The following is a 144,179-nucleotide window of genomic DNA, read 5'->3' on the forward strand; positions in this document are numbered from 1 at the left end:
TGATGGCAGCCCCAAGGCAGAGTGTAGTCAGCTAAAGAGTCAGGAGGAACTCTAACAATCGTGCAAGGCATTTTAACCCAATGATTGAGTAGTTCCTGGAGGTGCGCCACTTCTAGCACCACCTTGTTGGCCTAGGTCTGGATCTACAAGAAGACATTATTACAAATGCATGCTTTAATGTACACAACAACATTGATATCAAGAAAGTTGAATGAAAAGAACAATATTCATATCTTTCCACAAGGTAAACAAAATCTCAATCCTAAAAGTACACTAGATCTAGTTAAATTGATGAGGAAACCTCAAGGAATCACCCAAAACAATCATGTGCCAATAAAAGGTTTTTGTCTTAAAAGGCTTAAAAAAATCATGAATCTAGTTCCAATAATTTTGAGCATGCCTATAGAACCAAAAAATATGCAAAAATGAGTTAGGATGTCCACAAAAAGGACACCAAGGATCAAGAACACCAAGATGTTTGAGCTATGGCCAAGGGGAAGCCCTTGAAACAATATGAACCAAGCAAAATGGGAAATCTTAGGCTCAATGATAGCATCCCAAATAGTATCAAATCAAATGCTCTAGTAATGAGGAGAAGACTGAAGATGCCATCACTGGTTGAGAGGATCAACCATAAGGAGATGAGAAGAAATCCATCGATACCTTAAGCTAGGCTTATAACTAGTGAAGGACGTGGCAGGATACCACTTCTAGTCTTTCCACCAAGGTCGAATAGACTGGATTCCCAAATTGTGAAGCAAGTGATCGGGGATGGCAGAAAGTAGCAAATTAAAAATTTTTTGATTTGGACAAGCAAAATGGAATTGGACCTACATATCCTCCAAGATCTGAGACTCATAGAGACCTTAGAAAAGAGGTCCTTAGGAATCTCGATGCCACATTTGAAAAACTATAGAGCGCTGATGCCTTGAGTCTTTGACAGAGGAATACCCTAAATGAAAAACAACAAAGACCACAAAAGGTTCTATTGATTCAAAGAAATCCCATCATGAAACACATCGCCATCCCAGTGAAGCTTTGACTTCACATCTTTCCAAGCTATCCAAATGCTCTTGATAACAAAAGAGCCTTGGATATGAATAGGTTCCCACATAATAAGAAGGGTCTAAAGACTAGTCCCCTTCCATGTAGGCTTGTTGATAGGAAATCTAGAAGAGATATAGTGTTGAACTAACACTTTCCAAGCTTTATCACCACTGAGAGCATGAATAATCCATTTAGCACAAAGAGAAAGTGCTTGCTTCTAAGTGGACAGAAGGGTAAGACCTTCAAACTCTTTAGGGAGACAACAAAAATTCCAGGCAACCCTAGATGAAATTCCTGATGATCAAAACTAGAATCCCAAAAAAATTCACGAAGAAAGCGTTCTACCTTGAGGTAGGAGGCTTTAGCGGAAGCCCAACAAGAGGAGTAGTACACATGTAGTAGTGAACACCTTCAAGGGTAAGTGCACCAAGTTGTAGTGCCAAAAGGGGGGTGTAAGTGGGCACCTTTTTTCTAAAATCAGCAATTTTTGGACTTCAACAAGAATTTGAAGATAGTTACATTCAAAATTTTAAAATATGACAAAAACAAAAGTAGAAGTCCTTTGAATCTAGTTTCTAATCTACTAATTTTTTTAGTTTTAGGTCTTCAAAAAAGGGGGCCATAGAAAGTGGTACTATTTATTTGAAAAAAGTATAACACAGTACAAAGTGTGGCGCCCCCTAAAATTTTAACTTAGTTTTGGAAATTCTTTGATTGCTGTAGTCAAAAGTTACTTAACACTATGCAGTTTATACTAGATTTTTCAAGTAATTTTATAATGTGTAATTTTTTTATAATGAATTTTTTAACTAGACACATCCCAAAAATGTGAAATATCTATGTGCTCCCCTTAGAAATGATTGAAAACTAATCTAAAATCAAAACTTCTCTTTTTCAAAGTGTGTAGAATGGAGTCTAATTTCTTAAAAACTAAGTTGTTGTAAAATTTGATGAATGAGCTAAAATCTATAGCCCAATTACTACATGTTGATTTTTGACAAAAAAGGGCATACATTCAAAATAAATTATATGGTTATATAGCTAACATAGAGACCTACAATTTCATGTAACCTAATCTTATAAATACTCAACCACGAAGAATCTTGAAGGAGAGCACACAAGAAAAATTAAACATTTTTTGTATGTTTGTAGAAAAACACATTCTAGACTAGTTTATAGACTCCAAACCTTTAGGTTGGATCCCCAAGGAAAAACCAAGCCTTAGGTTTGGTAGAATGCAAAGGTTTGAATATCCCATACACCATATATCACGTTCACCCTATAGCGCACACACACTATTTAAAGCTTTTTAAATTTGGGTCACAATAGTGTGTGCACACTATTGAGACCTAAATAGTGCATAGAGATGGAAGAAGAGAGGAAAAACAAGAGTGAGAGAGAGAGAGGGGGGGATGGGTGTGTGTGTGTGTGTGTGTGAGACAGAGAGAGAGAGAGAGAGTAGGGGATGGGAGAGAGAGGAAGTGAGAGAGAGTAGGGGTGGAAGAGAGAGTATAGGATGCGAGAGAGAGGAAGTGTGAGAGAGAGTAGGGGTGACAAAGAGAGAGTATAGGATGAGAGAGAGATTGAGAGTAGGGAATGGGAGAGAGGAAGTGTGAGAGCGTGAGTAGGGGTGGCAAAGAGAGTCCAAGATGGGAAAGAGAGATTGAGAGTAGGGGATGGCAGAGAGAGAGTAGGCAATGGGAGAGGGAGTGAGAGAGGAAGAAAGAGAGAGAGAAGATAATGGGAGTGTGTGTGAGAGAGAGTAGGGCATGAGAGAGAGTGTGAGAGTGTTGGAGAGAGTAGGGGTGGTAGAGAGAGAAAGTAGGGGATGAGAGAGGGGAAAGAGAAGGTAAGGGATGGGGGAGAGAGAGTAGAGAGGGAGAGAATGTGAGAGAGAGAGACAATAGGTAGTGGGAGAAGGGGACGGAGGGATGGGAGTGTGTGTCAGAGATCTAGAGAGTAGGGGATGGGAGAGGAGAGAGAGGGGGGGATGGGAGTGTGTGGGTGTATGAAAGATAGAGAGTAGGGGATTGGAGATGGGAGAAAGAGAGAGAAAGAGAGTAGGGGATGGGAGAGAGAGAGTAGGCAGTGGGAGATGGAGTGGGAGAGGGAGAGAGAGGGGGAATGGGAATGTGTGTGTGTGTGTGTGTGTGTGTGAGAGAGAGAGAGAGAGAGAGAGAGAGAGTAGGCAGTGGGAGAGGGAGTGGGAGAGAGAGAGAGAGGGGGGAATGGGAATGTGTGTAAGAGAGAGAGAGAGAGTAGGGCTGGTAGAGAGAGAGAGTACATGATGGGAGAGAGAGATTGAGAGTAGGGGATGGGGGAGACAGAGAGAGTACAAGATGGGAGAGAGAGAGAGAGTAGGTAGTGAGAGATAGAGTGGGAGAGGGAGAGCGAGAGAGAGAGAGAAGGATGAGAGTGCATGTGTGTGAAAGAGAGAGAGTAGGGAATGGGAGAGGGGGGAGAGAGAGACTAGGGGATGGGAGAGGGAGAGTAGGCAGTTGGACAGGGAGTGGGAGAGGCAGAGAGAGGGGGATGGAAATGTGTGTAAGAGAGAGAGAGTAGGGGATGGGAGAGAGTGTGAAAATGTGTGAGAGAGTAGGGGGTGATAGAGAGAGAGTAGAGAGGTAGAGAGTGAGTGTCTGTGTGTGTGTGAGAGAGAGAGAGTGAGAGTGAGAGAGAGAGAGTAGGCGATGGGAGAGGGAGTGCGAGAGGGAGAGAAAGTGAGAGATAGTAGGGGATGGAAGAGGAGAGAGAGGGGGGATGGGTGTGTTTGTGTGTGTGAAAGAGAGAGAGTAGGTGATGGGAGAGGGAGTGGGAGAGGGAGAGAGAGAGGGGGATGGGAGTGTGTGTAAGAGAGATAATAGGGGATGAGAGATAGTGTAAGAGTGTGAGAGAGAGTAGGGGATTGGAGAGAGAGAGTGAGGGTAGGGGATGGGAGAGAGAGAGTAGAGAGGGAGAGAGTGAGAGAGAGAGAGAGAGAGAGAGAGAGAGAGAGAGAGAGAGAGAATAGGTGATGGGAGAGGGAGTGGGAGAGGGAGAGAGAGGGGGGATGGGAGTGTGTGTGAGAGATCTAGAGAGTAGGAGATGAGAGGGGAGAGAGAGAAGGGGGATGGGAGTGTGTGGGTGTGTGAAAGAGATAGAGTAGAGGAAGGGAGAGAGGAGAGAGAGAGAGAGAGAGAGAGAGAGAGAGAGAGAGAGAGTAGGGGATGGGGGAAAGGGAGAGAGGGGGGGAATGAAAATGTGTGTAAGAGAGAGAGAGTAGGGGATGAGAGAGAGTGAGAGAGAGAGTAGGGGGTGGTAGAGAGAGTACAGGATGAGAGAGAGAGAGTAAGAGTAGGGAATGAGAGAGAGTGAGAGAGAGAGAGTAGGGGATGGGAGAGAGAGTGAGAGTAGGGGATGGGAGAGAGAGAGTGAGAGTAGGGGATGGGAGAGAGACTAGAGTAGAGAGGGAGAGAGAGTGAGAGAGATAGAGAGAGATAATAGGTGGTGGGAGAAGGAGTGGGAGAGGGAGAGAGAGAGGGGGGATGGGAGTGTGTGTGGGAGAGATCTAGAGAGTAGGGGATGGGAGAGAAGAGAGGGGGTACGGGAGTGTGTTTCTATGAAAGAGAGAGAGAGAGTAGGGGCGAGAGAGAGGAGGGGATGGGGAGAGACAGTAGGCAGTGGGAGAGGGAGTGGGAGAGGGAGAGAGAGAGAGAGGGGGAATGAGAATGTGTTTAAGAGAGATAGAGAGTAGGGAATGTGAGAGAGTGTGAGAGAGAGTAGGGGGTGGAAGAGAGAGAGTGGTATGGGAGGGGGAGGGAGAGAGAGAGAGAGAGAGAGAGAGACAGAGAGAGACAGAGAGAGAGATAGTACGCAGTGGGAGAGGGAGTGGGAGAGGGAGACAGAGAGAGAGAGACATTAGGGGATGGGAGAGAGTGTGAGAAAGTAGGGAATGGGATAGAGAGAGAGTGAGAGTAGGGGATGGGAGAGAGAGAGAGAGTAGAGAGAGAGAGAGATAGTACACGGTGGGAGAGGGAGTGGGAGAGGGAGAGAGAGAGGGGGGATGGGAGTGTGTGAGAGAGATCTAGAGAGTAGGGGATGGGAGAGGAGAGAGAGGGGGGATGGGAGTGTGTGTCTATGAGAGAGAGAGAGTAAGGGATGGGAGAGGAGAGAGAGAGAGAGAGTAGCCCGAGAGAGAGAGAGAGAGAGAGTAGCGGATGGGAAAGATAGTACGTGGTGGGAGAGGGAGTGGGAGAGGGAGAGAGAGAGAGGCAGGGATGAGAGTGTGTGTAAGAGAGAGATTAGGGGATGGGAGAGAGTGTGATAGAGTGTAGCGGGATGGGAGAGAGAGAGAGTGAGAGTAGGGGATGGGAGAGAGAGAGTAGAGAGGGAGGGAGGGAGGGAGGGGGAGAGAGAGAGAGAGAGAGAGAGAGAGAGAGAGAGAGAGAGTAGGCAGTGGGAGAGGGAGTGCTAGAGGGAGAGAGAGGGGGGATGGGAATGTGCATGAGAGATCTAGAGAGTAGGGGATGGGAGAGGAGAGATAGAGTGAGAGAGAGTAGGGGATGTGATACCTAAGAGAGAGTGAGAGAGAGTAGGGTATGTGAGAGAGAGAAAGAGTAACAGAGAGAGAGTATGCAATGGGAGAGGGAGTAAGAGAGGGAGAGTGAGAGAGAGTAGGGGATGGGAGAGAGAGAGTAGGGGATGAGAGAGAGAGAGTAGGCAGTAGGAGAGGGAGTGAGAGAGAGGGGGATGGGAGTGAGAGAGAGAGAGAGAATAGGGGATGGGAGAGGAGAGATTGTGAGAGAGAGTAGGGGATGGGAGAGAGAGAGTAGGCGATGGGAGAGGGAGAGCAAGAGAGGGAGAGTAGGGGATGGGAGAGGGGAGAGAGAGTAGGGAGAGATAGAGAGAGAGAGTAGGGGATGGGAGTGGGAGAGAGATTAGCCCAAGAGAGAGAGAGGGGATGGGAGTGTGTGAGACAAAGAGAGTAGGGGATGGGAGAGGAGAGAGGGTGAGAGAGAGTAGGTAGTGGGAGAGGGAGAGCGAGAGAGAGTAGGCGATGGAAGAGGAGAGAGAGTGAGACAGAGTAGGTGATGGAAGAGGAGAGAAAGTGAGAGAGAGAGAGAGAGAGAGAGAGAGAGAGAGAGAGAGTAGGGGATGGGAGAGGAGATAGAGAGTGAGAGAGTGTAGGGGATGGGAGAGGATAGAGAGTGAGAGAGTAGGGAATGGGAGAGAGAGAGAGAGTGTGAGAGAGAGACTAGGCAATGGGAGAGGGAGAGCAAGAGAGAGAGTAGGGGATGGGAGAGGAGAGAGAGAGTAGGTGATGGGGGATGGTGGGATACGGAGAGATGTGTTTTAACATAGTGGTTATGCACTATAGTGCATATGTGATATAGTGTATGCACACTATATGAAATCACCAAAAACTGGTCACAAAGAAAGTTTGGGTCCCTTTTGATCCATATTCTTCTTTTTCTCTGTTGTGCAATCTGTTGTTCTGATAGAAAACATGGGTTTTAAGTTGTTGGAAGTTAGGAAACACTATTTGAAGACTTTTTGAAGCTAGAAAACACCAAATTCAATCATTTGATGGGCTTTTTGAATATTCTTTCTATAGAAAAGGTTAGTGTAGTCTTTTTTAAATATTGTTTGTTGATATATAGAGACAAATTTGATTATAATTGGATATGTTGTTTAATATATAGTGTATTCATTGAAATTTGTATATTTGAATGAATTGTTATTTGGAAATGATTAGAAATTTGGCAAGTTGTTTGATACATATTGTGTAATCATTGAAATATTTATAATTTTTATATGTATTTGAATAATTTGTAATCTACAAATTGTAAGTAATTCAGATGTTTGAATAGTTTGACATGTAGAAATCATCATCATGCCAAGGAAGAAACTAAAAACTCAAACAAATGAAGATAGGGTGAAAGATGTGGCAATTAAAAGAGATAAAATGAAACTACTATGTGAACAAAGAAAATTGCAAAGCAATAATGAAGAATTGACTTTCGAAGAGGATCAAGAACCACCAATACAAAGAAACAAAGAGGAAAAATTAGAAAGAAAAAGAGAACAAATGAGACTGTTACACTCAAGAAGACAATTGAATTGTGAAGCTACACCATCTTCCAATGTTGGAGTCATATCATCCTCTCATGTTGAAGAGACACTAATTTGTAGATCTAACAATGTATGCACTCCATCATGTCATGTTGAAGGCATAACATCAACATTTCAAGTAAGTGATATTCCATCAAATGCATCTTATTGCTAGGGCACATCATCTTTGGTTCAAGGTACAAAAAACACTCAACCTTATGTTGATTTTCAAAATGTTGAGGAAATGAAAGATATTATAACACCCTCTAGAATTCATTTTAGCAGACCAAAATATTTGATTGATATTGATACTAACATTTTGAAATCAATGCCTGACAAGATTAGCAAACTTACTTGTCAAAGAAAAGTTAATCGTATCTGGAGATTATTCTTTAAAGAATTAAATATTATAAGTCAATTTCAATTATTTTTTGAAATGATGAGGAATTTGAAATTTAGGCCTATCATGAAGATTCTTGCGCTAAGAACAATGGACGATTCAAATGAAAAAATCATTGTAAAGAATCTATTGAGTGCTTATGACAAAGTGGGTTCTAAATCATGCAAGAAAGATATTAATATCACAAGATGAGTACTTACATCAAAAATAGTAAGAACCCAAATGAAGAAAGCTCAACTCATGACAAAGACAAGAAAAACATTGAAAATTGGTAGAGGTACTCTAAGGAGAGCCATGCTAAGGCTTGAGAGATTGGAAGATCCAACAAAAAATGAGTTATGGACATTTAGTAGAAGACTACCGCAAAAGGATAAAGAAGATAGTGAAGCTTTGAAATCATTGATCAAATATTTTTTGAAAAATAACACACATGTTTCCCCTAATCAAAGATATGTAAGGAGGATTGGTAGCCAAAATGGTGACGCACATTCAAAACATTTTTTGGACTCAACTTAGAGACAATTTTTTGTAAAATTTATTGGTATGTATCTTCAAATTCGAATAAGTCAAAGATTTTTTGAGATGGGTAAACCTCTTTATGTGAAGATAAAGCATGCATGCACAACTTCTTATTGTAGGATACATATTGATTTTTCTAACCATTTTGATGTTTTTAGGCATATATGTGTGTTTTTGCATTCTAAGTTTGTTTTGTAGGATTGTGAGATGAATGAGCCACCAAGATCTTCAAGAAAATTCATATCCAACATTTTATGTGAAATAGGGGATGACCAAAAATTTTAAAATACATTATTCCTAGATGTTACATGCTTATTTTGTGGTTCTTTGCAACTTTTATCAACTTGTGAACATATGGATAGTACACATGCAATTGGAAATTCTACCATAGTATGATAGAATTTTTTGCAAAAACTTCTACATAACATTTTATAGAAAGCCTTAGAGAGTCATTTTGTGAGAATTTGATATACTTGAAGTTCAATTTTTTCAATTAAAATTTTATTAAATTATATGCACTTTCTTGCCTAACGTTGATGTTGCTTAGGTGAGTTTTTTCTCAAATAGGAATGATGGATTATGTTCCTCTTTGTTATTGTTTCTCTTCTTTTTTATTTATAGATTGATATAATCATTGTAAGGGGGTGACCTATTCTAAATAGATTTTGTTCAAAATGAAGTCATTAATCATCAAATCTATTGTCTCATTAAGAGACCTTATGCTAAAAAATATCCTTGGGATTTTATCAAGAAAATTGTATTATCATTAGTACAAGTAAAAAATAGGTTACCACATTTTTTGACGTTGCTAAGATTTCTCATCATTATATTACATGTAAGGAAAGTTATTCAAGTTGCAAGGTGGAAGATTACTGTTATTGCTAAGTGTAATGTGTTCTTAATGTCATGGTCCTATAATGATTAATTGAGAAGGTGTAACATTCAACTCAAGGAATTGTTTTATGGACTTGATATAAAGGAATAACATTTTCCTTTATCATGATATGGATGAGGATGATAGTTTCTAAGAAACACAAGAGCAGAATACAAAGTTGAGCAGAGTAGAGCAGAAGTGAAGGAAACTTCATTTCCAAGGTTTTGATCAGTGATCTAAGGTTTGATATTTGGATCTAAGGTTCATGACTTGGTCTACAAGGTCTAATAGTGATTGGTTCAATTGACAAAACAAAGGAAAGAAGAACATAAAACTAAATTTCATGTTTGAGCAGTGAGCTCTTCTTGTAGTTGAAATTACATGTTTGGGTAGTGAGCTCTTTTTGCATACATTGTACTACAACTCCTAACAAGGTTGGAATCTCCTAACTAGGATTCAAAGTTTTGTAATAGGGAGTCTCTATTCTAAATTTTCTCATCGACTCCTAAAAAGGTCCATCCTCTAACAAGGAATTTATATATCAATATATTATCTAGTGGGTATCATCCCCATTGGGATTTTTCCTCTAATCAAGGGTTTCCCTAGTTAATGTATCTAGTGTAATTGTCTATGTGCATCTTATTATGGTTGTTGTTTACTTTGGTTGAATGGTTAAGTTTTTTTAAAGAAGATAAGTATTTTAATTGTTGGATAACTAATTCACCCTCCCCTTAGTTATCTTAGTGGACTATTGTTCCTTACAATTGGTATCAGAGCATCAGGTCCTTGAAGCTAAAGTTTAACAACTTTGAGAGATCCATGGTGAGCATGTTTAGGAAAGATACTTTGAAGTTCAATGGAACAAATTATGATGTAGTTGGAAAAGAAAGATGAAGAGACATCTATTGTGTATGGGTCTGGGATATTGGATCTTGACAAAATTAGTGAAGACAATCATTGCTGAAAATGATTTGGAAAATTTTAACGAAGCAAAAAGAGATCTTTTTATGTGCAACATGAGAGATAGAGAATCCCTATTGACTCCACTTCTTGAAATTGAATAAAATTAGGTAAAGTCACTTAATACTTCACATTTGATTTGGAAAGCTTAGGAAAATAGTTTTGAAGGTGATGAACATTCTAAAAAATTGAGGCTACAAAGTTGGAGTTGTGCATTTCAAGATCCTAAAATGATGGAAGATGAATCTATAAGAACATTTTTAGGTAGAATATTAGAGTTCATTGCAAGTATTAGATCTCAAGGAGGAACCAAAGAAGATGATGGGGTTATATGGAAGATATTGAAATTCTTAACACCACCATTTGAGCAAGTAGTTCAAATGATACAGTTGTTGATATCTTTTACCAAAGATTTCACAAAGGAGACATTGCTTGGAAGACTTGAAGTGGTTGAGAGTGAGCTTAGACATTCTAGAGAATTGACCAGAACTAAAACAACTTTCAGTGCCCTGAATATTTGATCTAGTTTATCGAGGAGCACAAGTGCTAAAGGACATTTTGCTAGCAATAACAGATCTAAGGAAGACACAAATATTGAAGGAGTAGCCCTTCTAGTAAGAAGAGAAAAATGAGTTAAGAGAATATTTAAATGTTGGACTTATGATGAATATGGTCATTATGCATCTAAGTGTCCTAAAAGAGAGAAAAAGTATAAATGAAATTACAAACCTAGAAGAGATAGAGAGTGTTTGTATACAAATGAAGAAAATGATTCTAATGAACAAGGAGTGAGTGCTAGTGATGATGAAATTGGATTTGTGGCAATTAATGAAGAAAGTCCATAAAAAGTAGCATTGGTGTCACAATTTGAGAAGAATTATGATTGGATAATTGATAGTGGTTGTTCACAACATATGATTGGTGATATGAACAAGTTTGTTGATTTCAAAAGTCAGGATGGATGCATTGTCAGAGTTGGAAATAATGCAACATGCCAAGTTAAAGGTATTGGATCTATAACTTTTGATGGTAAAACTAGCACTAAGGATGTATATTTTGTTGATGGTTTGAAGCATAATGTTTTGAGCATTGGATAACTAGTGGAAAAAGGTTATCAGTTGTAGTTCATAGAAAATACATGCATGATCAAAGACAAAGATGGAAAGGTATTTGGAATAGGAACCAAATCTAGAGGTAACGTATTTCAATTGAATCCTATTGAAATGACATGTTTGGTTGCTAAGGTAGATGATAGTTTGTTATGGCATAAGAAAATTTGTCATTAAAACTTTGATAGTATTGTGAAGACTAGTAGTATGTTTGTAGTTAGAGATTTTCCTAAGATTGTAAAGCCTACTAACACAATTTGCAAGGAATGTGTGTTGGCAAAGCATAATAGAACTTCTTTTCCCTACAAAAAATTTACTACTAGAGAATATTTGGAGATTGTACACATAGATCTCAAGGGTCTTGCAAAGACCAAAGGATTCTATGGTGAAAGGTATTTTATGATTCTAGTTGATGACTTTTCTAGAATGATGTTGGTTGCATTTCTTAAAGAGAAATATGAGGCATTTGATAAGTTTAAGATATTAAAGAATAGAGTTGATAATGAACTTGGTATGAAGATTAAATGTTTAAGATTAGATAGAGGAGGAGAATTTACTTCAAATGAGTTTAACAAGTTTTGTGAAGAAAATTGAATCAAAAGATAGTTATCAGCTTCAAGAACCCCTAAGCAGAATGACATTGCAGAAAGAAGGAATAGATCAGTTACAAAAGAAACAAGAGCTATGTTAGCTAAGAGTGATGTATCTAAGATGTTTTGGAGAGAAGTCATGAATACAATAGTCTACACTATGAATAGAGTGCAAGTCATGAAAGACACAAACAAGACCTCTTATGATCTGTGGTTTGGTCACTCACCTATAGTTAAGTATTTCAAAATTTTTGGAAGTACTATATCAAAAGAGATGATGATATTGGTAAGTTTGATGCTAGAAGTGATGAAGGTATGTTTATTGGTTATTCATTAAAAAGAAAGGCTTATGGATGCTAAATCTAAGAACTAAGACTATTATGGAAAGTACAAATGTGAGAATTGATGAGAAATTCAAGATACAAGAGAGAATAGTTTGTTGAAAATCTAATTGAAAAGCTCATTATTGAAGATCAAAGAGAGAGATTGTTGCAAAGAAGGAAGATTGTTGTTAAAAGAATTTTTTATTCATTATTTTTTCATTGATATCAAACATGCTATTTTTACAAATGATATTTTCTTATAAGATCTAAGTACAATCACTTAGTTGATTGATGAAGAGTATTTGATGAACAAGATGTAACAAGAGCACCTAAGGGAAAGATTGAGTTATGATGTTGTAATGAGGTGCAAGGATTAGTTAAAACATTGGTTAAATGATGTATTGATAACTTACTCAAAGGTACAGAGGTTAGTCACACTTAGAAACATTGGACGAATAAGTTGTAACAAAGTTGACTACAAAGCTTGAACTAAGATCATTAGTAGATGTTGAGAAAGTTAGTTGAAGCTGAGAAAATTTTTAGTTGGAGCTGAGTAATAGGAAATTATAGTGTGTTCCAAGTGATCTTAAGGTGTCGAGTAAAGTTCAGGTGCCAAGAATCAAAAAATCTTAGTTGGTGTCGAGTGATCTTCAAGTGTCGAGCATTAGGAAAAACATAGTTGATGCTAAGTAACTTAGTATGTATTGAGCACCAATATTTCAATAGTGCCAAGCTACTAAATTATTTTAAATAATGAAGATTGGCCAAATCTGAGCTGACAAAGAGGTTACCTTGAATTTTGTGAATGAGTTGAAGGATAAGGATGATGCGTTAGTGGCATAGAATTCTATGTAAACCATTTTTGGGCGAATTCAAGAGGATTATTCAAGAATTTTCTAGAGGAAACAAAATATGGGTTAGATGCAATGAATCCTATCTAATCCATATGAATTAAAATTTAAAAATGGAAGAAACTTCTATTTAAGGAGTCACAGACCAAGAAGCAAATGTTGTTGCTACCAAAGAGCCAAATTGTGAAGTAGTTAGAATGGACTCAAGGGGAGGACATCTAGGAGAAGGAAGAGAATAGAGGCTTTTCTTATACAAGTGGTCATGAAGAGACAATTACACTGGTTCATTGAGCATGGAGACTCAAGGAAACTAAGTTTGAAAGGAGGGCAAGCTATCAGAGTTGTAGAGATTGAAAGCCAAGCAATGGTATGAGCTGAGAAGTGATCTACGATCTACAAGTTAAGTTGTATGTTGTAGTCAGGTCAAATATTTTCTAATACTCTCTAGCAATTGTATTAGATATGAAAATCCTATGGACTTAGGTTGGTTTACTAGCCATTTGTAAATCTTTTAACAAGGTGGCATTCTAAGTGAATTTTCTAAAGTCCTCTAACCAGGTCCACTTCTAATAGGGTGGTTAAATCCTCTAATAAGGTCACATCTAATAGTCTATTATAAGCCTTTAATAGGGCAAGCCTTTCACAGCGCATCACTTCAAAAGAGTGAGAATTGAGTAGCATGTTATGGGTGGTTTTTTCAAAATTGAATCTCCATGTAAATCATTGTGTTATGTGTTAATTTCTTATGTGTTATGCTTGCATGTTGATGTATAGTAACTTGTTGATTAGAAAAGTTAAAGCTTGGATGAATGAATGGTTGAATGGGCTCACTATACTTACCAAAAAGTTTGAATAGGACATTTGGACGTTGACTAACTGATTTAGCCCCCCTCTCGGTTATTTTAAAGCATTTCTAACAATTGGCATTAGAGCCATCTTCTGATTTAGTTTCAAGGTACTAGAAGCAAGAAGATCAAGATGTCCACGAGAGAAGTTCCCAAGCTCAAAAAAGACAACTTTACTACATGGAAAAGTCTGATGAAATTGCACCTTGGATCAATAGGTGACTATGCACAAACCTCAATTGGAATAGAACATGTAAATCTAGTAGGACCTCTTACTATAGATGATTTGAACAAAAAGGAGCACAATCAAGCAATGTTGAAGATTGCCTCTACACTTAACTATGCAAAATATTATGAAATCAAAGATTGTGACACGACATTCAAGATGTGGAAAGCCTTATCAAATATCTATGGAGGAGATCAAAATGTGTAGAGAGAAAAGAGAGAAAGTCTCAGAGGAAAGTTTGATGACATGAAAATGGAGGAAGGTGAAAATGCTGCTCAATATGCTGCAAGTATGAAGGAAGTACTAAGTTCAATAAGAAGTCTAAGTGGTCAATTGGAAGAAGAAACTATCATCAGCAAATACTGAAGAACTCTACTCCCTATCTATGCTATTAGAGTTTCAACTATTCAAGAGCTAAGGTGTGTACAAGGAAATACACTAACCTTTAAAGGAATAGTGGGAAGACTTATTGCATTTGAATTATCCAAGTTTGATAACTACAGACTTGAGAACCTTGAATTTTCTTTCAAGGCCAAAATGACAATAAAAAACACTAAGGAAGAGACATCAAGAAAGAAGAGAAGAAAGGGAAAACATGCATCCAGTGATAGCAGTGCAGATGAGGAAGATGTGGAACAATTAGAAGCACTACTAGCTAGAAGATTTCATAGAGGCAAAGGTAAACTCAACGGTAAGCTCTTTATCATATGTTTTAATTGCAATGAAGTAGGTCATATTGCTGTAAGATGTACATAGAAGAAGAACTAAAAATAAGGAAACAAGTACAGGAACAAAAGAGAAGATGAAAATAAAGACTACAAGGAGAAAGGCAAAAGATTCTATATTGTTGGAGAAGATTCTGATGAGAATGATGATTCTATGTGGCCATGAAAGATGAATTAGATAAAGATGAAGATGAAGCAATAGCATTTGTTACCTATGTGAGCGAGAATGACAAGTGGATCATAGACAATGGATGCTCACATCACATGATAGGAGATAAAACTAAGTTCATTACCTTTACTCAATATGATGGAAATAGTGTTAGATTTGTTAATGATGGTCCATGTCAAATCAAAGGAAAAGACTCTATTAAACTCATAAAGAAAATTCTATGTGATAATGCATACTATGTTGAAGGATTGAACTTCAACTTGTTGAGTGTATCACAGTTAGGCAATGTAGGTTACAAAGTTGAATTTGGAAACAATACTGCCAAGATCTATGACACTAATGGAAATCTAATAGAAAAAGGTGAAAAAATTAGGAGTAATCTATTTTACCTAGATATAGAAGATGCAACATGTCTTTTTGTTAGACTTGATGATGTGTGGTTATGGCATAAGAGGCTGTGTCATGTTAACTTTGATAATCTGATTAGTATCAACAAGAAGAAGGTCAGAGGGTTGCTCAAATTAAGAAACCTAAAAGCACAATGTACAAATAATGTCAACTATGGAAGATGACTAAATCTAGTTTCAAAAGCAAAAAATACACTTCCAAAGAAGTACTAGAGTCAGTCCATATAGACTTATGTGATCTAATAGAAGTGCAAAGCTACCTAGGAAACAGATACATAATGCTACTTGTAGATGATTATTCCAAGATGATGATTGCTATGTTTTTAAAGAAAAAATATGATGCATTTCAAATGTTCAAGTGGTATTTGGCTAGAGATGAGAAGGAAACAAGAAAGAAACTGAGATGCCTAAGGTCAGATAGAGGAGTTGAGTTTACATCAAAAGAGTTTGAGACATTCTACAATGAAAAAGGTATCAAAAGGAAAACATCAACACCAAGGACTCCACCACAGAATGATATTTCTAAAAGGAGGAATGGGTTAGTGATTGACTATGCTAGAACCTTGATGATGGAGAAAAATGTTGCACTAAAATACTGGAGAGAAGCTATAAGTACTGCAGTCTACACACTGAATAGAGTTGAAGTAAAGAAAGCTACAAATGCAACACCTTTTGAACTATGGTATGGTCATTCACCTAATGTTAAACATTTCAAAGTATTTGGTTGTAAATGCTATATTCTTAAAGACATTAGAAATGGCAAGTTTGATGCAAAAAGTGATGAAGGCATATTCCTTGGATACTCCACTAAAAGCAACGGATATAAGTGTTTGAACACTAACACAAACAAGATTGTGGAGAGTGCAAATTTATATTTTGATGAGCATTTAGAAGTTCAAGTTGATGAGTCCAATCAATTAAAGGAGTATAGATCCTTTGTATATTTCTATGAAGGAATAACAATTGAAGACAATACTACAAATCAAGCTGGAAATCAGCAACAAATTTTAGTATTAGTCGAGTCAGAGCTAGAGAATGCCAAGCTATATTTAGAAGCTGAGCTATAAAATGTAGAGAATGCACATTCTGACTCTAAAATTAGTATACATGAGATAAATGATGATGTGCCATATGAAGAAGAGAAAATTGACTCTGAAGCTGAAGGATTAAACATGGAAAGAAGGATAGAACCAAGATTAGCCAAGTATGTGAGAAGACATCACCCTGTAGATCAAATCATTGGTGACAAGGATGCTAGATCAATGACAAGGAATAGACTGAGTAATGAATCATGTTTTCTAAGCAAGGTTGAACCTAAAATAGTGAAAGATGCACTATAAGATGATGACAAGTATAAAGCCATGGAAAAGGAGATGGATTAGATTGAGAAGAATAAAACATGGACCATAGTTCCTAGACCAGCTGATAACAATGTGATTGGTACCAAATGGGTGTTTAAAAATAAACTTGATGAGAATGATGAAATAACAAGAAACAAAGCCACACTAGTTTGCAAAGGCTATGTATAAGAAGAAGGACTAGATTATGGGGAAACATTTTCCCCTATTGCAAGAATAGAAGGAGTAAGAACATTATTTGCATATGCTATATATAAAAGTTTCAAAGTGTACCAAATGGATGTTAAATCTACTTTTATGAATGGTATACTGGAAGAAGAAGTCTACATAGAACAACTAGAGGGATCTTTTGATGAGAAGAACAAGAACGTGGTTTGCAAATTGCATAAAGCATTATATGGTTTGAAGCAAGCACCTAGAGCATGGTATGAGAAACTGCATAAATGTCCTATGAAGATAAGATTTGAGAGAATAGATGACAACAACAACTTATATATCAAAGCTAAAAAAGGTAAAGACATTTTGATATAAAAAATCTTTGTTGATGATATAATATTTGGAGGAAAAGATGTTCTATGCAAAGATTTTGCTGATCAAATGAAACATGAGTTTGAAATGTCAATGTTTGGAGAAGTTGAATTCTTTGTTGGATCACAAGTACATCAATTGAAGCATGGCATATTTGTGACTTAATCCAAATACATCAAGGAGATACTCAAGACATTTGGGTTAGAAGACTCAAAATCAGTTAAAAAACCAATGGCAATAGAACATAAGCTATCTAAGAATGATGAGTCAGCTGAAGTGAATCATATAATGTATAGATCAATAATTGAAAAGCTGCAATATGTTGTACATAATAGACCAGACATTGCATTAGCTATTGAAATAATGGAAAGATTTTCTACAAATCCAAGAGAAAATCACTTAATGATAGTAAAAAGAATATTGAGGTACCTAAAAGGAATTGATGACTTTGGTTTGTACTACAAGAGGAGTGAGAAATATAAACTAAAAGCCTACACTGATGCAAATTGGGGAGGTAACATTGATGATAGAAAAAACACCAGTGGAGGAACAATTTTCTTGGGAAAAAGGTTAATTACATGGACTAGCAAAAAGCAAAGTTGTACCTCACAGTCCACTACTGAAACTAAATATGTTGTAGCTTTTATAAATTGTACCAATATTGTATAGATCAAACATTTGTTGCAATGTATGAAGGAAGAGATAACCGAGTCTATGATACTTTATTGTGATAATACAAGTCCAATCAACATATCAAAGAACCTTGTAATGCATGCCAAAACAAAACACATTGCAATTAAGTATCACTATGTAAGAGAGTTGGTGGAAGACAAACAAGTGAGGATGGAATATGTTAGCTCAAAGGAACAAATTGCTGACATCTTCACAAAAGCACTACCTAAAGATACTTTTGAGCATCTTAGAGGTAAGTAAGGGGTGATATCCTTAGCTAGGGCTACTTGAAGCAAAAGCAAGAATGCCCTGCATCAAATGAGCTGATTGTTAAAACATTTTACACATTGATGCAGAGCATGTTTACTTTAGGATTCATGCCTAAAGTAGTAGAAGTGCTGAAGTTCCAAATCAGTCACAAGCAAGGTGACAGAGGGAGAAATTGAATGAACCTACAAAAGCTACACTTGCATATTAAGATGCTAATATGTCTTTGGCATTGTTATCAAAGAGGGAGATTAAGTTGTGAGAAAGTGATCAACAACATGTGATCAAAAGTATGAGGGAGATACTGATCAAATGAAGATAGAGGGAGAAGTTGATCATAATAGTAGAAGATGAACAATATAGAGGGAGAAAAACAAAGAACAAGGATACAATATCTAAGAGGGAGAAGTAGGAATGAAGCAATTAGAATACTAGAGGGAGATGTGAAGTCACAATTTACTTTTTGGCATTTGACTTATTGTTCTAACATAGTTAGCATTTGGTTAAATAGTTTAGTCTGATGGTTGATCAGTTTGGTTTGCCATCAATGCCAAAGAGGGAGATTGTTGGACATCTGATTGAAAACTTCATTGTTGAAGATCAAAGAGAGAGATTATTGCAAAGAAGGAAGATTGTTGTTAAAAGAATATTTTCAATCATTGTTTTGTTATTGATGTCAAACCTACTATTTGTAGGAATGACATTTTCTTATAAGATCCAAGTACTATCACTTAGTTTATTGATGAAGAGGATTTGATCAACAAGATGTAACAAGAGCACCTAAGGGAAATGTTGAGTTGTGATGTTGTAATGAAGTGCAAGGATTAGTTAAGACAATGGTTAAATGATGTATTGTTAACTTACTCAAAGGTATAGAGGTTGGTCAAACTTAGAAACATTGAAGGAATAAATTGTAACAAGGTTGATTGCAAAGCTTAAACTAAGATCATTAGTAGATGCCAAGCAAGTTAGTTGAAGCAAAGAAAATTCTCAGTTGGAGCCAAGTTATAAGAAATTCTAGTGTGTTTTGAGTAATCTTTAGATGCAAAGTAAAATTTAGGTGCCAAGCATCACAAAATCTTGGTGTCCTATGATCTTCAAGTGTTGAGCATCAGGAATAACACAGTTGATGCCGAGTAACTCAATATGTGCCAAGCACCAGTATTTCAATAGTGCCAAGCCACTGCATTATTTTAAATAACGAAAATTTTTCAAATTTGAGCTGACAAAGAGTTTAGCTTGAATTTTTTGAACAAGTTGAAAGATAAGGATGATAAGCTAGTGGCACAAAATTCTATGTAAACCATTTTTGGGCGAATTCAAGAGGATTATACAAGAAGATTCTAGAGGAAACAAAATATGGGTTAGATGCAATGAATCCTACCTAATCCATAAAAATTGAAATTAAAGAATGGAAGAATCAAGAAGGAAAAAAATTCCAACACTTCTATTTAAAGAGTCAGAGACCAAAAAGAAAATTCTGCAACCAAAGAGCCAAATTATGAAGTAGTTAGAAGGGTGTTAAGGGGAAGACATCTAGGAGAGGGAAGAGCATAGAAGCTCTGCTTCTACAAGTGGTCATAGGGTGAACCCACAATAATGGGTTCCACTTTAGTGGGACGAAGAAACTTGAAAAAGTTGACAAATTTTTGCATCTCTATTCACCACACGTTCATGCGAACATGTTACATGCGCTAGGTACATGTTTGCGCGAACGTGTGATGAGCCAATTTTCGGCGGTTAAAAACATTTTTTCCACTTTTCCAACCTCATTTTTATGGCGAGTACTGTTGATTGAGCATTCGGCTGAACGTGTGGCTTGAGCAACTTCCGTCAATGTCATCTTGTTTTCATTCTCCTCTTCATTATCGGGTATGTCAAAATAATATTAATTTAATGTTTTCAACATTTTTAAAGTATTTTTTTATATTATCAAAGTATATTTTAATGTTTTGAATGTTTTTTTTTTGTGTTTTTAAAACATATTTGAATGTTATTTACCTTTTCAATAGTTTTGAAAACATATTTGAATGTTATTTATGTTTTTAATAGTTTTGAAAACATATCTAAATGTTAATTTAATATTTTTATTATTTATTTATATTAATTTAGAAAATAGAAAAATATTATATAGAAAACATTAGAAAACATTAGAAAAAATAGTAAAAAACATATAATATAAAATTTAGGAAAAACATTAGAAAAAAAATTTAGAAAAAACATTACGAAAACATTAGAGAATTTATAATTTAATATAAAATTTACAAAAAATTTATAAAAAACATTACAAAAACATTAGAAACTTTATAATTTAATATAAAATTTAAAAAACAAATTTATAAAAAATAGTTTAAAAAATTAGAAAAATTTAAAAAAGCATTAAAATAAATTCAAAAATTTAGAAAAAAACATTAAAAAAATTTAGAAAATTTAGAAAAATATATTGCAAAAACATTACAAAATTTAGAAAACAAATTTAGGAAAACACATTACAAAAATATTAGAGAATTTATAATTTAATATAAAATTTTAAAAAAAATTAACAAATAAATTTTAAAAAATTAGAAAATTTATAATTTAATATAAAATTTAGAAAACAATTTTTAAAAAAAAATTGCAAAAACATTAGAAAATTTAGAATTTAATATAAAATTTAGAAAATAAGTTTAGAAAAAACATTCCAAAAACATTAGAAAATTTATAATTTAATATAAATTTTAAAAAACAAATTTAGAAAAAACATTAGAAAATTTTTTTTCGAAAAAAAATTTAAAAACATATTAGAAAAATATTAGAAAATTTATAGTAATATAAAATTTAGAAAATAAATTTAGAAAAGCATTAGAAAAAATATTTTTTAAAAAATTAGAAAAACATTAGAAAATTTTAGAAAACAAATTTAAAATAAAATAAAATGTGTGTGTGTGTGTGTGTGTGTGTGTGTGTGTGTGTGTGTGTGTGTGTGTTAATGTTAAATGTATATATGTCAAATTCACTTTAATGTCTTAATCTTAGAAGTTTAATTAAATGACATATCTTAAGGGTCTAGATCCTGAATTGTACATGTAAAAATATAGATTAAAATGTATAATTTTTTATTTTGAACATAGATGTGCATGTATATTTGTTCATGGTTAAAAGTAGATGTATGTACATATTTTTAATAAATTCACATTTTTATATGTATAATTTGTGTATATGTTAACTATTGATCTTAATTTATGCTATAACTAACTATAATTAACTATATTTAATAACACATCTTTAAGGGGAGATCGTAAATTATACATAAGAATGTAGATTAAAATGTATATTTTATTTCATAAATGTACATGTAAATATGTTCATGTGGTAGATATAGATGTACATACATATGTTTTCAATATTCATGCTTAAATGCACATATGTTATTTATTTTAATGTCTTAATAATTAGAAGTATATAATTCACTATATAATTCAATGACATGTCTTAAGGGGAGATCCTAAATTCTAAATATAGAAGAATGTAGATTAATTTGCATATCTAGGTATGAATATAACATGCATGTACATTCAAACCTTAACCCTAACCTAACCAAATCCTAACCCTAACAATTATCCAAACCCTAACCCTAACCTTGATCTTAAAATTTAATTTCTAAACCCAATATTATAAATGATAATAAATACCCTAAATCATAATCTTGAACCAAATCATAAACTTCATATGCTAAGTTCCCTTATCCTAAATTCTTAACCATGGACTTTAATATTAACCCCTAAATTTAATGCTAGAAATTATTTAAGTTCGTGTAAACCCTGACAGTGTCATAAGGTCTTGAATCTTACCCTAAAATTGAGCCTAATTACACTAAAACCCTATTTGAAAACCTAATTGAAGCCTAACTTACATAAAATTAAAACAACTTGACCCTAATCCTAAATTGTTAAAAATTACATTTGAGATACATGCACATACATTCAAACACATGTACATACATAAAGTATGACCCTTGTTTTAAATGATATATATGTAACCCAACTTGAAACCTAAACTTTGAAACATTATCATTTAAGAGTAATATAAATAATTTATTAGGTACCATTTAATTGAATTCTCTAATAATACCCCCCAAAGTATAATAAAATCTTAGAACAACAAATTAACTCTAACCATAACCAAACTCTCAACTTTAAAGTCATCTTATACTTATATGAAAATTAATCTAGGTCTAGATGTGTTACAAATTATCTAAGTCCATGATGTGTGATGTATGTTTAATTACATGTGTATAATTTTTAATGTTAAAAATAAAAAATTATGTACAACAGGCAATTTAGCTCTTCATACATTTCTACAGATATGGCTTCACACAATATGCTTGATGCGGCTTCTGGTGTGACACCTGATGTCGTTCCTACTATGGCTCCTACTATGGCACAGGTTGATGTGGTTCTTGTTGTAGCACCTGATGCAGTTCCCTATATGGCTCCTCATGTAGCTCGTGGTGGGGCTCGTGCTACAGCTTCTGGTGGGGCTCCTCATGTACCTCGATGTAGGACTTGTCATGTAGCTCATGTTCTAGCTCCTGGTGCAGCTCATGTTCTAGGTCAGGCTGCACTTGTAGCTCCTACTGGAGGTCCTGCTGCACCACCTCCACGCATCGATATCAATGCATTATTTTCATTTTCAAAGCATGAGGTTGCTAGACTGCAGCATTCTATATTGACCTCTGATGATGGTCTTTATAGAGACATATGTACTACAATATGTAGGAGTTTACAGGATTTGACAGCTAGGTTTAGAGGTCACCATTCATTTACTCCTGCCATATTAGCTTCCATATCTAGGGAGCTTAGGGCTGAGGTTTCAGGAGATGCATCATTCGATGACATCAAGAGGGTAGCCCCTAAAGATGTCATCTAGAGAGAGTTATTTCCAACTTATGAGGGGACACAGGGTAGGGTGAAAGGCTATAGAGTCACACGATGCAGAGACCCTATTATTGCTAGCATGATCTATCCATGATTTTTAGCTGCATATGGTCGTTATACTAATAATGACCAAATACCCCTTTATTTTGCATAGCAGTTGTACGCTGAGTTTTCTATAGGGATCAACATCAAGTACTTGGATATTCTTGATTATTGCAAATAGGGGCGTGGTCGGATCGCAGATTATGACTAGTTTTGCAGTGTAGATCGTCTTCCACCTGTAGATCTTAGATAGTTTTTTGGACTGAGGATGCCTCCTGTGATTCCTACACATGTTCCTATTGCAGATAGAGTCATCATTGCTTCCCAGAGGGAAGCAATTGACACTATTGGGCACATTGCATCTGCGGCGGCTAGTATCACATCAAATTCTATTGGTCGTTATCTTGATAGTCGACATCCTCATCCACTTGGTCGACCATCTTTATAGGCATCTAGTAGCACTTCAGGTACCTCCTCTGATGATGCATATAGAGCTGCTGGACTACCACTGCCAAGCGATATTCATGGTCTTTCAAGACAACAGACACATATGGATATGGCACTGTATTTTTTGGAGGATATGTTGCACTTTATTAGCTATATTTCTGATACATAGAGGATTCTAGTACACGCAGTGATGGATGTTGTTAGACAGCATCAGTGCCTTGACACAGTTCCACATACATAGGCTGCTACACCAGTGATAGATGATACACCTATGTGTAGGTCACAGCATTCGACACCAGACTCACGACACTCTATAGATGACTCGAGCATACGAGTTGGAGATATCCATATCACAGCTGAGGGCCTTGATGATTTCGGTGAGCAGTTGTGAGGCCTATCGGAGATTTATACTAGTTTGACCCTAGGTTTTCATCATACATGGACCTATTATTCAAACTTGGCAGCACTGATTCTACACCAAATGTACCCAGCTAGTTACATAGCCCACTTCACTCAGATTTACTAGCAGTTGGACATGGAGTTTTAGGCTCAGGTGCATCAGTAGATGATATGATGGAGTCTGCTAATCATCCTCCACCTCCGAAGACCCAGGTACATATATAATTTATTTTTAATTTTAAATATATATGAAATTAAAAAATATGTTCATTTATTGAAAAATTTAGTTCAGATATATATGTAGATATTTAATTTAATCTTTAACTCGTAATAAATCATGTAAGTACAGGACGCTGAGCACATGGTTACACATACTGATGGTTTAGGGCATCATATACATGAGAGAGATGATTCTATTGAGGCACCTGGTAGTGCTCATGTACTTGAGTTTTAAATAGTTTGTTTAAAGTTATTTAAATATTTTGAAAACTAGATATATATATATATATGAAAATTTGTATTTAATTTGAATGTATATGTACATGATGCATGTATGTATATATATGTTTTAAAGATAGAACTTTAACACATGTATGTATATATGTATATATATTTGCAGGGCTTGGTTGATGCGCCTCGGCGAGGGGATGTACAAGAGACTCGATCAGAGAGTCATTCTGTTCGTATGCGTCTTGAGGGGTCCTTCTAGTAGTAGATCAGATTTATATATTTTTTGATGCATATATAATGGAGGTCTAGTTTACATGTACACGTGTATTTCAGTTCCTTGATGACATGCATGTACTTTAACTATTTATTTGATTATTGAGTATTTTAGTGTTAGATACCATCACATGTACATATATATGACTTTTTATATTTTGCTACATATGTATATTTATTTGAGATTTACAGTTTGCATTTCAGATACATAGAGATATATTAGATCTGTAGATGTTTATTTTTGAGACGTGTATATCTGTACATATGTGTATTTTTGTGTGTTATAGCTATAGAACATAATCTTGAGACATGTGTGTACATACATATATCAATTATCAATTAGTAAGAAGTTAGAAAGATACATATTTCTTAAATTATCAATTACTAACCTGCTAAAGATAAATATTAGTTTTATGTGGATAAAAATATGTTAATTAGGTAAGCCAATACATTATTTTAGAGAAATTTTACAAAATATAATATTAAAAAAAAATATTAATTTAAACTTTAAGAGTACATGACCGTAGATGTAATAATATAACATTAAAATATATAATTTTTTAATAAACTAACTTAAATGATAACTATGAACTTATAATCTTACAATTTTAAAAACACATATTTTAATTTTCACTTATGAAATTCAATCTAGTTTGAAAACAAGTTGATAAATGAATTTAAATTATTAAATTCATCCATGGTACAATTAATTTAAATTATTAAATTATATAATTTTTTAATAAACTAAATTTGATAATCAATTACTAACCTGCTAAAGATAAATATTAGTTTTATGTGGATAAAAATATGTTAATTAGGTAAGCCAATACATTATTTTAGAGAACTTTTACAAAATATAATATTAAAAAAAATATTAATTTAAACTAATTTAAACTAATTTAAACTTTAAGAGTACATGACCGTAGATGTAATAAAGTAACATTAAAATATATAGTTTTTTAATAAAGTGACCTAAATGATAACTATAAACTGATAATCTTACAATTTTAAAAACACATACTTTAATTTTCACTTATGAAATTCAATCTAGTTTGAAAACAAGTTGATAAATGAATTTAAATTATTAAATTCATCCATGATACAATTAATTTAAATTATTAAATTATATAATTTTTTAATAAACTAAATTTGATAATCAATTACTAACCTGCTAAAGATAAATATTAGTTTTATGTGGATAAAAATATGTTAATTAGGTAAGCCAATACATTATTTTAGAGAACTTTTACAAAATATAATATTAAAAAAAATATTAATTTAAACTAATTTAAACTTTAAGAGTACATGACCATAGATGTAATAAAGTGACATTAAAATATATAGTTTTTTAATAAAGTGACCTAAATGATAACTATAAACTGATAATCTTACAATTTTAAAAACACATACTTTAATTTTCACTTATGAAATTCAATCTAGTTTGAATACAAGTTGATAAATGAATTTAAATTATTAAATTCATCCATGGTACAATTAATTTAAATTATTAAATTATATAATTTTTTAATAAACTAAATTTGATAATTAAGAACTTATGATCGTACAATTAAAAACACATTTAATTCAAGATGAAATTCAATAGTTTGAAAAAAAGTTGATATTTAAGAATTGTAACATAGATAATGAAATTGTGTAAGTTCGAAATTGTAACATAGATAATGAAAGTGTTGAAGTATGAAAAATACATAGAGGGTATGCAAGACAAGCAAGCAATGTTTGAAGTATGTGATTTAATCCCTAATTTGTGTCCCAAGGAACTAATTGGTTTTGGAGTTCCTGGGAAACCTATTGGCCAGCATTCAAAGGAAATCAATGTGTTCATGCAAAGGCCACATTTCTTCTACTATGAGAATGATGCTTTTGCATCGAAGGATATTTGGAAGACAATATCCGAACAATTTAATAGTGTTGAACCAGAGTTGGTGGAGGGTAAAAGCACAGATCTGTGTCACCGTTTGTGATACAAAAACTTGTTTTGGTCAAATCTCATTTCTCTATCAAAACTCAATTTTTTTTGAAAAACTAAAAATACCCTTTTATAGATCTCAGATTCAATATCATCATTATATAAATTTTTGAGTGTTTTGATTAGTTATAATGTGTTATAATCTCAAAATATTTTAACTCAATATTTCAACATTTCAGAAGATGCTCTCTCAAAAAGTGAAAAAAAATAGTAAATCATATCAAAAAAATAAAAAAATTATATTTATCATTAGAGGAGAGAATCCTCTTCACGAATATGTAATTTTTTTTCAAGAAGGTATAAATTTGATAGGGAAGTTTTGACGGGAGGAAAAAACTGTTGGATTCTGACAAAGTTGAACTTGAGTACTTATAAAAAAGAAAATATACATCAAAAATAATTATTTATTTATTTTTTTCACTAGCTATACATGTCATCTATAAAATATTTTCAAATTAGAACAAAAAAAGATGATTTGCACATACTTGTTTGACGGGAACTACATCTTATATTTTTTACAGTTAAAAAAGGGACCTCAAAATAAAATAAAATGAATAAATTCTTAATCAAAAAAATTATAAAAATTATAGGCATAAAATTCATACAATTCTACACATTTCATTCGTTTACATCATCTTCATATTTTAAACACAAATACCATTTTTTTTGTCATTAATGTTGAACTGTCACATTCTAATATCACGTTTCTTTATAAAAGGTGACATAGGTTTGTGGTTTTACCTTGGACTCAATGTTCTTTTCAGCTTCCAGAAGAGCAAGAAGAGCGATTTCAAACAGAACCTTTCCCTCCATGACTATTTAGGAAGCACTTCCACAAATAAAAAAGTATTGGCCTTCATGGGATCAGACGACAAAAAAAAATTCCATAGACTCAAGACGATGTGGCACTGTCCTTATTGATCAATTGAGAGTTATGATTTAGAATGCATGAGGGCAACTGCAAGATAGTGCGCAAAAATATATACTTCAAAAGTGTGAAGAGTGGAATTTGGTATGGGTGGGGCCAGGTGACCTCATCCCTCTAGAGCTCCATGAGATAGAGCTTATATTAAAATTTTATAGAGATCACACTCGTGGAACTTCTTGTCCGACTGACTACTTGTTTTGTTTGGGTAATTCATTCCAAACAGATACAGTTGCATATCATTTATCAATCTTGAAAGCATTATATCTTGATGGCATCAAAGTACTTTCTCTTTTTTCTGGTATTGGTGGAGCAGAAATTGCTCTTCATCAATTTGGAATACATTTAAGTTGTGTTGTATCTGTTTTAAATTATGAGTTTCCTCACATTGTGATGGAAGTGAGAGAAATAATGCACTGAAAAGCCTCAGCTAATAATTTTTCCTAATCAATGTGTAGGCTCATTTTTTTTGTAAATAATTCAGCATTAATAGACTACTTGAAAAATGGAAAAGGATTTTAACCATAACAGAATGCTCTCTACTGATTTTAAATTGTCAAATCAAAAGATTACATACCCTAACTAAGAATACTATTTTTTTTCATTTTCAAATTAATTTTATAAAGGTCTACAATTAGAAAATACTTTTTTTTTTAACGAGAGTTCAATTTTATGTCGTCCAATGAATTTCTTTGAACTGACTCTAAAGTGGTTTGTTGTGGAAGCTTATCATAATAATAATATTTCTGATCTTCTTTAATGGATGGTTTTTAATTATAACTTTTAGAGGACCTCCCTAGGCTTAGAAAGTACACGTTTTGTTTTACAATGATACAAAATCACCATATTTATTGTTTGCATCTACTTGAATTTCCTTGGAACTTTTTAAGCTAGAGTATTATTAAATTCATCCATGGTACAATTAATTTAAATTATTAAATTATATAATTTTTTAATAAATTAATGAAAATTAAGAACTTATGATCTTACAATTAATCTAAACACATTTAATTCAAGATGAAATTCAATAGTTTGAAAAGAAGTTGATATTTAAGAATTGTAACATAGATAATTCAATAGTTTAAATTCATCCATAGTACAATTAATATTATATTTTTAAAATAAACTAATGATAATTGAAACTCATATATTCAGATTAAAAATACAATTTCACCATAGTACAATTGAAAACACATTTCACCAAAGTTGATATTCAGATTATTATAAAATAAATCTTAGAGGTCTAATCAACCATGATGTACACTTATAACATGCAATATTTTTTCATGATCTTCACTGTCTAGTGTCCACTTGTGACATACACACTTAAGTTTGACTAGATATAAACAAAGCCCTATAGCAATGACCAAGTGGTTGTATTGTAAAACTTTGTTGTCAGGTTGATAATCAACAAAGTGTATTCCATGTTGGACTATTTTCTCTTGCTTCAAATATGTTCCCTCTATCACAACAGAACCCGTACCAAAATTCAAGTGTTTTAAAATTTGACAGATATGAAGATACCTAGATATATTTATTTATTTAAATATATATGTGCATGTACATGTATATGTATAATTTACCTATGAGGAACAACATTCCATCACTTTCTTCAAGGTCATATAACTTTTTCCTCTCTGCGGTACATTGCAATAAATAATAACTGACACATTCATGATTTCCAGGCTCAACAATCACTGCAAAGACATATCCTGCATAACAAGTATACATGAATGCATGTGTACAATATATATAAGACAGTTGAAATCAATAATTAAATAAAAATTTGAGATTAATTTTTATAATACTCACCCACGTTTACCAATCCAGAGATATAATCATCAGAAATCAATGGAATATCATCAAAATTTTCATCTTCTTTATCAAATGTATTGGTAACATCAAGTGGTACTGAAATCCATGTACCTGTATATCCATGTGTCTGATTGATGCATTCTTCATAGTTTTCATCAATGCAACTATCACAAAAACATGAGTATTCTCTTGTCTTCAATGTCCAATTGCAATTATCTATACTCATGACTGAATGTAAGGAACGTGTCTTTTCTATCCTCTTGCAACCATGCATGTTTTCTCTATTGACACCTGAAAGTTCTTTAAATTGAAAATATAGAAAAATTAAACTTAAACTTCAATGAATTCAAAAATAAAACTTAACAATAAAATTTTATAATTTAATTGTGCATAGAAGTTAAACAGACGTACACATCCATACCTGTTATCTCTCAAAAGACTCTATATGGTGTCTGTCGACTCATTGTTGATGATGTCTCGACCTCATCTAATGAAAAATGAGTCTTACGCCATTCAAAAACATCATGTGCATCATTTACACGAACTCCTTGATAATTTATTTGATACTTTCGCAAAGAACGTTTGATGCAAGCTCTAGCACCATCATGTTCACCTTTTCCATGGCCACTCTCAAAGAAATTCCATATGATTTTTATATTCTCATTACGATGATATCTACACAATGCATAAAATGGTCTAGATGATTTAAACTGTGAAGCACATCCATCAGACCAAACATAATGTTTATCAACATTTATGTTTCTTTCTTTCAAATAAGAAAAGGACGTATTCAAGCAATGTTCTACACAGTGTCTTGTAGTGCCTGCCCTCATTCACATCTTTCTGGACACATTGTTGTTATTTTGTCAGACTATGTTAGACTAGTTTTATGTTGATGGTTAGTAGTATTGTTTTGAGACTATCAAATATTGTGCTATGGATTTAGTTGATGTATGATGAGATTACTTAGGCTCTACATTTCATATGTGCATGATGATTATTACATTATTTCCAGTTATTGATGATGATTAGTTAGATGGTTAATTATCACATGTGTTTTATTATGTATATTTACCCCATTCTTGCATATATATGGTGTGCATGTTTGTTCTTATGTATGGCATTTTTGATGTGGTTAAGGAAGGGAGTCGTAGTCACCTACACGATGCACCACTTCCGGCCATTGCCTATTTAGTTTAGCATATATATATTGCATGTATATGCATATTTTTTATGTAGGTTGCAGGTACCGGGTATCAACTTCCCTGAATTAGGATGAGCGTAGCCTATCACACAATCTCAATGGTAAGAGGGGGGAGATAAATTCTCAAGTCCAAATCCTAAACCCCTAAACCATTTTTCCTAGTGATGTAGGACAAGTATCTAGATAATTTACCTTTCGAATGTGTTAGATGACATAATTCATGATTTTTAACCCTTTAGACTGATTTTGTATGGATTGTTCTGTGATGAGTTTTCATATTTTATCTTGGAGGTCTATGGTGAATTTTCTATTAATTAAGTCTTAAATAAATAGATTTAATTAATAAATTAATTATTTGGAAAAGTTAATATAATATCATTACCTTTAGATATTTTTATTATAATTAATTAAATGGAAATTAATTGAGAAAAATAATTAAATAAAAGAAATTAGAAATTAAAAATTAATAATAATAAAAATAATAATAAAATAATAAATAAATAATAATAATAGAAAAGATAAAAGAATTAAAATAAAAGTTATAAGCTTGCCTAGGAGTAAACGCACCTTTGATTGCACATATGTCAACAACAGAGGAGTTAGTGCACAAATTAAGAACATGGTGTTTGCAACCTTATGACTCATCTAGAAGGTTGGAAAAAACTCATGCTTAGTTGTCAACACCTTCTGGTTGTTTCTAGTGACATTCTAGGTGCTTCCTGGGAGTTCTTTATATTCAAGTACTCCTAGGAGCTTAGGGAGAGAATTTTTGGAGCACCAGGACCATGGGAGAAGGAAGGAGCTTGCTCTGCAGATTATGAGGAGAAGTGATTAGCATCAGTGTCCAGGTAGACACTTGTGATTTTTGCATATGTCATTTTCACTTCTTGCACTTCCTGTCTTCTTCGTGTCTTCTGAATGTTTTCTAAGGAATTTTATGACTTGGTTGAATGCATTTGTCATGGGTAGTTAAAATCTTTCTGAGAAAACTTTCAAATGCATAGATCTGATGAAATTATGGGGCTAGGGTTAAAATTTATAGTCAAACCTATTAGAGGAATTAATTGGTAAATTTAGAGAACAAATATTTTATAGGAAAATTGTTAAAATTGGAAGCCCATTTTAAAAAATTTTGCATATGTTCTCTGTAGAAATATACATGTTTATATTTTTCAAATCTGCACACACACACACACACACACACACACACACACACACACACACACACACAAATATATATATATATATATATGTATGTATGTATGTATGTATGTATGTATGTATGTATGTATGTATGTATGTATGTATGCTCTAATACTTAATAATAAACTACATATATATGCATATATATATACACACACACATACATATATATATATATAGATATATATATTTATTAAATCATAGTGGAAATTCATTATAGTTAAATTCGAATTGCACATGATTAAACCTTTTTGAAAGAATGTTATTTAAGAAATGTGAATTCGTATAATGGCTCGAACATTTATTAAAAAATGTTATAATTTTTTTTTAAACAAATCAAATTTGGGAGGGCGAAGTCCATACCCCATCGGCATTGAGTGCCGAGTACTTGTGTCGCAAGTACTACGACGATAGGCGGTAATCTGTACCGCTGTTGCCGTAGGCCCTGCAACCCTAAGGTATTGCAGACCGTGTCAGCGGCATTATATCGTTTGTTATTTTTATAAAAGCAAATTGCAATGCATGTTTTATATTTTGATTTTTATAATTTTTATAAAATGTTATTATTAAATGTTTATAATTATAGCTATATATATGTATGTATGTATGTATGTATGTATGTATGTATGTATGTATGTATGTATGTATATATATGTATATAAGTATGTATGCATATATATGTTATTAATAATAAATAATTATTATATTAAAAAAAAATGATTTGTATTAATAGATCAGTTCTTTTAATAACAAATAATTTTGTAATATTATAGTCTGATTATATAGGTTTAACTTAATTATTTAATTGACTTGAATTATGAAGGAAAGATGTCAATGAAAAGAATTGGTAAATTCTTATGTTAAAAATCTACAATGTAATTTCAATTGGGGTCATTTCAAATAACGTTTATATAAACAATATATCATTAGAAAATTGGAAAAATGATTCTAGAGTTATGGGAAATTTTAATCAACACATGGGTTAGGAAAAATGTAAAAAATATCTCTCCATTCAATATCTAAACTTGAAATGAAAACTGAGACCTCCATACTTAGTTCAAACCAAAACATGTGCTTGCATTATGTTTTCTCTATGCTATCTGTTTTGGGTTTTGGGTTGACTAGTGTTCACCAGTGATAGGACCTCTACCAAAGGCTTGGTGGTTATGATTGTGATGTCATGATGATGTATTTTTGATTTCGATCTTTATAAACCCAACCATGGTTATGTGATGGTATGCTCTATGAAATAATGTATTGTTATTGCTTTCCAGTCTTCTTGTGTGAAGCTGAAATTCATATGTATGAGACACTTGACTTAACCATTTTGGGTCATCGATCAATTATACTTGGGTTACTTTCCAGTCATTTGATGGAATTGAATTGTTTATCTAATCTTGATGATGTCATGTTGTGACATGTTTTGACTCAACCATTTTGGAGTCTTCGATCAGTAGTACTTTGAGATAATTTTTGGTTGGTTGTTAAGAACCAATGATTATTTTGATTATCAGGGTTACCTTCAGTTGCCAATAGAGAACTGTTGTTGTCATGATTATTTATTGATGCTTTTCAGTTGACTCATGGAGATGTGATATTTATATTGTGGATTATCTTTTGTGATTTTGTGATTTATGATTCCATGAGCTTAGGGTAGGTTATCTACATGTAGTGTCGGGAAGTCGCTTGCAATGGGGGTCGAGGCCCTAAGAGGCTACCAAGGTAACTCATTGTAAGTTGTCTTAATAAGTGAAAACACTCACACCTAATACTGACTTAAATGAACCTAATAAGATAATTGTTTTGTTCTCGCCCATGCCTCGAGTGCTAGTATAGACTAGGATGGGAGTAGAGAGAATGCTTGGTTGTGACCTTGCATTTTGTAGTATGCCTTATCTATATGAGAGGATACTAGTAGACACATAGGGATCACTAGGGAGTCAGGGTCTATTGGGAGACTACCAAGGTAACTCTAGCGTGATCCGTGCGATGACACTTTCCCGCTTGCATAGTAGGTTTCCTACATGTCTTTGTGTGCCTCTTGGATTAGATGTCAATGTGTGATTGGAACATTTGAGTTAGTATACTTTTAGGATTCCTTGATTTAGAGAGTATTTGAGCTTTGTGAATTCATAACCTATTTGGGACTTGAGATTACCTCCTCGGCGTAGTGGGAGTAGACCATTTAGGTTCCACGCAGTCGAGTGGTAGTGCTTTTTCACTCTTACCATATGAGATCCATTTGAGACATGGTAGCTGATGCATTCGTGGATTATGATGGTAGATATGTATCCTTTCATTGATGATTAGCATATGATAGATGATTTTGTTTACTTATCTTATGCTCTACTTTATATGATGGGATTTCTTATGTATATGTTGTAGTATGTTAGATTACTTTCTGCATATGATGTAGTATGTTTAGGAGTGACATACCTAATTTGTTAATACCAATGATCTCTTTGGTAATTTTGGAATGTTACACATGGAGGGATAGCTAAGACCCATGATGGTCTAATGATGCTATTTACGGTTGGGAGGAACCATGCACTTAGTTTATTATGTTGTGATAAATGGTTATCTTTTAAGATGAATGTTATATCTTTTATGATGATGATGTATCATGTATGATATGTGGATTCACTTATGTTATTGCATCATGGATTAGAATTAGGATGATGATGTATTTTATTTCACATATGTATATTCTTTTAAGCCTTTCATAACCTGTGAGATATACAATGGATGATTGAGCAATCTAAGATGTAATCACTTGAAGGACACTTTTATATTGTTTAAGTATGTTGGATGTATCATTATTATTTCATGAGGATGTGATGTTAGATTAATAGTTAGTTTAGATGTCGCTCAACGTTAAAGGATCCATGAAGAATGTAACTTGTTATGTATGCTATGTTTACTTTCACTTGTATTGTTGTTATTGCTTCCATTATCATGTGTATGAAGTAGATGGTTTTACTTTCATTTAAAAAAAAAATGCTACCAAAATTTGTGAAACTTTAGGTTAATTCTTTGGATCCCTTGGCAGGGGGTTACATTTGGTATCGGAGCCTAAGTTTCTACATTGGGAGCTCTAGGTATTTTGGAACAAACTAGGACTTTGAACTATTATGTGCATCTCCTCAAAACTTGAAAACTAGGTGAACTAAAACAAAACTTGAACTGTTACTTGCGTATTTTTCATACTTCAACACTTAGGTTTTAAACCTGAAAATTCTACTTAAACCTAAACATAGGCAACACTGAGACTAGGCTTAGTCTTTTGTAAATCATGTGCCTTTTATGTTATTCAGTAGTAATAGTATTTTGTACCTTGGGTATTGTTTTAGGATGGTATCTGGGACTAGGTCTTCTGGTAGAGGTCATTATAGAGGCTGTGGTAGAGGCCATGGTTGTGGCAGAGCTATCAGTGTCCATGAGTCTATTCATGGAGGATTTGCTCATGAAGAGAGCAGAGGAGAGCATGCTAGTAAGTAGCGGGAAGAGAGCCGTAGAGAGGACCAAGCTGAGTCTGAGGAGGTTAACTTGAGACAAATGATGTAGATCATTCTTGACCGTCTACCTCCTACTCATGATCAACATAGGGCACATTAGATAGAACAAGAGCATAGACCCAGGTCTAGGAGCCCTCGAAGTGATTGACAGAGATCCATTGTATCCACTCAGATGAAGGACCTTTCGAGATCCAAAGTCAAGCCCTTTAACAGGCAAGGCTTTGGATATGTGGCCGAATAGTGGCTTATTGCCCTTGACAGGATTTTTTCTATGCAAGATTTTGAGAGAAATGTTAAGGCGAGATTCGCCATTACCAACTTGGAGAATTTTGGGGCCACTTGGTGGACAATTGAGGAAAAGAAGTTGGGTATTGATATGAGTGATGTTACGTTGGATCTATTCTTAGAGAGTTTTTGTGAGAGATTCCTACCAAAGGAATGGAAGCAACAAAGGGCAGATGAGTTCCATAATCTCAGGCAATATTCTATGACTTTGACAGAGTATGAGTGCAAATTCTATGAGCTCATGTCCTTTTTAGGATTCAGTGACAAATCATCTCAGTTGACACGTCACTTTATTAGAGGATTGAACAATTGTATAATTGGGGATGTCAAGGTATTTGAGCCTAAAACCCTCAAGGATGCAGTTCAACGAGCCATCCTTGTAGAAAAAAGTCTCAACCTTGGTCAGGGAGGTTTTGTAGGAGCACCTTCAGCATCAAGATCTAAGGGCAACTACAACTCAGGTGGAAACAAGAAGCCTCCTTTTTCTAAAGGGAAACAGTACCAATAGTAGTCTTAGCAGACACAGCAACAGAAGGGATTGAACTCTTAGGTTCAAGGTGGTGGCGAAGGTTCTAACTCTAAGAACAACTGCAATGCTCAGCGCAATCAATGGAATCAACCTAATCAGCTAGCTCAGAGCAATCAATCTTTTGTTAGTAGGAATAGCCATCAACAGTCGAATGCACCACCTATGGGTAGAGGATCTGGAAAAAATGCAAGATGTTTTTCATGTGGGCAGATTGGACATTTTGCAGCTTAGTGTCCACAGCGGCCACCTTAGTATTCAGGACCTAGGCCAACAACATCTGAGCCTACAGTAAGAGAAATAGGAAGAGCTCATACAGTGTTTGTTGGGATAGAACACCATCAGGTAGATCATCAAGGAACAATGGTTGAAACCATAGGAGCTATTTGAGGTACATCTCTTTTAGTTTTGTTTGATTTAGGAGCTAAAGATTCATTTATTTCTCCATCTATAGTTGCTAAGTGTAAGTTGGATGCGGTAAAGCAAGATCATGGTTGGCAAGTGGAACTAGCCTCAGGGATTAAGGTCTCCATAGATTCTGTAGTTCATAAGTGTTATCTTAGTCTAGGAGGATTTGATATTGCAAGTTAAACTTTAGGTTATACCCCTTGGTTACTACGATGTGGTCTTAGGAATGGATTGGCTTGGCTCGGCTCTCATAGAGCTAGTATAGAATGCAGGAAGAAGATTATATTGTGCCAAGATGACCAAGGGAATGATGTGAAGATAGGTGGGATACCAAAGCCTATATCTCTACGGATGATTTCTATGATGCAATTGAAGCAGAGTTTCCATAAGGGATGTCAGATATTTGCAGTTATGTTAAATGATCTTGATGAAGAAGACTTTAAATCACCCAATTTTATAGGAGTATGTAGATGTCTTTCCAAGTGAGATTCCAAGCATGCCTCCGAAGAGGGACATCGATTTTAGCATTGATGTGATTCTAGGAGCGGAGCCTATCTCTAAAGCTCCTTATTGTATGACTACACAAGAATTGGGAGAGTTGCATCTTTAGCTAGACGAACTTTTGGCCAAAGGGAGCATTCGACCTAGTGTATCACCATGGGGAGCTCCAGTGCTCTTCGTGAAAAAGAAAGATGATTCTTTGCACCTTTGTATTGATTACAGATAGTTGAATATGTGACAATAAAGTATAGGTATCCTTTACCTAGGATTGATGACTTATTTGATCAGAACAAGGGAGCTATAGTATTCTCCAAGATTGACCTTAAGTCACGATACCACAAGCTTCACATTAAGGAAGCTAACATTCACAATACCACATTTTGAACTCACTATGGGCATTATGAGTTCACAGTGGTACCTTTTGGGCTAATAAATGCTTCATCAATTTTCATGAGTTTGATGAATGGGGTATTTTGATCTTATCTTGACAGGTTTGTGATTGTGTTTCTTGATGATATATTGATATATTCTAAGTCTTAGAAGGAGCATGAGGAACACCTGCGATTGGTTTTATAGTGCTTAAGAGATAATCAGCTTTATGCCAATGCAGCTAAGTGTGAATTCTTCAAGTTAGAGATTCAGTATTTAGGGCATGTCATTTCAGGTGATGGTGTTTTAGTAGACCCTGCAAAGATTCAGGCAATAGTGGATTGGCCTACACCGACTAATGTGTTAGATATTCGTAGTTTCATGGGTCTAGCTGGTTATTATCACAAATTTGTCCAAAACTTCTCTAGAATAGCACATCCTATCACTTCCCTTTAGAAGAAAGGAAAGAAGTTTATATGGACAGAGAAATGCGAGGAAGCATTTCAGAACCTCAAGGAGCTTTTGACTAGTGCACTGATCTTAGAAGTACCTAATCCAAAAGGTGATTTCATGGTGTGTACAAATACTTACTTGGAAGGGATTGGAGCAGTTTTGATGCAGAATGGACGGGTGATTTCATATGAATCATGCAAGCTCAAGGATCATGAGCTAAATTATCCTACGCATGATCTTGAGTTAGCAACGGTAGTTCATGCTTTGACAAGGTGGAGACATTTCTTGTTGGGGCATAGATTTGAGCTACATAGTGATCATCATAGTCTTCTGTGTATTTTCACGCAGCCTAATTTGAATGCTCACTAGAGGCATTGGATGGAATTTCTATGTGAGTATGACTTCGAGGTAAAGTATATTCAGAGAAAGGAGAATGTGGTGGTAGATGATTTGAGTCACAGGAGACATGTGATATCATCCATGACTCTTAGTGTTGATTTGAGGAGTCAAATTCTTCAAGCACTTCCTACAAATTCTTGGTATCCCGGAGGTGTGCAGAGAGATAGATTCAGGTAGACCTTTGGAGGGTAAGTTTTCAAGCTATGTCTGAGAGTCAGATGGTCTTTTGAGACATTTAGGGAGGATTTATGTGTCATTACTAGATGAGCTTTGCACCTTGATTCTAGCAGAGGCCCATCGTACACCTTACTCAACACATCTAGGTGTCAAGAAGATGCATGTTGATTTGTGACGTTTATTCTATTAGTCTGGGATGAAGTGAGACATTGTTGATTATGTGGCTAGGTGTCTTGAGTATCAGAGAGTTAAGGCAGAACACCAGCACCCGACAAGACTTTTGCAACCAAATCTCATTCCTTCATGGAAGTGAGACATCATCTCAATGGACTTCATAGTAGGATTACCTATGATTGTTTGTCGTCATGATGCTATCATGGTCACTGTTGATCGGATGAATAAGGTGGCACATTTTTCACCAATCAAGTCTTCCTACATGGCAGCTTCTATAGCTAATGTATTCATGGGTGACATTGTGAGACTACATGGTATTCCTAGGAAGATCATTTCTGATAGGGATCCTATTTTTACATCCAAATTCTAGACATCATTGTAGCATGAGCTTGGAGCACAATTGAATTTTAGTTTGGCATATCACCCAGAGATAGATGGTCAAATAGAGAGGGTGAATCAGGTTTTGGAAGATATGTTAAGGATGTATGTGATGGATAGGCAGAGACATTGGGAGGATTATCTTTACCTAGTGGAGTTTTCCTACAACAATGGGTATCATAGTTCTATTGGCATGGCACCATTTCAGGCTTTATATGGATGTCCTTTTCATACACCCTTGATTTGGGATAGTCTGGAGGATCACATCTTGTTGGGTCCTAAGATGCTTCGTGATATGGAATAATAGATAGTGCGTATCCGTGAGCACTTGACTACGGCACATGATAGGCATAAAAAGTATGTTGATTCACATAGGAAAGATAAGAAATTTTCTATGGGAGATAAGGTTTTCTTGAGAGTGCATTTGTGGAAGAGTTCGATTTGATATAGAAAGGGTTCAAAGCTAGCACCTCATTTTGTGGGACCATTCAAGATTCTTGAGAGGATTGGCCCAGTTGCTTACTGCCTTGCTCTACCACCCAGCCTAGCTCGCATTAATGATGTTTTCCATGTTTTAGTTCTTAAACAGTATATCCTTGATGTTGTACATGTTCTTGATTAGAATGCATTGTAGGTAGAGGACAGGAAGCTAGCTTTGGAGTCGGTTCGTATTTTGGAGTAGCAAGAGTTGACCCTTAGGGGTTGAACCATCGAGCAGGTAAGGGTCCAATGGGACCCTACTGATGATTCTTTAGCTAAATGGGAGGATGCAGCTAGATTATGAGAGTTATATCCCTCCTTGTTTGTAGGCTTCTAGGAGTAAGCCTAATCCAAGGGGGGTGGATGTAGTGCCTACCCTAATTCACATCTTTCTGTACACATTGTTGCTATTTTTTTCGAACTATGTTAGACTAGTCTTATGTTGATGGTTAGTAGTATTGTTTTGAGACTATCAAATATTGTGCTATGGATTCAGTTGATGTATGATGAGATTACTTAGACTCTGCATTTCATATGTGCATGATGATTATTACATTATTTCCAGTTATTGATGATGATTAGTCAGATGGTTTATTATCACATGTGTTTTATTATGGATACTTACCCCATACTTGCATGTGTATGGTGTGCGTGTTTGTTCTTATGTATGGCATTTCTGATGTGGTTAAGGAAGGGAGTCATAGTCACCTGCTAGTCAGGATCTACATGATGCACCACTTCCTACCATTGCCTATTTAGCTTAGCATATATATTGTATGTACATGCATGTTTTTTATGTAGGTTGCAGGTACCGGGTATCAACTTCCCTAGATTAGGATGAGCATACCCTATCACACTATCTCAATGGTAAGAGAGGGGAGATAAATTCTCCAGTCCAAATCGTAAACCCCTAAACCATTTTTCCTAATGAGGTAGGACAAGTATCTAGATATTTTACCTTCCAAATGTGTCAAATGACATAATTCATGATTTTTAACCCTTTAGACTGATTTTGTATGGGTTGTCCTATGATGAGTTTTCATATTTTCTCTTGGAGGTCTATGCTGAATTTTCTATTAATTAAGTCTTAAATAAATAGATTTAAGTAATAAATTAATTATTTGGAAAAATTAATATAATATCATGACCTTTAGATATTTTTATTATAATTAATTAAATGGGAATTAATTGAGATAAAGAATTAAATAAAAGAAATTAGAAATTAAAAATTAATAATAATAAAAATAATAATAAAATAATGATAAAATAATAATAGTAGAAAAGATAAAAGAATTAAAATAAAAGTTATAAGCTTGCCTAGGAGTAAATGCGCCTTTGATTGCACATATGTCAACAACACAGGAGTTAGTGCACAAATTAAGCACATGGTGTCTACAACCTAATGACTCATCCAGAAGGTTGGAAAAAACTCATGCTTAGTTGTCAACATGTTCTAGTTGTTTCTAGAGACATTCTAGGTGCTTCCTGGGAGTTCTTTATCTTCAAGTACTCCTAGGAGCTTAGGGAGAGCATTTTTGGAGGACCGAGAATGTGGGATAAGGAAGGAGCTTGCTCTGTGGATTTTGAGGAGAACTGACTAGCATCAGTGTCCAGGTAGACACTTGTGATTTTTGCATGTCATTTTAACTTCTTGCACTTCCTGTCTTCTTCGAGTCTTTTGAATGTTTTTTGAGGAATTTTATGTCCTTGTTGAATGCATCTGTCATGGGTAGTTAAAATCTTTGTGAGAAAACTTTCAGATGCATAGATCTGATGAAATTATGGGGCTAGGGTTAAAATTTATACTCAAACCTATTAGAAAAATTAATGGGTAAATTTAGAGAAAAAATATTTTATAGGAGAATTCTTAAAATTTGAAGCCCATTAAAAAAAATTGTGCATATGTTCTCTTGTAGAAATATACATGTTAATATTTTTCAAATCTGCACACACACACACACACAAACACACACACACACACACATATGTATATATGCTATAATACTTAATAATAAACTGCATATATATACACATACACACACACACACACACACACACACATATATACATTTATATACACACACACACACACACACACACACACATATATATATGTATGTATACATATATATGTATACATACATACATATATATATATATATGTATATATATCTATATGTATGTATATATATATATATATACATATATATGCATATATATATATATATGTATGTATGTATGTATATGTATATATATGTATATACATATATATATATGTATATATATATGTATGTATATGTATACATATATATATATATGTATGTATACATATATATATGTATACATATACATACATATATATATATATAAACATACATATATATATATATACATATGTATATGTATACATATACATACATATATATATATACATATATATATATATGTATACATACATATATATATACATGTATGTATATATATATGTATGTATACATATATATATATATATATATATATATATATATATATATATATATATATATATATATATATATATATATATATATATATATATATATATATATATATATAATCATAGTGGAAATTCATTATAGTTAAATTTGAATCGCACATGATTAAACGTTTTTGAAAGAATGTTATTTAAAAAATGCAAATTCACATAATGGCCCGACCATTTATTAAAAATGTTATAAATTTTTTTTTAACAAATCAATTTTGGAGGGCGAAACCTGTAGCCCATCGGCATTGAGTTTTGAGTACCTATGTCGCAGGTACTGCGACAATAGGCGATACTCTGTACCGTTGTCGCTGCAGGCCCTGCAACCACAGGGTACTACGGATTGTGTCAGCGGTATTATATCATTTGTTATGTTTTTTAAAAAACAATTGCAATGCATGTTTTATATTTCAATTTTTATAATTTTTATAAAATGTTATTATTAAATGTTTATAATTATATGTATGTATGTATGTATGTATGTATGTATGTATGTATCTATATATATATATATGTATATATGTATATATATATATATATATATATATATATTTATATGTATGTATATAAGTATATATGTATATATCTGTTATTAATAATAAATAATTATTATATTTATAAAATAAAATAATTTGTATTAATAGATCAGTTCTTTTAATAACAAATTATTTTGTAATATTATAGTATGATAATATAGGTTTAACTTAATTATTTAATTGACTTGAATTATGAAGAAAAGATGTCAATGAAAAGAATTGGTAAATTCTTATGTTAAAAATCTACAATGTAATTTTGATGGGGGTCATTACAAATAACATTTATATAAACAATATATCATTAGAATATTGGAAAAATGATTCTAGAGTTATGAGAAATTTTAATCAATGCATGAGTTAGGGAAAACATACAAAATATCTCTCCATTCAATATCTAAACTTGAAACGAAAACTGAGACTTCCATACTTAGTTCAAACCAAAACATTTGCTTGCATTATGTTTTCTCTATGCTATCTGTTTTGGGTTTTGGGTTGACTAGTGTTGACCAGTTATAGGATGTCTACCAGAGGCTCGGGGGTTATGATTGTGTTGTCATGATGATGTCTTTTTTATTCCAATCTTTATAAACCCAACCATGGTTATGTGATGATATGCTCTATGAAATGTTGTATTGTTATTGCTTTCCAATCTTCTTGTGTGAAGCTAAAATTCATATGTATGAGACACTTGACTCAACCATTTTGGGTCATCGATCAATTATACTTGGGTTGCTTTCCAGTCATTTTATGGAATTGAATTATCTATCTGATCTTGATGATGTCATGTTGTGACATGTTTTGACTCAACCATTTTGGAGTCTTCGATCAGTAGTACTTTGAGATACTTTTTGGTTGCTTGTTAAGAACCAATGATTATTTTGATTGTCAGGGATACCTTCAATTGCCAATAGAGAACTGTTGTGGTCATGATTATCTGTGGATGCTTTTTAGTTGACTCATGCAGATGTGATATTTATATTATGGATTATCTTTTGTGATTTAGGAGGTAGGTTATCTACTTGTAGTGTCAGGAAGTGGCTTACAATGGGGGCCGGGGTCCTAAGAGGCTGCCAAGGTAACTCATTGTAAGTTGTCTTAATAAGTGAAAACACTCACACGTAATACTAACTTAAATGAACCTAATAAGATAATTGTTTTGTTCTCGCTCATGCCTCGAGTGCTAGTACAAACTAGGGTGGTAGTAGAGAGAACCCTTGGTTGCGACCTTGCATTCTGTAGTATGCCTCATTTGTATGAGAGGATTCTAGCATGATCTGTGTGATGACACTTTCCCGCTTGCATAGTAGGTTTCCTACATGTCTTTGTGTGCCTCTTCGATTAGATGTAAATTTGTGATTAGAACCTTTGAGTTAGTATACTTTTAGGATTCCTAGATTTAGAGAGTATTTGTGCTTTGTGAATTGATAACCTATTTGGGACTTGAGATTACCTCCTCAGTGTGGTGGGAGTGGGCCATTTAGGTTTCACGCAGTCGGGTGGTAGTGCTTTTTCACTCTTACCATATGAGATCCATTTGAGACACGGTAGCTGATGCATTCTTGGATTATGATGGTGGATATGTATCCTTTCATTGATGATTAGCATATGATAGATGATGTTGTTTACTTATCTTATGCTCTACTTTATATGATGGGATTTCTTATGTATATGTTGTAGTATGTTAGATTACTTTCTGCATATGATGTAGTATATTTAGGAGTGACATTCCTACTTTATTAATACTGATGATCTCTTTGGTAATTTTGGAATGTTACACACAAAGGGATGGCTAAGACCCACGATGGTCTAATGATGCTATTTACGGTTGGGAGGAACCATGCACTTAGTTAATTATATTGTGATAAATGGTTATCTTTTAAGATGAATGTTATATCTTTTATGATGATGATGTATCATATATGATATGTGGTTTCACTTATATTATTGCATCAAGGATTAGAATTAAGATGATGATGTATTTTATTTCACATATGTATACTCCTTTAAGCCTTTCATACCCTGTGACATGTATAGTGGTTGATTGAGCAATCTGAAATGTAATCACTTAAAGGACACTTGTATATTGTTTAAGTTCATTGGATGTATCATTATTATTTCATGAGGATGTGATGTTAGATTAATAGTTAGTTTAGATGTAACTCAACGTTAAGGGATCCATGAAGAATGTAACCTGTTATGTATGCTATGTTTACTTTCACTTGTATTGTTGTTATTGCTTCCATTATCATGTGTATGATGTAGATGATTTTACTTTCATTTAAAAATAAAAATGCTACCAAACTTAGTGAGACTTTAGGTTAATTCTTTGGATCCCTTGGTGGGGCATTACATTTCTGAAGGATTTGACTCTGTGTGAAGAAAAGAGGTGGACGTTGGAAATGTTTCTAATATTTTGCCAGTATGAGTAGTAGGGAGTGAGACTGAAGTTTTAAAAATTATACCCCAATTGATTTCGTACAAAAATAAGTGGTCAGGAAGCAAAGACCTTGTTATTTGTTGTGAACCATTCTTTTGTGATTTAAAGAGCTGATGACCAAGACTGGGCAGACGCCAAGTTGGAGATGCATGATGGTGCCATATGTTTCTGAAAGATATGATAGAAATATGTGAAGGGGCTCTTTGCTTCTACTTATTAGAGGAATGTGCCCACTTATTGGCCATGATGGAGGCTACAGTGGCTTTAGGTCCTTAACATGACGTTTAAGAGAGTTTAGAATCAGCCAAAGAAAAGCTACTACTAGAGTGAGAACAACAAAGAAACCCTCCACTAACACCATAATTGGTGATCTACCTTCCTCTCAATAGTTGAGGCCAACTAAGAGATTTGGATAGAATCAAGACTGCAAGAATAGAAAAACCAGAGTTATGTATGATCATGAGATGTTTAAATGTTTGGTGCAAGACTAGGGACACCAAAGAGTTTTGTATGATCAGAAGACATTTGAATGTTTGGTGCAAGACCAGAGACACCAAAGAGTTTTGTATGATCATAGGTTTCAGATTTGGGTGTACTCCCTTTTCTGGTTAAAAATATGCCATTCGTGACCATAGAAATATTATCAGGTTTTATGTAATTTACCGAGGGAGTGACTCACCTTTATGGAAAAAGTAGATTTTTTCAAAAAATTAACTGTTCGATTATGAAAGCCATGTGGATGAAAAATGTATGATAGAACTCACAAATCCTTTGGAGAAAAAAAGAGTATCAATTTTGTAATAGAAAAAGTTGTGCACTTGACAATCTAATTATTTTTTAAGTATTAGATAGTAGCCAACAAGACTTAGGGCTGACCCCAAGGTACAAAATGGCTGAAAAGTCAGTCAAGGGTTACCTCCAGCCATCTAACCGATACCAACTTTAAACTTTAAAAATCATATAATGTCAATAGCTAAAATAACAATACCATCAGTCTTGAAACCTATAGCAAGAAAAAATTGAAAAATATACTAGTAACACTTAAACAAGTCATTGTTATAAGCACTTGACAATCTAATTGTTTTTGATTAATAAGAATATCATTTTCTTTTTTAATGAATGCTTCCTTGGTATGTTATTAAGGTCCATCATGTAAATCTCTATCTTGTTCTTTGTTATTTTGTTATTATATTTTATATTCTATTAATTTTTTTACTAACAAACTTATTCAATAATTTTCAAATTTGTAGTTCACATTTGTACATTGATTGTGTTAGGGTTTGTTGTTTATTTTGTATCATCAGAAGGTGAAGGTTTCAAATGCAAGGTTCAATGTGGAAAGTTCAATGAGAAGAATAAACTCAAATTATAAGAAGTCAAGAGATGTGATTTGTAAAGACAAGAAGGATTACAAAGCATTGGTAGGAAACCCTAAAGAAAGTTGGAAAGATGACTAACAAGGACCAAAAGGATTTAAATAGAAGAGTTATTGAGTGGAATGACTGTGCGAAAAGAAAGATGGCTAGCGTTGGTAGGCTAACAAGGAATAAAATTTGATGATTCTGCACATTTTGTTTTCTCTTAGATCTTGGAAATTCTACCATAGTATGATAGCAACTTTTGCAAAAAAATTCTACATAACATATCATAGAATTCCTCATAGAGTCATTTTATGAGGATTTGATATACTTGTTGAAGTTCATTTTTTTAAATTATATTTCTATTAAAATATATGTAATTTCTTGCCTAATGATGATGTTGCTTTGGTGAGTTTGTTTCACAAATAGGAATGATGGATTATGTTCCTCTTTTTTATTGTGTCTTTTCTTTTTATTGACAGATTGATATAATCACTGTAAGGGTTTACATATTCTAAATAGATTTTGTTCAAAATGAAGGCTTTAATCATAAAATATACTATCTCATTAAGAGGTATGTTTAACAATCTCCTTGGTATTTTATCAAAAAAATTGCATTACCATTAGTACAAGCTATAAAAAGGTTGCCACATTGTTTTATCTACAAATTATCTTTGGTTTGTTTAATATACCTCTAGTGCAGTCCAAGTGCAACTTTCTACCACTTGTTTAGATTGTGCCCTAGATTACTTAGTCAACACAATGGTACTCTTACATGAAAAAATCCTTGACAACATGCTACATTTTTCTACATTATTTTAAAAATTAGACTTCTTAATCCAATGGGTTATTTCTAGTAATATTTGTATCAAAATAATTATAATACAACAATAAACTAGTCAACAACTTGCATAAATTATCATTGAATCTCCAATACCCACTATCAAAATCATCTTATGAGAAAGTATTTTATTTGGAATACGCAAACCCAAGTAAAAAATCTTTAAAAAAATTTCATAAGAGAGTAACTAACAGCTCTACCAAAATTAAAATTCTTAGCAACTAAATAGCTTTGACTTGATGATGCTTTCAACTAAGTGGTTAAAATGGAGTATAGAAGCTCCACATTAAAAGAAGAAGAATATTTGAAAAAGTAAATAAAAGTTAAAAATAATATTATCTTTTCATTTCTAAGTGCAAAGGAGCCTCTCATGTAAAAAAATGAATAGCATATAAACTCTAATCAATTGCTACTAGAAAGTAACTTTAACAAGTGATGGCGTTCACTTGTAGATCTTTCCCAACAAGTGAGATCATCAACATGTGATTATTTGAAATGTCAAATTGTCAAATTAGTATTTTCTTGTCAATTAAAATCTTGTAAAGTAGCCATTTTGTTTCATTTTACCTTTATTCACACCCACAATTTTTTTAGATATATTTATAATCACTTCAAAGAATTTCTTATGATGTTTCCAATGTGTGTTTGAATATAAAGGTTTGATCCCATATTAGAGATCCTTTCTAATATTAGCACATATCTAATAAAAAATAGATCATCTTGTGATAAATTAATTTTCATGTAATTTTTAAATGTGTAGACTATGGGATTCATTACCCCTAGGATATCAAGATTGTAGCTTGAGATAATGCACATTATATTACCTCACTAAACTAGTACTCCTAGGAGATAGGAAGATAAACTAATTAAATGAACATTATTAACTTAATTTAAAAGAGAGAGAGAGGAATACTAAAATGAATGGTCAATAAAGATATCTATAATATTTTATTATAGAAAGAATAAACTAAAACAATAAAAATTTTATGTTGGAAAGAACAAGAACTAGGCCTTAGATGCCAATATCCCACATGGAATATTTTTTGCAATGTTCTATCCTATACAAATAGAAATAGAAAGTTATACTTGGCTTACTCTTACATGCTCTACTTCATTTCAAAAACTAGTTCTCTAAGTACACATAGTAGAATAAGAAAAAATAATGGAGTTGTATAGGGATTCTCCATCATATTTTTCTTTTAAAATAATTTTTACCTCCATGGAGAGCAGAATAGATAGAGTTGGAATCAAACTAATAGACAAAGATGATAATATTAGGTAACTTTACTTGGATAAACACATGTGACTAAAATGAAGATGTGCATGTGTGCATCTATGTGTGTGTGTGTGTGCGTGCGTGCGTGCGTGCGTGCGTGCGTGCGTGCATGCGTGCGTGTGTGTGTGTGTGTGTGTGTGTGCGTGTGTGTGTGTGTGTGTGTGTGTGTGTGTGTGTGTGTGTGTGTGCGTGTGTGTGTGTGTGTGTGTGTGTGTGTGTGTGTGTGTGTGTGTGTGTGTGTGTGTGTGTGTGTGTGTGTGTGTGTGTGTGTGTGTGTGTGTGTGTGTGTGTGTGTGTTTATAGTAAAAAAACTTTAAAAAAATCCATATAGGCAATATTACCTATTTTTCAAATAGATAGAAGTAGAGGAAAGTACCTAAAGAGGGGAGGAAGAAATATTTACTATAGAAGACATACAACCAAGACTGTCATCAAAAGAGTAATAGAGGAAGAAAATTTAGATAGGGAGGAAAATAATTTGATAGTCCAGCAACAATATTTAATTTTCCAAGAATCATCCAAAAAAGACATATGCAACAAAGCCAAAAAATTGTAGAGTCAAAATAGGAAATATTATACGAGAAATGATAAAAGAGAAATTTACTCATCCATGGCATCCCTTGGTTGAGATGAATATACATTTTCTAGGGCCCTTGAGGAAAAAGCATGTCTAGATGTCTTAGAAGATGAACCCTAACAACAATGAAAAGAATGACAATGTCAACCTAGAGGAGGGACATCCACAATATCATGACTATGTTTAATTGAGGAGAATAAGGCACATACTTTTGACTTCAACACATTAATCATAGAATGCTCCAAGTCATCTCAGCATCTAAAAATAGCCATGTATGTATAGTTAAATGATTAATTGTTATATTATTTAAATAATAAATGAAAGATATGTCCCATGAAGGGGCATGTCTCCATGTATTTTACACAATATAAGAGAGAGATTGTTGCTCTTGGAAATATATACTAAAACTTTGGTGAAGTGCATCAAGGAACTTGGTTTATATTTTGGTTTCCATGTTTTTTTTCACCTACTTAGGCTACAATAAACAAAACTTGGATGAAAAGTACATGGTTGTCAATGCAAGATACCATTTTGTATGTCTATGACACTTTATGCAAATTATAAGAAAATGTTGCACATTATGGAAATTAAATTTATTTTTTAATGTTCTTCATAAACAAATCTTAGAATTAGGTGGTTTTAGTTGATTTTAAGTATGTTGGAAACAAGTGAAAAATTTCTTTTGCTAGAAACAATTCACATCATGATATTATATGTTAGATCAAATAGCCTCAACTTCATATCCATTGGATTCATCTAATCACACTCCCAACTCTCCATGAGCGATCTGATTAGAGTCAAAATCTTCTCTACATAGATGTGTCTAAAGGATTCAACTCTATGGGAAGAAAAGAGGTGGATGCTGCAAATTTTTCTTAAGTTTCACTAGTAGGAGTAGTATGGAGCGAGAATGAGATTATTGAAATTATTTTGCAATTTCTTTCCTATAGACATAAGTGGCTAGGAAGAAAATGCTCTATCATTTATTGTAAAACATTCTTTTTGTGAGATCTAGAGAACTCATGACCAAAACTAGGTGGATGCCAAGTTGGAGATGCATGATGGGACCATATTTTTTGGAAAGAGGGGATAGAACTCTGTGAAGGGATTCTTTGCTTCTGCTTATTAGAGGAAGATGCCCAAATTTTAGTGATGATTGAGGCTATGGTGGCTTTTCCTTAATACATATGAGAGAGTTTAGAATTAGCCAAAGAGTGTTGGACTTATTACATTAATTAGGTTAATCAGGCTAGTTTCTAAGTTTAGTTTAAATAAATAAATTAGTTAAATGTATAGTTGTTTGATATTATTCCCGTAGGTAGTTTTTCTAAGGGAAAATAAGGTTTTATAAAGTTGTTCACATATCAATGTGAAATAATTTAGTATCAATTTTGTATGTATCCAAATGTATTTATAAAATCTGAACCAATAAAATCAACATTCTATATTTTAGCTCTTTAATTTGGTATCAAAGCAAGTTGATCAATGGGGATAAGAGTGATTTTAATGGATTTTGGACGACTAGACCCTATTTTTTGTGAATAAAATAAGAGGCTAGAGGCAATGGAGGTTGGAGAATTTTTATCATGTCAAGCTAGCTTCTCGCTCAGAGATGATTAGTGCATGGGAAACAACTATTTGTGTCCCTGTAAAGCTGGGGCTTTGAAAACTCATCTTTGAAGATAAGAGGGGCTTGGCTATGTGATTTTCCTTCTATGGAGTGAGGGGGGGCAAGATTTGAGGAATGACATTTGAGACACTCAGAGGAGATGTCAACCTTTAGAAGAAAGGTGTTCATATACATTGGTGATTGTTTCTATGACACTTGAGGAGGCATTAGACACACTCATAGGAGATGTGGAATTTTAGAGGAAATGCATTTCATGTGTAGCACTAGAGGAGGCATCAAGCACACTCCATGGAGATGTGAAATTTTGGAGGAACTATGTCTCCTTGTGTAAGGAGATGGAAATAACCTTAATATGAAGGAGACTTTAGGATTTCTAATCTAAAGTTAGGATATTGGTATATGAGGGAAGCTTTAGGATTATGATTTGGAATCTAAAGTTGTAGAGAGAGATCTACTTTCAAATATTGATGAAGGCTTTCAATTTTATTGGATTAATGTAATAACGGGGGAAATATTGGACTTATTACATTAATTAGGTTAATCAGGCTAGTTTCTAAGTTTAGTTTAAATAAATAAATAAGTTAAATGTATAGTTGCTAGATGTTATTCTTGCAAGTAGTTTTTGTAAGGGAACATAAGGTTACATAATTTTGTTCACATATCAATGTGAAATAATTTAGTATCATTTCAATATCAATTTTGTATGCATCTAAATATATTTCAAAAAAATTGAATCAATAAGTTCAGCATTTTATATTTTGGCTCTTTCAAAGAGAAGCCACTACTAGAGCGAGAACAACAATCAAAGCCTCTATTGATGCCATAATTGATGATTTACCTTGCTCTCAATAGTTGAGATCAGCTAAGAGATTCAAATAGAATTAAAAGACTATAAGAATAGAAAATCTAGAGTTATGTATGATCACAAGATGTTTGAATGTCTCATTCAAGACTAGAGACACCAAGAGTTTTGTATGATCACAGGTTTGAGATTAGAGTGTACTCCCTTTTTTGGTTAAAAGAATGCCATTCATCAGTGCAAAATATAATAAGGTTTTATGTAATCTACTGAGGGAGAAATTCATCTTTATAAGAAAAGTAGGAATTTTTCATTAACTATTCGATTATGAAAGCCTTGTGGATGAAAATGTGAGACAAACAAATTCTTAAAGGAAAATCCATAAATTCTCTTGAGAAAAAAGATTGTATTAATTTTTTTATAGGAAAACTTATGAACAGTTAGTCTATTATTTTTGGATTAATAATAATTGCTGGTCTTAGATTGGTTTTGACAATTGAGTGTCAACACACTTAAGAAATTTCTAAGTTGATGTCGAGTATAATATAGATGCTGAGTGATAGTATGTGCCAAGCCAAAAATTCAATAGGTGTCGAGTTATTCAAGTGTCGAGCAAGTTTCAAGTGCCAAGTGACAATTGATGCCAAGCAAAGTATAGATGCTGAAACAATATATGTGCCAAGCAAAGTATAGGTGCTAAGTAAGACAAAGTTACTATAGGAGTCGAGCAAGACAAAATTCCTATATGTGCCAAGCATCAGCAATCAGTAAGGGCTGAGTACCATAGAATCAACATAAGAGTTTGTGCCTTCACAAACTTAGATGTAAATCATTTTTGAGATGACTCAAGATGAATCTCAAAAGATCTAAAAGATAAGATGGAATCTATTACATTCCTTATGTAATCAGAATGTAACCAATTAGAAAAATGCAAAGAGCATGCAACTAATAAAAAACTAGAAAGAATTGAGTGAAAAAGATGGATGAATCTCAATCTTAGATTTATACCTAACACTAAGTCTTGAAACATTTATAAGGAGGTCAAAACCCCATAATTCAAGTGCAAAAGAGAGTCATGTAGATTGTATGGAATGCATGAGAGAATGCTAGTGAAGTTTTGAAGGAAATAAAAGGGGTACAAAGACTTAGAAGAAGAGGAACAACATTATAGAATCAAGTTGATCAAAACAAAATATCAGCACTTCAAACATAGTTATATTAGATCAAAAGGATTAAATAAAATTGGACAAAACAAGGATCTAAAATTAGTAATTGAAGATTATAAGTTATTGGGTCAACACATTCTACTATACTTTCTAACCATTTTATTAGGAGAATGAAAATCCTATGATGATAGGTTGGTTTAAGAGCCATATTGTAAATCCTTTAACAAGGTGACATTCCAAGTGAATGATTGTAAATCCTTTTGATAGGTCAATTTTAACAGGGTGTAAAGCCTTTAATAGGGTAGGCCTTTCATAGGGTAGACCATTAATGATGGTCAAACTTTGTAACCTTAACCAATTACATATTGTTGCAGTGATAAGTTGTGGGTATCATCTCCACCCCAATTTTACCTTCTCATTTTGGAGGGTTTCTAGGTGATCAAATCTTGTGCTATCTATTTTCATGCATGTCTTTACTTTCATGTTAATTAGATGTATTAGATGCATGCAATTAATTTCAGCTAAATAGTTTTAGAGGTTAAAGTTTTGTACTTCTGATTCACCCCCCCATCAGAAGTATTCTTCCCACTTGTAAATTCCAACAATTGGAATCAAAGCTTGGTTCTTCTAAGGATAATAATTATAGATTGAAGAAAATATCTACAAATGGAAGTCTATAAACTTGGGAAGATCATAGAGAACCGAGAGATTAAGATAAATCTCATTCTACATTCACTAAAAGAAGCTTGGAAAGAATTGAAGAAATCCCTAAAGAGAAGAAGAGAGATTTGCTGGAATAATGATACATTTGTCATTAGTTACAACACTTATTTGATTCTGAATGCTTACCGAGTTCATCACTCAGTTTATAGTTCATACCGAGCATTTGTTGGTTACCAAGTATGTTCAGCAGTGTTTACCGAGTCAGGAAGGTAAACAAAGGTTTTAGTGTTTACCGAGTCAGAAAAGTAAACAAAGGTTTTAGTGTTTACTGAGTCAGAAAGGTAAACAAAGGCTTTAGTGTTTACCAAGTTAGAAAGGTAAACAAAGGATTTAGTATTTACCGAGTCAAGAAGGTAAACGAAGGTTTTAATGTTTACCGAGTCAGAAAGGTAAACGAAGGATTTAGTGTTTACCGAGTCAGGAAGGTAAACAAAGGATTTTGTATTTATCGAGTCAGGAAGGTAAATGAAGGTTTCAGTGATTACCAAGATAGAAAGGTAAAAGAAGTATTCAGTGCTTACCAAGTGAATCGAAGGAGTTAGTTTCTACCGAGTGACACAATGTTTATCGAGTCACTAGTGGTTACCAAGTTCCAAGCTACTCAGAGTGATTAGTATGGACCGAGCCCATACCTCTACTGAGTGCATGACGATGCCATGTAATGTAGTGGATGCCGAGTGTCAGAAGGTCACCGAGTGAGTTTGAGGAACCTGAGTTTTCTACTATCTAGCCGACTCAGTAATGTTTTGTCCACTTGTGTTTGGCCGACCTTGTTGCTGTAAATATTGGAATGGTATATATGTAATGTATTGTGCCATTTGCAATATAGAAATGATGAAGAAGAGTAACATTCAAGAAAGAGCGAAGTAAGAATGTAATTGAGCGAATTGAAAAAGAATCAGTAGCAGAGTATTCAACAAGGTTATCAAGGAGCAGCAAAGATATATCCATCACATCAAGTGATCAGTACATAAGATCTAATCAGCAAACCAATTGCAAGCAGATCCACTGCTTCATTCTAACAGGTGAATCAGTTTTGTAAATCCTTTAATAGGGTAGACTTAACAGTCTTTTGTAAATCTCCTAACAAAGTGCATACTTCATTGTATTTTTGTAAATCCTCTAACAAGGTGGATCTAGCAGTCCTACTTGCTCCTAACAGGGCAGATCACTAGAAGTGATCACTGTAAGCCTTAACCGGCCAACTTTATACTGCAGTATTGAAGTTTCGTGGGCATCATCCCCACCCCAATTTTACTTTCAATTTGAAAGGTTTCTAGGTCACCAAATCAGTATGTTAATCTTTTCATGCATATAGTAAAGTAGATGAATGAATGGTGAATTTGTTATTATGCTGAATTGGTTTAAATTTTAAAGTTTACTGATTCACCCCTCCCCTCTCAGTAACCTTGTTAGACCTGAATATTTCCAACAAGATTTCCATAGTTGAGAACAATATACAGTACAAGGAAATTGACACATCAAAAGTCTTTGCAAATGGAGATTCCAAGGAGTTCGATGTAGCAATAGAAAACCTAATGGAGAAGAATAGAGCTCAAGCAAAAGAAATTAGAACTCTCAAGATTGAACAAGAATCACAAGCCATGATGCTTTGTGAAGTGACTGAACAAAAGAAAAGAACCATTGAAAATAAGGCTATACTAGAAAATGAAAAAAGAAACCTTGCTACCAGATTGGAACAAAAGTCAATTAAACTTGCAAGAATTTCCAACATGCAGCTAGACACCCTAAGCTAGATGATGAATGCACGTCATGACTGGAATGTTAAGGGCATTGAGATCTCCACACTGAAGATGCAAAATGAACAAATACAAAATGATTTGAGAAGATAGAAGGATATTGTAGAGAGCTTCAACAAACTTAATGAGGCTATCAAGTACTTTTAATAGCTACTAAAATCACCAAGATCTAGTAATGACACTACAGGATTAGGATACACCAGCACTGAAAGAGGAGAGTCATCCAAGACTATAGAAGAAAGAAGTGACAAAGGTAAGAATACTAAACCTACTTGTCATTTTTGTGGTAAGAAAGAACATACCTCTAATGTGTGTAGGAGCAAGAATGCCCATCAGCATGACAAACCTAAGAATATGGGTCACTATCACAAGTGTAACAAGCAAGGACATCAAGCACATGATTGCAAGACTAGAACCATCAAAACACCAATATTTGAAGGTCACTGCTACAATTGCAAGAAGTATGGAGATAGAGCCTTTGAGTGTAGATCAAAATTCATGGACATCACTACAATTGGGACTACAACACTAGGAAAAGCTATCACTACTATCAAGAGTATGGACATATCCCTAAAAATTGCATAAGAACACATTTCAATGGAAGCTACAATAGATGGTTGAGCCAAACTACATGTTTTAGTTGTTTGAAGACTAGTTGCATCAGCAGGAACTGCCCAACAAGGTCAAAGGCACCTAGCTCAGAGTTCAACAAAGGAAAAGGGAAGGCAAACATTGAACACATCAAAGGAGAAATGAATTAAACATGGAAGAAGAAAGATGGAAGTAGTACATCTGATGGAGGGATCACTTCACCCAAAAGGTCAAGTGGTCACACTTCATCCAACTAAGAAAAGGAAGGTATGTGGAACTGATATACAAAGCTTTATTATACATCAGTTCCAAGATAAGTAAGTACTGAAAAAGGATAGATCAGCATGAATTGAGATGCAAAGTTAAAACATCAAATTTTCACAAGTGTTCTCAAGCAATGTAAGTTGCCTTTAGATGCCAAGTAAAATCATAGTACATGTCAAGTTGTTTGCCAAAATCATTAGAAGTTGAGTGATTAGTTATAGCCAAGTTAGTAGTTGATGCTAAGTAAAGGGAAATTTATATTGAAGCTAAGTAAGTGAAACTTTAGTGTATGTTGAATAATTGAAAGACAATGGAAGCTAAGTAAAGAAAAATTGCTTAAGGAGCTGAGTGGACAGTAGTACAAGCACTAAACATTAAATGCTATGAAACAAGGATATATGATCACATTTTGAATCATATTTCACCATCGTGAGAAAAAGAGCAAAGACTAGAAGAGCATAGAACAATTTCTACGTAGAGTTTCAAGCATTTGAGCAAATTTCTACATAGATTTAACACAATTTCAATGATTTAAGGTGTTTATACTTGTGCCGAGCTACACAATTTCAAAAATTCTTTGTGTTGAAACCCTAGATTGCACAAATGGCCTCTAGTTCTAGAAAACCCTAGGATAAAGAGCCTTTTGAAGTCCAGTTGGTACCAAATAAAGTCAAGCAACTCAATTTCAAACCTATCCCTGAAGTCGCATATAAAAAATGACCCTACCAGAGCCCTATCCATAACTCCTCCTAAGGTTGTAATGGTTCAAGATGTTAGGAGATGCTATAACTGCAAAATAGGTGCTATTGGAGACATGGAAATTAGGGAGGCATATGAAAAGTTGTGCGAGAATAGGATCTTGAAAGAAGAGTTTGAAATTATTGAAAAGAAGGGCTTAACTTGTGCCCTCGATTTCCCTACTATTTTTAGGACTGAATGGATTAGAGTTGTACTCAATATGATACATGATGGTAGCTTTTGGTTAGAAGATGGGCCAGTTAAAATATCAAAAAGGATTATTCATAGGGTAATAGCATATCCAACCCTAGATTGGCCTAAAACCCTAAGCAGTGACTCCAAAGAAGCTATTGACAAGAATACTAGAGCTAAGTGGAACAAGAGAGGCATGACCATTGATACCATTAAGGATCCTCTTATTGATTTTTTTGTCAAAGTCATTTCCAAAAAATTCTACCAATCTAGCAGACTCAACAATGTTCCTTGTATTGTAGTGGATGTTGGCTACAAACTTGTCAAAAAGGATCATACATATGATCTAGCAGAATTGCAATTACAATATATCAATGAGAACTTAGGAGCTATAAGAAGAACAAAGGGAGCAAACAACATAAGATTCATCAGCTAAGGTTGACACCATAGTCATAGTAACTTCAACTGTCAAGGAGAAAGAAAAGGAGCAAACAAGATAGAAGGATATCTCTGTTCCTACAACATAGAGTCAAGGTGCACCTTCTCGGATCACAATCATTGATCAAGGAAGAATAGAAGAGGAGAAGACCCCTAAGGAGAAAGAATAAGAGGTAATACAAACATTGTTTAATTTTCCTACAATAGGGACTCCTACGATGCCTTAGATGTTGAGCATTGATGTAGTACCACTACAAATATCAACACCAAGCTCAAGCTCTACCAAGGTAGCAAGAGTACTTCACTATGGAGACCCTAGACTTGATGAAGAGATAGTCATTCCAAAATATGAATATGAAAATATGAACATAGATCAGATAAATGAAGTGCAAGAGGCACTTAAGAGGGAAAAAAAGCAAGAGATACTTAGGAATGAGTATAAGCAAAGGCAAGCATTGATAGAATTTAAGGACATCTTTCTAGATCCATTTAGCTTGCAAGTACCTAATGAGACAAAGCCCATAATGGAGAAATTATCCAACATAGTGGACCAAGTACAAAATGAAGATCTAGACACCAATGCCAAATTGCTTGAATTGTATGAAAAGAAATTTTAGATGAAAGTAAAAGAGAAAATATCTAGTGAGATAGCACTTTCTCAAGTAGAGCTAGCAAAGAAGATAGAGAAGGTGAAAGCAGTACTTGAGAATATATTCTCATTGTACTCCAAATTGTGTGATTCCTCATACTTCACACAAGAGACTAGCCAAAGGATATTTAGCTTGGAGAGGAATCTGAAAGTATCTAGCATGTAGCTACCAAAGGATCTAGCTCAAAGTGAGAAGCATTTTGCTACAATGCTTCACACACAAAAGGAATTAGTTGTTCTCATAGCAGATGATGTAAACACCAAGGCCAAGCTAATACAAATTCAGTTTTCCATAACCCCTCACATGGAATTTTTGCACAAAGAAATAGCCTATGTAGAGAATGTCTTGAAGAAACATCCCAATCTTTCTACATTGAAAGACATAGTACACCTTGCAACAGAGACAACCATCTAGCTTAAAGCACTAGTTATTGTATTAGACAATCAAGATGCTGCTCTAAAGATCATTATGGAGGCAAACAAATCTTTTTTGGCTAAGTGTTCAAATAATGCATAGAACCCTCTGACATAAGTGTCAAAAAGGGGGAGATAATGCATAATGGAGATATAAGATACCCAAAGGGGGAGATACCCAAAATGGGGAAAATATAATAAATTCGGGGAGTTAATAAAATTTTGAAGTTTTGAGGAGAGATAAGGAGATAAAGCCAAAAGGATACAAAGATTGCAAGGGAAGATGTGTGAAAGGGGGAGTAGAAATAGAGAAGAGTAGAATGATAAGGAAAAGCATCAAATCAACATGAGACAAATCAAACATAAGGAGTTTTGAATATAGAAATGACACATCAGCTCAAAAGGAATTACAAGTTTCGAGGGATATAGTTTCCTACAAAAAAATTGAACAAGCTTTTTGAAGTTTTGTACATATGTCATACAAGATGTATATTATACTCATAGAGATCAGATTCACAATGTTTAGTTAAGTGTTTTTGACACTCATGTCAAAGGGGGAGATTGTTGGTCTTAGATTGGTTTTGACGATTGAGTGTCAACACACTTAAGAAATTTCTAAGTTGATGTCAAGCTACAGTATGTGCCGAGCCAGAAATTCAATAGGTGCCGAGTTATTCAAGTATCGAGCAAGTTTCAAGTGTTGGGTGACAATTGATGCTAAGAAAAGTATAGATGCTAAGCCAATATATGTATAGAGCAAAGTATAGGTGCCAAGTGAGATAGAGTTACTATAGGAGCCGAGCAAGAAAAAATTCCTATATGTGCCAAGCATTAGCAATGAATAAGTGTTGAGTAACATAGAATTAGCATAAGAGTTTGTTCCTTCACAAACTTAGATGTAAATTGTTTTTGAGCCAACTCAAGATGAATCTCAAAGGATCTAAATGATAAGATTGAATATATTACATTCCCTATGTTATCAACATGCAACCAATCAAAAAAATAGAAATAATTAAGTAGGAAAGATGGATGTATCTCAATCGTAAATTCATACCTAACCCTAAGTCTCGAAACCTTTATAAGGAGGTTAAAACCCCATAATTCAAGTGTGAGAGAGAGTCATGTAGATTGTATGGAATGCATGAGAGAATGCTAGAAAAGTTTTGAAGAAAATAAAATGGGTGTAAAGACTTAGAAGAAGAGGAATGACATTGTAGAATAAAGTTGATCAAAATAGAGTATTAGCTCTTTGAACATAGTTATATTAGATCAGAAGGATCAGATCAGATTGGAGAGAACAAGGATCTGGCATCAGTAATTAAAGATTGTAAATTATCACATCAACATATTCTACTCTACTTTCTAACCATTGTATTAGGAGAATGAAAATCCTATGATGATAGGTTGGTTTAACAACCATATTTTAAATCCTTTAATAGGGTGACATTCCAAGTGAATTCTTGTAAATCCTTTAGACAAGTTAGTTTTAACAAGGTGTAAAGCCTTTAACATGGCAGACCATTGATGATGGTCAAACTTTGTAAAAGGGTTAGGATACAAGGTATACAGGTTATGGGTTGTGGGTTGTGGGTAAGGGTATATGCATTACAGGTTGTGGGTACCTAGGATACAAGTTGTGGGTACCTAGGATATGGGTTAGGGTAAAAGGATTTGGCTACCTAACCCTAACCCTAAATCATATCCTTGGTACCCACAATCCATATCCCAGGTACCCACAACTTGTAACCCATACCTAACCCTTTTACCCTAACTCGTATCATTGGTATACGGGTTATGATTTATGGGTTGTGGGTAAGGTATGGGTTGTGGGTATATAGGTTACAGGTTGTGGGTATGGGGTATATAGGTTAGAGGTTGTGGATTGTGGGTAAGGGTATATGGGTTACATGTTATGAGTTGTGGGTACCTGAGATATGGGTTGTGCATACCCGAGATATGGGTTAGGGTATTTTCTCATCCCTTTCTAGTATTGCTTTACTATGGCTATGTTTTCCTTTCTTCCTAGCATCTTTGGTAGTTTCTTTCCTTGGGGATATGATATTTCCCCCCTGCTCCTAGCCAGAGTAGCCTCTAGAGTATTCAAAATATGAGAAGGGCTAAAACAGCTGAGGGTAAGCTTGGTGTCTTGAGGAAGTCTCTTCTTTCTCATAGGTTTGACATTAGCTTTGGAAGAATCAGAGTTAGAATCATTCTTGGAGGGGGACTTGAATTTTCAAACTGGAGATGTTTACTAGTTCTCCAGGCACTTTGCATATGTTTCCTAGTATCTTAATCCAACTCTATGAGGCTAATTTTAACCTCAAGGTCAATTTTGACTTCAAGGACAAGGGTTTTCTTGAATTTCTTGTGGCTAGGACTAATGCTAGGGTCCAAGGAGACTTGGAGGGTGACAGAGGCCAAAGATTTAACCAAAAGTGGTAGGTTTTGGGTTAGATGCTAGATATATAGTTTTTTCATAAGCCCCTAATGCATAATGTAGAAATTTTTACCCTCCTCATTTTTCCTCCTGACCTTATAGATATAATCTTCTAGTGAATGAAATAATAGAAATGGGAAGGAAGTGTGGTCTAGATTCCTAAAGTGATTCAAAATAAGGAAGTGGCAATAATAGATTACTTGAAAATGGTCCTCTAGGGTGATATGTTGCATAATTGCATAGCAGATGGCATCCCAAGGCTTAGGAATGGCTTCTTGTGAAAGCCCTCCCCACATTTGCATTGGTTCCTCCTTGAGTTTGAAAAATTTCTGCAGACTGGCTTCCTTATTAACCTTAGCTTGCCTCCACCATTTCTTTCCTTCCATAGTAAATTCTCCAACACTCATATTGATTTCCTCCAAGATTTCAAATCCTACATTATTGACAGTCACCTTTCTATCCTTCCAAGTCTAGAAGAACTTCATCAAAAAATCTCATCATGCTTCACCATACCCTCCACATACGATAAGAAACTATCCTCTTGGAAGTAAACCATCATTTCCTCACTACTATAGATACATTCCTCCACACCCACCAATTAAATGTGATCAATAGTGCCCATGTCTTCTCCTAGTTCAACCACCAAATCTTTAGATGACATAGCCTTATTGTAGGTTTAGCTATTACCAAATATAAAATGGAAAGTCTCAATGATTAAAATGAAAAGGAAGTGTATAATCATCATAACTCATCAAGGTTTCCTAGAAAAAAAAAATCCAACCTCTCTGGCACATTTGAATGATCTCTTTCCATCCATAAATAACTATTTCTAGTTGTAGTTTGTGTAAGAATTTAGCAACTTGTAATTTTGATCATTAGTAGATTGTTCACTATATCTCACTAAATCCACCCTCTTCGCCCTTTTGTGGTAGTAATCAATACTCACCTCAATTGAAAAATTAATGCATATCATCCTACAATCTTTCCAAACAATCCCTTATGAAGTGCCTTTTCCTCACACCTATGCAAAAAAATGAAGGCTTGCCACTTGTTTTGATTATTCTTATGACATTATTGAAAGTACGGTCCCTTTCCATCATAACTTGTGTTGATCATGGCAACAATCTAACATCCTCCCATTCAACTAATCTCATGACACCATGGCAAAATTTGGTTAGTTCATCTGCCATGCCATTCACCTCCTGATATATCTATGCCACATGGATCTCATGGTACTCTTTCATCAACCTTTGGATTTCATTGACTATGAATTTAGTCAACCAATTGCACTAACCCTTACCCTTATCAGCCTTAATGATAAGCAAAGAGTCCTCCACAATGGAAAGCTTATTGATTCCCTAAGCTCTCACAATTCTCAACCCACATAAGAGTGCCAAAGCTTCAACTTCATTGTTAGAGCCTCCTACATAGTTTCCAGTATAGGTGACCACCATATTTTCCATACTATTATGAAGGAAATTACCCACTGTTTTGCTTCCCATCATGGTTGAACCATCAAAATTTAGTTTGAACCAACACATAGGGGGTGGGTGTCACGCTGTCTTCTTTCTAGCCAAGACTTTTTAATTGTCGAATTGTGCCACAATTGAGTCAACATTCCAAGCTAAAGCCTATTTTATATCTAGACCACCTGGGGGGTTTGGAGGGTGTTGGGGGGGGGGGGAGGGGGGGTGGTTCTAATGCCATATCCTATTGCATTCTTTCAGGAGCTTACCAATCTGCTGGGCCACCCCCAAACTAGTAGTGGCTTGTTACCTAAAAATCTTATTGTTCCTCTCCTTCTAGATATGCCAAGTAACATCTGGGAGGATAATCAACTATAATTTTATGAGGTATGGGTGAGTAGTCAGACCATTCCAATGAATAAATTACTTCAATTCACTCTCCATACACAAATTGACCTCTCATAGGGCAAGAAATTCCATCCAAACATCCATGAAAAAGGGGCAGTGGATAAGCAGGTGTGGAATTGATTGTGCACCTTGGAGGCATAAAATGTAGTAGTTAGTGACTTGACACCCTTTATGTTGGAGGTTATCAATAGTGATGATTGACCGATGCAAAGATGTCCATGAAAAAAACATTATCTTTGGAAGGATCCAAGTGTACTAGGTTTTTCTCCAATTAGCCTAGGCCACCTTTCACCCATATAATAGAGATAAGAAGACTTAACTGTAAACTCCCTTGAAGGTGTGAGTTTCCAAACTAAGGAGTCCTTAACTAGAGTGATGGGGATCCTATAGATATAAAGAAGTTCCTATAGCTTCTAAGAAAGCCCCAACTCCATTGGCTCAAGGTTCTAGAAAGTAATCCATTGTCTATTAAAGGTGATGAACTTTCTAGTCTGAGGACCATGCAATCTAGTAAAAATCTCACATAGAGGTAAGAATTTACTATGCATGAGGGGGTTATCATGAGTCCATTGATCCTATAGGCCACCCCCAAACTAGTAGTGGCTTGTTACCTAAAAATCTTATTGTTCCTCTCCTTCTAGATATGCCAAGTAACATCTGGGAGGATAATCAACTATAAGTTTATGAGGTATGGGTGAGTAGTCAGACCATTCCAATGAATAAATTACTTCAATTCACTCTCCATACACAAATTTACCTCTCATAGGGCAAGAAATTCCATCCAAACATCCATGAAAAAGGGGTAGTGGATAAGCAGGTGTGGAATAGATTGTGCACCTTGGAGGCATAAAATGCAGTAGTTAGTGACTTGACACCCTTTATGTTGGAGGTTATCAATAGTGATGATTGACCCATGCAAAGATGTCCATGAAAAAAACATTATCTTTGGAAGGATCCAAGTGTACTAGGTTTTTCTCCAATTAGCCTAGGCCACCTTTCACCCATATAATAGAGATAAGAAGACTTAATTGTAAACTCCCTTGAAGGTGTGAGTTTCCAAACTAAGGAGTCCTTAAATAGAGTGATGGGGATCCTATAGATATAAAGAAGTTCCTATAGCTTCTAAGAAACCCCCAACTCCATTGGCTCAAGGTTCTAGAAAGTAATCCATTGTCTATTAAAGGTGATGAACTTTCTAGTCTGAGGACCATGCAATCTAGTAAACATCTCACATAAAGGTAAGAATTTAGTATGCATGAGGGGGTTATCATGAGTCCATTGATCCTCCTAGAAGTTAATAAATTTACCATTCCTCATAATCTAGTGACATCTCATTTTTTAGGATCTTTCAAGTGTTAACCATATTGTTCTAGATCTTGGAGCCTTCATGTGCCCAAGGGAATTGGTGGGAAAAACAATCTTCTGAGATATTTAGCCTATATAATGTACACCAACTACCCTTGGAGCTCATCAATTTTCAGCCAATTTTGGTTAATAGGGCCTTATTCAACTATCCTATTTCTCTTAAATTTAGACCACCAATAGCTTTCAATTTATAGAATTTCTTCCAGCTAACCAAATTCATTCTTGAATTATTATCAATGTCAGACCATAAGAAGTTCCACTAGATTTTCTCAATAGTGTCTTTGAACCTACCTAACATTTTGAAAATGGAGAGGAAATACATTGAGATGCCTTGAAAGGAGGCAAAGAGAAGCTAGAGTTTCCCAGCATTAGTCAAGCTCTTTCCTTTCCAGCCAGCCAATTGTTTTAGGAAGCATTTAACTAGACCATTCAAAAAATGATTGGGGACTTCCTTTATTGTAAGTGATAGAAAAATATAAGTATCTAGGAGGGATACCTCCTAGCAACCAATATTTGAAATACAATAGGGAAATTAAATTCTAAGAGGAGGGGTGAATCAGTACTTAAAATTCCAACCTTAAAATCATTCACCATATATTCATCTCACAATTCATGCATATAAATTGAAATAAAAAATTAAGAATGTACATCCATAGTATGAAAGTAAAAAAAAATTCAACACATGTATGACACATAATATTTGGTTATCTAAAAACTCTCCAAAGAGAACATAAAACTAGAGTGGGAATGACACCCACAAATCCTCAATACTGTAGTAATAAAGTGTATCTAATGAAGGTTACAATGTTTGATTATGAAACATGATCTACCCTATGAAAGGTCTACCTTGCTAAGAGCTTACAAGATTGTTAGATCTTACCCTATTAAAGGATTTCAACACCCTATTAGAAGTGTGCTTGGTAAAAGGACTTTAGCTCACAATGAAGTAAGAACCATATTAAAGGATTTACAATAGCCTATTAAGACTACTTTATTAAGAGATTTAAATGATTAACCTATTAGAATGTGTTATCAATGATCCTTTGGTTAGCAGTCTACTACTAGATAATAGATCACCTCTTTCTAGATGTGGACTTGATCCTCACTGATTTGATGTCTCTCTGCTATCTTTTAATTTCTTTCCTATTTTCTCTTCTAACTAATTCTGCAATGTATCTTAATTCACAACTCCTTAGCCACCATGAATTCTTAGTTTGTGTATGCAAACTTCTATCTCTATTCTTTTCTTCCACACACATAAAAGCTTTAGGGTTTGTCCTCCTTAAGAAGGCCTAGGTGACTTAGGGTTAGATATGAATCAATGATTATGATTCACCCATACTGTCACTTAATCCTTCTCTTTTTCTAATTGGTTACATGAACTATAGAGGGATTCACAATAAAGATTTGTCCTTATCATCTAAGATCGCAAAACAATCCTCAAGTTGGCTCCAGAATTATTTACATAGTAGTTTGTCATTACAAACAACTATGTCAAAATTTTATTACTTGGCACTTGAAGTCCTTGATGCTTGACATCATCTACAACTTCAATGCTATAACTCAGCCTTTGAATGACTTGGCATCCATTGATCACTCAACATCTGAATTACTTGGTACTTACTATTTGCTTGATACTTGAGTGACTCAACACTTACTACTTACTTGACACATACTATATATCTCTCACTCGACATATACTATCTAACAACTTATGCTCTACATGTATTACTTTTTTAGCATGAACTAAGTAAATGACTTAAGTATATTGCCACACATATGTCAAAACCAATTTGAGATTAACAACTAAGAATACATGTCACCTTTTCTCTTAGAGTAAAAATGGTGTTAAATAAAAGGACTTTGCTTTTCTAGTAATTTATGCATTGACCAGAGACCAACGCATATTGATTCAAGGTGTCCTTCCATTCTCTAGCTTCATGGATGAAGAAGATGCTAAATGCGAATGTATCATCCACAAATTTCTAGATGATTTGTGCGGGGCACCAAGAGGTAGGTTTAATGCCCTTAATTCTACTAGAGTTAGTCAAAATAACTAAATTTTATCTTAGAACTTCTACTATAACAATAAAATGGTAGGGAGATAGGGGGTCACCTTGGAGAAGATCTTGAGAGGAAGAGAAGAAATTGCAAAGTGCTCCATTAATGATCATTGAGAAAGCAATAGAGGTATCAACATTTATCATAATACTATTAGCCTTCTCATTAAAGTATATTGGCTAAGGGGACTCTTTACTATATAGGGGGTAGGGGGTGGTTTAGTCAATTCAATGCTTACTATATCAAATAGAATCATACTCAAAAAATGAGTTTGATCTTTTCTTAGAACGAATGCTAGCTATATGCTCAACACATGCAAGTCAAACATTACTCTCCCCAAATAGATTATTGTGCCTCCTAATATTCAACTCAACTCCCTACCATGGGTACAATAGATAGGTTGGGGGAGTTCACAATTGAGAACAAAGTGGTGAATGGGTGCATAATGCATGGGAATCTCCCAAATAGTTTGGGCCAAATCCTGAAGTTTGGCAAGAATAGCAAAGAGGAATTTATAGCTGACCTTATCATAGGCTTAGGAAATATTTAGTTTTAGTGCCATGCCTGGATTCCTAGACCTTTCCATATAGTGTATTACGTCATGGGTGGCTATAACCACATCAACAATCTACCTCTCAAGCATAAAGCCATTCATAAAGGGGCCAATGAATTTTTCCCAGAGGGGCTTGGTACAATTCACCATAACCTTAGTAAGAACCTTATAAATTATGTTACAAAGGCTGATGGGTCTAAAGTCTTCTAGTCTCTTAGGGTCCTCCATCTTAGGAATGAGAACAATGAAGGTTTGGTTAAGTTCTTTTAATAGATTTCACATCCTAACAAAGTCACAAGTAGCATGGATGATGTCATACATAACAATATCCCATAATTCTTGTAAGAAAGTAGGAGGAAATCAATTGGGACAAGGGGCTTTATACTGATCCATATTGAAGATAACCATACTAACTTCCTCTTCTTTAACCTTGCATGTCATCTCCTCATTCATCTAGTCATTAATCACTGGTTGAAATGATCTAAGAATATCAGTTTGTAAATTGCTATTTACCTCGGTAGCTGGGGGGTTGTACATTTCATGGAAATAGGAATTAACTTTATCTTCTATCTGTTCCATATCAGTGACCTTGTTGTCATTATCATCCATCAACTTGTTGATAGTGTTTCTCTTTTTCTTTCTTGAGGTTGATCTATGACATAATAATGTGTTTTTTTTCTCCCTCCTTCAACCATTGGATCCTAGATCTCTATTTCCAGAAGACTTTGTCCCTATTTAGGAGGGTTTTTAATTTGTCTCTACACTCCCTCTCCTCCTTCTGTTGGTCAATCTATGCATTGTTTTGTGCACACTACATTTGGAGAGCTTCCAACTTCTTTTTTGTAACCTTCTTTTCCCTAGATAAAATTCCAAACAAGGATTTACTCCATTCTCTCACCTCCTTTTTGACTTTGTCAAGTTTTCTAGCCATTGTGCAATATAGTCTCTATCTTATTTGATGTTATTTTATTATTTTCTTTTCTTTTTTATTAATTTTTTAGTAACAAATTTGTTCAATAATATTCTAATTTGTGAGTTCACATTTTCACATTGATCGCATTCAAGTTTGTTTTTTATTTTGTATCGTCAAATGATGAAGGTTTCAAATGCAAGATTGAATGTGGAAATTTTAATGAGAAGAATAAATTTGAGCTACAAGAGCTCAAGATATGTGATTTGTTAAGCCAAGAAGGATTATAAAAGCATTGGTAGGAAAACCAAAAGAAGGTTGGAAAGATAACTAAATAGAACTAAGAGGATTTCGATACAAGAGTTATGGAGAAGAATGAATGTGCAGAATGAAAGATGGCTAGCGTTGGTAGGTTAACAAGGAATAAAATTTGATGATCGTGCACATTTATTTTTCTCTTAGATCTTTGAAATTCTACCAGAGTATGGTAGCAATTTTTGCAAAAACTTCTACATAACATATCGTAGAATTCTCCATGGAGTCATTTTGTGAGGATTTGATATACTTTTTGAAGTTCAATTTTTTAAATTATAATTCTATTAAAATATCTATACTTTCTTGTTTAATGTTGATGTTGCTTAGGTGAGCTTTCTTTACAAATAGGAATGATGGGTTATGTTCCTCTTTGTTATTATTTCTCTTCTTTTTTATTGATAGATTGATATAATCATTGTAAGGGGGTGACCTATTCTAAAGAGATTTTGTTCAAAATGAAGGCATTAATCATCAAATCTATTGTCTCATTAAGAGATATGTTAAAAACTATCCTTGGGATTTTATCTACCACTTGTTTAGATTTGCATCTCTGACTATTTAGTCAACACAATGTTAGTCTTACATGAAGAACTCCTCAACAACATGCTACATTTTTCTATATTATTTTTCAAATTAGACTTCTTAATCCAATGGGTTATTTTCTAGGAATATTCCTATCAAAATAATTATAATACAAAAATATTTGGAACACTTACACCCAAGTAATGAATCTTAAACAAATTTTCATAAGAGAGTAACTAACATCTAGATAGAGAAATTAAAATTCTTAGCAGCTAAATAGCTTTCACTTGGTCATGCTTTGAACTAAGTGGTCAAAATGGAGAATGGAACCTCCAGATTACATGAAGAAGAAGAAAGGAAAAAAGTAAATAAAAGTTGAAAATAATATTATCTTTTCATTTCTAAGTGCAAAGGAACCTTTCATATAGACAAATGGACAATATATAAACTCTAATCAATGGCTACTAGAAAGTGACTTTAACAAGTGCCAACATTCACTTGTAGATCTTTCCCAACAAGTGAGATCATCAACACATGATTATATAAAATTAAAAAATTCAAATCAATCATTCAATTATATTCTTTGAAATGTCAAATATTCAAATTAGTGTTTTTTAGTCAATTAAAAATCTTGTAAAGGAGCCATTTCATTTTCTTTTACCTTTATTCACACCGACAATTTTCTTTTAGACATACTTAGAATCACTTCAAAGCATTTCTTTTGATTTTTTCAATGAGTATTTGGATATAAAGGTTTGATCTCATATTAGAGATCTTTTGTTAATTTTAGAACATGTCAAATTGAAAATAGATCATCTTGTAATAAATAATTTTTCATGTAATTTTTAAATGTGTAGGCTATGGGATTCACTACCCCTAGGATATCAAGATTGGAAAGAGATAATGCACATTATGCTACATCACTAAACTAGTGGTCCTAGGAGATAGGAAGATAAACTAATTAGATAAAAATATTAACTTAATTAGAGAGAGAGAGAGAGAGAGAGAGAGTAAAATAAATGGTCAATAAAGATATCTATAAAAAAATTATTATAGAAAGAACAAGTGTAGTGCTTGCCCCTACGTTACATTTTGATATCATTGTCAAACTCTTTTAGGATAGTTTTATGTTGATGATTATTAGTAACATTATGTTGAGATTATCAAATATTGTTTCAAATTCAGTTGATATATGATGAGATTACTTGGTACTTTATAATTCATGTATGCATGATGATTATTACAATGTTTTCACTTACTGATGATGATTAGTTAGATGATTTATTATCATATGTGTTCTCTTATGGATACTTACCCCATACTTGCATGTGTATGGTGTGCGTTTTTGTTTTCTTTCTATATGGCATTTCTGATATGGTTAAGGAAGGGAGTCATAGTCACCTACTAGTCAGGATCTACATGATGCACTACTTTTTTCCATTGCCTATTTAGCTTAGTATATATTGTGCTTGTACATGAATGAATTTTATATAGGTTGTAGGTACCAGTTATCGACTTCCGTAAATTGCCAAGATGAGCATACCCTATCACATTATCTCAATGGTAAGAGAAGGGAGATAAATTTTCAAGTCCAAATACCAACCCTTTACACCATTTGTCCTAATTGAAAATTAGGACAAGTGTTTGAGTTGAGTACCCTTTGAATGCATCAAATGACATAATTTGTGATATTAACCCTTGGTTTGATTTCGTATGTGTTTTGTTAAGATGGGTTTTCATATTTTACTTTGTGAGTCTTTGGTGTATTTTCTATTAATTAAGTCTAATTAAATGATTTAATTTAATGAAAAATTATTATGATATTTTAATATTTATTTTATTTAATTAATTGGAAAATTAATTAAATAAAAGAATTAACTTTGAAGATAAAAGTTATAAGTTTAAATTTGGAATGTGATAATATTTATTTAATTTAATAATAATATATTTAGAGTTCATTTTTAAATAAATGCTAAATAATATTATTATTTAAGTTAATAAATATTTTATCAATTAAGGTTCGAAAATAAATTTAAAAGTGGAAAAGATATTAAAATTATTAAAAGATTCTAGATCACATGATGCAAGCATGTGATTAAAATATATTAAGATAAAACAAGTGGATTTAATAAAGTGAGTGCATGAGATTTAAAATTAATAAATTAATTTAAAAAGGAGTTAAGTGAATATTAAATAAATCAATGTGTATTATTTTAATATTTATTCACATAGGAGTATGCGAACTCTCGTGAGTTGTCATGTTGACAACACAGGAGTTTGCACTCTAATTATGCACAGGTTGTCTACACTTAGGAATTAGCACTTTATTTGAACACATGGCGTCTACAACATTCTAGACACCTCATCATGTTTATCTTCTTATCATGGAAGTTATGTGCTTAGCTATCATGCTTATCTCTTAGTTATTTCTAGACACATTCTAGATGCATCTTAGAGGCCTTTATATACAGGCTCTCCTAGTGTGTATGGGCATCCTCATATGCTTCTACAAGCTCATATTCTTTGACATGCTTCTATATGATTCTATATGCTTCTAGTCACTTGGGGGTTTTGGTTCTTTGGGGAATTGAAAATTTTGGAGAAGGAAAGAATTTTTAAAAAGGACAAGGTTCTAAGAGGAGGAGCTTCTCTAAAAATTTTCAAGGTGTAGCAAATTAGCATCAGTGTCCAGGTAGGCACTCATGATTATTTCGTATATTTTATTGCACTCTTTCTCTTTCTGTCTTCATTGTGTCTGTTATGTGTGTCTAAATAATTCTCTATGAATGAATCTTCAATTTTGTAATTTGGAATTTGGGCATGCATATTGTTTCATCCAGTTATGGGAATTAAAACTATTATTGCAATCTTCCCTTACTAGAGTCAAGATTTGGAAATTGTTTTGGGTTTGGGTTCGAATTAAAATAGAATCTTACTATTATGCATTAGTTTTATATGATTTATTAACTAATCTAATTAAATTAAATTTAATTAAGATTAGTTAATAGTAGAAGAAGTGTAATTAAGTATTAGTTAATTTAAGTAAATGGATTTTTAAATGAGGGCAAATTAAAAGAAAAGGGATATTAATAAGTGTTTAGTGGAATTGAATAATTGAATTATTAATGAGATTGATTTTACTTAAAATCAATGAAGATTATTTTAAATAAATGATTGTCCTTGAAGTGTATTAAGGAAATTGTGACAGTTCAACATTAATGACAAAAAAAATGGTATTTGTGTTTAAAATATGAAGATGATGTAAACTAATGAAATGTGTAGAATTGTACAAATTTTATGCTTATAATTTTTATAATTTTTTTGACTAAGAATTTATTCATTTTATTTTATTTTGAAGTCCCTTTTTTAACTGTAAAAAATATAGGATGTACTTCCCATCAAACAAGTATGTGCAAATCACCTTTTTTTCTTCTAATTTGAAAATATTTTATAGATGACATGTATAGCTAGTGCACAAAAAAGGAAATAATTATTTTTGATGTATATTTTCTTTGTTATAAGTACTAAAGTTTGACCTTGTCAGAATCCAACAGTTTTTTTCTCCCGTCAAAACTTCCCTATCAAATCTATACCTTCTTGAAAATAAATTACATATTCATGAAGAGGATTCTCTCCTCTAGTGATAAATATAAATTTTTTATTTTTTTGATACGATTTACTATTTTTTATCATTTTTTGAGAGAGCATCTTCTAAAATGTTGAAATATCGACTTATAATATTTTAAGATTATAACATATTATAACTAATCAAAACACTCAAAAATTTATATAATGATGATATTGAATCTGAAATCTATAAAAGAGTATTTTTAGTTTTTTTTTTAAATTGAGTTTTGATAGAGAAATGAGATTTGACCAAAACAAGTTTTTGTATCACAAACGGTGACACAGATCTATGCTTTTATCTAGTTGATAAGTATCATTCTAATGTTTGAATAATGTAAATATTTTTATCTAAAAGTCAATGGGAACTAGTTCAATGATTTAAATAAGTAAATAATTATCTTTTGGTTATTTTAGAAAATTGTTTAAATTAATGGAGGGATAATTCTATGCATTATTCAAAAAATAAATTGGTTGACTTGTAGAAGAATCTTATACTCTTGAAGTATACTTGAAACGAAAACTAAAACCTCATATTTGGCTTAACCATGTGATCGCAAAAGAAAACCAAAACATGTGTTTGTATATTGTTTCTCTATGCTATATGTGTTTTGGGGTTTTGGGATTTGTCCTAGCTTTGACCAGTCTTAGGTTGTTACCAGAGGCTTGGAGGTTATGTGTTTGTGATGTCATGCTAATGTTGATCTCGATCTTTTAAAAACCCAATAATGGTAATGTGATGGTATACTCTATGAGATGTTTGTATTTATTGATTATTATTGCTTTCCAGTCTTCTTGTGTGAAGCTGAGGTGTATGTATTTGAGATACTTGATTTAACCATTTTTGAGTCATTGATTAGTTATACTTGGGATTACTTTCTAATCTCCTTGATGGGACTGAAGTGTTTGTTTTAATCTTCATGATGTCATGTTTTGACTTGACCATTTTGGAGTCTTCGATCAATATTACTTTGAGATACTTTTTGGTTGCTCATTGAGAACCGATGGGTATTGTGATTTATTCTGGTTGCTCATTGAGAATTGATGGATATTATGATTATCATTGGATTCTTTTCAGTTGCTCATGGAGAACTAATGTGATTATTTTGATTATCTTTATGATGCTTTCCAGTCGCTTGTATAGGACTGGGGTGATTTTGTGATTTGTGCTTTTATTGAGCCTAGAGTAGGTTATCTACTTGTAGTGTCAAGAAGTGGCTTGCAATGGGGGTCAAGGCCCTAAGTGGCTGCTAGGGTAACTCATTGTAAGTACTTTAATAAGTGAAAACATTACACTAAATGGGGATTAAAATGAACCTAATAAAATAATTGTATGTTCTTGCCCATGCCCCAAGTGCTAGTACAGACTAGGATGGGAGTAGAGAGAATGCTTGGTTGCGACCTTGCATTTCGTAGTATGCCTTGTCAGTATGAGAGGATACTAGTGGCCGCATAGGGATCACCAGGGGATTAGGGTCTATTGAGAGACTACCAAGGTAACTCTAGCATGATTTATGTGATGACACTTTCCCGCTTACATAGCAGGTTTCCTACATGTCATTGTTGTGCCTCTAGGTGTAGATGTCAATCTATGTGTTGGAACCTTTGAGTTAGAATACTTTTAGGATTCTTGGGCTTAGAGAATACTTTTTTTATGTGATTTGATATCCTATTTTGGACTTGAGACTATCTCCTTAGCATGGTGGGAGTGAGCCATTTAGGTTCCACATGGTTGGGTGGTAGTGCTCATTCACTCTTACCATTTGAGATCCATTCGTAGTCACCATGGCTAGAGCATTCTTTGTTGGTATTTATCTTCATTCTATTCATGGATCATTATGATGGATGTTATTTAGTGGTATGTTTCTTTATATGGATGATTAGCATGTGATAGATGATGTTATCTAATCTATAAGATCATCTTATTCTTTATTCTTGCATGTTAGATTTCTTTTTGCATAAGTTATAGTTTGTCCTAGGAGTGACATCCCTATTACTATAGTATTGATGATCTCTTCGGTGGGTTGGGATGTTACGTGCAGGGGATGGCAAGGGCCCATGACAGTCCAATGATGCTATTGGTGGTGGGAGGAACCGCACACTTAGTTAATTGTGTTTTATGATATATAGTTATCTTTTACAATGGATGTTATATCTATTATGATGGATGTATCATGTATGTTATTGGTTTCATTTACTTTATTGCACTTGTATCATGGATTCAATGAGGATGATGTATCTTTATCATATGTATATTCTTTTAAGCCTTTCATACCCTGTGACATGTACAATGGATGATTGAGCATTCTGAAAATTAATTTGCTAAGACACATTTAGAACAAATGCATGTTGTTTAAGGACATATGACTTTTCATTATTCTTTCATTTGTTTGTTGTAGTTGTTAGAATTAGTATTAATTAGATTAAATGTGACTCAACATCTTGGGATCCTTAAGGAGTGTAACTTGTTATGTATACTTTTTAGTTGAATGTGTGTATTGCTTATGCTACTATGTGTTAGATGTGAATGAGTTATCTTTCATGTTTTAAAAAAAAAAATTGTTTGGAAAAGTTAGTAAAACTTTAGGTTAATTCTTTTGGATCCCTTGGCGGGGTGTTACAATAAGCTAAAACAATAAAATTCTTATGTTGGAAAGATCAAGAACTTGGCCTCAGATGGCAATGTCCCACATGCAATCCTTTTTGTAATGTTCTATCCTATACAAATAGAAATAGAAATCTCTACTTGGTTTACTCTTGCATGCTCTACTTCACTCCACAAACTAGTTCACCAAGTACACATAGCAAGATAAGAAAAAATATTGGGTTTGTGTAAGGATTCTCCATAATAATTTTTTTACCTCCATAAAGAGATGAATAGATAGAGTTGGAATAAAACTAATAATAATAATGTTTGGTAACTTTAGTTAGATAAACCCATGAGACTAAATTGAAGATATATATCTTTTGTGTGTGTGTGTGTGTTTGTGTCTGAGAGAGAGAGAGAGAGAGAGAGAGAGAGAGAGAGAGAGAGAGAGAGAGAGAGAGAGAGAGAGAGAGATTGATTAAAATAATTTTATAGACCAATAATAGTAATAAATTGTCCAAAAATCATCCAACAAAGACATACACATCAAATTTGACAATTCATAGAAATCAAAATACATATCATTGTGTGTGAAATGAAAAAAGAGAAATTTACTCATCCATGGCATCCCTTGGTTGAGATGAAGATACATTTTCTAGGGCCCTTGAGGATGAAGCATGTCTAAATTTCTTAGAAGAAGAACCCTAACAATAATGAAAAGAATGAAAATGTCAACCTAGAGGAGGGATGCCCACAATATCATGACTATGTTTAATTGAGGAGAATAAGGCACCTACTTTTATCTTCAATACCTTGATCATAGAATGCTCCAAGTCATCTCAGTATCTAAAAGTTTCCATGTATGTATAGTTAAATAATTAATTGTTATATTAATTAAATAATAAAGAACATAAATGTCCCATGAAGGGGCATGTCTCCATGTGTTTTCCACAATATAAGAGAGAGATCATTGCTCTTGGAAAATACATTTTGAAGATGTAGTCTTAATACATTTGTAGTAATCTTGATTAATCAAAGTGGTAATAGAACAATGTTGCTTTCCTAAGGCTTGTTAGATTTGGAGATACTAAAATATACTTAACACCCATATAATAGTAAGTGGACTTAAAAATATTTTGAAACTAATTTAACTGATATGAATGCAACTGATAGTTCAATGGCCCTACAATAGTCCAAATAGGATTAATGGTATATGGGGATTCAATACATTGTAAATTAATATGTAGTAGTATCTAAAACAACATTTATCATAAATCAATGACTACATCAATAGCTAAAGTTAAATGAGATGTATAAGGTTATGTTAAGTGTGCCAGATGAATGCGTGAATGGATATCGATCTTCTATAATACAATTTTAATATTCAAAAATATTGACATAAGAATGAATGGAGAAATAGGGCCTTGTTGCTAGACTTTTAGTCCATCCCCTTTTAGCTTCTATCTTGGTGATTTTTCATTGCATTTATGTTTGAGTCCTTGTTTAGGTGGCCCCTAGGTGGCTCTCTTCTCATCAAACATCCTTGAAGCTTTCCTTAAGTGTTATTTCTATGTTATCCTTGTTGCACATCCCCCTACACCTTTATGTGAGATTCTCACCTTTTCTCTATATCAAGGTCTTAGGTGACACTAATACAAAAACAACAATACGTGTCTTTAAAAACCACTAAAATTTATATAAATGTGACTAAAATCAGTTACATGACTAATAATACTTAATATCTAGTCATTTATAATGCTACTAAATTTACTACTAAATCATTTTTGTCACTTATTTGATCACTGATTTTGATCATTGATTTAGTCACATATTTAGGGGTATACTTAGTAGTATATTTAATCAAATATTTAGTCATATATTATATAGTTGATTTAGTTAAACATTTAGTGTTATATTTAGTAGCATATTTAATTACATATTTAGTATATTTACTCCCATATTTGTTAATGTATTTAGTAGCATATTTAATAGTATATTTGGTCACATATATAGTAGCATATTCAATAGCATATTTAGTCACATATTTGGCACATATTTGGTAGTGTATTTAGTTGCATATTTAGTAACAAATTTAGTAGCATATTCAATAGCATATTTAGTCACATATTTGGTAATGTACTTGGTCATAATAGGGCATGATGGAATCAAACCACCATCCTCGTCCTTGTAAAGAAGTTTCTCTTCCATTGAGTTAGCACCCTTTAAAGAATACATAATAAATTATTATTTATTTCATTTCATTCTCAATATAGCACCAAAAAAGGTTATGGACCTCTATTTCTTGAAATGGGTGCAACAAGGAAACATCCAATCAAGCTAATAGTTTAAAGGCTCCTTTTTATTTTAAAAATTAATTTGATTTTGTCAAATTTAAATCAGCTAGAAGAAAAGGAAACTAGGATAATGGATTTTAAATTTAAAAATGGTGTCCAACTTGTTAGTAATAATGTAGAAGTGCATGTAATGACTAGAATATTTCTTCAAGTGTGTCATACAAAAATAGACTCTGTACTAGGTACAATGTCATTTCCTTAATGACACTTTGCACTAACCTTTAGCATGACACTCCACTAATAGATGAAAAGCCACCAGTTATCAATAAGTGAGCTAGAAAAAGCACACATTGACCTCTTCATAATACATAACATCCATGTACCTTTCAATACAAGAATGTTTTCTTATGTCTCATCTTTGTACTTATCCACCTCTAACAATTTATACAAACTTAGACATTAACACTAATAATACAATGACAATATTTACAACACAGTATATAATGCAATTGAATAATATTCTTAGTGCACACAAATAAAAATTTCTAAAAACTTAAATGTAACAATAAAGTATAGTGAGACTATTTATACAACACTAAATAATGCAAAGTAATGATGTTCTCAATGCACCAACATCTTCAAAATTAGCTAAGATCATTCACAAAACAAAGTACCAGGGTTTATAAAGTTTGGAACAATAAATATTCTAGAGTTGGAGAAGGATAAAATCTCAAACTATGTTGTTTAATCACAAAAGAAGAGTTCTTGTAAAACATTATTTAAAAATTTGAGTCGATAAGCATTTACTAAAAAAATGCAAATAAATCCCAATAAAAAAATCACATAAGAATAGAAATAACCAAGCCAGCTAGGTAATGATCTAGTAGTGTAGTAGAGCAATTTTCATGCTGATGATGGGCTCAATATTTATTAGCCTTGCTTTAGAAGATGGTGAATCTAAAATAGTGCAGGCTACACCAGTAAAGATTGGAATGTAGTGAGTTTTGATAAACTCTTATTTCTCAAGTAAAGCTTGTAAGTCTTGAGAGTATTCTAACTTGCCCATGTTGCATACCCCACATGATTAGAAAATAAAGTTGTTGAATTTTTTGTGCATCACCCCTCCTTCCACCCATTCTTTTTCATTATTGTCTTTGCCTGTGTAATTGAAGTGGTAGCATTAAATTTTTCATCTATGCCATTCTAGGGTGAATTCTAGGTAGAAACTATTGGTGATAACAAAAACCTATAGGTTGCAAGGAATTAGAAGATTCAGGGGATTTCTAGCCAAAGTAACTCCCTATGAATCAAAATTAAAGTACTACCCATCTCATTTACTAACCAGTGGAGGAATCAAGCCATGAGGACCCTAACTATAGAATAGTTGCTATGGGGCAAGCCTTAGAGAACTAGGATGATATGGTGATAAACTAGTTGATACTACAAGAGTGAATCCAATAAGATCTCGCATCTAAGAAAAATGAGCCTGGTGTGAAAATAGATCTAGCATTTACATTGTTTACAAGCACTTGAATCTTCTGTGCATCTAGCAAATCAATATGGGCATCTTCAATTTTTAACACAAGAACTCTACATACCTGTAGTCTCACATTTATCTCTAGTTTTTGTTGAGCCAATGCAACATAAAATAGTTTACTTCCAGCCATCTTTCCACTCATCTTAGCAACCTACAATTCATGACAAATACATCACATTCAAAACCAAGCCATGCTCCAATGGATAACAAAAAAGAAAATCTAGTTAGATACTATGAATTGAAGCAAAAAATCTAACATGATAATAAATAACATCTTATAGCACACATGGATTCTTTAGGAGAAGAAAAATCCATAAACATAGATCCCTTACTCTAACATTGGTGGTCCCTCATAAGCCAAAAGTAGTGGCATGATGTTAAGAAATTAAATACACAAATAAGTAGAATGTTTTTCCATGAGAAGATATAGGAGATGAATTTAACCAAAATTTAATTCACAAGAAAATAATAAAATGAGTAGAATTGTAACAACATCATAGTCATGAGAAGACATACTTTGGAAGATGTTATGGTGCCAAATTTGGAAAAAAAATTCTCTTCACTTTTTATCATCAATGGAATCATCCATTTTTTTTAGATACAAATTATCACCCTAAAATTTTTACGTTTTCCCCTTCCTCTCTTGTTCAAACTTGGTTTTCAATTTTTCCTTTCTTTTAGCCTTTTTCTGTGCCCATCCAAGATACCATTCCTTATCATCATTAAAAGTATTTCCATTTAAACTTTAAACAACATTAGCTACATCATCTGTATTTTCAAAATTAACAAACCTAAAGCTTTGGATTTTCTATCCATGTCCCTCATAATAACTACACTATTCGTGGAGCCAAATTTAATAAAAACATTTTTCAAGTCTTCATATGTAATTGTGTCAGACAATTTTTTCACAAAAAACATTGCTAAACTTGGAAGTACCCATTGCTTGTTCTCTTTATTGTCATCTCACAAAAAAGACAACATAGATCTGCTTCCCATTAAGCAACAAGTCATTTAATTTTTCAATGGCACTCTATATTGCCTCTTCTTGCTCATACTAGAAAAAACCATTTATTGGCCATTGTTATCTAAATCCACATTGCAAGAAAGAGTGGTCCCAAATGTAGAGAATGTATCATACAATCCTCTATTATCCATAATTTTGTTGAGATTCTACAAATAAATAACTTTAAGATTAACACACAAATATTCAACTATTATGTCATAGCAATAAAAATAAACATAAATTTGTAGTCTAAGGTAAAATTTTGATGTAACATATTCACCTCGATTAAGATGTTTAAAGAGCCACTCTTCTGAATGGTTGGATCAAAATGGGAAAATATTATTCTCATTGGCTTACCATTAACACCTATATAATTTAGAATTTCCAGAGCATGGGTAGTTGGAAATACAAAAAATACTTGATTTTATTTTTAACATATCATAAATCATAATCAAACTACAAATATAAATCATGTGTTTAAGTGTTCTCAAGGAAAGGATCTTGGTTACCAATTTTTGGAAATCAATAACATGCAAAAACAAGTGATTAAACATGCTATGGCAATTGTGTTGTCAATTATACTAATAAATTTTTAGTACTAGATACATAAATAAGCTTTGGTCAAGGATCTATAAATAGTATTTGGGAACTTCATAGAAAAGATGCCAATTTAAACCTTAAGAGACATGTGATGTATTCAAATTAGGTAAATTACCACATTCATTCTTATGATGCAACACACCTCGATGTAGGAAATCAAGATGCAACTCTTGGGAAATTTAATACATATGATACCTTTGGGCTTGGTATTATGCCTCACTATAACTCTTGAAAGGTACCAAATCCTACAGACATTTTATGACTATTGAATACAAACTCAGAGTTTTAACAATGGGCACATGCCAACAAAACCCTTTGTTGGAGTTTTAGGAAATTTCCACTTCTAAATGATGGAAAATTTAAAGCAAGTAGTAAACCTTCCCCTGGTTAAAGAAAGCACAAATAGATTGACTATTCTAACTATCCAAACCATATTTAGTTATTAAACTACATTTTTTTTGCACATACCTGTAGATCCTTAACCAAATATGAAGGACCCTAAATATCATTTTTTTTAAAGAGGAAATTTGAAGGGGCACAATGTTATAATTATATACATAAACTATCCAATAGAATGTGGGGTCATGATAGCTAGAAAAAGCAAGTGATTAGCACTTTGTTTATGATTAAGGGTTGGGTGAAACTATCATATGAAGTAATGTGGGTGTGAGAGTTGGTAAATGAATAGATGGGCCTTTGGAAGGAAGTGTGAGTGTGAGGATAAAGTCAATTGGTTGATGGAACCTTGAGTTGTTCCTAACTAGTAATATCTAGTTAGTATCTTAGGAAAGGACTTTTGAAGTGAAGTTGTTCATAATTAGTAATATCTTGATTTAGGCATGGATTCATGAGGATCTAGGAAGGGTATGTGATTCTACAACCATCCCTACTTAGAATTATTCATAAAGCCCAACAATTCATGTGACCAACTAAACAAAAGGTAGTTTTTAATAGATACATAAGACAACAATTAATTTTGAAGAGGAAACATTAATAGATGGCATGTCCATTCTTAAAGATCATCATCTTCCAAAATTTGTCTCTTTTCATAGATACATAAGGCTATAAAAATGAGAACTTCATTTAAAGTAGGGCAACAAGGAAGATTAAACAAGAATGATATATGTATTAGCAACTACTACCAACCAAAAATGAATTTTAACTCAAAGGAGAATGTCAAATAAACAAAAAACATATTGAGTTAATAACTCATGTCTGTACAAATTTAATTTTCTCATTCGTAATGCATCTATTAATATTCTTGAGTGGTCTAGTATTATTTGACATTATTTGGCTGGCTTGTAGAACTTCTCTTTTTTTCATGCATATCTGGTATATGTGTTCCTTTTTCATTGTTCTCTAATCCCCATTTACATGTTTAGCTTATTTGTAATATCAACATAGATAATAATTTGATTTTAATTATTTTTTATATAGTCAAGATTAATTCCATGATAGTGTAGGCTTTGTGCCAACTATATATGTTGTTTTATTTTATTGGCTTTTGTCTTACTATAGAGAATTTGGAGAAGGGCTTTAGGTTCCTTATGCAACCATCATGTTGTGTCAAAAGACCCTTTGTTGAAAACCTTCTCTTAGAATGCTGCATTTTACTTTTAATGAGGAGGATTTGGAATCTAATTTTGGAGTCTACTTTGTGAAGGTTGATGTGAGCAAAGAATACCCTTGTAAGGTAAAAGAGAAAATGTGCAGATGTCCTTGAGAGTGCTTTGACTAAGTTTGTAATGACTTTGAATCCCCACCCTCCACTTATCTAGATTCCTTGGATGTTGATGATTTTTAGACCCCCTTGAGAGTCTATTGTTGGCCATTGATTTCCCTTGGAACTTGTGGGCTTCTTTGGGTTCCATGCTCTAGCTAAAAGCATTCTTGATTTGATTTCATTCTTCAAAGTTCAAATAGTATTATAATATAATAATGAAAGATTTAATATGAAACATGCCATCTTTCTCATATTGTGTAGCAATAAGATCATAAGAGAATATATCCAAAAACACAAAGAGAAACAGACCTCCTCATTCTCTATAAGATCCTTTGGTATAACATCAATCTCACAACTAAATATTTCACAAGAAATGAAGGGAACCTACAAATGAACAACAATAAAATTACTTAAATAAAGATAATATACATTAAAATTAATATATTTTATGTCAAGTAAGTAAAGGGCACTAATGATACTTCATGGTAGGAGAAAATCACAAAACAATAGAGAATATTATAATTTACTTAAATGTTTGTCTACTGTCAACTTCTTCTGGTTGCTCTTATACAACATAGTACAACATATGTTGCACCTATGCTCTACCCCAAAGACTATAGAAATGTCACAAGTGAGGTGACACAATACATATTATCTAGAGATTATAAAACATATTAATGGAAATGAATTGTTAAACAAAAAATATTATAATAAATTGCTCTATAAATTAAAGACTAATTTTAAAAGGCATTTTTTTTGAACGTGACATTGTAAAATGATCTAATTAAATTTTGTGAGAAACTCAATGACATTAAAATTTATAAGGATTTAGAGATAGAACCAAAGCCATAATACTTCTTGCATTCCTTATACTATTTTACAGTTATGACCACAAATCAATTGTCCACCATGACTACAATTTCCTAGAATCACTCTCAATTATGGATTGGTTTAATCATGTTTATATCACTCACCCTATATTCAATTTGTTTCAACAAACTTATGGGCTTCCTCAAGTATAACTACACATCTCACATGTAAATGTTGGAGATGTGTCTTGTTAGAAACAATATAGTCCACCAAAATAACTTAGGGGGGAGGGGGTAAATTAGTTATCCAATAATTAAAAAACTTATTTTCATTAAAAAAACTTAACCATTCAATTCATTAAACAAACTTAACCATTCAATGAATGTAAAAAAAAAACATAATAAAGTGCACATTAATAATTATACTAGATATGTTGATTAGGGAAACCCTTGATCAGAGGGAAAACCCTTGTGGTAATGATGCCCAAAAGATGATGTAATAATATAAATATTTCTTGTTAGAGGATGGACCTTGTTAGGAGTCTATTACAACATTTAGTATAATGAGTTCTTGTTAGGAGACTTTGAATCCCTATTAGGAGATTCCAACCCTATTAGAAGTTATCCCAACCCTGTTAGGAGTTGTGATACAATGTATGCAAGAAGAGTCGATTTCCCAAACATGCAATTTCAACTACAAGAAGAGCTTACTGCTCGTCAAGTAATTTACTATTATCTTCCTCTTTTCTCTATCCTTTTCTCTATCTTGTCAACTAGACCATCATTTTCATACCTTTCAGACTAGGTCACGAACATCAGATCCAAATGCCAACCCTCAGATCACTTAGAAAAACCTTGGCAATGAAGTTTCCTTCACTTCCACACTACTCTACTCAACTTCACATTCCACACTCTTTGCTTCTTATCATCAATCATTCAATCATATCAACACATATCTTCAATATCATGATAATGGAAAATTTCCTCCCTTTATATTGAGTCCATAAAAAAAATTCTTGAGTTACCTATTAGTCCTTCTTAATTAATTATTATAGGACCACATAAAGAACATGTTACACTTAGTGATAATCTTGATCTTCTATCTTTCAACTTGAATAACTTTTTGTACACACAATATTATGATGAGTGAGCTTAGCCATGTCATCACCAACATGTCTTCTTCATGTCTTCAACCTTGATCCTCAAGATACCAACTCTACTAAGTGTTATAACAAGTTTACCAAAACATGCCTTTGTAAACTCTATCTCATAACAGACATCACCAAAAATTACATAACTTCTTCTAGACTTATCCTTTCTACTGCCAACATTAACTACATATACCAAATACTTAGAAGTATCTTCGATAATCTCAGGTGGTTATCAAGCTCAACTAGCCATTTGTACCGACTTGATCTTTTCATTATTATTCTATTAGATACCATAGAAGACATCAAAAATACTATGTTGACATCAATAAAAAAATTAGTCATGAATGTAACATATCATCAACATTTATGATTCCAACCAATCTTCCTAAAATCTCCCCAATATTCCAACAATCTCCCCCTTTGGTATTGATGGAAAAATAGATGAAAAATATCTAGTTCCAAGAATACCAACAAAAGACTATCACTCTTCAAATCCTCTTCATCAATCATACTCCCCCATTGATATAGTTCAATGTGTTCCATACCAAACTGTTATTACAAATTCATGCCAAATATCTCCTTTAGCATACTTCTTCCCTTAGTTTAATATTTTTCATGCAATACTTCTCCATCATTGACATCAATGTCAAAGGTTTCTGCAACCTGTTGGGACTCAAAATTGCCTTCCCAATTTTGAGTACCATTGAGAAATTGAGCCCCATAAACACTTTTTTAAGGCACATGTACCCGACTATCAGTTTGAGGCCTAAGAGGTGTTTGATGCTTTTAATACCTTTCATTCAATGTGTCCACTTGTTTCATGAAGTTAAATTGATATTCTGAGCCATTTCGTGAAGTCTTGTTTTCAGCAAGTGTCAATTCTGCATTTTCACTTAAGTGTCAAATAGTGGTAGGAGCCTATGTTTGCAATCAAATATCTCACACCCAGAAATGTTTCAGGACTCACTACTTTGGGAGTGTCTAGCATCTATACTTGAGAGCTTATGTTTCATATTTTGAGTCATTTCTATCCATTTGACTAGGTTTAGAATCCCTCAAAGTTGGTCATTTAATGTTGTCATGCTGATGCAAAAGGTTCAAAATTCTGGGAGGCCCTATTTGACGAGCTATAACTTTGACCCAATTCACCAAAATGCTAAAATTACTTTTGCATTGCATTTTAGACCTTAGGGACTTGTTATGTTTCAAATTTCAGCTTATGAAAATAATGTTTGATCAGTTTTCAAATGCGATTCCAGATGCAATTTCTAGCTTTTTACTGGTGTCAGCAAATGCAGATTGTTTGGTATCCATGTTCAAGATGTTATAACTCCTAATCTGTGATTGATAAGATTGAATGGATTGTACCATTTTGTTTTCCACTAAAAATACTCCAAGTTTTTCAATTTGCAAGTCATGAGGAATTCGTATGCACACTTTTCTAGTTCAATTCCATTTGCAAAAATTGCTTTTATCATTGTTTCCAGTTGTCAAATTCCAAGTAGCCCACTTTGACCGCTTACCATTTGCCCCCAGTTATTCGTCATGAGCCCAAATCATAGATTTACATTTTCCTCATCATAGAGAACTAATGCACTATTTTTTATCTTCCCAAGTGTCATTTTGCCCAATTTTTGAAGCCGATTCCGAATGCAATTTAGTGCTTTCTGACATGTTTTCTTGCAGGTAGTTCTGAGAGGTCAACTTCGATAGTAAATATGTTTTGACCTAGAAATTTTCATGAGACGAGATCTAACAAGGTGCAAGAATGTAGAGCAAAGAATTAGTGGGTTGGTTTTTAGAGCCCGGTCAGAGGTTTGGATTAGTTTTTAAGGCCAGTTAACGGACCTCCTGGCACAAAAGTGATAGGTTGCAAAAAGGGATAAAATGAGTTTCAAATGCTAATTTAGTGATCAAACTTGATTCTAATTAGTTTGATATGTTCAATTGGTCAGTTTGGAGTATCAGTTGTCTAGAAATGAATTTTTGTCTTTAGCCAGACCCACTTTGGGGCCCGACTAAATTCATCAGAGTTATGACTCCCTACCTTGACACCTAAAAGTCTGATTTGCCTACTTTTTTTTCTTTCCCAAGGACTATATGATTCCCTATAAATATCTCATTCATTTGTGGTTAGCAGAGGGACTTGTTACTCCATCATATCCCAGAGAAGATGAGATGGAAGCTAGGATGAGTTACCTAAGAGAGCTTGCAAATCTATGTTTATTTGATCTAACTGGACAATACTTAGATGCATCACTCTCTTGCTCTGTCAATGAGCTAATGATGGATTTGTCCATTTATATTTCTATGGAAAATAGATGTGAGTTTGCTCCTCCCTCTAATGTGCCATCTAGAAAACATGGCAAAAGAAGAGAGTGTGGATGAAATTGAAGAATCAGTAAAAAACACAAGCAATAAAAGGAGGACACCCATAGCCCACACAAAGGGATGAGTTAATAGGGCAATCTATTGCAAAGAAGAGGCCACAATAACTATTCTAAACATCCACAATTCAGTAGGAAGATGGAGGCAGAGTCCACATCCAATGGGGAAGAATGCTGGGAAGCCTTCAATGGAGTTTCCACTTTATAAAAAAGGATTCCCACATATCAAATTTAGAGGCGACCATTACAGCATGTAAAGATAATGCACCCATAGTCTACATGTGAAAGAAGAAGAAATTTCCCATGGTAGGAGAGAATCCTTGTTGATAAGGTAGTCTAGTCCATTGCAAAGGAGGTCCACATGTATAGGGGCAAGTGTGATTCTCAATGAAGCTATGGTAGTATAAGAAGATCCACATTCAAGCTAGAGAGAGCAGGGGCAAGCCATTTGGAGGTAGTAGGCATGTAAAGTGCAGTCCCCAACTTTAGCAAAATGGGCACTCACATTGTGAACAATTAAAACACAACCCATGATAGCTAATGCAAGGAGGGAGGCTATGATTTTTGAAGGGAAGCTAGAGCTTCAGAGTCCAGCATGGTCATCTATGCACAGGGTAGAGTTGAAGGGAGCTCCACATCTGTTTGTGTCTATAGGGGTCTCCACATTTTTAGAAGGGAGTATAGACAATAAAATGCTCATATTTTGAGTAGAGGAGCCCACGTTGAACAAAGCAATAGGGGAGGTATCGATAGTAGAAGTGGCAAGCATAAAAGTTGCCTATGTAAGGAAGGGAGTAGAGTGTATATTCATTTGAAAATAAATCCCACATTGGGGAGGGGATAGCTTTCCCAACACTTTAAATTTGATTCAACACAATAGACTTAATGTCTAGGAGGCGTGTCTTTTAAAGCCATCCATAGAGATGAAGATAGATCTAGGGATTCATCTATCTTCTATATCACTCTTTCTTTCTTTCATGGTAGGGGTTGGAAATTTTAGAAAGTTTCTCTGGAATGGAGGCATTTAGTATAACTGGCCTTGGAATTGATGAACTCTGAATAGAAAATCTGAGATGTACTAGTTCCAGACTATGAAGCTTTTCTTTGGCTATGATACCCCCTTCCCATCCCATCAGTTTCTCATTCCTACCATTTTCTCTCTTGTATGATAGTATTTTTTCATTGAATAGTCTAGTTTATTAGGTTCTTTGTGAGTTAATTTCACGCATTTTTATGTATTGTTTCAAGGAAATCAATACAAGGAACAACAAGTGTTTAGTTTCAGTTTAAATATTGTCTCCTTTCTCAGTTGAGCTATGATGTTTTATGGTCTTTGAACAAAGAGTCTAGATCATAAATGTAGTCCCTTAAGGTTGTATGTTACTTCATTATTGCTTTTAATTCACAAAATTATGTAAATGCTTCAGAGATTCAATAAGGTTGCAAGTTTATTGAAGAGGATATCAGGTAAAGATGAGATTTAAGTTGAACATTGATGTCTATTCACAATGTGAATGGATAGATCATATATCAGAATATATAAATAAGTATTAGATATCCAAAATGCATGTGGGAGATTCATGAATTTCCCAATGGATCAGGCACTAATCAGCTATAGGATCATTAGTTTTGTTTTCTCTACTTGGTTTTCATCTACTTTCCCCACCCACATAAAATTAAAAAAAAATTTAAATCATGTTTACATTTTATGTTGAAGAACCTAAGAAGAATGCCCTCACTCAGCTTATGAATGCCATAGATTTGCAATTTTCTATTGTAAATCTATGTTATTGCATGAGTTATTAGGAGATATAAGGGTCATGATCTACTTTGTTAGATCCAGGGATATGTTTTGCACTGGTACCATATTAATTGGATCTAAGGTTCACCTGCCTAGGTTTTGCAGAGCCTATAGTAGAAGAAAGGTCATGCTTTAATATAGTTGGCCCAGTGTCTGAATTGATATGTTAAAGATAGGAGTTAGCTACCCCTAAATGTGTCATATTCTCATCAGGATAATTTAAAACCCTCTAGTGTTTTAAAACACCAACACAACCAACTTCTTTGCATCAAACTCAGTAACAACTTACTAGCTCGAGTTTCAAAAGACAATGTTCAAAACAACATCATCAAGAGTCCTAGATGACTTAATCCATTAGGTAAAAGCACATATCTATGTCACTGTTTATGATACCAAAACCTATTTTGGTCAAATTTCATTTCTCTATCAAAACTCAATTTTTTTCAAAAACTAAAAATACCCTTTTATAGATATTAGATTCAATATCATCATTACATAAATTTTTGAGTGTTTTGATTAGTTGTAATCTGTTATAATCTCAATATATTATAAGTTGATATTTTAACATTTTAGAAGATGCTCCCTCAAAAAAGGAAAAAAAATAGTAAATCATATCAAAAAAATTTAAAAATTATATTTATCTCTAGAGGAGAGAATCCTCTTCACAAATATGAATTTTTTTTTTCAAGAAGGTATAGATTTGATAGGAAAGTTTTGACAGGAGGAAAAAATGGTTGGATTCTGATAAGGTCAAACTTGATTACTTATAACAAAGAAAATATACATCAAAAATAATTATTTCTTTTTTTGTTCACTAGCTATACCTATCATCTATAAGATATTTTCAAATCAGAAGAAAAAAAGATGATTTTCATATACTTGTTTGACAGGAACTACACCCTATATTTTTTATAGTTAAAAAAGGGACTTCAAAATAAAATAAAATACATAAATTCTTACTCAAAAAGATTATAAAAATTATACACATAAAACTCATCCAATTCTACACATTTCATCAGTTTACATCATCTTCATATTTTAAACACAAATACCATTTTTTTTGTCATTAATGTTGAACTATCACATTTTGATATCACATTTCTTTGTAAAAGGTGACACATGTTTGTGCTTTTACCCCATCACAAATACTCCCCCATACAGGAAGCATCAACATCTAGTTTAGATAAACAATGGTGCTCTATTACCATGGATTGATGCACTCTTGCATCTTCTACTCTGATGTAGGAAGGGCCATAATCCCAAGGATTCCTCAAAAATATTCAAAATTCTCTGTAAGAATAGGATTAGTAAATATATTCACAATTTTCTCTTTGGTGCTTACATACTCCAATCTAATTTCCTTTTCTGCAACTTTTTCTCTCAACATATGAGACTGAATAGAAATTTCTTAGTCTTCGAACACAATACTAGATTCTTAGACATATTTACTATGCTTGTGTTGTCACAATGTATAACAATAGGTTCATTGATTTCTATCCTTATATCCTTCAGCAATTGCTTCATCCAAATAACTTGATTGCAATTATTTCCTATTGCAACATACTCTACTTCTACTATACTTTGAGATGTACAATCCTACTTCTTGCTTAACCAAGAAATCAATCTTCCTCCTGTAATACCCCAAAATTGGCTCATTGCCATGATAATAATTCTGGTCTATTTTTGCTAAATTCCTATTCCATTAGGCAAATTCTTATTTGGCTACTCACTACTTGACTTAATTGTCAGATGCAGAAAACCCTAATCTGCATTCATCATGCTTATTATTTAATTCCTATAGTATTTACTCATATTAGTCACATTAAACCTATTGATTAATATTTAATTTAATTACTAAGTATTTATACTTTAATTAAATTAAATTATATCCTAAGGCTAATGTACTATGGAATTAAATTTATTTAATTTAATAAATGTGCCTATTTTAATTAATTAAACAAAATTATTTAACTAAATGTAGAACTTACTTCTAATTAATTAAACAAAGTTATTTAATTAAATGGGAAACCATTCCTAATTAATTAAATTAAGTAATTTAATTAAATAAGAAAAGTGTCTCTAATTAATTAAATAGAATTATTTAATTAAATTGAAAAGGTAATTATGAGAGCATATCTCATTTTATTAAATTAAATATCTTACCAAAATCTCTCTTCAGTTCAAAAAGGGAAATTTCTAGTTCACTGTTGATCAAAAAGGAATTAAATCAGTTAACTCCTTATTCTATTCAAATTAAATTAGTTAACTCCTTATTCTACTCAAAACAAATTAGTTAACTTTCTCTAATTTGGGAATCTTCCTTTATGACTGAACTTCACCTTTAATCCTGATCATTGATTGAAATCAATCTCAACCGTTGATAGATTCCAGGAAATTCTATATAAGAGACCCTCCTCTCTTCATTTCAGGGAGAGGTTGAATGAGAATTTGCATTGAATTGCTGCTAGATTGTGCATTCATTTGAGCTCATTATTTTCATAAGATATTCATTTTCTAGTTTAATCTTATTTAGCATAATATGCATACATTTTAGCATAGTTTTCTTTTACATGTTATTAGATTAAACGTGCATACTCCATTCTAGATTAATCTGCATTCTCATATAGATTAGTTGCATTTTCTTTTAAATCCTTCATTCGTAGAGGGTTTGGTTGCTTAAACACCTCAAATTTGAGGATATCTAATAAGCAAATCCCTCTAGATAGAAGGCAACATGTCGCCTTACAGGCTGATTCTCGGATGAACAATCCAATGTTCATTTTGGGATGAGTCCACAAATAAGGACCATATTGAAGTATGTGTGTTAGCATAGGTTGCATTTTCACACATACATTTTTGGTGCCCACCGTGGGGCCAAAAAAATCAAAATTTTTGGCTTCTTTCTGAATTTTTTAAAATCATTTTCGTGTCTCTGTCCATACTATTTCGTACAAATTTGAGAATCTTCATGTGAGACTGTTCATTTTCACGCAAGGATCTAGAATCTTTTCATGAAGATTCTCTATGTACCGCACGAGAAAGTGCCTGAGCGCGCAAAACTTTGCGTAGCACCTGTTTCTTCGTGCAGACCATAAAAGAATTTCACGCAGATCAAAAAAATTCTTCACGTGGATTGTCAAGAATTTTGCGTGAGACTCTACTAACAGAAGCTATTTTTGCATTGATTTTTGTGTTTTTTTGGTTTTTTTGCTAACTGCTCATTATTTCTGGTTTTTCTGTGTTTTCTCATTTTGTGGAACAACATAACAGTGGTTTGCAGGACAATTGGAAAAGTGTGATAAAGTTGCTAAAAATAGGTAAAACATCTACTAAGCGCGTTGCAAGGATTACCAGGTAATTCTCTTTGACTGAAAACACTTCATTTGGACCTAAAACAAACATCTTTCATGTCAAGCTTGTGTGTATTTCTTCCCATGTTCTCATTTTACAACACATGCATTATTTGATACTAGGTTGTGATCTCTATTAGTTTTCATTTAGTAGGCTTAGTTACTAGTGATAGATCTAATTAGCTATCTTGGGTTATTGGACTCGCTAATCTCTCGGCCCTTCATTTCACCCTATGGTTGCAATATCAGCACCACGTTAAAGGGGAGGGGTCTAGAGGAAAGAAGCGTTAAATGCTCCACTAGCCAACCCTTTTGTGATTTTTAGAACTCACTAGTTTTTGAGTTGTGGACTCATGTTGGCTTGTGTGAGGGGTTAAATTTTCCACATCTTTGGACTCACCTCGCATTATTTAAAGCATTAAGTGTACCACCTTCTGCTCTTTGATTGCTTTTGGATAGATTTGCTTTCGTGAATTAACATCTGTACACACATAGTAATTAGGCCCCATGAACACTATTCGTGGGTCTTGAGGGAGTGAGTTCCTAGTGAAACTCCTCTCTATGACAGATTCTTTGTAGGTGGGGAGGATACTTTGAGCATCTTGTAGATAGATGAATCTTCAACTTGTAGATTGAGGCATCCTTTCTCTGGAGAGGTTGATAGATCACTAGGAGTTGATATCATAGATCTTTAAGAGATACTCTTAGTTTAACATGTTGGATTAATCTGTCTACTTTGATTGGGCTAAAAGTGAAAAGGTGTCAAAACCTTGAATCTGGAAGCTAAGTCCCCTTGTGGTAAACTATTGTGAGTCAGTCACCTTTAGAGAGGGTTAACCATAGCAAAAAATCCCTCTCCAGGGAAAATTACGTGGATGGAACCTCGATCAGTAATAGCCATTTTTGACGTGGTAGTGACAACTGCTATATAAATGTCCTTGTGGAAGAAATCTCCACAGGTATGGTTCATTGTGGGTTGTCAGATCTGCCCAGCAGCTCTTGAAGATTAAGTTCTCGGACTGTGTTGAAACCTCAGTGCATCAGGATTGGAGGTCACCCCTATGAGTCATAAAAGTTGCAGAGTCAAAACATTACTAAAAACTTTAGAGAGGCCAAACTTTTCACTTTCTAGGAATGTGTGCAATGATTACAAAACTCTTTCGAAACATACACAAATAGCTCTCCTAGGGATTAGCACAAACTAAGTCAGTTGATTGTTCATGCATAAGGTTTCTCTTGCCCTTGCTCATTATTTTTAGACGTGCTTGAAATCACTTGCTTGTTGTTCTACGTGCTTGTTTATCTACCTAGGTATTGAAATGATCAAAACTTGTCAAAATCAGTTGCTATTGTAAAATTGGTCTACCTTCTCACATGAAATCATTTTGGTCTTGCACAAAATCATCTGGTCCTCGTGCGAAATCATTTTGTTCTCACATGAAATTAAACTACTATTATGAGTCTTCACGCGGCCTTGTGAACTTCTTCACATGAAATTAAACTACTATCACTGACCTTCGCACGAGCCAGAAAACTTCTTTGCACATTCTGTAAAACTTCTTCATGCAGCCCGTAAAGGTTTTTTGTGTGAGATATTGTGTCAGCATTACCAATTTGGGTCTGCTTTAACTATTTGTGGCCCACACACTATCTTTTTCTGCATCTGTTTATCGCTCCTTGTCTGCAAACAATCCTAAAACAGTGATACTTCACTTAGCTGAAGACTTGTGTCTTGCACCTTTACTAGTCTCATCTCATAAGTAATTTTTGGTCCTTGTCTTAATGCTTGTCATACTTTGTGTCACATTGGTCATAATCTCTAGCTATTCTAGCCTTTAAATCAGACCATTTGTACCTTAGTGAACAACATTCTTACTATTATCTTGTCCTTTTTGAGACTCAGTCTTAGTGTAGTCCTTGTCCAGGTTCTACCTTCTTGTCCTTGTCTATGACTGTCACAAACAAAAGAGGCAATGTGTTTTATCCCTATAACCTTAGACGTGGTCATGCTAGGGGTCGTAACCATGGCAGAGGTCACTTACCTTTCATTATGCAATTTGTATCCAGTTTGGCTAGTGAGGCATCTTCACGATCTCCCTCACCTGCCAGGTCATCTCAAGTTCAACAAACATTTTTCAAAAATTTGCAACAAATTAGGAATCCTTTTTACCAAGAGGATACTGAGATAGGTAGAGGTCCTACATTCCCAAACACAATGTATGATGCTTTCTCTAGAGACCCTTTTGAAACACAAGACACTAAAACTGAACACGTTCCTATAATGACTAATCATGAACCTGAACATGGTAGTCATATTTGATATCAAGAACCATCTAGGAATGAAAAAGTGAAAGAGAAAGACTATGACACTGATGAGGAACAGGAAGAGGTGGAAATAATCCCTGAACACATAGCAAAATGTCAAAGAGACAAAAACTTCCAGAAGGTCATGGGAATCCTAGTCAACAAAGAGAAAGAAAAATACTTTCTCAAACTTGCCCAAGAGGGAGAAAAGTTACCTTCTCATTTCAATGTAGAAACCATTGTCAAAACTAAAGAAGAAACTGAGACTTCCAAACTCCAAAAAAAATTGAAAATTATGCAAGACCAATTGGCTCAGAGGATGCATGAGAAAGAGAAACCCACAAAGACATACACACTGGATGCTCTTTGTTCATTTCCATTTGACAAAAGTATAAACATGCCACCTTTCCCATGAGGCGTAGAACTACCCAAATATGACAAGTACTTTGGTACTACTGATCCCCAATATCACTTATGGGAATTTGGTGCTTTGTGTATGGAGTTTATACACAATCAAAATTACCTCATGCATTTATTTCCTAAAAGCCTAGGTGGTCAGGGTTTGGAGTGGTTCTCACATTTACCTCCTGGTATTAAGATGTTTGATGAAATTGCCAATTCATTTGTTCAACAATATTCTCATAACATAAAACACCTTGTCAATATTTGAGATCTATGCAACCTTAAATAGAAGGTTGGTGAACCTTTTCTCACTTTCCTCCAAAGGTGGAGACAACTATACACTAAGCATTCTCGTAAAATCCTAGAAATGGAGAAGCTTAACATTTTCACTAATAACCTCTTACTTGATTTCGGGTATAGAGTCCAACTACAAGGTCTACGTACCTTTGAAGACATGATTACACATGCTATCTGTATTGAGGAATTTATGGTTAAGAAAGGTGAACTCACTCTTCAGAGAGACACAAAACAAGGTTCCACTTCCAACAAGGATAAAACCAAACATGTCAACAAGAACCACGAAATTGTACATGATGTAGTTGTTGACAATGTCACACCCAAATCAGCTAAAGCAGCATTTAATCTCACAGACTACCTCAAAGTGGCCAAAAATGCTAAGAAACCTCCCCTTGACAATAAACATCTTGGAACAAATCGAGAAACTCATGGAAAACACGCCCCAAGTGAGAGTATACACCTTTGGGGGAACCTTTGAATCTGGTTTACAAAACATTGCTACAACATAAGCTTATCTCACCAATGGATAACCCTCATCCCTATGATCCACAACCATGTCCACCATGGTGGAATGAGACCTCATTTTGTGAGTATCACCAAAATAAGTGACAAAAAACCAACAACGGTATAAACTTGCATCATAAGGTCCAAGACATGATTGATGTTGGTGATCTTGTGGTAGATGTACATAACAAAAACTCGAACCACAAAGCATTTAAAGAGCCTTTCCTAGCTTATGAAAAAGGAGAGACTTCTAAACTAGAACCCTACAATAAGGTCAACTATACATATTCCAATGATGACAATGTCATTCACATGGTTGAACCTATAGATCATGAATACTGTGATTTTATTACCATAAAGGGAAAGCAAGATAACAACAAACCCAAGACACCATCTGTCTTGAGGGGCCCTACTTCCAATGAGATAGATAATACATCTTCGCAACACTGTGCTAACATTGTTACTCACTCTCATGCCAAGTTGGTGCTCAAAGGCCCTGCGCCTCCTACTTCAAATCCTGAACAACACAAAGACAAAGCCCTTGCTAGTCCATCCGATAAAGGTGAAAAACTCACAACGAGCTTGACCGCAACCAATTATAGTGTTCTTGATCAGTTGAAATGAACTAATGCTCAGATTTCCATGTTTGAGTTGCTTAAAATCTTGCCTACTCACAAGTAAATTCTGGACAAAGCCCTCACTGATGCAAATGTTCCTCAAGATCTTGATCTTGAGCGATTTCAATCCATGGTAGGTCACCTGACCTCACCTTATCTTATGACCTTCTTTGAGGAAGATGATAACTCACTGAATCACCCACACAATCAGCCTCTACACATTGAGGTTATGATCCACCAAACATGTGTTCATTAGGTACTCATCGACAACGATGCTGGCCTAAATATTGTCTCTGTTGCTCTTCTTAGACAATTGGATTATTTTGAGGACTTTTTTGATCCCTGAAAAAAGATCACTATTAAAGAATATGATGAAGTGGAACGAAAGTCACTAGGTCTTGTGGTTTTACCAATTTGCATTGGTCTTGTCAAAAGGGATGTCGCCTGTCAGGTGCTTGACATTCCCTTGGCCTACAAAATTCTGTTGGGATGGCCATGGATACATGAGATGCACGTTGTGCCATCCACATACCACCAATGCATCAAATTCCCATTTCATGGCTCTAAAGTTACTATTCCTACCACTACTAGCTACAACTCCAATATGCTCAAAGCTGTCGAAACTTTCATCCCTCCTAACCATGAGTCTACTGATTGTCATGACAATAAGCTAAAACAAATTGAGCAGTCATTCAGATTGAAAGAAACTAGTATGGGAGAGTACCACATTGAACCAGTGCTATCATTAACATCTCTCCCAGAGTCCTCTCGACATTATGGGAGACCCTCAGAAGCAAAGAAGTCATTCATGCTGACACCTCAGACCAAATATAATGGCACTTTTGTTAAGGCTAAAGTTCTCTTAGAAAATGAAAGTGAAAATAGTGCCATTACTGCATGGCTTTACAGAGAAGAACCTCTAGTGGACCTAATAGAACAAGCTCAAGAAATCACTCCTATGAAATATGGACCTAGTCTTAGGCTTATGAAGTGTTTTGGTTACAAGGGAACTGGCCCTATTAGGAGCAATAACAATGGCCTAATTGATCCTATCAAAGAAAAAGTTCAAAGCAATAGTAATACAACTGGCTTAGGGTTTAAGAAGGTCCCTTTCCATTTGGGATCAAATCAATTCATCCCCAAACCTAAGAGTTCATCTGAAAATGAGTCACAAGTTGAGTCAGATACTCAAGAGGAAGAATTTGATGATGAGGATTCCTACCCTCATCCTATTCCTTATGATCTCGCTAAATTCTTTGCTGAGCCAGATGACTTTGTGCCACGTGTTAGCACTATGGATGATATTAGTGATTCTTCTGAGGACAATACTGAGCAACTCAAATATCATTCAAAAAAGGTCGAATCTAGTTAGTCATGCCATATTGAGTATTTGTGTAAGAATCCAAAGGCTGAAGGAGAGTATGTCCCTATCACTATTGGGGAGTTCTATAGTCTCTCACCATGTAGCACCAATTCTCATGAATATGAGTTTGTCAATCTTTCAAAAGCTACTACTGATAAAGACATTGACCAAGTGCATGTCTATGAAAATTGAATCGAAGTGGGTGAAACATCTAGGGTTAGGTCACAGGGCTCTGATCCAACTAGTGTCCTAGAATCGTCAATTCCTATCATTAGTATTTTGAGGCATTTGAACACACCTATGGATACGATTACCATAGGTCTCAAATTTTTGGTCCACGCACTTAATGACTATACTATGAACACAATTGAACCAGCCACTACTCTCTCACTCACACATCTCAAGCTTATAGACTGGAACCCCAATGCATCTAACAAAGTCCCCACGTTCCAGAATGACTATGTTCTTACCTATTACCTAAATGCTATTGAACCTGTAATGTCTTCCACCAATGAGCAGAGCATCAACATGATTGAGGCTGACATCAAATATCTTAGTCACATAATTAAAAAGAAAAAATGCAAGAGGTCTGATGGTGAAAACCACATTGTGGCAGTGTCGGATCCAAAAAAAGTAAAAACAAAAGACATATCCAAGGGTGAAAACCTCTCTAAGGTGCCCGCGGATGAGATATTTGATGTCCTTTCCAGTAACTTTTAGGAGAGATCATTAGTGTTAATAGAGTTGATGCAACCAATTAACCTAGCTATAGAAGAACATCCTCATTTGATACATCTGGTGCAATCATTTTCACCTGAAGAGAAGGAACAATTCATTGCCTTTTTCAAGGAAAAGAAAATATTTTTTTCCTAGACATATTCCGACATGCCAGGATTGGATCCTTATCTTATCATGCATCACTTGTCCATAGCACCAAGCATCAAACTAGTTAAACAAAAGCTTCAAAAAATGCACCCTCACATTGCATTTCTCATCAAAGCCGAATTGGAGAAACTTCTAAAGGCTGGTTTCATCCGTGCAATTGATTATGCTAAATGGATATCCAATATTGTTCCTATTTCTAAGCACGATAAATCTATTAGGGTTTGTAAAGACTTCCATGATCTTAACTTGCCATGTCCTAAAGATGACTTTCCACTCCCTAATATTGATATGATCATGGACATGATGGTTGGCTATGAGATGTACTCACTTATGGATGGGTTTTTAGGATGCAATTAGATAAAAGTTGTGCCAGAAGATCAGGAGAAAATAGCGTTCACATGTGCATGTGGAAGCTTTTGTTTGAATGTGATCCAATTTGGTTTAAAAAATGATGGTGCTACATATCAACGGGCTGTTACTAAAATTTTCCATGACATGATGCATAGAACCATGGAGGACTACGTTGATGATACCTTGGTCAAAAGTGCTAAACTCAATACTCATCTACAAGATTTGGGTCCCATCCTAGATCGTATGGAAAAGTTCAATCTTTGACTCAATCCTAAGAAATGCACATTTTGTGTCACGTCAGGGAAATTGTTGGGATATATTGTTTTTGCAAAAGGAATTGAAGTAGATCCAAAGAAAGTACAAGTGATAATGGACATGCTGCCACCTCAAAACATCAGTCTGATGAGAGGACTATAGGGAAGGCTTCAATCTATTCACAAGTTTATTTCACAATTCGTGGATAGATCACAACCCTTCACAAAGACCTTACGTAAGGGTGTGAAATTCAATTGGAGCCAGGATTGTGAGCAAAAATTAACATAGATCAAACAATATCTTGTCAATCCACCAATCCTGATGCCTCCTATGCATGGGAAGCCTTTGCTTTTATACATTTCAGCCACTGAAACATCTTTGAGAATCTTGTTGGCTCAAGAAGATAATGACAACAAAGAAAGAGCTATTTATAAATAGAGTCAAACATTGGTCTCTTATGAGAAGAGATATAGCATTATTGAGAAAGCTTTCTTGGCAGTTGTCTTTGCTTCCCAGAAGTTGAGACACTACATGCTTGCCCACACTACACAGCTTGTGGCTAAAATAGATCCATTAAAGTACTTTCTCAGTAAGGCAGCTCTCACAGGAAGATTGGCTAAATGGGTCATGATACTTAGTGAGTTTGACATCCAATATGTTGAACACAAGGCTATAAAGGGACACGTGATTGCAAACCAACTGGCCGAGGCACCCATACAGAGTCTTCTACCAATAAAAATTGATTTCCCAGATCAGTCAATTCTGACACTCACGCACCATACAATGGTTATGTTCTTTGATGGGTCCTTCATGCAACAAGGATCAGGTGCTAGATTACTCTTTATTACACCATAGAGGTACTCATTGCCCGAAGCATGCAAGATTCTATTTCCTTGTATGAATAACATTACTAAATATGAGGCTTTGATCAATGGCATGAAAATTGCAGCTGAATGGAGAGTGGATCAATTAGAAATTTTCGGCGACTCTCAGCTTCTTGCCAACCAGGTAAACGATGTGTATCAAACAAAGGATGAGAAACTAATTCCTTACAAGTGCATGGTTGATGACTTGAAGAAGTATTTGGCACACATCACCTTCCAGCAAGTTCCACGGGTAGATAATAAAGTGGCTGATGCCATGGCCACTCTAGCCTTCCTCCTACAAATGCTAGAAAATGATCTCTGACATGAGTTCTTGGTAGAAGCGTTACACTACCCAGCCTATGACACACCTGATTCCATAATGATCTGTTCTATTATAGGACAAGAATCATCCTGCTACCATCACATTTATTCCTACCTTCATAGTCAAACCATTTTGGAAGGTCTGACCCGAAATGAGAAATGTTACCAAATCCATAATGCTTCACATTATGTCATTATTGCTGATGATTTGTATAGGAGAGGTCTTGACAGAACACTCCTTAGGTGTTTAGAACCCAATGAGTCCAAATGCACACTAATCAATGTTTACGAAGGCATTTGCGGATCTCATTCCAATGGCCTAACACTAGCTCGCAAACTCTTTCCTGCTAGTTACTACTAGCCCAAAATGGAGCAAGAAGCTATCAAGTACACTAGGTCCTACAAGTAGTGTCAGCTACATGAGAATCTCATTCATGCTCCAGCCAAAGAGTTGATTCCCTCTACCATAACATGGCCATTTCAACAATGGGCCTTCGACTTGGTGGGGCAGATTCACCCAAACTCTTCTAATGGACATAAGTTCATTATCACGGCTACAGATTATTTCACAAAATGGGTAGAGGCAATCCCTCTCACAGTTGCTGATGGCAAAACTGTAGTACTTTTCATCACAAACTACATCATGTGTAGATATGGTGTACCATCCTCAATCATTACTGACAATGGAGGACAGTTCAAGAATAGAGACCTCAAGGAACTGTGCAAGAAGTTCAAGATCACACAACATTGGTCTTCCATTTATTACCCCTAGGGTAATGGCCAAGCTGGGGCATCCAATAAGGTAATCCTTAAAATTCTTTATCGCACAGTCAATAAGTCAGGGAGAGACTGACATCTCTAGATCAACCCAGCCCTGTGGGCATATAGGACAAGCATTAGAACTCCAACGGGCACAACTCCCTTTGTGTTGGTGTATGGGGTGGATGCTCTGCTTCCAATAGAGGTCGAGATTCCTATCTTGAGAATCTCTATTAAGGGTCTTATCACTGATGATGACTACAGGATAGATCAGCTTCAAGAGCTTTTGTTACTAGATGAATGATGACAAGTGGCATGTGATCATCTACAAGCATATCAACAAAGAATGACCAAAAGTTACAATCAGAGGGTCAGGCCATGTGACTTCCAGCTGGGTGACCTCATCCTGAGAGAGAACCCTAAGAATCAACAACAATGAGTGCAAAAGGGAAAGTTCAAACCAAACTGGCTAGGTCCTTACATCATTACTGCAGTATATGGATCTAGTGCCTATCAACTTTCCACAATCGAAGGAGAAATGTTTAAAGAGCCTGTCAAAACTCTCCACCTGAAGTGATTTTACAATTGATTTAATCTCAGCAAGCTCTCTATACATATCTATATGTCTTGAAAAAAATCTAAAAAATCAGAAAAAGTCTTGAAGAAATTGTTACCCTGGTGAAAACCTAGCAATAGGCACCTTGGTAACACCAAAAAAATAATAAAAATAATAAAAATACAAAAAAAATTGAAAAACAAGAAAAGTGTCATTGGTGAAAACCTAGAAACATGCATCATGGTAGAAAAAAAAAAGGAAAATCCAGCCAAGAAGGTGAAAACCTAGTAAACAAGTGCCTGTTGTTCCCAATGCTCCATCTTACAATGCATCTTCTGGCTATTCTATAGATTTTCTTTCATGCTTTTTCTTTCTTGCTTTTCCTACTCATGTATCCATGGATTGAGTCTTGTCACAGCTTGAGGGAATTCCCCTCTAGTGTCATGCTTTTCAAGATTCTCCTCATAGAATCTCCTTTACAACAGTCACTAGTGGTCCTCACTGCATCTTCCTACTATTGCCACTGACACTCTTTTAAAGATTCTCCTCATAGAATCTCTTTCACAACAGTCACTAGTTGTTTCAACTGTGTTTTCCTACTATTGCTAAGTTCATGTCTCCAGATTCATTTATGGAAGATCTCTTTTGCGTCAGTCACCAGTCATCTTGGCTATGTCTGTCTATTGTCGCTTAGTCCTTCTTAGGTTCTTCATTGTGAAGATTCCTCTTTGACCTCAGTCACTAGTTGTTCTAGCTGCATCTTCCTACTTTCGTCACCCTACTGAAGAGATTTCTTTCAAACATGTTCTGGACACTGACACTTGACATCAATCCAAAAAAAAAATGAACTCAAAAATGATATACTTTTTTAGATATGCTGAGCTTTTTCTTTGTTTTCTTTGTTTTTTCTTTATCATATCTCCTCGAGCAACTTGATGATGTCATCTTCGACTAGAGAAGTAATGATTGGGGGCATGATCTTTTCTTTGCTTTCTATTTGTGGTTTAGTTCCAATAAGTTGATTTATTCCTATAAGAGGGGTGTCCACTATAAGAGCCTCCATCTCCTATTGGATGGTCGTGTGTACCTCGACACCTTTTATAAAAATATGCCAATAAATTTTTTTCTTCTCCTTGTTTGTTGGAGTAAACTCTTCATGCTATAGTAAATACTAATACTTGTCCTGCTAAGTGAATCTACAGGTCACTGCAAGTATATCTAGCACACTTCTGTCTTAGGTTATGAATGCAAGGGTCATTGTAGATAGAATGAATACTGAATACTTAGCATAAGAGGGATCTCCCATGTGTTTGGCATGTGTGTCATGCAAGAAACATTCAGGTCATCCTAGCATTTATGCTCTGATGCTTATGTTAACTTGCTACATTAAAAGGGATAAATGTTCTGGTCATTCTGGCTTCTTGTGCCTTGAATGCTTACATTTAATCCTGACAAACCAATAATATATGTTATATATTCATATTTCCATGATTGCGATGTCAGTGGGAATTGTATAACATATGAGCTTTATTTTATATTTGGTTATGATTAAATATCGAGGCTTGGTAACTAGACCTAGGGTTGCATTTAACATAGTCTTGCATTACATACTTCATTTGCATAAGCACATAATTCGATGGTCATTCTATTGCTACCCTTTGTAATGGAGGATTGGGGGGAATCTTCACATGCATCAGATTCTTCCATAGCTACACAAGCATTTGGTTCATTGATTCACGCTCCTCAATAGAATACTTGTGACTGTCAAGCAAAAACATGCAACACTACGTGACATGTTAGTCCATACATATGCATTCTATTTAAGTACACCATACATCTCATGTACATCAAAGTAAAGAAAAATAGACAATGACATGTACATAGGAATACTCGGCTAAAGATCTTGTATATATATATCAAAAAAGTGGGTCAGTACAAAAATGGGTGCTACTCGAGTGAAATCGATCAAAAATGATACATGTGGTGCTGACACACCAGTCGATACATAGCCAGCGATCAAAATTAGAGGTTAGTCACAGAGCGTCTAACTCTGTCTCATACCCTAGCCTCTAGGAGGAGCAGGTGCAGTAGGTGGCAAAGGTAGCGGTGGCATATCTGGTCTGGTAGGAGGTCGTGCACCCCCAGACTCTCGTGCATACTGAGAAAAGTGCTGCACCTAGAGTATCTGATCTGGCACTGCGCTAGTATATGCAGCATAGTAATATGCTGCCTAAGTTGACTAAAACTAGATCTCATCCTGTGCTAGCTCTAATCTCTACTCTATAGTCTTAGCGCGCTCTGTCCAAAGATCTGTATCCTACTATCGCTCCACCAACTACGCATCTCGGACTGCCACTGCAATCTGTAAGTCCCTCAACTATCAAGAGGCTTGATGAACCTACTCTCAGTACTGCCATACCACGTTCTGCACCCCACCTATCGGTTGATCTAGCATATCCTCATCTAACATTTCTGGTGCCTACCACTGTGGAGGTGCTTGCGACTATGGTGGCACCTCTTATTAAGGGGCCTCCTCCTCTATCCTCTACCTGTGACATTGAATTTTTCTAGTCCCACTATCCCCAGCACCTAGGTCTAATCCCATCTAACATGGGGGAATCTACATCTGTTGAACTTGGTGCTAGACCTGTGACTACTACTGTGGCTCAACTGGCGACTATGGTTGTGCCTGCTACTGCTGGGGCACCTATCTCTCTGCCTACTGTGCCATCCCCACTAGATCTATAAAATGTGGGAATGGATGGCTGATAAAAAATGCTTGATATGCAGGTGTCATCTCAACATCTACTATCTCTGGAAGGTAGTCCCATTGAATTGCAGCTAAGCTGTGAATGTCTATTATGGATCACCTTGGATCCATCCGCACTGGCCAACCCCACTCAACATCCTTTTGCAACCTGGCATAGGTGTAGAATTCAAGAGAAATATCCTGTGGTTGGCCATACTGCCACCACACTCAGAGATCATGAATCTCTCCATAATATATGTCATTTTGCCCACTAGAGGTTGAGAACTAAACATCTATAGTAACTCTCTACGAGCATCATCCCAGTCCTCTATCTCTCGCCAGGCTCACTATACAAAAAACACCAGGTTATCAAGACATATCCTCCACTGCTCTATCTTACCCAGGTGGGCTTGGGTAATATGCTCTCGATATCTGCAAATATAGGGTTCCATGGGCTCTCAGGCATCCTCAAAAATTGGCCTACATATGGGAAGATGCTCCTAGGCCTAGATCTGTAACACATATACTCCAGCTGCCATGGTCTTCTTCTCATGGAAGACAACCTCGTGCATCTCATGAAAAAGGTGAGCCAGCATGCACTGACCCCACCCAAAAATCTCAGGTGCCTCTAGCATCCTGTGAAGCATGGTACCCCACCCACACTCCAAACCATGTTGTCCTCTATCAGGACATAAGAAGTAGCTCAAAAATATAGCCAGCATCGATGCTAGCCTATGCATGGGTCCATAAGTGTGCATTAGCTCATCCCAGCTGATAGCCCTACCTCTTGGTAGCTCCCTCCTGAACACAATGGATAGTGTCTCTGTCCCTGCTCAAGGCATTGTATCATAGATAACCCGAGCACCATGGAAGGGAATTCGCAAAATCCTCCATATGTCCTTTGGTGTGATGGTCATCTCACCCATCGACAAGTGGAAGGTGTGCGTCTCTGAATGGAAACGCGCAACCAATGCAGTGAGAAGGTCATGATTCACCATCATGGCTGGAATTTGGTACAAAGAAGACAAACCTAATTGAGCAATGTGTGCCTAATCAGCATCATCGAGACTTTGCAATAGCTCCCCATATGGTGGGAAATGAGATCTGAATGCAACGTTATCAAAGACCTCCTGTGCGCACAACAAGAATCAACAAAAGAACCAATCAGTATCAAGACAAAATGGTGCATCAAAACAAATTAAAATGCAATTTTTGAGTGCAAAAATGAAACTTTTACACATGGCTGTCATGGAATTTCGCACGAAATTCATAAAATCTCATGCAAAATTCTATTAGTTTCAAGCAAAAACATGCTTTCTTTGCGCGAAGAATCATGCCATTGCACGAAAAAAGAGCTCCCCACACAAAGAAAGAACTGCCCGCATGAGAAAAGAGATTTTCATGCGAGAAACGAATCGCCTCACGTGGAGAATCTATTCCTTTGAGCGAAAGATAATGTCTCCCACGCGAAGATCCTCCTTTCCATGTGTGAAGAAACAACAAACTCTATTTCTTCATGCAAAGAAAGAAGATCTTCATGCGAAAGTTGATAGGTCTCATGCGAAGAGAGATTTGACCCCTTAAAAAAAGCTAAAATGTACAATAAATGACCTCAAAATGTAAAAAAGTGAAAGTACGAAGGAGGGGAAACAATGACTCACTAGTGGTTCGTAGTTTGTTGGGTAGCTATGACTCTAGAGCACTCAAATCGATGATGTCTCATGCTAACTGCCATGTCTCTCTCAAAGCTCAAATCAATAGAAAACAAAAAGCACAAATGAATTGAAAATGACCCCTTGGGCCCTTATATAGCTGTTGACCCAAATTTTTCAAAGTGCTCAAATTTGTGCAAAAATCACACCCCTGGCTAATTGGACCATTTTGGATCCATTTTCAGGATCAAATTCAAAATTTGGCACACCTAAGAGCCTCAAAAATGCATTTTAAAATTTTGGGGACCGATGATGCAGAGCCACACCTTGGAAAGCTCAGGAGGAATAATCACTCAACTGAGTTACTTCAAGGGGCACGTACATCACCCAAGATCGAACTGCCACCAAACTCAATAGTCAATTATCTATATCCTTTCTAATCATTTGATTACATGAATTTATAGATACAAGATTTAACACTAGACATTCATAAAAAATGGTTCTTCAAGAAACACCATGTTGACACCAGGATATATATAAAAATTTGAATCTTCATATTCTCTGCTGCAAAACACATAAGAACACCACAAGAAAACTAAAATTTGTTTCCAATGAAAATCTGTACCAACCCTCAAACCACTGAAACTTGCACAATAAAACCAAAACGCATTCTTTTCTTTCCAAAGTCGAATCTTCCAAAATTGAAAAAAACACACTAAAACTGCAACTTTCTATCTTACTCCAATTCGAATGTTTTCTTACGTAGCCAACTGGCTTATTTAAAACTGACTCTCCTTTTCTAATAAAAGGATGAGAAATGTTTTTTTGTCTTCTACCCCAAGAAAAGGATAAGAATTTGAAAACTGCCTACTACCTATTATTGGAATCTGACAATCATGCAGTAGGCCACATGTTTTTTTTTTCGTCTTCTATCCAAGAAAAGGATAAGAATCCAAAACTGCCTACTACCTATTATTGGAATCTGACAATCATTAAAACTATTCTAATTTAAAGAATCTACACATGGTCCTAGGTGGCTATATCTGGAGAGCTCATCGAACTACTACTCTAGGTATGCCACCACATGTAGGACATTTATTGAAAACATTAAATTTAAAAAACACAAAACATAAACCTTTCTTATTCCATTTCCCGCTTTGCTACTGCAGCATACTCCCCTATAGAAAGAATCTCAAGTCTGCTTGAGATGAGATCGTGAACTGATGAACCATGTTTGCTAATTTGTTGCTCATCCATCCAAATAGATTCTGTCACTGGTTTGTTCTTCCATTTGACTAGATACTGAGTGTATTTTTGTTTGCGAGTTTTCTTTATTTTTGTATCTAGGATTTTCTCCAACTGAGGTGGTGCTGGTTTAGGTAGTTGTTACAGATCTTCTGTTACTGAATCTTCATGTACGGCTTGTGTTTCAGAACCTTTGTATTGTGTGAGATGACAAACATTGAATATGGGTGAAATACCAATGTCTGTGGGTAACTGAATTTTGTAAGCATTATGTCCATATTTTTCCAAAATTTAACAAGGACCAACCTTCTTAGGTAGTAACTTTGTATTCTTCCTTTTAAGTAACCTCTCTTTCTTCAGATACACCCATACTAAATCACCAACTTCGAATTGTACTTCTCTTCTTTTCTGATCAGAAACTTCTTTGTACTTTTGATTTGAATTTTGTAGCTGCAACTTGACTTGATCTTGGACCTCTTTAATAGCTTCAGCAAATTCTTCAGCATGTGAACTACTTGGAAAAGTATTTGGAAGTTCCCTCAGCTGAAGAATTCCTCTTGGATGTGTACCATACACAATCTGAAATGGAGATTTCCCTGTGCTTCTATTCACTGTATCATTGTATGAGAATTCAGCTTGAGCAAGTATGAAATCCCACTTTTCTCCATGTTGTTTTGTAAGGCATCTCAATAGATTTCCCAAAGATATGTTGACAACTTCTATTTGGCCATCGGTCTGTGGATGATATGCAGATGAAAATGATAAATTTGTGCCCAGTTTCTTCCAAAGAGTCCTCCAAAAATGACCCACAAATCTGCCATCTCTATCTGAAACAATATTTAGTGGTAGTCCATGAATTCGCACTATCTCCTTAAAAAATAAATTTGCAATGTATGATGCATCTTTGGTGGATTTACATGGTAAGAAATGTGACATTTTACTGAACCTATCCACAACAACAAAAATGCTATCATACCCCTTCTGAGTTCTTGGTAATCCCATAAAAAAATCCATACTAATACTTTCCCATGGTCATGAAGGAATAGGTAAGGGCTGATACAATCCTGCATTGGTAGTTTTACCTTTACCTTTCTGACAAATGGTGCATTCTTCCACAAACTTCCACACATCCTTTTGTAACTTTGGCCAAAAATAGTGTCTACGAACCAACTCTAATGTCTTATCCAGTCCAAAATGACTAGATAATGCCCCACTATGTTTCTCCTGTATGATATTATCTCTCATTGAACACTTTGGGATGAAAAGTTGTCCTCACTTGAACAATAATCCTTCTTGAACCAGAAAATCAGAATATTCCTTATTGTACCTTTCATCCAGATTAATACATGCCTGATAAATGTCTTTGAAATCAGCATCATCAACATACATAGTTTTCAGATTTGAAATACCTGTAGTTTCCAACTGAATTTGTGACATAGTCAAAGTTCTCCTACTTAATGCATCAGCAACCTTATTTGTTACTCCCTTCTTGTGCTTGATAGAAAATGTGAATGCTTGTAATGTCTCCACCCATTTCATGTGCCTATGATTCAATTTCTCTTGACTATTTATGAAACTAAGTGCCTGGTTATCTGTGTATACAATGAATTCCTTGGGTAGTAAATAGTGCCTCCATTTCTTTAGGGATTGAACAAGTGCATACATTTCCAAATCGTATGATGAATATCTCTGTTTGGCTTCATTGAGCTTCTCACTGAAAAAGGCTACTAGTCTGTCCTCTTGACTAAGAACACCTCCTATGGCTATGTTGCTTGCATCATATTCTATCTGAAAGACTTTATTGAAATCAGGAAATGCCAAGACTGGTTGTTGGGCAACTTTTTGATTAAGAAGTTCAAAGGCTTTATTGGCTTCTTCTATCCAAACAAATTTACACTTTTGGCCTCCTTTTATGGTGTTCAAAATAGGTGCACAAATCAAGCTGAAATTTCTGATAAACTTTCTGTAGAAAGTGGCTAAACCATGAAAACTTCTAACTACTGCAATAGTTCTGGGAGTTAGCCAAGAAATAATTGCACTTACCTTATCTTGATCCATCTTGAGTGTTCCCTTTGAGATCACAAAGCCAAGGTATGTCAGTTCCTCTCGCATAAAACTACATTTCTCTATATTGATCATTAACTTTTCCTCTTGTAACCTTCTCAACACCAAATCTATGTGTTTTAGATGCTCCTCTTTTATTTCACTGAAAACCAAAATGTCATCTAGATATACGATCACAAACTTCCCTGTAAAATCCTTCAAAACTTCATTCATAAGCCTCATAAACGTACTAGGAGCATTAGACAATCCAAATGGCATTACCTTCCATTCATACAATTCCTCATTTGTCTTAAATGTTATTTTCCATTCATCTCCTGGCCTAATTCTTATTTGATGATACCCGCTTTTCAAATCAATCTTTGAAAAATATCTTGCTTTCCCTAAACAATCTAGTAAATCTTCTATTCTAGGCATTGGAAATCTGTACCTTATAGTGATCTTATTCAGTGCTCTTGAATCTGTGCATAATCTCCATGTTCCTTCTTTCTTTGCCATCTATCTTATCTTTTCATCAATTGATCAACCTTATAACAACTCATGTCATAGTTCGATAGATAGGTATTGGGATAGTCTAAACCTCGACTCCTGAGGATCAAGCCTCGTTCTGGGGACAATTCTATGACTCATGATTGGACTTTGTTATCTTTTATCAATCTTAGGTATCTAAGTGTTCTATCTGGATCCTTGAAGGTTAAACTCCATTCTGGAGATAGTCTTCTAAATGCTTTTAATCTTAGGTATCTAGGTTTTCTATCTGGATCCTTGAAGATTAAACTCCATTATAGAGATAATCTTCTAAATGTTATCACTTTTAGGTATCTAGATGTTCTATCTGGATCCTTAAAGAGTATGATCCATTTTGGAGATAGTCTTTTAAATGCTACCAATCTTAAGTATCTAGGTACTCTACTTGGATTCCTTGGGATTAAGCTCTGTTCTAGAGATAGTCCTTAAAAGCTTATCAATTGGTCTCTGTGTCATCAACTTCTGAACCAATCTCATCTTTGCATCATGCTTTCTGATTTTCTTTGAATTGAATGTGTTGCTCGCACATTCATTCAAAGAGGGGCAAAATGTAATACCCCAAAATTGGCTCGTTGCCATGATACCAATTCTAGTCTATTTTTGCTAAAGTCCTATTCCATTAGGCAAATTCTTATTTAGCTACTCACTACTTGACTTAATTGTCAGATGTAGAAAACCCTGATCTGCACTCATCATGCTTATTATTTAATTCCTATAGTATTTACTCATATTAGTCACATTAAACCTATTGAATAATATTTAATTTAATTACTAAGTATTTATACTTTAATTAAATTAAATTATATCCTAAGGCTAATGTACTATGGAATTAAATATATTTAATTTAATAAATGTGCCTATTTTAATTAATTAAACAAAATTATTTAATTAAATGGAGAACTTACTCCTAATCAATTAAACAAAGTTATTTAATTAAATGGGAAGCCATTCCTAATTAATTAAATGAATTTATTTAATTAAATTGAAAAGGTAATTATGAGAGCATATCTCATTTTATTAAATTAAGTATCTCACCAAAATCTCTCTTCAGTTCAAAAAGGGAAATTTCCAATTCACTGTTGATCAAAAAGGAATTAAATCAGTTAACTCCTTATTCTATTCAAGTTAAATCAGTTAACTTCATTATTCTACTCAAAAGAAATCAGTTAACTTCCTCTAATTTGGGAATCTTCCTTTATGACTGAACTTCACCTTTAATCCTGACCATTGATTGAAATCGATCTCAACCATTGATGGATTCCAGGAAAGTCTATATAAGAGACCCTCCTCTCTTCATTTTAGGGAGAGGTTGAATGAGAATTTGCATCAAATTGCTGCTGGATTGTGCATTCATTTGAGCTCATTATTTTCATAAGATATTCATTTTCTAGTTTAATCTCATTTAGCATAATATGCATACATTTTAGCATAGTTTTCTTTTACATGTTCTTATATTAAACACGCATACTCCATTCTAAATTAATCTACATTCTCATATAGATTAGTCGCATTTTCTTTTAAATCCTTCATTCATTGAGGGTTTGGTTTCTTAAACACGTCAAATCTGAGGATATCTAATAAGCAAATCCCTCTAGATAGAAGGCAACAGGTAACCTTGCAGGCTGATTCTCTGATGAACAATCCAATGTTCATTTTGGGATGAATCCACGAATACGTACCATGTTGAAGTGTGTGTGTTAGCATAGGTTGCATTTTCATGCATACACCTCCAAGAAAGAAGGCTCCTCCACTAGTGCTCTTTATGTTATCCATATTGCCTACCCAATTTAAATCAGTGGAAGCACTTAGGGTAAAACCATTAAATCTATCATTCCATAATCCAAACTCAAATATTCCCTTCAAATATCTAAATATCCATTTCACCACTTCATAATGTGCTTCTCTAGGATTAGCTTGGAATTTTGCAATAATTCCAACTACATTTTCTATATCTAGCCTTGTGTGAGTTAGATATTGCAAACCTCCAATCATACATCTATACTTCTTCTACTTAATAGTAGGTGTCTCATCCTTAGTAGATAAATTGTGTCTAGTTACCATAGATTTTCCAATAGGTTTACATGTTTCCAAACCAAACCTTTTCAATAAATCCTTCAAGTACTTATTCTGAGAAATAAAGATTCCTTCTTTATTATGTATAATCTACAATCCTAGGATATATTTCATCTCTCCTATCATACTCATTTCAAATTCTTTCCTCATTTCTTCTGCAAACATATCACTTTTTTCATTATTAGCTCCAAATATAATGTTGTCAACAAATACTACCAAAATCATCAAGCCATGATCAGTTTCTTTCAACTATAGATTATTATCTGTCGTACCTTTGCTATATTTGAGCTTTGTCAAATGCTTGTCTAACCTCAATTACTAAGTTCTAGGTACTTGCTTCAATCCATACAATGCTTTCCTGAGTTTTCTTACTATGTCCTTATCATCTATCAAAGAACATCCTTTAGGCTACTCAATGTATATCTCTTCTTCATGTTCTCCATTCACCTTGTTCCTGAATCCATATTTAGTTCCTATCATATTCTTTTCTATTGGTTTGGGGACAAATTCCCATGTCTCATTCTTTTGTATCTGATCTAATTCCTCTTTCATAACTTGCTTCCTATAGTCATCTTTACATGCTTCATCTACATTCTTAGGTTCAACTTAAGATATCAAGAATAGTTCTTCATTTATTCTACTTCTCATCACACCTTTGCCTTTGCTTTTGATGATTTGTTCATATGGGTGATTCTTTATCATGTTCTTTCCTAAAGTAGGAGTTTCTATCTCAACTCTTGGCTCTACTAAAGGTTTTGAGCTTTATTCTTGCCTTTTCTCTCCTTATTTTGCAAATCACTGTTAGTCTCAAGAAATACCTCGTCATTCCTTGGCTTAGCAATGACATCATCATCTGAATTGTAATAAACTATTCTCTCTTGCATTATGAATTTCTCATCAATTCTCACATTTAGACTTCCCATAATAGTCACTATGGTTATTTATTTTTATACATGCATTTCATTAACCAATCTAGACTCATTAACATAGTCTTCCAAGGAATTTTCCATACTTTCTCTAAATTCCTCAACTTTATCAAAAAGTAGATTCTTTCTAGGTTTTTCTAGTCTCTAAGGGCATTTACTTGAAAAATGACAAAACTCTTTACATGTCCAACAAACAAAAATTTTCATACCTTCAGGTTCTCTTTTTGTAAGTAGATCAATACCTTCCTTTATCTTTGTGTCATCCTCTATCCTAGATCTATCTTCACTTGTGCTACTGTTCTCTTGTACACAACATAAGGAATCTAGATCTGTAAACTCTATATTCTACTCTTTACACAAATCTAATTATTCACCAAGAATTTCCATAACTCGAGTGTCAAAATTTCTTTTTTTTAGATGTAGGACTATCTTCCCTAAACATGTTTTTCATGCATCTCCCAAAGATTTTAAACTTTTTCTTCAAGGACTTGATGCTCTAATACCAATTGTTAGACACAATAGTCCACCAAGATGGGTGTGTTTTGTAGTGAATCAGTTATCTAACAATTAAAACACTTATCTTCATTAAAAAAACATAACCATTTGACCAATGTAAACAACGGCCATAATAAAGTGCACATAGACAATTATACTAGACTAGGGAAACCCTTGATCAAAGGAAAAACCCTAGTGGGAGTGATGCCTGCAAGATGATTTACTAATATAAATATTCCTTGGTAGAGGATGGACCCTATTAGGATTCTATTACAATATCTAGTACAATGAGTCTTTGTTTGGAGACTTTGAATCCCTATTAGGAGATTCAAACCTTATTAGGAGTTGTGGTACAATGTATGCAAGAAGAGCCCATTGACCAAACATGAAATTTCAACTATAATAAGAGCTCACTGCTCATTAAGTAATTTATTTTTATCTTCTTCTTTCATCTTTCCTTTCCTATGCCCTATTAACTAGGTCAATTAATGTTATACCTTGCATACTAGGTCATGAACCTCAGATCTAAATACCAAACCTTTGATCACTCAACAAAACTTTGGCAATGAAGTTTCCTTCACTTTTGCACTGCACTGTTCAACTTTGCATTCCACACTCTTTGCTACTTATCATCAATCATTCAATCATATCAACACATATCTTCAATACCATGATAAAGAAAAATGTCCTTCCTTTATACAAAGTCCATAAAACAATTAGCTAAGTTGGTTGTTAGTCCTTCTCAATTAATTATTATAGGACCACATAAAGAACACATTACACTTAGTGATAACCTTAATCTTTTGCCTTGTAGCTTGAATAACTTTTCATACATGCGGTATTGTGGTGAGAAAGCATAGCAATGTCATCACCAACATCTCTTCTTCATGTCCTCAACCTAGATCCTTAAGATGTCAAATCTACTAAGAGACATAACAAGTTTACTAGAGCATGCCTCTGTAAGCTCTATCTTAGAACAGTCATCACCAAAACTTACATAACTTCTTCTAGACTTATCATTCTTTCTTCCACATTAACTATATATATGAGATACTTAGAAGTATCTCCCATCACATTGGGTGGTTATCATCCTCAACTATATGTTTGTACCAATTTGATCTTTTGTCTTCTATTAGGTACCATAGAAGACATCAAACATGCTATGTTGACATCAATGAAATACTCAATAATGAATGTAACATATCATTAGCATTTATGCTTCCAACCAATCTTCCAACAATCTCCCCAATCTTCAAACATGTCCTTAGTTTCAAAGTCTAACTATCCATCAGAGCTCATTATCCTCAACATATTTCATTAGCTAATGAAGTTGGTTGCCACCAATTCTCCTCTAGATAATTAATACTTATCTAAATTATACATTAATACAAATTTTTTGGCATCCTTTCCATCAACAAAAACTCCTTTTTAGAGGAATTCAGGTCTACCAAATCTAATCCATTCAGATTGGCCTTCATCTCAATAACTACTTCTGAGAGCATGATGCCACCATGTTTCCTTCATGATAGATGTGTGAAATTTTGAAATCATTCAATTTGGTTAGCTCTAGCCAAATATGAGGTAGTAGCTTATTTAACTTCCAATTTAGCATAGAATTACACCAACTTATGTTTATCCCATCATGGAGTCTCATTCAAAGTGCAATTTTGGGAATCCCAAACCAAGACACCAATAACTCTACTTTATTAATTGTTAAAATTGGAAAGTTCCTAGATTTGTCTAATAAAATATTGTCATCACAATCTCTAAATATCCATCTAGCCATGCATGGCCTAGGTTTTTCCTAGCAACACCATCAAAGTCAACTCCCCCTACCCATTGTTAGGATCAATTCCATAGAATGGGCATGTTGTATAGATAGGTCATGGGGTTGCATTTATGCTGTAACTTAGTGTTGACAGAAAGTCTTCTTGAAAAGATTGGTGCCACAAATTATGTTGCTCAAATGTGATAAGGGTTACAATATTCTTAGGGTATAATTGATGGTGTTTTTGCATAGATTTTTGTGGTTTCAAGATGTACACATACTATTTTTACCCAAATTTTATTGAATATTGACATCCAAAATAAACTGGAACAAAAAATTAAAATTGAAAAAAAATAGTTGGAAATTCTTGATCAAATCTTTGTGTTACACTCAATAGTATATTGATCCAAAATTATGATACAAGTACATAAGAACATATATGATATTTAATAAGCTACACAATCACAATGTGTAGATTAATTCACTAAACCATTTTCTTGAGTTTGCAAATATCAAATTTTTGAATAATTCATGCAAATTTGATTTATATTAACCAAGAAATATAATAAAGCAATTAACTTTGACCAGTATAGCCTTCTAAGAATATAACAATGTAGTGATCTCTAACTAATAAGAATTGTTTTACCACTTTCAATTTCTTTTTCAAAGCATAAATTCATTGCTATTATCTATTCATTGTTTCTCCATTTCATTCTTCTAACATGGTGAACTGGAAACATGGTGAAGTGCCAAATATCCTAGATTCCTCTCTCCCTAGCCTATGGCATTGCTTTTGCTTCAAATTTCAAACCATGTGTTACTACAACCAAAAGGTAGGATCATTATGTTGTTTGAAGGATCCCAATATTACACTATTTAAGAAAATTACATCATAAAAAATATTATGAAATCTCAAATGGAAAAATTAGTTCTTGAATAAACTTCTCAAAATTAGTCCTTGACTATAAAAATACTATTATTGTTGCTAGAGGTTATAGCACTAGATTTTCTCTAATGCATTATAGGAATGAAGGTGTATGGGTTATTTTTGCATTTGATAGAGCTACCCTATCTTTTTTATATCTTTGAGAGCCCAAAGCAAAGGGATAATTCTTTTTATAGACCATGTTCATTTGTGGAATTAATAAATTGTGTTCTTTCTATAAACAATCCTTCCTTCTAATTAAAGGTAAATAAATTTCCAGTAGAAACACTGAGAATTATGCAAGGTAATATAATTATTTTTAAAAGAAGTTTCTTTATATGATCTTACCTATCCCATAACCCAAAGAAAATTGTACGCCATTGTGAGAAAAGGAACCCTTTGAAAGCAATCTATCAGGATGGTTTTTGACTAACCTCAATTAGCATATACTAGCATCAACAAGATTTTCCTATCAGAGAGTAGCATAAATTGATGAGTATTATTTTACCACTCTATAGTTATAATTTATTTTTCCTATGGTTTTAAAGGTTTTTCATAAGCTAGATTGGTTTTTTTAAGTGGAAGCCTATCTATCTATATGAGCTTCAATTTTTTGCTGAAATATCTTAACAAAATGTGAACACAACTAGTATTGAATGAATATCTTGAAACTCCTTTCATATAATGCAGAGCTCAATGTTTATGGAAATTGGCTCTTTTGTGGATTATATTTTATTGTAATTGGGGTATTCGTTCAAGTGGGGTGTAGATGTTATTGTGTATTCACTATTTTTGTGTTTCATTCTCTAACATTGTGAATAGGAAACATGCCAAAGGTAGGATCTTGATGTTGTTCTAAGGATCCCAATCTTGTATTATTTTAAAAAATTGTATAATAAAAAATGCTCTAAAAATTTTAATTAAAAATTAGTTCTTGTATATACTAACCAATAAGAGGATTTTTTCATAATGTATAGCAATGAATTCATATGATGGTTACATTTCTTTATTGTCAGTCATATCTACATAAACTTTACATTTTGGCTAGATTTATGACTTTCTAAAAGATAATTTCGAAAACCTATGTTAAGAGTAGGTGGTAAACTTAACCAAAGTAGAAGACCATAGTGTGGAAGATATTGTGGCTACTATGATTTGAGTCCAAGTCTACTTTGTTGTTTCCACCATTGTATTCTTTGAAGGGTGATGACATTGAAAATAAATTTTTTGAGGGTAACAACTTGGATGATATGTTTAATGTTGATATGTTTGATTTTGGAATGGATGAACAAGCGCCCATTGCGATTCTTGGTAATAGTGAAAATTCAGAGAAGTACAACTAAGATGTTTGTATTCTTACAAATTCTCCTCCTAAGTAAACTAATAAATTCATTGGGGGAGAAACTAATGGGTGTCCTCCTTCCTCTGCCCTTGTACCTAGAATTCAACTAGATTAGATTCCTTAGGGCTTATTATGAAGTAATTCTAATAGAATTATAGAAATAAAATATCAATTGATGTAGCAACAACAACAACCTTCTTTGCATCAAAATGGGTTTCCAGCCATAGAAAGAACCACTTTCCCTATGGATGGTATTGTCACTACACAAAACATGTTTTACAATGAAATTCATTTAAACTAGAAGCAACTTAATGAAATGCAATGTGGGTCGTGCCAATATTTTTTTCAAATAATCCATTCCAATGGAATTTATGACAGAAAACTTGACATCCATGGAAGGAATGTATAGTTCTATCATGCTATCCTATACACTCATTTCTGAATGAGTGGAGTCTCTTCCAATGTAGATCCTCAATGTATAGATGTTACAATAGTGACTATAGAGTATGTGAAACAATTTCTATTCCATTATTTCTATTCCATTACAAATTTCTTAAAGGGAGACAAGGATTTATTCTACTTTATGATTCTTTGTGTCCTTACCTTGATCTAATGCATAACACAAAACTGTATTTCAACCAACATTTTTCTTCATGATTTACAAACACTCATTGCAACAACCATATTTGAATTTGTATGAGCTGGCTTTAGGATTGTAGGCTATAGGTAGAAGGGGTTAGATGTGTAGGTGGCCTCACATAAATACCAAAAGAATTTAAAGAATTATCATGAGATTAGAGAAAAGTATTGAAAAAGAAAATGGGGTAGGCATAGAAATTATTAGAGGGTAGACAAGAGAGTGAAATGCAGAAAATGAATTAATGGTGAGGGCTTTCTCCTTAGTGAAGAAATTTACTTACTTCATGTTTATGTTTATCTCTTGTTAAATCTTAGCACATTTACAAGCTATCTTAAGTTCTATGGATTAAACTTGTACCATTTTTTGAGTACTTATAGACATGGACCATGTTTGTGCCCATCCATAGTATGGCATTGTAATGTTGTTATGACCATATCTACCATATAATCCTTACCTCATTGTTTCTGGGAAGCTCAATTACACTAATGGGTTCTTGACTATGGCTCATTTTAACACTCATAGCATGTTCCTATTACTATATATGACTCTATTCCCCTTTTCAATGAATTTAATACTTAATTGGGTGTAGCATTTTTTAAAGCATCGAGGTTAAACCCTTCTTATGGGCACATAGTTGTATCATTACTTTGTAACTTTACAAATGAATTTTAATTGTTCACATGGTACTTGATTGTGGCTCATTTTCACAATCTTAAGAGTGTTCCTATTACTATATGATAGTATTCCCTTTTGTAATGGAATGCATATAATGGAGTGTAGCTTATTTACAAAGTAGTGGGGTTAAACTCTTATTATGGGTGCATAGCTTTATATTTTCTCTATAGATGTAGAAATGAATTTCAATTGTTGGAATGAATCAAAGGTTTGGAAAATTCTCCTCTTGATCAATGTCAATCCTAAATTGGCCTTGTATCCTTGTAATTATATAACTTTTGGATACCAATAGAAGGTGTTCTTAGTAAATCCTAGAGACCATGGCAGTTTTCAAGCCATATTTTCAAGTCTAGCCCTTTTGGGAATGAAAGTATGTTGGGCTGTGCTTGATTAAATGTTTTCTCAACCTCATGCTGGTTAGGACTTTTACACATGAATTGTTCCTTAAGAAAGACTTCCTTTTTCAAGTACTCTATCAATTGAAAATAGACATTAAAGCTTTTGCATCGAGCCATTTGAAGATGTAAAGAATAGATAAAAATTTTGTTGAAAATATTTTAGACTATGCTAAGTTACTAAGAGGGGAGGGGTGAATTAGTAACTTCTAAAAATTTTACAACTTCAAAGCTTAATCGAACAATCTAGTTAGCATTTAATCCATCACATATAATCTAATTTAATTGCATGCATAAGAAACTAAAAACACAAAAGAATTCATAACACTATGGCATAAATTTTTGGTGACCTAGATACCTTCCAAATAGAAAGTAAAACTAGGGTGGGGATGATACCCTCAAGCTTTAGTGCTAAAGTATAAAGTTACCCTGTTAAAGCTTACATTGATCACTTTTGATGATTTTCTCTATTAGGAGTGATAAGGACTGATAGGCTCATCTTGTGAAAGGATTTACAAACATACAATGAAGTATGCACTTGGTAAAAAGATTTGCAAAAGACTATTAGGCTACCTTGTTAAAGGATTTGACTAATCCACCTCTTAGGATGAAATAGTAGATGATCTTTGATCTGCAACTTGGTTTGCTAAATGAGATTCCTTTATGTACAAATCACCTTTCAATGATAGATATATCTTTGCTACTCCTTATACTACTATAGCCTTTGCAATTCCCTCTTTCTTCTCTTCTCTAATGATTACATTAATTCCACACACATACATACACTTGGATATGATACAGTACATTACATATATATCAATATACTTATACAAATTACAAATTTTTCCACAATACAAGTTTACAAAAATATCACAAAGCCAACCCACATTAGGACACTCAGGTTCTAAAGATTGACTCTATGAAGTTCTAATACTTAGCATCCACTATCAATGCTTGGCATCATCATGCACTCAATAGATGTAGAAACTCAATCCATACTGATCACTTCCAAGTAGTCTTGAGCTCAGTTTGTCCTGGTGACTTGGTGCATACTATGAAACTCATCATATAAACTAAATCACTTGTTTACCATGCCATGACTTGGTAAACACTATCACCTCAAGCTTAGTATAAATTGAGTCACTTGGTTAACATTGAGAGGCTTGGTTAACACTAGACTTGCACCACATAAACTATGAACTCGGTGAACACTGCACAGGTCAGTTTTCACTGGTAAACATGGGATACACTGAGATGCATAGTTTACACTGTTGATCTTCACTATAATTGTGACTACTTAGTAACCACTAAGATTTGTCCAAAGGACTCAATAGCAACTGTAGAACTTAGTAACAACTAAAATTCTTGGAAAACACTATGAACTATATAATAAGCTTGGTAGTTGAATAAGTGTATGTCACTAATAAAAAACTTGACTAATATGTCAATAATCTCCCCCTTTGGCATTAGTGACATAAACACTTATCAGCCAAAATTTAATTCAAACAGTTTCCTAAATACCTTTTATCCATCACCATATGACACTAGCTCAGTAGAGTATACTATTTTTGAGATTTTTCAAAATTTATTTTGTAAGGTATATATTTGTACATTGTAAGGTTATTTCATATAGTATACTATACATCTATATACAACATATCTTTCTATACATAACTTTCTCCCCCATTGATTTTACAACTTATTACATTTTCTCCCCCATAACATGTCTCTTTCTCCCCCTTTTTGAAATTAATGCCAAAGATTTATTCTATTTACATAGTAACACCAAAATGACATAAAAATTATGAATTTACCTTAATAATGATTGCCAATGTTTTATCCCAACTGTCTTGCAGGACCTTACATGTGTGAAGTACAATTTGTACTTTTGTTGACAATTCTATCAATAGTCCATTATGGAGAAGTTATTGTCATGGATGAGAGTTTTTTAATGTACAATATGTTTATGTAGTGCATTCATGATGGGAAGAATCATATTTTGTATATCTATCAATGCGAATCTTATCCTTGCTTCTTCTTTGAGCAATTCTTCTTGCACATCTGTCAAAAATCTTATCTTTTGGAAGTGTGCAAAGCTTGAACTAGGCTCAAGTTGTAGCTTTTGAGCACTAGACTTAAGATCTTCATCTAGTTTAGGAAATTTGTTCTTTATTTAATTGGTAAACTCAGAAAAATTACATAGCTTCCCAAAAAGTGATGACACATTTGTACAAGATGCTTCCAAACTACCCAAAATTGTACAAAGTTCTACTTGATAAATATCTATCTATTGAGCAATGAGCTCCAACATTTTATTATCAAACTTCTTTTCTGCCTTCTATACTAGCTTATCTTGTTCGTTACTATCTTCATTAAAATTGTGTACTACCTTTGCTAGCTGATACAAAATTGTTTGTGAAGAATCAACCTCAATGCCTATAGCCTTTGCCAAAATATTCTTTACATCTTCAATAATTTTGAATTCCTTATCTCTTTCCTCTCTTAGTCTTTTTTGTTTAGGATTTTTTTGGAGGAGCTCACCAAATGTCTACATTTGGTCTGGAGTAAGCTTGGAAATGTCCCAATTTGGGATTACAATTTCCTCATTTAAATCAATCTCTTCCTCCATCTCTTTTCCTTTACCAAAAAAATTTGTGCTCGGTTGAGTGTTGGGTTGAACTATCCGTACACTTATTGCTTGTGTACCTAGAATAGAAAAAATAGTAGACATGCTAGAACTATTTATGAAAATTGATACTGCACTCATTGAAGGAATATTGATAGAAATAACCAAATAATCCAAAATTGATATGCTCAAAACTCAAGCACTCAAAACTGATGAACTTGAAACTGAGGTAGCCAACTCACTTGAAGAACCAAGAGTTTGTAGCTCAATAGATGAAGTGGAGGTCACTTCTATCAATCAAGTGCTAAGCTAAGTGGGGGCAAAGAGTGATTGGACATTTGGGTTGGCACTGGTGGTCACAATAAAACTTTTTGGGGCTGTCTCTGTGCTTGATGTTGTTATTGGTTTGCTTGGAGAGTGAGAACATGAGGTAATGACTACAACAACTATCTTAACTGGATTAGTCTCCTCATCATCTTGCTTTGCTTCCTTGGTAGCCTCTTGTCCCTGTTCCTCTTCATCTTCTTCATTGTCAAAATGAGTTACTTCTTCAATATTTTCTTCTTCATCTTTCTCTTTATTCTCATCATCATCATCATCATCATTTTTAACATCAACTAGAAAATCACTTGGTTTATGTAAAGGATAGATATTCCTTCAAGTGTTTTTTGCATTTCTTACAACATGTTCAATGTCTTTAATCAAAACTAGACAAGTATTAAATTTAAAAGTCAACATTTCTTCATTTCTATTCAATGACTCTTTTACCTTTGCATCTAATATGCTTGGTATGAGCTTCTTTAGAGTTTTCCCATAGATATCTTTGATAGTTTGCATGGAAAAATCCCATCTTGGCTTGATTTTATCCAAAAAAAATATTAGGGAGCTGAGAAGTAAGTTCCTCTGGTGAGTATTTCCACTTAGCCATTTTGTTCATCACTAGGTCTCCAATCTACATCTTTTCTTCTTCAGTCCTAGTCTCATATTTTAATGCTTTAAAGTTTGTTATACCTACTCCTTCCTAAAGTTCTTTTAGTCTATCTTGGAAGGTGGGTGAAGATTTTTTGAATATAATATCTCCTCCTTCCTTGTCAAATTTATTCCTTGAGGATCTTCTAGTAAATACTACAATGTATGGCTTGGATGGCTTGGTAATAGTTACCTTTCCTTTCTTCTTTAATGACTCTTCTTCCTTATATTATTCATCATCTACTTCCTCGTCCTCTATTTCCTCATCCTCACCTTTTCCCTTAGTCAATAAAAGGGTTGAACTAGTTTTTAGTTTTGTAATTATTTTCTTTCCCTTGTTAACCATCTGAGGGAGCTTTATTTCTAGTTCAATCCTAGCTTTTGCTTCATCATATGTTCCAAATTATGCTGCCTTAGGATCAACTGGCTCATTAAAAAGTTCTTTAATGATGTCTTTAGTTTCATCAATATTAACCTCATATCTAAGAGGTTTTACCCATGCTATTCTAGGTTTAACTGTGTGAATGTACACTTTGTCACTATCCACCATGAAACACATATCATCCTTTCAATCTTCACTAAATTCTTGGGGATTCAATATCTATTGTTCATTTTTATCCTTGAATCCATTGAAGTAGTTGTCCATAATACTAATGTAGTTTTCACCCATTTTGGCAATATACTCATTTATCTGATATAGCAAAGGCACATCTTTTCTCCAAACAATAGTGCCTTTTAAAGGGAAGAATTTCTAAACATAAAAGAATAGACAAGTTAATAAGGAACCAAAATTGCATGGGTTATTCTTTGATGTCCTTATGCTTTCCATATTCTTGTTCAACTATCTCAACATTAGCTTGATAAGGCCAAAAGATAAGTTATTCTTTACCACCTTGTATGCCAATTCCACCACTTCACATGACACACTATTTAACCTACTAGATTTTTAAATCTTATGCGCAATGATGTGAATACCAAGCTTCAACTCCATATTTGAAACACTACTAATTTTCATTCCTCTACTATCCCATTCAATTAAGGTTTTCTTTTTGAGTTCTACTAGACCTAGGGTTTTTGTCATTTTGGCTTTGGCTAGCATTGGTAGACCAGTGATTCAATGAATCATCTTCTTTGTGATCAACACTAGTTGTTCCAACCACAACTATCCATTATGCACCTGACTAAGTATAAACCTAATCCATTTAACTTGAAATTCATGGGGCATGTAAGGGATGTGAGTTAACCCTTTAGTTTCTAGGTGTTGGTGCTCGAGTTTCAAAAATCCATTCACACATAGGTTATCTATGACATCATCCATTTCTAATGTACCAATCTCTTGAATAAGACATTTGAAATGAGTGCAAAAATCTTGATCAAAAGTACCTTTGGAGGGATTTGTGACTACACTCCACTCGGATCTAGGGTTTCAATGATTGTAGGAGTGATCTTGAAATCTAGTGCTTTCCATTCCACTCCATGAACCAACATGTCTAAACTAAGCTTTACCTTGCTACTACTAGATGCCATCTTCACTTTGTAGGGTTTGTGAGATTTCAAAAACTTTCACTGACAATTCACTCAAATTGCTTGAATGCTCTAAAGATTGCACTTTCACAATAGCACTTGATAATTTCATGGTAAGAAATGACTTTGATTCCATGCCTTTTGTTAATTTTTTTCCATAAATTCTTAGTATGAAAGGTAGACTGACAGACATCATGTTGGTAGACTAACAGACATCATGTTGGCAGACTATCATCCACTACTTTGTATTGAACACTCAGTGAAGTCTTTGTGACTCGATAACCATATGCATCTTCATTACTCTCGACCTTGCTCAGTATAGTTGGTGACCCAACCTTACTTGGTAGAGAAGGTAACTTGGCATACACTAATCCCTTTGTGTCCTAAATAAAAATTTGTGTCATTCTTTCATCTGGAACTATTTTGGATGTCTTCTTTGATAGCATAGTTCTAGTTTCTCCTTTGAGGACTTAAGTAGAAATGGTAGTGTCACCAAATTCTTGAGTGACTTGATCACCATTGCATGGACTTGTATCCTTGGTAGAATTTGGAAACTATTTCTTTCTTGAATCTATTTTTGGATGTTATCTACTTTTGCCTTCTTTTCATCTTCTATTCTACCAATATTCATGCAATTCTTGGCAAGATCACCAAGTTCTATACAAATGAAACATCTTTTAGTAGTATCTCTTTTCCTCAAATGATGCTTTACACAATTTATTCTAATCTGTCCATATTTTCCACAATAATGACATCTACACCATGTGTTGTAGTCCCAACCAAATATGACTTCACAATTTGTTCTATTGGATTCAATATCTTGGTTTTGCATTGTAATAATTTGTGTCCATGTTTCTTACATTTGTGAAATTTTCCTTCAAATCTTGGTTCTCTTTGCATTCATTAGCCTTATGACCATGCTAATTGCAATTATAGCACTTTCCATTGAATTTTTCTTCTCCATTGGTCCAACATTTGTTTGAAGTATGACCGGTCTTACCATAGTGATTGCAAGTAGGTTTTTGATTCTTTTGAGCTCCTTGCTTGGATGATTCTCCTTCTTCTATATATCCAATTCTTGTTTTTCCTTTTTGTCTATAGAGATTTTTCTCATTTAATTGATTCGTGTCTTCTTTTGATTTCATCATTCTTTCATTGATTTTTCTTTTAGAGTTTAGATCATTTTGCAATATTTCATTGATTTTCCTTTCAAAATATAGATCATTTCTTATTCTTTCATTTTCAAATCTTAGGCTCATAATTTTCTCATTTTCATTAGAGAGCTTATCAATAAGGTATACTTGCTAAAGGGATTGGTTCTAGATTTCATTGTTCCTTCCATCTATTTCTTCTTTTATCTTGTTCTTTCACTCCATGACTTCACATAGCCTTACTAACTAAATTTCTTGTTCTCTTCTTATTTTTCTTACTTCTTTTTCCAAGGAACCATTCTTTTCTATAAGTTCTTTGATTCCTTCATTGGCTTCATCTAAATTTCTTGAATGAAGGTCTTCAATTCTTTCTTCAATGTAGAGATGATCATTCATTTGAATTATAAGTTCTTTTCTTCTTTTTAGGGATTGAGAAAGTTGCTCCTTATCATTTGTGAGTGGGCAATGACCATTTCCAAATCTATTTTCTCATAGTCAATAGCTTTTTCAAGTCTAAATATCTCCACAACCTTTATGTTTTCTCAAGATGTTGAACTTTATCTAAAGAACCACAATGCTTTGATACCAATTTTTGGAAATATTCTAGATTATGCTAAGTTACTGAGAGGGGAGGGATGAATCAGAAACTTCTAAAACTTTTACAATTTCAACTCTCTATCCAAAAATTCAATTAGCATTTAATCCATCACATATAATTTGATTTAGTTACATGCATAAGAAACTAAAAATACAAAAGCATTCATAACACTATGACACAAAGTTTTGGTGACCTAGAAACCTACCAAATAGAATGTAAAACTAGGGTGGGGATGATACCCACAAGCTTTAGTATTGCATTATAAAGTTACCCTATTAAAGCTTACATTGATCACTTCTAATGATCTTCCCTGTTAAGATCAATAAGGACTACTAGGTCCACCTTATGAAAGGATTTACAGACATACAATGAAGTATGCACTTGGTAAGAGATTTGCAAAAGATTGTTAGGTCTGCCTTGTTGAAGGATTTTATTGATCCACCTATTAGCATGAAATAGTATATGATCTTTGATCCACAACTTCATTTACTAAATGAGATTTCTTTATGTACAAATCACCTTTCTATGATAGATATGTCTTTGTTGCTCCTTATACTATTGTAGCCTTTGTAATTCGCTCTTTTTTCTCTTCTCTAATGACTACATTAATTCTATGCACATACATACACTTTGATATGATACAATACATTACATATTTATCAATCCAATTATACAAATTACAAAGACAGCCACAATAAAAGTTTAAATAGTTATTACAAAGTTGGACCACATGAAGACACTTGGGTTTTGAATATTGACTCTATGAAGTTCTGATACTTGGCATCCACTGTCAATGCTAGACATCATCCTGCATTGGTAGATATAGAATCTCAATCCATACTGATCACTTCCAAGTAGTCTTGAACTTAGTTTGCATCAGTGACTTAGTAGATACTATGATACTTGTCATATAAACTAAATTACTTGTTTACCATGACATGACTCAGTAAACACTATCACCTTAAGCTTAGTATAAACTAAGTCACTTGGTTAACATTGAGAAGCTTAGTTAACATTGGACTCACATCACATAAACTACAAACTCGGTGCACACTGCACAACTTAGTTTGCACTAGTAAACCTAGCATATAGTGAGATTCATGGTTTATACTATTGATCTTCATTGTAATTATGAATGCTCAGAAACCACTAGGATTTTTCCAAAGGACTTGGTAGCAACTGTAGAATTCGATAACAACTAAAATTCTTGCAAACACAATGAACTATACAATAAGCTCAATAGCTATATACAATCTAAATAAGTGTGTGTGACTAATAAGAAACTTGACTGATATGTCAATATATCCACCATATTTTGGTGACCAAAAAAACTATTTAACTTCACAATAAAGAAAAGAAAAGAAAAAATAGTAAAACCTTACCTTATCAAGGATGTAGCAAGTATTTTAATGTTACATGGACTCAATAGTCCCTCTACCATAAAATATAACAACCTCAAAATAAGACACATCATCAGAGATCCCCTATTACAATATTGATTTGAAGAAAGACTTCCTTTTGCTATTGTGTTGTGTGAAGAGAAATTTATTATTCCTTAATTTGATGTTGTCATTGAAGGAAAAGCTTCAGTTAATATCCCCCAAATTTATCAACCTTAGAATGGACATAAAAAAGGATATCCTATTATAACATATTCTTTATGTTCTAATCCTTTTCCATATTTCTTGAGATTGTAAGGAAGAGAACAAATGAATTTATTTTTGATGCTTTCAATTGCTTGAGAAACCCTATTAGGAAGCATTTATCTATTTACTGGAATAGCTTTTGTCAGTGTATCTTCCAAGTTCCTTGGAAAGCCTATTTTAATGACCTCATCTTCTAGTGACCACATTGTACAAATATTTGTGCCCATGTTAAGTAATACACCTCAAAACATAGAGGTAATGTCTACACTCACATGGTAGCTCCTCTTTAAATAAAATCTCCTCACAAAGCACTATTTTCAAATGTGCACTTATTTTTTCAATGTTTTGCTGATTCACATATTTGAATTTTCTCCAAAACTTGTTATTTCTTTTATGACAAAAGAACTTTGGCTCCATATCTATAGTTCAAAGTGGTTGCCACTAAAGTAAGGAGGGTTGAGTGACCATTGATTACTTTGTGAGTTAAATAGACTCCTTATTTGTGATGCCTGATTGTCTTTCCATTCACCACCTTTCCTCTGCCTCTACCCCCCTCCCCCTTTGTCACTTTAATATTAACTATCTTTATATGCCTTCACCTAAGTGGGTTGGTGGTCACCCATACAAGTGTTGGCTATCATTTTGTGCAATAATGATACAAAGTGTTTGAAGAAGGACCAACCTTAATTATAATTATCACATAGGTTGGATGCTAGAACAATGACCCTTGTTAGCTCTATGGAAAGATTAATGTAATCATAAGTTAATATTTTGTTAGTCTACCTAGGTGTTTGTCTTATTATCTATAATGCATTAACAATTTTATTGCATTGATTGTCTTATTATCTATAATGTGTTAACAATTGTCTTATTATCTAAAAGTGTATGGTAATTGGCATGCATTGTGTACTACATTAGAAACTAATTTGGATATTTTGAAAAGGACTTTTGAGTATCCTTTTATCTGTATTATAGATACACCAATTTTTTTGCATATCTGGTTGGGCTTTGGCCTCATTGTTGGTTCATTTTAATTTTGAAACAATGAAGTTAGCCTTCCCCTATCATCCTAATGTAAACACTAGTAGAATTTAGGCAAATAAATGACTAGATGACTAAAAAATTTAGTCACAAGACTAAAAATTTTATTCACATGACTAAAAATGATCAAATTACAGTAAGCTTTTGAAAATTTTAAGTACAAGTGACTAAATAAATGACCAATTTAGTCATTAGATAAAATCATAATGTTGGAAAAAGATTAGTGACCAACTACATGATCAAATAAATGACTAAATAACTAGTCACTAATAATTAGTCACCCAAACAAATGGCTAAATGAATGGTTAGTCAAATTTTTATCACATTAACACATTCTTTTATGATTCTTATAACCCTTATTACTCACTAATGAGGGTTTTGTCCTATAAATACATCATTATCAATTAACTTCATATAATGTCCTATCAACCGATATTGAACTTGAAATAAATTTTTTTTTGGAATAAAAATAATAAAAATACATTTTTCTATATTCTGTAATTTTATAAAATAAAAATTTTAATAATTATATTATTATAATATATTAATTTTAATTTACTTATAAAGTAATGTCTAATATATAACTAATATATTGTAGGTGTAATATTAGTTGAAATAACCATTCTGTTTATTATAATAAGTATTATGATATAGATAAATAATATTTAAGGATTTATATTATTATAATTTAATTTTATATATAGTTAACTAATAATAAGTTTCTAATCATTATAATATTATTTTATTGAAATAAATTTTTCCTCTCTTATTAGACTCTATTATTTTTAACTTTTAATGCAATCTTATTATATTTTATAGTTTTCATACTTTTACTATAGACTCTTTTAATTTTAAATATTTTAACACAAATATAGTTCTAATTAGTAACTAGCAATTATGCCTTCATGTGAAATAACTTTAATATTTTCATTTTATATTATTCTCATTAAGATCACCTTATCTCTTCATGCCTTGTGTCTCCATTTCATACTTATATATTCATATGTCCTCATCTCTTACAAAATCTTGTATGTTCTTTATAATTTAGATTGAATCATGTAATTTTTTTGGGTATCTACATTTCATTTCTTGATATATCAAAATACTTCATTTGAGAAAATAATATCTTCTTTTAACAACTAGAAAAAATGACATTTTTTAGATTTAACTATGTACCTTTGATTTCTTTATCAAAATTTTAGATCACATTCTATGATCCATAATGAGATTCAACATTTTATTTGATAAAAACTTTATGTGTTATATGATATGTAAAGTATAATTAATGAATTGACAAAGAGATTTTTTTTTTTAAATATGGAAAGTTGAGTTAATTAACTATGTTTATGGGACAACTAATAAGATCTATCAAAGATATATTTTCTTATTTTAAATATTTATATAAAATAAATAATATATAAAAGAATCTATAAACAAGGTTTTCAAGTAGCAAAAAAATGAATATGTTGCATAAATATGGTGTCTATGTTATTTGTTCCATATTTATAATTTTATTTATTTGTAAGAATGGGTTTGTAGTCGAGAATTTTGGATACCATTTTTATTTCTCAATTTTGGTGTCCTTTTTAAGAAGGGTAAAATAATACAATAATGTTCATTTTTAAGATCAATTATACATCACATCCACATTATAAAATTAAAACAATATTAAGAATTTTCAATAGAAGTAATGAAAGAAAACTTTGGAAAAAAGTTATTTATTTTGAATAAATTGTTGAACAAAGAGATAATTAGTTGTGTGGAAGATAGGTGCAAAATGTTAATTTAAAATTTGTCATGATCATAATGATAATGATAACAAAAAATTAGATTGTTCCAAGTACAATATTATATAAGATATTTGTAAAAAAATGTAAATGTCTTTAGAATGAACTACTTGTTGTCTTATTAATCTTATTGTAATTATAATTAACCCCCCATCTCATATTAAGGAGAACATTTCTATGAAAAATCTGCAATAGTGAGCTCCACTGAACTAGTTTGCTAATTGTTGCAAAGAAATATCATCTCATGGAATGCTATGATTGTATGATATGTAGAAAATGAGCTTTTTAAAAAGGATTATGATAAAATGTACATCCTCATAGAGATCAAAAAAATGCCTCATCTTTAGCTCGTGGACCTTTCTTCTAACCTTTTGTTTGGTGAAATCCCAAACACATACTTTAATTTCTCAACTATGCTTGTTGTGGAGGAAAATATGTCCATGCTTTGAGAATACTATATGCCTCACTTGAGGGGAATGAATAGGTCAAATATTGGTTTGGGTCCTATTTTTATAGTTCTACATGATGCCACAACTCAAAGCTATGCAGACCCAAAATACTATAGAGAGGAAATAGACCTAATTACCAAGGGATCAGAATGACACTACACTTTTGTCTTTTTAGGCTTGACCTACATTGATCTATCAAATAATAGATTATGGGGACATCTTCCAATGGAAATTGGAAATTTGAAAGATATGATGTTTCTCAATCTATCAAGGAACAGTTTCAAAGGAGAGATCTCTGTTATCATTGGGAATCCCCATCAGATGGAATTGTTGATTCTTTCATTCAACAATTTTTCAGTAAAAATCCCATTCAAGCTTTATTTTTAGATTATTTGGGATATTTGAATCTATCATATAGCAACCTGTTCGGGGTGATACTACAACAATATCTTCATACACTTGTAGGAAATTGAAATCTACGAGGATGCCTAATTGAAAACTAGAAGTGTTCTTCAGGAAAATTGAAAGAAAATTCCTTTGCTAGATATATAGCCATACTCTGTAACCTTTTCCAACATCCTGTCAGTTTCTGCCAAAATGGGTGTTTTGGAACAATTTAGAGACATCCGTCAAAGCTTAATTAAAAGTGGTTTTTTGCCTAATATTGCAATTGCAAGTGCCCTAGCTGATATGTATGCAAAATGTGGAAGCATAAAGAAGGCACACAAAATATTTGATGAAATATGTCAAAGAAACATGATCTCATGGAATGACATGATTGTAGGATACATACATAATCAATTTTTCATGGATGCTCTAAATCTCTCTAGAGTGATGAATTCCTAGCCAACATATCCCAAAATTGTAAACTTTTCTTATGTCTTATTTGCATGAAGTCTTCTAGTTTAGTGGATAAGGGTTGTACATACTTCAATTTCATGAGTAACCATTATTGCATAACACCTATAGTGAATCATTATGTGTGTGCAATTGACCTTCTTTGCCTTGTTAGCTATCTTGACAATACATTAAACTTTATCTTTAAGATACTAGTTAAGCTTGTGGTGGTTGTTTGGACATATTTTCCTGGTACCTATAGAGTACATCTGAATATAGGGTTGGCATTATTTATAAAAACTTTTTTTTTTAATTTAAATCCTAAAAATGTTCCAACCTATGTTCTTCTCTCAAACATGCATGTGGAAGTGGACTAGTGGAATGAGGTTCAAAGGCTAAGGAGATTGATGGAAGATAGATGAATAAAAAATCTGCCAAAATGTAGTTGGATTGAGTGCCATAAAATGGTACATGTTTTTTGTGTAGGTGAAATACCATAGCCAAATACATAGGAAATTAGTGCAAAGTTAGACCAACTTTCTTGGGAGATGAAGGCAACCAACCATTTTCCAAATTCAAGACATAACTAATGATATTGAGGAGAAGAAGAGATTATTTCTTTGCCACCATAGTGAGAAATTTGCAATTGCATTTGATTTGTTAAACACACCCTACGGAATGACTAATAGTATTATTAAGAACCTTTGGGTATGTTCTAATTAACATACCACAACAAAATTGATTTCCTAGATTGTTAAAAGACAAATTGTAGTGAGAGATGCAAGCTAGCTCCATCATTTTAAACAAGGACAATTCTATTTTGGAGATTATTGCTGATTCTAAATGAAGTAATCTATATAACAAGGCTTTTGCTTGAATAAATATGCATCTTATCGAAAGAAGGGACAAGGCTTTATTTTTAGTGTCTAGAATATTGATTTTATTTTTGTTCTTTCCATCTGTTAATGTGTGTCTTTCTATTGAGTTTCTATGGCTATCCATTTGTTAATACATGCCTTTCTATTGAATTTGTATGACCATGCATGCACATAACCACTATTGGGAACAAGGTATGGAGTTACATCAATGCCTTATTGAACTAGGATTTTTACAAGATGTTGAAGTTGTGAATGCTCTAATAGACATGTATACAAAATGTAGATACATTCAAAAGGCTCATGAATTGTTTTGAAAAATGTCCCAAATAAATGTCATCTCATGGAATGCTATGGTTGTAGGATATGTAGAAAATGGGTTTTCTGAAAAGGCTCTAGAAAATGTTAAGAAAATACCTTCAGTGGATGTACAGCTAGACTCCACAACCTTTTCTAGTATCCTCTTAGCTAGAAAAAATTATTTTATTTTAAGTTGGATTTCAAAGTATTATTTCTCATCTTTATACTATGTAATAGTATAGATTTTGTTGTCCAATTGTTTGTACAATTGGAAATACTGGCCTTCTCATGCAATTAGTTTGCTAGAGAGAAACTAGGTAATAATGAGCAAATCACAGAAGTGGCATTTGTTTGTTTTAAAGCAAAATTTCTAGTATTTGAGAAGGTATGCACATCACTCCTATTTTTCTATGTCCTTACTATTTTGTTTAGCTATTTATGTGAATTCATCTATCATAAGTGAAACAATCTTGTAAATAAGTAATAATTAGCTTATCTAGTATGCTTATAACACTTTTTAGCATTTATATTGCAACTATGAAATATAGGTTGATGTCAATGGTATTAATGCAAAACCTATTTATAAGTTGTTGAAATCAAAGAAAGGAGGCCTTTTGGGCAACAAAATTTAGTGGAACTTCAGCAAATTTTTTGTGCACAAAGATGGAAATGTGGTTGATAGATATGCTCCAATTACTTCTCCCTTGAATATTGAAGTGCTTGACAATCCCTCTTTTGTAGTTTCATGCCTTCTCTATATACTTTCTTTAATAATTTACTATTCATTCTTTCTGTTGCATGTCCATCAAGATAATTTCAAGATCCTATTTTTAAATAACAAATATTTGATGTCTTAATAAGATAATTAATTATAATTGTACTTTATGTTTTGTAGAAACATATCAAGAAGCTCCTAGGAACTACCTAATTCTTCAAAATAGAAAATGGTATAGAATTTCTACAATGCCCACATAGTGCTAAGGAATAAGATGTCATGGTAATGAATAAGATGTAAAAATCCACTAAGATGTTTTTCTATTATAAAATAGAATTGCAATTGGAAATGTTAGTTATTTCAAATTTGTAATTGCTCAAACTTCCACTAGTTGTTGTGGTGCTATGAATATCATTTGTTTCACATGCTTGAATTATGCCATAACCAAGTACTATGTTCTAAATCCCACCATATATTTTCTTAAATAGAAAAGAGATGTTTACATAGTTTTCCAATCTTTAACATCAACTTGCAAGATCCATGAATTGTTCTCAGAAAATCATTTACTTTCACCTTTTTGTTGAGCAACATCATGCAAGATGCCCTAGTTTTATTTTTTAATGTGGTTTAAGTAGCCTCCAATCTATGTGATCAAATTTTTACATTCATTGTTTCCTTATCAAAATGATTGTGTTTAGAGAGGTTTTTATGGTTTTAACTAGCAATTTTCATTTTCGTCGTATCCTTAGATTTCAATTATTTATTCTTAGTCTAGCCATGTTATTGTTAATTATGCATATCTTCCTCTATCTGCTAGTAAAACAACTAGAGCTATGTATTGAATGATTTATATCAAGATATGTACCATGAATACTACTACTCCCATCACAAAAGTTTCTCCTAATGAAACAAGACCCATCAACCACAATGTGAAACATGAATGCACTTAAAGAATCTTGAGTTGTATGAAATGACTAGATCACTATCATTTCAACCATACTTTGTGCATATTAAGCTCTTAAATCTTATCTTTGATGATGATGATAGATGCTAACTAATTAATAAGATAACATCTATTGTTCAAAGATATTATAACAACTACTTACATTTATAGCTCTTATATATATGGGACTCTAAGCTCACTTACAAGAAAAAATGCTATGGAACTCTAAGTTCATGTCCTGTCCTAAGAATTTGGCATCTCTAAAGTTCCTATTTGTAAAGAATATCATTTGAAAAAGCTATTGATAGTTAGTATTCATTATATGTATCTGTTGAGTATTTTTCTCTTGTAAAAGTTTCCAAATATTACATTAAAATGGATTTTCTTTGGGTATAATTAGAAAGGATAGAGATTGTGTGATGGAGGAAAGCTACCTATGGGAAGTAGAGAGGTGTAGGCTTATGTGCCTAAAGACATTAAGGGTATCTAAAAATATGCTTTTATGAAATTTGTTTTAAGCCTATTTTAAAGGTCTATTTATTCGGTGTTATCACACATTTGATTAAAAATGATTTACTATTATTTCATGCACTGACACTCTTTTCAAAATAATATAGAAGCACCTAGTAGTAGTCCAACACACCCTCACCATCTAGGATTTATGTAGGTAGTTTGCATCTAATATGGTGTGATGAAACCATATTCAAATTCGGATGATTAAGCTGAAGTTGCTCTTAGCTATATTCATAAGGTATCTTAGCTATATTCATAAGGTATCCATTTTATGAAAGCCATCTACATGATTTAATTATTTGTTTGATTTCATTGAATTGTATGCTAAGAAAAGGATAGTTGACTCTCTAAAATCAACATTTGTAAAATTGCCACATAGTTTCTTTATATTGAGAAATAATGGGTACACACTAAAACTCACAATGATGACAATCATTATAATCATCTCATGGAAACATTTTCAATCCTCAATCTCTTATCCATCTGATGAAACTAGTCAGGCCCCAAAGTGGGTTCGGTTTAAAAAAAAATGAAACTAAAACACCTGACCCATCAGATTGATTTTCTGAGCTTGTCATATTGTTTGGATTCTAAATCAATCATTTCCTTATCATTTAAAACTTATTTTAACACTTTATGAGAATTGTGATCTTCTTCTAGGAAGACTTTCAAGCTAGCTTTAAAAACTGATCAAAACTTAGTCAAAACACATCGAAATGACTTGAAATATGAAAAATAGGTTCTTTGATATGTATACTAAACGCTTCTAAAGTGGTGGGTCATGAAACTTAACTGGGTACAAGATATTCAATTGCAAAATAGGCTTTTTGTCATTGTTTGACACTTGATGCAAAAATGCATATTTGAACAATGCTCAAAATGAAACTTCACGGAATGACTCAAAATAGAAATTTATCATTATGTGATGCATGGATATATTGAATGCAAGGTTTTAGAAACATAAAACACCCCATAGGCCTTAGAAGGACAACTGGGTACACATGCATTAAATGTGCTTATAGGGGCTTAAAATGACTCAAAATTTAGAATGGTACTCAAAATGGGGATGTAATTTTGAGTCCCATCAACACCTCCATATGTTAAAAAGTATGTATTTCAATTGATTGTGTTTCATAGGTTTAATAGATGTGATTTTTAATGGGGTTTGATGTTTTTATTTAATGTAAAGGTCTATTTTCTTTACTTAAATTGCATAATCATTTGTATCTTTTTTTTGAGAAGTTAGCACAAGAAACAATACTTGTGTGTGCCCAAAGTGCTCCAAAATATATTTTATAATAGCCTATCACTACAAGGATTTAGAGAAGTGTAATTGAAATGAAATATAATTTTAGAATGCTTGAATATAAGAATTTAAAATTGTTGAATTGTTATTGATAAAGATTTAGATTATTATTTTTCATAATAACTAAAGTTTGTGTTCTTTGAGAAGTGTATATCATGTTACAGTGACCATGATCATGGTAGACCTAATGTTGGAAAGACAACTTTGTCAATTTTTTGCATTATTCTTTATAGGGTACTAGCTCAATCAAAGAGCACCTTCTTTATAAGTAGGAGGATGGTGGTTCAATTTCATTGTTTCCTAATATGACTAAATTAATAATTAAATAAGCTACCAAATAAACTACCAAATATATTACCAAATATACTACCATTTATACTACCAAATAAACTACAAAATAAACTACCAAATATACTACCCAAAAAACTACCAAATATACTACCAAATAAACTACCAAAATTATCAAATAAACTACCATATAACCTACCAAGTAACAAAAATAAACGACTAAATCAATGACATAATCAATGATTAAAATAATTTAGTCATAAATTTGGTTGGGAGATAAATGTCCAACAATAAACTACTATTTGTCACGTGATCAAGATTAGTCACATATCTAAAAAATTTAGGAGTTTATTTAGTAATATATTTTCAAGTCTATCCCTTTTGGGAATGAAAGTATGTTGGCCCATGCTTGTCTAAATGTTGTGTCCATTTGTCTTTTTACAAATTAATTATTCCTTCGGAAACCCTTCCTTTTGTAAATAATCTATCAATTGAAAATAGACTCTAAAGCTTTTACATTGACCTAATTGAAGATGTAGAGAATAGACAAAAATCCATCATGTTTCGATGAACCAAAATCCTATTTACCTTTATAATAAAGAAAAGAAAAGAAAAAATAGTAAAACCTTACCATACGTAGGACACAAAAAGTATATTAATGTTACATGGAATCAATAGTCCCTCTTCCATGAAATACAACAACCTCAAAATAAGACACATCATTAGAGATCCCCTATTACAATATTTCTTTGAAGACAAACTTTTTTTTGCTACTATGTTGCATTAAGAGAAATTTATTATTCCTTAGTTCAATGTTATCATTGAAGGTGAAGCTTTAGTTAATATCTCTTGAATTTATCATGTTGGATACAATTGTTAATTGTGTATTTTCTTTGATGTTACACAAATGTCATATCAGTCATTAGATAGAGTCTACCGAGCTCAGATGATCAATAAAGCAATTTACAGTGTCTACTGAACATTCCTAAACATTACTCAGTAAGGTCAATTCTTACTAAGCTCACTCGGGCATCAAAGGATTTTGTAAAAGAAAGTTAGTGTTAATTGAGCTCCCAAGGCTAACAAAGAAAAGTTAATGTTTACCGAGCTCACTTAGGCATCAAAGGATTTTGTAGCAAAAAGTTAGTGTTAACCGAGCTCCCAAGGTTAATGAAGAAAAGTTAATGTCTACCAAGCTCACTCGGTCATCAAAGGAAATGTGCCAAAAAGTTAGCTTCTACCAAGCTCACAAGGATAGTAAAGGAAGGTTAGTGCTAACCGAGTTCACTCTGTCTCCAAAGGATTTTTGCAAGATTTGTAGTGTTTACCAAGCTTCACTTGGTTAATACTAGAAAACCATTCTGGAGCAATGGTTACTAAGCTAGGTCGGCCAGCAAAGGATTTTATTATTTTGATACTAAGTTCAATTGTTTTTTGCAATAAGTGTAGCCGACTGATGTAATGATTTTTTGTTGTTGTTGTAACTTATATTTGAGCCAACTTGATAATCTAAAAGGTATATATATAGATGTTCAAGTTGTGAATTGAAGTGTGAGTATGAGTATATTGATGAAGATGGAATAAGTGAATATTGAGCGAATTCTGATGAAGGATTAGATATCCTAGAGGAGCTACAAAGTTGTATTCAATCTGTAAGCATCCAGTGAAGCTGAATAGAGATCTATAATCAACAAAAGATAAGTTGCATATCATTCAAGTCACCTCATTGTTGCTTTCTAATCATTGTAAAAATGAATCTAGAATCTCTTTACAGAGTTGGTTTAAAAGCCATTTTGTAAATCCTCTAACAAGGTGATAGTTCAGTTGAATTATTCTAAAGACCTCCAACTAGGCCACTCCTAACAAGGTGATTAAATCCTCTAAAAAGGTTACACCTAACAGTGTGTATTGTAACCTTTAATAGGGTTGGCTCCTAACAGGGCTCACTTTAGAAGAGTGAAAATTGGTGACTAGTTACTTGGTGGTTTTTCCCATATTGGGTTTCCACGTTAAATCTAGCGTCTCTTGTGTTCATTTATTTAACCTTTGCATAGATATTAATAACTGTGAATGCTAGATGAGTAGTAACTAGTTAATCCACCAAGTTACAGTATTCCTTCATTGTTTACCAAGTATCAGCAATAAGTAAGTATTATAGACATCTAAGGGATTTTTGGAATTATTTTTGTGGTAACTAATTCACCCCTCCCCTCTCAATTACTTCATCTATATTTCCAACAATTGGTATCAGAGCTTTTGGTGCTTGCAGGATAAGATGTCAAGGATCTAAGCCAAAGATCAGGATGTCTTATAAGAGGGAAATTCCAAGACTTAACAGGGACAACTTCTTAGCATGGCAAGGATTGATGAGACTTCATCTAGCTTCTATTGGATATACAGGACTAAAATATCTTGATGAAAAATATGCAGAACTAGCTGGTACACTATCTATCAATGATATTGCTGAAAAGAAGACCCACAACATTATGATGATAGATATAGCATCTACTATGAGTTATGAAGAATTTGATGACATCAAGGACTGCAAATCTACTTTTGAAATGTGGGAAAAGCTAAGAAATCTATGGAGGAGATGATAATGTAAGAAGAGCCAAAGCAGAAAGTCTAAGAGGACAATTTGATCAGATGAGGATGAGAGAGGATGAAAAAATTGCAAAATATGTTGAAAGAGTCAAAGCATGTGTCAGTGCAATCAAAGCATCTGGAGGAGATATCAAGAAGGATATAGTAATAAGTAAAGTTCTTAGAACTCTACTTCCCATTTATGCAATCAGAGTCTCTGCAATCCAAGAAAGAAGATGTGAAGCAAATCATAAGATAAATCTAGAGGCCATAGTTTGAAGATTAATCACATTTGAACTAGATAACTTTGACAACTATGTTCCAGCTTCCAAGAACATTGAATCAGAATTTGAAGCCAAGCTTTCACTCAATGAGAAAAGCAAAAAGAAAAAGGAATCTCAGTCAGGAAGTGAAGATGAATCAGACCAAAGTTCAGACAGTGATCTTGAAGTGATTGAAGCTCTACTAGCAAGAAAATATTCTAGAGGCAGAGGAAAATATAAAGGTAAAGTTCCTCTAATCTTCTTTTCATGTGAAGAAGTTGTTCATATTGCTGCTAAGTGCCTAGACAAGTAGAAAAAAGATGAGAAGAAAGGTTACAAGTACAATGGCAAGAAAGACTTCAAATCATTCAAGGATAAAGGTAAGAAAACATGTTTTATGGCTAAAGATTCTAATGATTCTAATGATGAAGAAGAAGATGAAATTGTCTACATTTCTATGAAAGATGAGTTTGATAATGATGAGGAAATGACACTCATTTCTCATATGAAAAAAAATGATACATGGATCATAGATAGTGGTTGTTCTCATCACATGACTAGTGATAAAACTAAGTTTGAATACTTTGAAGACTATGATGGTGGGAGTGTAAGATTTGGTAACAATGAAGCTTGTTGTATAAAAGGAAGAGGAAGAATCTCTCTAACCAAAGAACTTATATTTAATCATTCCTATTGGTTAGAAGGACTAAAGAATAATGTTTTGAGTGTGGCACAACTACTCAATAATGAATTCAAAGTAGAATTCATGCATGGAAAAGAAAGACTGTTGGATGGTAAAGGAAAACTGATTGGACCAAGCACTCAAACAAAAGGTAACTTATTTTATCTTGAACTTGGTGAATGTTCATGTTTTATTTCTCAAGATGAAGAAAGTTGGTTATGGCATAAAAGATTGTGTCATGTCAATTTTGATAACTTGGTGAAGATAAGAACATTCAAAAAAGTAAGAGGCATTCCTAACATAAATAAACCTATGGTTAGTCTATGCAAGAATTGTTAGATTGGTAAAATGGGAAAGACTAGTTTTAAAAGTAAAAACTATCAGTTTGAAGATATATTAAAAATTTTGCATACTGATTTATGTGGACCCATTGGAATTGAAAGCTATACTAGAGAAAAGTTTTTCATTCTTTTTTTTGATGATTACTCAAGAATGATGACTGTCATGTATCTAAGGAACAAATCAGAATCTTTTGAGAAATTCAAATGGTATTTCACCAGAGCAGAAAAGGAAACAGGGAAAAGATTGAAATGCTTGAGGTCAGACAAAGGTGGAGAATTCATTTCACATGAGTTCAATAACTTTCGCATTAAGAGAGGAATCAAAAGATAGGTATCAGCCCCTGGAACTCCTGAGCAAAATGGAATAGCTGAAAGGAGGAACAGATCTATCATGGATTGTGTAAGAACCTTAATGATTGAAAAGAGCATTGCTATCAAATACTAGAAGGAAGCTATCAGCACTGTAGTTCATACCTTGAACCGAGTATAGCTGAAAAAGGACTCATTCAAAACTCCCTATGAGCTATGGTATGGCTATAAACCTAATGTAAGTTATCTAAAAGTATTTGGAAGTAAATGTTACATTTTGAAATAATCTAGAAAAAGAAAATTTGATGTAAAAGGTGATGAAGGAATATTTTTGGGATACTCTTGCAAAAGTAAAGCATATAGATGTTTGAACTTGTCTACGTACAAAGTCATAGAAAGTGCACATGTGAAAGTTGTTGAGTTTGCAGAAAGGACTGAAGAAGAAAGCAAAAGGGAACTAGAAGATTATAGAAGGTTTGTTTTATTGAACCTAATACAATACTAGTCAATCAAAAATCTTCTACTCCCGAGTCATTAGTAACCAAGTTACAGAAAGTTCAAACTAAGCTATAGCAACTCGAGTTACATTTAGATGCTACTGAACAAGTGTCTACCAAGTCTAAAGGACCTGAGCCAATATCTACTGAGCCAGAATAGATAGAACCTAAAGTTGAAGTGCAAGAGGATAACAATGAAATTCATTCAAAAGGCAAGGAACCTATATTAGCAAAATATGTCAGGAGACATCATTCAGCAGATCAGATCATTAGAGACAAATCTGAAGGAACCATGACAAGAAGTAAGGTGAAAGGTACTTGTTTACTTGCTGATTTTGAACATAGAAATATCAAAGATGCATTGGGAAATGATAGTTGGATTGAGTCTATGAATGAAGAAATAGAACAGATAGACAAAAAGAAGACATGGACTCTTGTACCTAGGCCTAAAGATAAAAATGTGATTGGAACTAAGTGGATATTCAAAAATAAGTTGACTGAAGATGGTAAGGTATCAAGAAACAAAGCAAGTCTAGTATGCAAAGGATATGCTCAAGAAGAAGGAATAGACTATGGAGAAAATTTTGCTCCTGTTGCAAGATTGGAAGGAGTCAAAACCTTACATGCATATGCTACTCACAAAGGATTCAAAGTTTATCAGATGGATGTCAAGTCAGTATTCCTCAATAGTATACTAGATGAAGAGGTTTACATTGAACAACTTGAAGGTTTTTTTGATCCAGATAAAAGGAACATGGTCCGCAAATTACACAAGGCATTGTATGGTCTGAAACAAGCCCATAGAGCATGGTATGAAAGATTACATAACTATCTTATTCAGATTGGTTTTCAAAGAACTAATGATAACAGTAGCTTGTATATAAAGGAAGGACCAGATAATAAGATTGTCTTGGCAGAAATATTTGTAGATGATACTATTTTCATAGAGAATGATGATCTTTGCAAAGAATTTTTAGCACAAATGAACAAGGAATTTGAAATGTCTATGTTTGGTGAAATCAAATTCATTGTTGGTCTTCAAATTCAGCAAAATAAAAGTGGTATCTACATCACTCAATCAAAATACATGAAGGAGATATTGAAAAAGTTTGGTATGGAAGATTGTAAACCAGTTGGGACTCCTATGTGTACTGGATTAAAACTTACCAAGGAAGATGAATCAAAAGAAGTAGATCAAACATTGTATAGATCTATGATTGGAAAGTTGCAGTATGTGCTTCATATGAGGCCAGATATTGCCCTTGCAGTTGGTATTGTAGCAAGATTTTCAGCAAAACCAAGAGAAAATCAAATGATGGCAATCAAAAGAATAATGAGATATTTGAAAGGAACTGAAGATTATGGTTTATGGTACAAATTTGGAGGTAATCTGGATTTGAAAGTGTTCACTGGTGCTGATTGGGAAGGAAACCTTGATGATAGAAAAAGTTCAAGTGGAGGAGCATTCTTTCTTGGAAAGAGGTTGGTTTCTTTAACAAGCAAAAAGCAGAATTGTACATCCCAATCTATAGCAGAGGTAGAGTATGTTGTTGCTGTAGTAAATTGTTCTAATATTGTTTGGTTTAAATAGTTGTTGGGAGGAATGAATGTGGAAATCAAAGAACTAGTTATTATCTTCTATGATAATACAAGTGCAATCAACATATCTAAGAATCTAGTAATGCATTCCAAAACCAAGCACATTGCAATAAAATATCATTTTGTCAGAGAATTGGTGCAAGATAAGGATACTAGATTGGAATATGTCCATGCAAAGGAACAAATTGCTGACATATTCACAAATCCATTACCTAAGGATGCATTCTTGTATCTAAGAGGTAAGTTAGGGGTCACTTTCACTAAAATGAAGTTTTAGTGATGCATCAATGCATACCAAGTTGAAAATCTATCAGTTGATGCAGCATAATCAAAAAGTATTGCATATGAATCAATACTCAAGGTACATTAAAATTCATTTGAGTTGTGTTGTCTTTGGCATGTGTTGTCAAAGAGGGAGAGTTTTACTATCATATCTTTCTAAAATTTGTTTGATAGAAAATGTTTGCTATGGAATTCCTTACAGAGAGAGATTACTAAAAGAGGGAGAGTTTTCTATCTAATATAGAAAGTTGTTCTAATAGAAGAAGACTTGTTAGACTTTTTTTCAAATTTCATTCTGCTATGACATGTTGTGTTGCCATCAATTCCAAAGAGGGAGATTGTTGGATACAATTGTTAATTGTGTATTGTCTTTGATGTTACACAAATGTCATATCAATCATCAAACAGAGTCTACAGAGCTTAGATGATCAACAAAGCAATTTACAGTGTCTACCGAATGTTCTTGAACATTACTCAGTAAAGTCAGTTCTTACTAAGCTCACTCGGGCATCAAAGGATTTTGTAGCAGAAAGTTAGTGTTAACCGAGCTCCTAAGGTTAACGAAGAAAAGTTAATATTTACTGAGCTCGGGCATCAAAGAATTTTTTAGCAGAAAGTTAGTGTTAACCGAGCTCACAAGGTTAACGAAGAAAAGTTAATGTCTACCAAGCTCACTCAATCATCAAAGGAAATGTGGCTAAAATTTAGCTTCTACTGAGCTGACAAGGATAGTAAAGGAAGGTCAGTGCTAACCGAGTTCACTCAATCTCCAAAGGATTTTTGTAGGATTTGCAGTGTTTACCAAGCTTCACTTGATTAACACTAGAAAACCATTCTGGAGCAGTGGTTACTAAGCTGGGTCGGCCAGCGAAGGATTTTATTGTTTTGATACTAAGTTCAATTATTTCGTGCAATAAGTGTAGCCGACTGATGTAATTTTTTTTATTTTTTTGTTGTTGTAACTTATATTTGAGACGACTTGATAATTTGAAAGGTATATATATAAATGTTCAAGTTGTAAATTGAAGTGTGGGTATGAGTATATGGATGAAGATGGAATAAGAAAATATTGAGCAAATTTTAATGAAGGATTAGATATCTTGGAGGAGCTACAAAGTTGTATTCAATCTATAAGGATCTAGTGAAGCTAAACAAAGATTTGTAATCAGCAAAAGATAAGTTGCACATCATTCAGGTCACCTCATTGTTGCTTTCTAATCATTATAACAGTGAATCCATAATCTTTTTATAGAGTTGGTCTAATAGCCATTTTGTAAATCCTCTAACAAGGTGGCAGTTCAGTTGAATTGTTCTAAAGACCTCTAACTAGGCCACTCCTAACAGGGGTATTAAATCCTCTAACAAGGTCACACCTAATAGTGTGTATTGTAACCTTTAATAGGGTTGGCTCCTAACAAGGTGCACTTCAGAAGAGTGAAAATTGGTGACTAGTTACTTGGTGATTTTTCCCATATTGGGTTTCCACATTAAATTTGGTGTCTCTAGTGTTCATTTATTTAACCTTTGCATGCATATTAGTAACTATGAATGCTAGACGAGTAGTAACTAGTTAATCTACCAAGTCACAGTATTCCTGCACTATTTATCGAGTATCAGTAGTAAGTATTATAGACATCTAAGGGATTTTTGGAATTGTTTTTGTGGTAACTAATTCACCCCTCCCCTCTCAGTTACTTCATCTATATTTCCAACATATCAAACTTGGAATGAACATAGAAAAGGGTATCCTATTATAGCTTATTTTTTGTGTTCTTCTCCTTTTGTATATTGCTTGAGATTGTAAGGAAGAGAACAAATGAATTTATTTTTGATGCTTTCAATTTCTTGATAAACCATATTAGGAAGAATTTATCCATTTACTAGAATGACTTCTATCAGTGTATCTTCTAGGTTCCCTAGAAAGCCTATTTTAATGACCTCATTTTCTAGTGACCACATTGTACAAAGCTCTATGCCCATGTTAAGTAGTACACTTCCAAAC

General features: G+C 33.7%; 1 pseudogene; it reads right to left on the reverse strand.

Moving 5' to 3' along the window:
- Window positions 1-42,070: 42,070 nt before the first annotated feature.
- On the reverse strand, window positions 42,071-104,326 carry LOC149560378 (polyadenylate-binding protein 2-like; annotated as a pseudogene).
- Window positions 104,327-144,179: the final 39,853 nt, after the last annotated feature.

The sequence above is a fragment of the Cupressus sempervirens genome, chromosome 4 (assembly GCF_028749045.1).
Source record: "Cupressus sempervirens isolate cs-2001-9-10 chromosome 4, ASM2874904v1, whole genome shotgun sequence".
In the NCBI taxonomy this organism is placed as follows: domain Eukaryota; kingdom Viridiplantae; phylum Streptophyta; class Pinopsida; order Cupressales; family Cupressaceae; genus Cupressus; species Cupressus sempervirens.